Genomic DNA, 144,179 nt, shown 5'->3' on the forward strand with positions numbered 1-144,179 from the left:
CCTAACCTAACCTAACCTAACCTAACCTAACCTAACCTAACCTAACCTAACCTAACCTAACCTAACCTAACCTAACCTAACCTAACCTAACCTAACCTAACCTAACCTAACCTAACCTAACCTAACCTAACCTAACCTAACCTAACCTAACCTAACCTAACCTAACCTAACCTAACCTAACCTAACCTAACCTAACCTAACCTAACCTAACCTAACCTAACCTAACCTAACCTAACCTAACCTAACCTAACCTAACCTAACCTAACCTAACCTAACCTAACCTAACCTAACCTAACCTAACCTAACCTAACCTAACCTAACCTAACCTAACCTAACCTAACCTAACCTAACCTAACCTAACCTAACCTAACCTAACCTAACCTAACCTAACCTAACCTAACCTAACCTAACCTAACCTAACCTAACCTAACCTAACCTAACCTAACCTAACCTAACCTAACCTAACCTAACCTAACCTAACCTAACCTAACCTAACCTAACCTAACCTAACCTAACCTAACCTAACCTAACCTAACCTAACCTAACCTAACCTAACCTAACCTAACCTAACCTAACCTAACCTAACCTAACCTAACCTAACCTAACCTAACCTAACCTAACCTAACCTAACCTAACCTAACCTAACCTAACCTAACCTAACCTAACCTAACCTAACCTAACCTAACCTAACCTAACCTAACCTAACCTAACCTAACCTAACCTAACCTAACCTAACCTAACCTAACCTAACCTAACCTAACCTAACCTAACCTAACCTAACCTAACCTAACCTAACCTAACCTAACCTAACCTAACCTAACCTAACCTAACCTAACCTAACCTAACCTAACCTAACCTAACCTAACCTAACCTAACCTAACCTAACCTAACCTAACCTAACCTAACCTAACCTAACCTAACCTAACCTAACCTAACCTAACCTAACCTAACCTAACCTAACCTAACCTAACCTAACCTAACCTAACCTAACCTAACCTAACCTAACCTAACCTAACCTAACCTAACCTAACCTAACCTAACCTAACCTAACCTAACCTAACCTAACCTAACCTAACCTAACCTAACCTAACCTAACCTAACCTAACCTAACCAGTCGCGCGCCAGCCGTGGTCCGGGACGGTCGAACTGCGCCACGCTCCGCCACTTTGCGCCATAGTAATGCGCCATTCGTGTGCGCCACGGAAATATAAAACTTCAGTGAAGTGTGCGCCACGGTGCTAACAAAATTGCGCCATTGGCGTGCGCCAGTGGAAAATAGTTTCGCGCCGCGGTTCATACAAATTTGCGCCAATCGTGTGCGCCAGGGAAACATACACAAAGTGCAGTGCGCCACGGTACGACCTAAATTGCGCCATTCGTGTGCGCCAGCGGGAAACATTCTAAGTGTTTGCGCCACGCCACTGCGCCGCGCGCCGCTGCGCCACTCACCGCTGCGCCACTGCGCCGTGTGCCGCTGCGCCACTGCGCCATCGGGCCGCGCGCCGCTGCGCCAACAGCTTTGCGCCGTGCGCCGCTGCACCACTGCGCCGGCTGACGTGCGCCATCTTGACTCCAATTCTACGCACGAAGAAACAAACCAGGGAACACTCATCCTGGACAAATCGCGCCATCTGAAGAACGCCACTGCGCCACTTTTCTGCGCTGCGCCTTTGCGCCAAATGGAGTGCGCCATTGCGCCAAATACAGCTGACAGGGTCTGTGACTCCCAACATTACATTTAGATTTAAGAGACTAGAGTCTGCGACTCTAAGTAAATACAAAACCAGACCTTTTTCGACCCTACCGGCGAAAAACTACCTTTACTTGTTTATTGTTATCTTATATTTTATTGTCCGTTTTTTGACTAAAATACACTAAACCCCCCCTTTACAGGGGTTCAAGTGATAAGACACTACCTCCAACTAAATGTTCAGGACTCCCCCAAAGAAAATAGAGTCTACGATGTCGCCCACGAAGCCGGAAAAAATAAACCCACGACCATCAGTGAGGAACAGCATCGGGGAATGGGAGCAGGGCAGGACCTTCCACCTGTCACCAAGCCCACAGTTAGTGGAGCCCGCGAGTACGGACGCGACATCAAAACCAGCTCCCGCGACCCTCCCGGCGCCGAGCATGGGTACAAATAGCGCACAAAAACAGTCACAGGCTGGGCCCCCGAAGATCAAACCATCCATGTTCCCAAAAACCGCGGAGGCTAGACGACTGCTGGAAACAGCAAAGAGTCAAATGGATAAGTCCGGGAACATAAAAAGAGAAATAAAAGCCTCAGTAAATGAGATTATAGAGAAACTATACAGGCTGGTGAAGGAAGTGGAACAGGAGAAGAAACGATTGGAGAAACCGCAACCCTGTTCTACTGAACAGACCTCCAAAAACTCGGCTGGAGCGGACACTGACACCTTCCTGTTAAAGCTCGAAGAACAAACCAAGCTCATAGAAGAGAACGGCAGGAAAATGGAAGAGCTGAGAGCCTCGATGGAGACCCAAAAGGAGACCATAGAAAGGATGGCGACGACCGCGACATACGCGAGCGTAGCGGCGGCGTCCCCAAAGACGACGCAGGGTGCGGCCTCGACCTCAAGAAGAGGCACACTGCACTCAGTGGTCGTAACCTCCACGGACGAACTCGAAACGGGAGACGAGGTCCTAAACAAAATAAGAAAAGCAGTAGACGCAAAGGACGGCTGGATAAAGGTGGAGAGGGTCAGGAAGGCGAAGGACAGGAAAGTTATTATGGGGTTGGAGACTATAGAAGAGAGAGAAAAGATAAAAGAAAGGTTAAGGAAAGAGGGAACGAACCTAGTCGTCGAGGACGCGCAAAACAAGGACCCGCTTCTGATCCTGAAGAGCGTCCTTTCTATAAACTCTGATGAGGATATAGAGAGGGCTCTAAGAAACCAGAATAAGGGCATCTTCCGCGACCTCGACATAAAGGACAGCAAGGTAGAGATCAAATACAGGAGAAGGACGCGGAACCCGCACACCTGTCATGTCGTAATATGCGTCTCACCAAAAATCTGGAAAAGGGCAATGGAGGTGGGAACCGTCCACGTGGACCTTCAAAGAGTAAGGGTCGAAGACCAGACACCGCTAGTGCAGTGTACGCGCTGCCTGGGCTATGGCCACGGCAGGCGGTTCTGCACTGCACCGGCGGACTTATGCAGCCACTGCGGTGGTCCCCACCTGCGCAACGAATGTGAAGACTACATCGCGAAGTTGCCGCCGAAGTGTAGGAATTGTGTGAGGGCCGACATAGACGACACCGAACACAATTCCTTCAGTTCGGCCTGCCCGACGCGGAAGAAGTGGGACGACATAGCGAGGTCGAGCGTGTCATACTGTTAAAGGCACCCCAAAGACCCACTGCCAAGAACTTACGAGCTTGGACCACTCTGTCAAAAATATTAGAACATACCTTCAAAAATTGCAGTTAATTAATAGATATTTTACAACAAACAGACAAAGCACAGTTAATGCAAACTGGGATCAGTTTCTTGGAAAACTGAACCAGGTTTTGTTGAACACACAAGTGATACACAAAAAAGAATACAAATGCAAAGCACAAAACATGACATGGTGGTCTATTGAACTCGATCAAATGGGGAAACTCGTAAACCGCATCTGCGACACAGTGGTGGAGAGAACTGCGACTTATTTAGCCATAGAAAAGAAAACGATTACATGTATACTGATAAATAAAAATGAAAATAGGTATTAAAAGTATGCTTGTTAAATATAATGGGTATATTTTAAAATAAGCATACAACATTAAGTAAAGTAATAACATAAATAACAATAGCCGAATTAAGCACAACTTGTACTGTTAGAAAAATGTAATAGATTGATGTCCCTGTTTCCTGCGCCAATGTAATGCGCCATTAATGTGCCTTAGTCCAGTTAAGTGTAGTGCGCCAATTCGTTGCGCCATTTGTGTGATACCCTAAGTATAAGAGCGTAGGCCTATAGTTTTAAATACCTATAAGAAACCAGCATTGTAAATTTGGAAATAAAAATCAAAAGTTGTTGTTTATTAAAGTTACAACCCCAAAATAACTAGTAGAGTAGTTGTAGCAAGGAACTCCCACCTTGAAAAGATATGAAAGGCGATGAAAGACAGAAAGACAAAGTATGTGGAATGAAAGTACGAGAGGCATGAAAAGCGAGAACTGGTATGTAAGAGTAAAATAGACGAACACAGGCTCCGATCATGTTGGAGGTAGAAGGAAAAAAAAAAAAAAAAAAAAAAAAAAAAAAAAAAAAAAAAAAAAAAAAAAAAAAAAAAAAAAAAAAAAAAAAAAAACCTAACCTAACCTAACCTAACCTAACCTAACCTAACCTAACCTAACCTAACCTAACCTAACCTAACCTAACCTAACCTAACCTAACCTAACCTAACCTAACCTAACCTAACCTAACCTAACCTAACCTAACCTAACCTAACCTAACCTAACCTAACCTAACCTAACCTAACCTAACCTAACCTAACCTAACCTAACCTAACCTAACCTAACCTAACCTAACCTAACCTAACCTAACCTAACCTAACCTAACCTAACCTAACCTAACCTAACCTAACCTAACCTAACCTAACCTAACCTAACCTAACCTAACCTAACCTAACCTAACCTAACCTAACCTAACCTAACCTAACCTAACCTAACCTAACCTAACCTAACCTAACCTAACCTAACCTAACCTAACCTAACCTAACCTAACCTAACCTAACCTAACCTAACCTAACCTAACCTAACCTAACCTAACCTAACCTAACCTAACCTAACCTAACCTAACCTAACCTAACCTAACCTAACCTAACCTAACCTAACCTAACCTAACCTAACCTAACCTAACCTAACCTAACCTAACCTAACCTAACCTAACCTAACCTAACCTAACCTAACCTAACCTAACCTAACCTAACCTAACCTAACCTAACCTAACCTAACCTAACCTAACCTAACCTAACCTAACCTAACCTAACCTAACCTAACCTAACCTAACCTAACCTAACCTAACCTAACCTAACCTAACCTAACCTAACCTAACCTAACCTAACCTAACCTAACCTAACCTAACCTAACCTAACCTAACCTAACCTAACCTAACCTAACCTAACCTAACCTAACCTAACCTAACCTAACCTAACCTAACCTAACCTAACCTAACCTAACCTAACCTAACCTAACCTAACCTAACCTAACCTAACCTAACCTAACCTAACCTAACCTAACCTAACCTAACCTAACCTAACCTAACCCAGTCACGTGCCACTGGGCGTCGTAGCAGCATCGTTTTCGAAAAGCTCCGCTCTAAAAAATTCGTGGACGTGGCAATTTTAGCCCGATCGGCCCCAAACAAAAACCGGCGTGTGTGGAACAGTGCGCGCTATCCGACGGATTGCAGTGTGTGAGTGGCGGACGTCCCAAAAAACCGCAAAGTTCAAAAAACAGTGAAAAGTGAGGTTAAGTTGAACTTTAAAGCTATCTGCAGTGCGATAGGAGATCGCAACACACAAGTGCGATACATCAACGGAAGCGCCGAATTAAGGTCTACACGCCGACATCCTCAGCGCCTCGATACCATCATCGGCTGAAGTACAATCACCAAAAAAACAAAAACCACGTGGTGGCGTGGTCAGCGATCCAGAGGCGTGCGGCAAAATCGGAGAATACACAAAGAAGCGGCTTAGTACCTGGAGTGTTAAGGCATTTAGAACAAAATTTTTGGACCTTTCATCAGTGAGTAATTGACTTTTTAAAATTCAAAATTCAAATTGAAATAACTTGGAAACTTCAGTCAGACTGTATACTTTTTAAAGCAAAATCTGGTGCGCGCTAGCTGGGACAACACATCTGCGAAGTTTAAGAATTTTCTGGACCTTTTTAGTTAGAAAACTTTTAAGTTTTTCAAAATTTGTGAAAAATACCGATTGTGAATATTTTCTGTATTGGACCATTACAGCTTATTATTGTGTGTGATAGATGTGTATTTTATATTAATTTTAAAATTTTTTGCGCAATTTTACGTCAAGCGGTTCCGTAGATATTCATTTTTAACCCTTTTTTGGCCATAAATTCTAAATTAATAATAATTATAGTTTTTTCCCACTTAGTTTAGATATAGAACAGGTATTTCACCCCGGGAAAGCGGAAACGCGGACCCCGTAGCATTGAAATCGACCGGAAACCGAAAAATCGCCATTTTGTTTTTTCGGGTATCAAATTTCAAATTGTAATTTCTCGGTAACCGCTTGTCGTAGAAAGTTCGGATTTTCACCTCAGGTATTAACTTTAGGACAGAAACCAACTTTCCCTGGTTTCAGGTGAAAATCCTGAAAAAATTTTCTAAGTGTTGGGACCACTTTTATTTGACAGAGGGGATAAGGAAAATAGCAGGGAAGAAAACCCGAAATCTCTCCGGCCACTGGTTCCCGAGATATTGGCCCTCAAACATCAAGTTTGACAGTTCGGCGGCCATCTTGCCGTTTTTCGAGCTGCAATATCTCGGCAACCCGGGGGCCTGGAGACTCGCGGTTTCTTTCCTGGAGGATAGAGCAGGCACATCCACCACCTTCAACTCTTTTCAGGAAATTTCGGGCGTTTTTGAGTCCGAAAGTTCCTGAAAATTTTTGAGGCCTGAAAGTGGTCTCACGCGACAGTATAGGTTAAGATTAGCGTACCAGCCCAAAATCCGGGTTTTCTGCGACCCCGGGAACGGGAGATATCAGCGGTCAAAGTTGAACTTTGACAGTTCTCGCCGCCATCTTGGAAAGACTCAAACCAAGATATCTCCCAAACGGTAAGTCGTAGAGGACCGGGGTTTTTTGCAGGGGTACAGGCACGACCTCCTCTGTGTAGGTACTCACACTCCAGAATTCTTCAGAACTTTCAGGAATAAAAAATTTTCAAAAAATTTTTAGTCCTGAAAGTTAGCCCAGGGGATAGAGCTCGTCGAGCACAGTAAAACGAGCCCAAGCACGGCAAAATTGGGCCATCGGTTCCCGAGTTACAGTAAGATACCTGATTTGAAACCGGTTCTGGAGACCGATACCAGAAACTTTAAATCGCTTCTGCTCGGGAACTCCTGGGACTAGGATAGCCGTGTTTGGTATCGCTGGAAAGGGCTCGGGGAGAGCTACCTCTTGAGCATAGAAATTTGGCTCTAGGTAGAGCTCAAAAATTTTTTGTAAAAATTAGTTATATCTTAGATTTAAGTGATTTCTGTGTTTATACATACAGTCGTAGTAGTTTAATTTGATAGTAGAGTCTGCGACTCTACACCTGTAAAACAAAAATTTTGACTCTACATTTTTAATTTTCTTTTTATTTTTACTTATTTTCTCTTTTAATCTACACTGACGGTAAGTAAAATTACCAGAGCGCCGCCCCCCTTTTACAGAGGCGGAAAACAATTAGTTGACAACTATACTTTGAGTGTAGAGTGTAGTAAGATTAAGTATATTGGGTTGGTCCCTATTGACTGACACAAATACCTCGACATGATCCTCGGTAGAAGCCCGGTCAAACAGACGGGGGACTCAGCTCCCCCCAAACAAAAAACCCCGGAGAAGAGCGTGAGACGGAGCATAGGGGAGTGGGAAGCAGCGAGCAGCAGTGAAAATGGCCCCACTCAAGCCCCCAATGCCAGTACAACAATGCAGGCCGGCCAGGCAAAGCAAAACGAAGCTCTGGCACAGGAGAACAAGGTTACAACTATAACCACAGCCACCTTAGGCCCGAAAAGGCAAAATACGATAACTATATCACCAGCGAAAAAGCATACCGTCGCACCTACAAAAACAAAAAAGGTCTACTCGAGCAGGACGGCAGAGGCCCGGGTCCTCCACGACATGGCGACCAAAAGCATAAAAGATGGGAAAAATGTCAAAACGTCAATCAAAAACGACGTCTTGGTGGCCCTGGACCGGCTGTACCAGCTCGTGAAGGAAGCTGAAACCGGGGCAAAAAAGGAGGCCGATGCCGATACAAGTAAAGGGAAACTAGTAGCAAACAGGGAGATGCCCGAGGACAACAAAGAGGCCACAAATAACTTGGCCGTGGCAGACACCGACACCTTCCTGTTAAAACTGGAAGAGCAAACCAGGCTCATCAAAGAAAACAATAGTAAAATGGATGAGCTGAAGGCCTCGGTGAAGACTCAACAGGAGACCCTCGAAAGGATGGTGACAACGGCGACATATGCCGGCGTGACAGCGGGACCGCCCAGTGCGGTCCCTAAAGTCAGACCGGAAGTAAGAGGCACCTTACACACCGTTGTCATCACCTCCAAAAACGAAACTGAAACAGGTGAGGAGGTCCTGGACAGAGTAAGAAAAGCGGCTGACGCCAAGGAGGGATGGATAAAGGTGGAAAGGGTAAGAAAGGCGAAGGACAGAAAGGTACTTATGGGATTCGGGACCAAAGGAGAGAGGGACAAATTCCGAGAAAGGATGGAGAGCCAGGGAGTCGACCTCAACGTCGAGGAAGTGAAAAACAAAAACCCGCTTCTGATAATGAGAGACGTGCTACAGATAAATAGCGACGAAGACATAATAAGGGCCCTCCAAAATCAGAATCGGGATGTTTTCCATGGCCTCGACGAAGAGGAAAGACACCTGGAGATCAAATACCGCAGAAAAGCAAGAAATCCACTAACTTGCCACGTCGTTCTAAGGGTATCCCCCACAATTTGGAACAGAGCACTTGAAGGAAAGCGCCTGAGGATAGATCTCCAGAGTATCCGCGTAGAGGACCAGAGCCCCCTAGTGCAATGCACGCGCTGCCTGGGCTATGGCCACAGTCGGCGATTCTGCAAAGAGCCAGCAGACCTGTGCGGCCACTGCGGTGGACCGCACTTAAGAGAAGCATGCCCGGAAAAACTCACAGGAGAAGCAGCAGCGTGCATAAATTGTACTCGGGCCAAAATGGAAAACTGCGCCCACGATGCATTTAGCAATGAGTGCCCAGTCAGGAGAAAGTGGGACACATTAGCCCGGGCATCCGTGGCGTACTGCTAAGGTGGCCCCGGAGAACAAAGGATACCAATGTATGCAGGCAAACCTCCAGCGCAGCAAACTGGCTACTACCGAACTCTTGCTGGAAGCCAAAAAGCGCAAAACGGCCATCGCGATGATTCAGGAGCCCTATGTGGGGAAGGAAGGAGAGGTGCAGGGATATCCAGGGGTTAGGATCTTTCAAGACAAAAAAGTGGAAGAGGGACCTGTGAAAGCGGCGGTCATGATCTTCGATGATGATCTCGACGTCACACAATACCCTGACCTCACCACAAAGAACATCGTAGTGGTGAAAGCCCGAACAATAGCCTGGACAATAGTGATGGTGTCCCTGTACTTCGAGCCTGATAAACCCATGGTGGAATACCTTGAACACCTCAAAAAAGTGCATAAGGAGATGGGTCAGGTAAAGATCATCGCTGGAGGCGATTTCAATGCCAAAAGTACCTGGTGGGGAAGCCAAATCGAAGACGAGAGAGGGAAAGAGCTGAGTGGACTGCTAGAGGAACTAGAACTCCAGATCCTGAATACAGGTACAACTCCAACATTTGATACAATAAGAGGTGGAAAAAGGTACAGCAGCTATGTGGACGTAACATTTTGCTCTGTTGATACGCTCGAATTAGTCGAAAACTGGCAAGTGAACGAAGGCCTTACAAGTTCAGACCACAACGGTATTACTTTTAAAATAAACCTAAAACCATCGAAAGGAACTAACATACACAGAACAACACGCATTTATAACACGAGAAAAGCAAACTGGGAGCAGTTTCATGGGAAACTGACCCAAGCTTTGCAAGACACTCTACTCACTACACAACACCTGGAAAATGTACACAACACAGAACAAATAGACGAAATATTAAACAATTACACACAAGCCATTACGAACACATGTAAAAGTACTATACCAAACAAAAAGAACGCAAACACACTCACCTTGCCATGGTGGTCCCAGGAACTTGCAGAGAAGAAAAGAAGCGTAGCCACCAAAAAGCGCAGAATTCGCAATGCCGCGCCCATCCGGAGAGCAATGGTGATCGACCTCTACCTGAAAGAAAAAGAAGAATATGATAATGCTGTACGAATTGCACAGACGGAGAGTTGGAAGGAGTTTTGCTGTAAGCAGGATCGGGAGGGAGTGTGGGAGGGGATATATAGGGTGATGGGAAGAATTACTAAGCGAGAGGAAGACCAGCTGTTACAGAACGAGGGAGAAACGTTGGATGAACGAGGATCGGTGGAGTTACTAGCCAGAACCTTTTATCCCGATGACAGCGAAAAAGAGGATACGATGAACCATCGTCGCATCAGAGACTTAGCGCAAAAAGTAAACGTGAGGCATCATGATGAAAAACATGACCCCCCGTTTACGCAGAGCGAGCTTAATGCGACGATGAGGTCATTTAACCCAAAAAAGGCACCAGGATCCGACGGCTTCACCGCCGACATATGCGTCCAAGCCATAAAATGTAGTCCCGACTTCTTCCTGGCACTGTTAAATAAGTGCCTCGAACACTATTACTTTCCAAAGATATGGAAAGAGGCCACAGTGGTAGTACTCAAAAAACCCGGTAAGGAGTCCTATACTTTGCCCAAATCTTACAGGCCGATTGGGCTTTTGCCTGTCTTGGGCAAGATATATGAGAAGATGTTGGTGGCCCGCCTCAAGCACCATATACTACCAAAAATCAGTCCTAAGCAGTACGGTTTTATGCCCCAAAGAAGCACCGAAGACTCCCTCTATGACCTGATGCAGCACATACAAGGTAAATTAAAAGCAAGAAAGCTGCTTACCATGATATCACTGGATATAGAGGGAGCCTTCGACAGCGCATGGTGGCCTGCCATAAAAACGAGACTGTCAGAAGAAGACTGCCCGATGAACTTGAGACGGACCATCGACAGCTATCTAGAAAATAGGAAAGTAACAGTGAGATACGCTGGACAAGAATATAACAAAGGCACAAACAAGGGGTGTGTCCAGGGATCCATAGGGGGACCCATTCTGTGGAATCTCCTCCTGGACCCTCTGCTGAGAAAACTGGAGCAGAACGGAGTCTTCTGCCAGGCGTTCGCGGATGATGTGGTGTTGATTTTCGATGGCGACACGGCCCTAGACATAGAAACGCAGGCAAATGCGACCCTCGAACATGTTCGGACGTGGGGCATCGACCACAAACTGAAATTTGCTCCACACAAAACATGCGCAATGGTAATTACTAGAAAACTAAAATTCGATGCACCACGCCTGAGCATGGGCGGGGTGAACATAGCCATGTCAAACGAAATAAAAATACTGGGCCTCACCATCGACCACAAGCTAACATTCAACCAGCATGTGGCGGGCGTCTGTAGGAAGGCTCTTAATATGTATAAAAAGTTGGCCCGGACGGCCCGTGTAAGCTGGGGGTTGCACCCGGAGGTCATCCGCACTATTTACACGGCGGCAGTGGAGCCGGTCGTTCTATATGCCGCAAGCGCGTGGGCACCCGCCGCCAAAAAACTGGGAGTGATAAAACAGCTTAACACCGTACAAAGAGGTTTTGCCCAAAAGATATGCAAGGCATATAGAACAGTCTCATTAAACTCAGCACTGCTGCTCGCTGGGATGCTCCCATTAGACCTCAGAGTTCAAGAGGCGGCTTCTTTGTACGAGGCAAAGAAAGGAGTGCCCCAGTCGGCACTGCTGGATCGGGAGGTAGAACGGATGTCTTCGGCCATGGAAGCACCCCACCCGGCTGAGCACAGCGACCTGGAAGTCATAAGTCTGGTAGACCAACAACAAGTAGACAGCTACAGTAATTACCAAGTTCGCATCTTTACGGATGGGAGCAAGATTGGGGGCAAGGTTGGGGCCGCGTTATCCATATGGAAAGGCGAAACTGAGATCAAAGCCCACAAACTTGCTCTCTCCGAACAATGCACAGTCTACCAGGCTGAGCTCTTGGCGCTGTGCAAAGCTACGAGAGAGATCACAGCGAGCAGGAAAAAGACATTTGGAATTTACAGTGACTCAATGGCGGCCCTCCAAACAATCCAAAATCGAAAATGTTTCCACCCTCTAGCAGTAGAAGCCAGGGATAACCTTCGAACCTCATCCCGGCAGGGCAAAATGGTAACCTTGCACTGGATAAAGGCTCACGCCGGACTGGAAGGGAACGAGAGGGCGGATGTGTTGGCAAAGGAGGCCGCCGTTGGGTCAAAGCGAAAACCAAATTACGACAGGTGTCCGGTTTCATTCGTAAAGCGAGCCATTCGAACGGCAACGATTGAGGAATGGAACCGGAGATATGTCGATAGCGACACCGCCTCTGGAACAAAATTATTTTTCCCGGACGCAGTAAATGCCTACAAAATGGTACGGAAAATACAGCCAACAGGTATAAGAACCCAACTGATGACGGGCCACGGCGGGTTCTCGGAATACCTACATCGATTTAAATGTAAAGAGAGCCCGTCGTGCATATGTGACCCCGCAGTCAGGGAGACGGTGCCGCATATCTTGCTGGAGTGTCCTGTCCATGACCAAATGCGGTTTGACCTGGAAATGAAATTAAACTTAAACTTAAAACTAGCAAATATGAAAGAGTTAATAACATCAGCTAACAGAGAGGAATTCTTAAACTATTGTGAAAAAATTTGTAAACAAGTAGCAAAACGAAACGAGAGCTCATAAATTATGTTTACATAATATAATGATTATATTAATGTTAAGCATAAAACTTTATATAATGCAATAAAAAATAGTACTAAGAACATGTAATAAATATAGTTTAAGGGAAATAGATGTAAGAAATGTGACAAAACTGTAAAACAATAAAAGATATGTGTTGAAATTGATTCACCCACCCATCCCGAATCTCATGAGAAATGAAAATAAATAAATAAATAGAATATATATAGTATAGATAGAGATAGAGATATAGGTGGGAATCCCACCCACAAAAAAAGTACGAAAGATGATGAATGCAAGAAAGAATTGTATGTAGAATGAAAGTGCGAGAAGCAAATAAGCGAGAACTGGCATGAAAGAGAAACCAGAAAATACAGGCTCCGATCATGTTGGAGGTAGAAGCATAGGAAAAAAAAAAAAAAAAAAAAAAAAAAAAAAAAAAAAAAAAAAAAAAAAAAAAAAAAAAAAAAAAAACCTAACCTAACCTAACCTAACCTAACCTAACCTAACCTAACCTAACCTAACCTAACCTAACCTAACCTAACCTAACCTAACCTAACCTAACCTAACCTAACCTAACCTAACCTAACCTAACCGAACCTAACCAAGCTCTTTTAAAAGTGACCAAATAGTACCCGAATTAATTCATTTTTAGCACAATTTTAGTACTCGATGAGCCCGATTTTTTGATATATTACTCATTTTCATAGTCCTTCTAGTTCCATAAATATTCCAATTTTAATCTCTTTTCAAAATCTTACTTTTTCAAAAATTCATATGTCAGCCATTTTTCAACTTTTCATAATTTTTCCTGTTCATAAAAATCACTTTTTGTAATTCCTAAATAACTGCATTCTAAAAATAGACTCTTCTTATACAACTACACTTAGAAATATTCAACTTTCTATACTTTTTAATTGCACCTGCCAAAAACCTACAGGCAATCTACATTTACATTAATATCTCTGTATCCATCCGATAGATATTTCTAGTTTTTATTTTATCTAGTAGAGTGAATTTTTCCCATCTATTCTTGTCTTATTTACAACTTCGTATCTCTTACAGTTCTTCTAATAACTTCTAAGTTCACTTCCGTCGTCTTCTGACCTAACTTTTACACATTTTTCAATTATTTGTTCAACGAAACTTATCTTAAAATTTTCAAACTCAATATAATTTTAAAGCTAACTAAGCCCTATTTTTTGGTACCACTTTTATTTCCTTAGCCCTTCTGGTTACCGAGATATTAATTTTTTAGTGTTCTTCAAATTTTTCAAATTTTCAAAAATTCAATTCTCAGTCGATTTTCAACTTTTTAATAATTTTCTTTCTTTATAAAATTGCGCTTTGGTATTCCTTTAAAACAGTTTAATAATAAATAGTAGCTTTTATACAACTTTATAGTTTAATTTCTTAATTTCTTCGCTATTTTACGGTGCCTGCAGGAATTATCGCGGCAATCCACTTTAAATATTTTTTTTCTCTATTTCTACCTGGTAGATTTCTCTTTTTATTATTTTATGTGTTAGATCTTTTAGTTTTTCAATTTCGTTTTTTTGAACTTTTCTCGTAAACTCTTTGTTGTCCTATAAAATCAACCTTTCACCTAATATTAAAATTTAATCGTAATTTCTTTATTTCTTTGCCATTAATTGCTCTAAAAATCAAAAATTAGCATCGTATGTAGTAGTTAATCTGTGTATTTTATATTATAAGTTTTATAGCGATTACTTGTGTACTTTAGAAAATATTAATAATTGAAAATGGTTCCCCGTTCACCAGTTAAAAACCGCCTGCGCCCTGCTAAACCAGAGCACCAGAATGATGAGCAGGAACAACAGCAGGATGCTCACCAGGGGCAGCCGCTGGCTTCTCAGAACCAGCAGCAGGCTTCTCAAGAGCAATCGGAGACTGAACACATCGATGAGCAAGAACCCGCTGTAGCGAATACAAGCGAAGTAAGTCTCATTGATATGGACCTGCCAAAGCTGAATACTCACGTTATGGACGCGACCTTCACGCTTGGACATGCAGTAGCGACAGCGACAGAAACAAACAAAAAGCTCACCAGCACTCATAGGCCCGCGGTCGCTTTTAACATCGACAGCTCCGGCGATATGGAGCCACTTCAACTCAGCCAAGAAACACCGGTAATTTTAAATAAAGAAACCACGACACCGAAAGATCGGTCTGACCACAGCCAGAACGATGTGTTTGCTTATCTGCGAGACATACAGACCAAACCGCAGCAGCAGCAGCGGCTGCAATCGCAACTACAATCGCAGCCGCAGCCACAGTCGCAGCTTCAGACGCAATCGCAGCTTCAGACGCAATCGCAAAACCCGGCACAGACCACGAAAGCTAAAGTAAAGACCTCTAAAAAACTTAAGCCCGAAGACGTGGTTGAAATCGGTGCATATGCATCCGATATCACCGACATTGACTCGTTTTTCTCCGTAGTTGGTCACTTAGCCAAATTTACTGAAAAGGCGGTTAACGAGGAGAAAAGCGTCAATAGAGCCAACAAGGACGCTATCACCAGAGCATCCTTTGAAATAATAAAGGCCCTAGATAAAGGTCGACACATCCTGAAATACGATGTGCAACCCTCAAAAATTAGAGAAATCAGGCAGGTGCTTGAGGAGGCCAGAAGTCCTCCACCCGCACGGACTCAGTTTAGGATGTCAGATAGTCACACAACAATACCGGCCATAAGTGCAGAAATCAGTGAAGGGCTGAACAGGACATGCATGACTGAAGTTACAGAGTCCCTGACCGGCATTTCACAAAGACTTTGTGAGCTGCCGAAAAGAACAGAAATGGCCCAACTCATCAAAGACACCGTTCAACAAGAACTTGGAGAGATAAAAACAATTTTACATAATCTCCGCAAACACGAACACACAGACAGAAGTCGTACTTCAAGTCAGAAGCAATGCCCCGTCACATCCAATTTCAATGACGAGATTATGGTAGAGGATGGAGAGGGAGATTTCACTCCGGTCCTCTCAAAGAAAGATAGGAGGAGGCGCGCGCAGGGGCTACGTACGGAAACTGCACCTGGGCCAATTGACTCTACCACCCGGGCGAGATACACCGTAATGATAGAGTCAATTGATCCCAGACATAACGGAGAGGAAATAGTAAAGGAGATAAAAAATAAGGTTGATGTTGTGGAGATGGGCATAGAAGTTAACAATGTTCGTGTCACTAAACAACAGAAAGTTGCCGTAATATGCAACTCAGAAAAGGACCGCGCAAAGTACGCCGAAGCTGTGAAAACGCACACCGAGAGACTCACAGTGACTACTCCACAACTGCGTAAACCCCTGCTACGACTCATAGGTGTTACACCTGATGTAACAAATGAGAAAGTGGCAGAGGCCGTAGTGAAACAAAATGAGAGTCTGATAGGTAATATCCCACAGGCAGAACGGCAGGTCAGAGTTGTTCGACGAAATAGGGGTAGAACCACCGCGACCAATAATTTGGTCATCGAAGTTAGCCCCTCAATGTGGGCCACTCTCAAAGACCGTAAGATCCGAATTGGGTACCAGATTATACCGGTGTATGATCAGTCACCCATTGTACAATGTTTCCGATGCCAGGAGTACGGCCACAGGGCACCAAACTGCCTAAACAAAAACGTCTGCGGCTACTGCACTCTAGACCATGACACACGCAGTTGTCCACAAAGGCCGAACGCATCACCCTGCTGCGCCAACTGTAAAAAACAGGGCGTAGTACACGATCATCCAGCGTATAGCACTGACTGCCCAGAATGGCAGAAGTGGGACCGGATAGCTCGGCTATCGGTCCAGTATTGCTAAGGGCAGCCAGATGCAACATCAAAGATTAAATAATTCACAGAATGACACTGGACGACCCAATATGCTCCGTCGTTATAATACACCTAGACTTGCATGTGATAATAACACCCTTTCTGTTGTGCAAGCAAACTTAGCCCGTAATCAGCATGCTTCTGAGGAAATAGTACGATGCGCATTAGAGGACAAATACGACATAATTTTTATCACTGAACCATACGTTGGTAGAGGCACTAAAATGAAACCAGTAACTGATTATGACCTATTTCAACAATCCGACATGACAAGCACCAATCCAACCAAGGCATGTATTGCAGTAAAACGTAAACTGGGTACATGCCTTGCAATGACGCAGCATATAACCACAAACTTAGTCACCATACAGTTATGCCTGAGGAACAACCAAAAAATATATCTAACATCTGTATATGTAGAGCCTAAAGAAGATCCCTTACATACATTGAAGAATTTGGAAAACATCATTCAACTTTATAAAAACCAAATGCATATTGTCTGTGGTGACTTAAATGGGTGGCACACATCATGGGGCTCAGCAAAGAACAATGACAGAGGCAGGCTTATTTATGACATTGCTCTAAATAACGACTTTGTTACATGCAACTTCGGCGCAGAACCTACTTTTGAAGCAACAACACATAGCAGAATAAGAACATCAGTGATCGATCTAACTATGGTTTCTGCAACTTTCGCAGATAAAATTGAAGAATGGAAAGTTAACCATGCTATCACACCCTCCTCAGATCACCATGCCATCCAATTTAAAATAAATCTTAACAGTAATAAGGTCAAAAAGAAAACATCTACAACCACTTTTAAATATAACACTAGTCAGGCCGATTGGAATGAATTCGAAACCATCTTAAAAGAAAATATAACTACATCTGGCTATGACACTACTGACATTGATAACTTAAACCCTAATCAATTAGATACATATATAAGCAGCATAACCAATGTCATTACTAATACATGTAACAATGTTTTTAGGAGAAATACGCCTTTAACAAGAATACCTTGGTGGACCCCAGAATTGACTATATTAAAGAAAAAGGTAATACATTTGCACCACCGATTACAGGATTTGAAAAGGGGAAATAAGGACTTGACTGGGATTATTGCAGAACTCAATGAGGCCCGTGATGAATACGCCCAAAAAATGCGAGATACATCCACCAAAGCCTTCAGAGAGTTCTGCAATAAGCAAGGGAAAGACGACGTCTGGTCAGTCACTAACAGGCTCCTTAAATGCAAACCCCCGCCGCTACCGCCTGCCACGTTAAGAATTGAAGGAGACCGTTACACAACTTCTGCGATTGACACAGCGGAGAAACTTACCACCAAATTCTTCCCCGATGACGACTCAAGTGAAGACACACCCTGCCACACTCTGGTCCGAAAATACACTCAAGTTAACAATAACCAATACGTAGATAATAATGAAAAGCCATTTACTATCGCTGAAATTAAAGAAGCAATTAAATATATGTCACCTAAAAAAGCTCCAGGCTTAGACCACTTAACCGCAGATATCTGCAAACATTTCACAGAGATATATCCCGAATTAATGACTAAAATATATAAAAGATGCCTTACGACTAATTACTTTCCCACTGCCTGGAAATGCGCCTACATAAAAACAATACCTAAACCTAATAAAGACAATTACAACTGTATATCTTCCTATCGGCCTATTGGACTGATAAACGTTTTCGGTAAAATACTAGAAAAATTAATAGCGAAACGTCTAACACACCACATGCAAAAGACTTCTGCATGCAGTGATCATCAGTACGGTTTTAAGGAGCAACGCTCAACCACTGATGCACTACATAAAGCAATAAATATTATCAGAGAGGCTAAGGCAGAAAAGAAGCTGGTACTGGTCATATCACTGGACATTCAAGGAGCGTTTGATCATGCTTGGTGGCCAGCCCTGTTAAAACGGCTAAAACAAACAAAATGTCCTGCAAACATATATCACATCATACAGAGCTATCTGACTAATCGCACTGTAACCCTTAATTATGCAGACGCATCGATTAGTAAAGCACAGACCAGAGGTTGCGTCCAAGGGTCAGTCCTTGGACCCATCTTTTGGAATACGATAATTGATTCGCTACTGGTTCAGAGTCTGCCACCGGGAAATTACATGCAGGCCTACGCTGACGATGTGTTGCTTATATGTACTGGGGAAGACCTCATGCAGTTAGAGCGTAACGCCAATTCAGTGCTCGAAGGAGTATATAAATGGGGCATTGATAACAAATTAGCTTTTGGACCCCAGAAAACTAAAATGCTTACACCAACCCCCAAGGCCAAGGCTGCAAAGGTCCAAATGAATGGTATAAACATAAAATTTGACACTAAATTTAAACTACTAGGCGTGATAATAGATGAACACCTAACTTTTGTTGACCACAGCGAATATATCATCAAAAAGGCGCACTCCATATACAAGAAGCTCTGTATCTATATTAAGCCAACTTGGGGGATCCACGCTGGAAATGTGAACACCATCTACAGGCAGGTAATTGAACCGATAGTTACCTATGCGGCAGAGATATGGCACCCCGCTGTAAAGTACAAAAAGGTCATTGGTTCATTACTTAGCCTCCAGCGTGGTTTCGCAATAAAGATGGTTCATGGTTTCAGGACATTACCGACTGTAGCATCTATTGCACTGGCCGGGTTGACACCCCTTCACCTAAAAGTCCAAGAGGTTGCCTCGACGGAAAAGGTGAAGCGTACACAGATAACTGAGTACTTGCCAAACGATATAAAGTACGATAAAAGGGTCTCCGTTACCGAATTGCTACATCCCGCGGATAGAATAGATATTACCTTCAAAGAAGTTTTTAATCAGGAACAACTTGACCTATACTATGAAGATAATGAAATGCACAGGGTCTTCACTGACGGAAGTAGGCACGACGGGTTGGTCGGTGCGGCTGTTGTGATTGACTACCCTGATGGTAGGAGTTTAATGAAGAAACTCAAGTTACACAGCAGCTGCACTGTATTCCAGGCCGAGTGCTTAGCAGTAGAAAGTGCTTGTAGAGAGTGCATTCAACAAGAATTACCAAAGGTCACTGTTTTCTCGGACTCCAAAGCTGCACTGATGGAAATCTCTAATCGTAGCAGTACAAACAGCATTGTGAACAGAATTCATAAGTTATTATATAATATCAGGGAGTCTGGGAAAACAGCGATACAATTCTGCTGGATTAAGGCGCATGTTGGCCTGATCGGGAACGAAAGGGCTGACATGGCGGCCAAAGCTGCAGCAGCATTACATAAGTCACCAGATTACGATCTTTTCCCGCTGTCGTATCACAAAATCAACCATAAGAAATACATTTTCGAGATGCACAGCAAATGGTATGAGGACAGCACGACTGGCAGACACATGAAAAAGTACTTACCTAGCATCGAAACAATCAGAAAGCTGCGTGGCTCTATGTCAGTCAGTTTTCAGTTGACTCAAATACTCACGGGGCATGGCTATCATAAAACATACCTACACCGCTTCAAGATAGCAGATGACAACCGATGCCCCTGTGACAATACTACCTGTCAAACTATTGACCATCTATTAACACAGTGCCCGTATTATGACCGAGCTCGTATTGAGCACGAAATAATATGCCAAAATATTAATATAGATCCTTATGACATCAATAGTATAATAACTAAGGAAACATCTATAGAATCGTTCAATAAATTCATAAATAAAATTATAAACAGTTTAAAGAAATTCAATAATACTTAAATTTAACTATAAATTCATAGTACAAATATAACAGTTTAAACAATTTCTAAAGATTAATAAATTATAGATAAAACTTAAAAACCATAGTTCTAATTATAAAAATATATCATTTAAAATAAACTTGAAATAATGTCGCCCGTATCCTTTGCGGGGATATTATATTTAAGATTAAAAGTAATGCGATGCCGGGTCTCAAATTAGTTGAGCCCCGGCGCCCACACATAAGATTAATAGAAATATCAGAATTATAGCCGCAGGGGGAATGGTCGCCCGTATTGATAGCGAGGGCCATTCTCCCATAATAACATAGTATCTTAAAAAAAAAAAAAAAAACCTAACCTAACCTTTTTTTTTATTATAGAGGGGAAATGCGTTACGCATACCACCCAGGCGCGGGGATGGGCCTGGGTGGTTATGTGGGACTCCCGTATAGGCTAATGAGGCCCACGGTATACCCACTAAAACCCCTCTTGGCCGACTCAACGCTATAGGGCGAGGTCACAGGGACACTGCGGCACTCTTCCGCAACCTCGCCAGCGGCCGTCCAGACTCCGGACACAACTCTGGAGGAAATTTAATCTTCCCCCTACCTCCCTAATTGCACGCCATTATTACGACGTGCTCGCCATCCCAGGGACCTTGTGTAGGCGACAGACGTCCCCGAGCCTATCGCCCACAGGAACCCTTAAGGGGGAAGTCGGCGGTCATATGCGAGCCGCCGCCGCCCCACGCGCTTGCGACGCATCGGCTGGGAAGCTGGATCGTCTTCCCTGCCGCGCTCCGCCATCTCTTTCTGCACCATGACCGCCTCGCAGAAGTCAAGCACAGCCTTCCACGACCTGTCGCCGTCCACCATGTTTCGGACCACGGAGGGCAGCGAGAGGTCTTGTCCCACTTCAGCGCTTAGAGTGCGGCGCTCTTCTTCCCAGGCTGGGCACACTTCTAGTGTGTGCTGGGCAGTGTCCTCCGGGCAGTCGCAGTGGTGGCATATTGCAGTTATTTCTCTTCTGGCTCTGTCCTTAAGATACCTCCCGAAACATCCATGTCCCGAGAGGATCTGAGTCAGTCGGAAAGTTAAGGCGCCATGTGTCCGGTCTAGCCACTTTTTAAGAACCGGGCGAACCGCTTCAATAGTCAGACGGCCTGCGCTAGGGTGCGCCAGCCTCTGCTCCCAAACCTCCACCATTTCCAGTCGAATGGCGTCTCGTCGTCCTAGAATTTCTCTCGGTGCTGGCAAGTCTCCATTGTGATGCGCCTCCTCGCGCCAACGGTAAACCGCTGCGAGGGCTCTCGCATCTAAATCCCATGGTAAAGTCCCTGCCAGCACACATACCGCTTCGAAAGAGATCGAGCGGTACCCTCTTATGGCTCTAGTTGTAATTGCCCTCTGAGGCGCCCTTAGTAGTGCTACCTCCTCTCTCTTTAAAATGTCGGCCCAGACTGGGGCTCCGTACAGGGCCATGGATCTGACGACCCCCATGTACAGCCGTCGACATGACGCTTTGGGCCCCCCCGTATTTGGGAGTATACGCCCTAGAGCGCCAGCTGCTCCCAGCAGCTTCGGCATCAGGCGCTGAAAGTGGGCGCGGAAATTCCACCGGCTGTCGAGTGTGAGGCCCAGGTATTTCATTGTGGACTCGACGCCGATCCGGGTTCCACCCACCACTATATGCGCATCCGGCGGTGGCGCGTTGCGGGGCCCGTGGAAGCACAAGGCTTCCGATTTTTGTAGGGCCACCTTTAGTCCCAATCGCCTGATCCGACCGACGACGTGAGCAACTCCTGCCGTTGACAGTATGGCGGCCTCCCTAAAGGTTTTCCCGCGAGCTGTCACCAAAGTGTCATCGGCGTAACAGGTGAGGTTTATGCCTCGCAGGTTTGCGCCTCTCAGGACCCAATCATATCCAATATTCCACAAGAGTGGCCCTAGGACCGACCCCTGTGGAACACCGCAAGACATTGGATATCTTGCCCACTCTTCCCGTCCCGGGTAAGTGACGGACCTGTCCGAGAGGTACGCGTCGACTGTCCGCCTTAGATATTCTGGTACCTGGTGGTACCGCAGCGCCTCTTTAACGCAGCCCCAAGGCAACGAGTTAAAGGCATTGGCAATGTCCAGGGACACTGCCAAGACTACCTCACCTCGGGACAACGCCTCGTCAGCGAGAGCCTTAACACGCTGAATGGCGCCCACTGTTGAACGGCCGCTGCGGAAACCGAACTGGCAATCTGCCACATCAGGTCCGACACGAGCGAGATGCTTGATGAGACGGCTGGCTATTATGCGCTCCAGGAGCTTCGCAATCTCATCAAGCAGCACTATTGGGCGGTAGGCAGATGGAGAATTTGCCGGGCGTCCTTCCTTTTTTATGAGAACCAGCTTGCCTGTCTTCCACTGCCGTGGAAACCTGGCTTGATGAAAGCAAGCTGAGAACATTTGCAGCATTCGTGATTCCAGAGCCTTACTGGCCAAGACCCAGGCGCGACCCGGTATGCCGTCAGGCCCAGGGGCTTTGTTTTTGGCCTTAAGTCTTAGCACAGCTGCTCCAAGTTCATCATCAGACACGTCGGGTATCTCCTCCTCGTCACCTTCAATTTCAGCGGGGGGTGCCATTGCCGGCGGTGCGAAGTTATCGCAGGCCGGAAACAGCGCTTCCACCACATTTCGCAGTAGATCCGGCTCGAGACTTCGCGTTAGGGGGGGAGCCCAAGGGCGAAGTTTGTTTCGGACCATCTTATATGGTCGCCCCCAAGGATCGTTATTTAACATATCGAGCATTTCCCGATATGAGCCCTCCTTTGCCTGTTTTATAGCGATCTTCAGGCTTTTTGCACGCTCTCTATATGTTGCATATAGTTCTGTCTCCCGAGCAGGATCTCGGAGCCTGCGCCTTCGCTGATGACTATAAAGGCGTCTCGCCGCAACACATGACTCTCGGAGTTGCGCGAGCTCCGGAGACCACCAGTAGACCTGACGTTTAGGAGGAAGAGGCCTGGCTCGGGGCATCGCTGCATCGCAAATGTTCGACATTGCTTCGCCGAGCCATTTCGCCTCCTCGTCTACATCTATGGGATCCGCCGGAGTCGGGTTCCATGCCTGGACCTCAGCAGCAAGAACCAATGCCTCTCTGTCTAGGCGTTTTAGTGCCCATCTTGGACCGTCACCTGGCAGTGACTGACTAATTGGACCGCTCAGAGTACCTGGGAGTGTGGAGACCCTGAACTGTATCTAACGATGGTCGGATAAGGACTCTACACTCTCAAGTACCTCCCAACCTTGAATACGACGGGCCAAGGCAGCATTAACAAAGGTTACATCGACAATGGAACCACCCTGTTCTCGAACACATGTGTAGACAGAACCCCGATTGACAGCCACCAGACCAGCCGCAACTGCCCACTCCTCTAGTTCCCGCCCACGTACATCCGTTGCTGGGGATCCCCATACGACGGACTTGGCGTTAAAATCACCCGCAACAATCACGGGACGCGGATTACAGCGACCAATAACCGCTCCTACTTCTACTAGAAAGGCTTCAAATTCAGCCACACTCCTGTTGGGCGAGAAATAAACACTGACTACTGTGATGCCACCAAGAAGTGCGGCCACAAATCCCTTCCCTTTTTCCACCTTTTCGAAGGGCGGTGAGCCGGCAGCTGTTTGAGTTATAATCGCCGCCGTGCCATCGTGGTCCCCAGCCCAATTGTCCCTTTGGGGGATGTGGTATGGCTCGGAGAGGATAGCCACATGTGCCAACCACTGCGCCATGCTCTGAAACAGGAGATCCTGAGCATCGAGGCAGTGGTTGAGATTCACCTGCACAAATTTTAACGCCATTATTATGTGGTTTCCATTGGCGCTGCCTGCTCACCCTCGGCCGCATCAGGCGCGGGTTGGTGGACGGATTGCGAGGGGGCTCGGGAGCCATCGCCATTCTTCTTCCCCTTCTTATTGATTTTGGAAGCAGAGCACATCTTGCTTCCAATTGTGTGTCCTGCCGGCTTATTGGCCATCGCGCAAACAGCGCAGTGCGGTGCGGCAGAGCACGTTGCAGCCTTATGGCCGGACTGGCCGCAGCGGTAGCACAGGGCACTGCGGTCCTCTTGAGCCTGACACTGCGCGCGAACATGGCCTGCTTCAAGGCAACGGAAACAACGCATAGGTTTTTTATCCAGCAGTTGGACCCTTGCCGATACCCATCCAACAATCAGTCGACCGCTGTCTGTCAACTTTTTAACCACCGTAATTGGGCAGCGGACCCAAATGGAGCCTAGGCCTGAGAAGTCCTGGCGGATTTCGCCACACTTTATTTGGTCTAAGTGGCACTCACCCACTTTGACTACGGCTTTTCTCACATCATCAGGCGTGACAGAGTCGTCCAGCCCTGAGATGCGGACTTCAGCGGTTTTTGTAGGCCTGGAGACTTGGACAACCTCATTATTTAATTTCTCCCTCAATTTATCAGCGAGAGCATCTGCTTTCTCGCTGCTTGTTGCCCCGGGGACCTCTATAATGGTAGCTCCTGTGACTGCTCGTTTGAACCGGACTCCCTCGATCTGTAGTTCCTTTAGGTCGATTTTAGATCTAGCCTCCTTAAGGATGTCCCCGTAGGTAGTTTTACCTCCATCAGCTTCCGGCTTTAGCGTAAGGACAATCGCCGCTGAGCGTGGAGGGCGTAGTTTACGTGCCTTCTTGGGGACAGCTTGCTGCGTTGGAGGACTTGTTGCCTTCTTTTTTATGCCCTTTTTAACCACCTTTGTCCAGGTCTCGTCCACGTTAGCAGGAGCAGGCGGTAATGGACGAGGCTCGCGCGGTGGTTCCGCAGGTTGAGCCGTCTTTCCCTTCTTCTTCTTGCCCTTCTTTGCTGCCGTTTTCTTCCCCTCATTCCCAGGAGCAGAAGATGGTTGCAGACCATTGGGTGCCTTCGATTTATTTAGCCCACTAGGTCCAGCGGTAGGTTGTACCGTCGGAGCTGGGCGAGGTGTTGCAGCCTTCCTGTTGTCCTTCTGAGATGCAGGTTGGGCCATCTTTTTTGTTTTGTCTGCGGCCAGCGGTGGCCGCACAGTCTTAGCTGGAAGGAGCCTGTCCTCTAAGGCTTCCAGGCGGGCGTTCACCATTGTGCCCACATTTATCATCATCGTGCGCTCGGCCTCCTCTTGGGACACGTTAGATGGTGCCACAAGCGACTGCTGCAAGGCCGGTGTCAACGGGGACGGGGCTGCTCTAGCGAGTCGCAGCTCATTTCTGAGTTCTTCATGTTCCTTTTGAAGGTCCGCTATTTGTGTTTGCAGACGGGAGACAGTCCGCTGTAGAATTTTGGTCTCATCCGTGGTGGTGCGTTCTAGCATCACTTGGGCGAAATCAGTAATCGCAGTGGCCGCTTCCTTTAGCTTCCGCTGGTAGGTGCCCTTTAAGTTCCCGGACGTGGCTACCACTTTTTTAACCACGGCCACGCTATCAAGAACTTGCTTGTTAAGGTCCGACATTAGCTGGTTCTCTATCTCTGTACCAGACGCCGCACTTTGCTCCACAGTTGGCCGCATATGGATGGTCAAGTTTTCCAGCTCCGCCTCAGCCTTTTCCGCTTCTTGCAGACGGTATTGCTCCTTCGCCGCTTTGTAATCTTCTCGGGTCTTGGCCATACCCGCGTACTTGCCAGTGGTTATGGCGTGACCACGACCCCGCTTTGATGTGGGCTGCGTCTTTTTTTCCTCGGCAGTCCTGTCTGACTCCGACCCAGAACCGCTCAGATTGCGTTTCCGCCAAAGCCGTCGGCCACTGTCACTCAGTGAGTCGCAGCTCATGGCCGAGTCTGACTCAATTCGCTCATCTCTGTGCCAGTCTATCAAAGCTGACTCTTCTACATTTACCTCGTTTTCACCACCACAGGCTTCCGTCTCTTTTTCTTTTACTGACGCAGTCTGCGACTGCGTGCAGCTATTCTTCGGAGCTGGAGAGTCACAGCGGGTTAAAGACACGCGGATGTCTGGGAGTGATCTCCGGCTCCTCAGTCGACTCCGTAACCCTGTACTCGTTGAGAGCTCCAAAAGTTCACCCTGTGCAGGAGTTACCGTAGTTGGCAACTCCGCCGTGGCTGCTCTAGAATCTTTTGGGGTCAATTCGCTGTCAGAACGACACTTTTCTTCTCGCGACGGAGAACCACCACCCCTCAGTCTCAATGCGCCCAAATTACCATTCGAGCACTCTCCCGCGTTCACGCCAAGGTCATTGGTGTTGGAGTACGACAACAGGTCGCAGTCCTTCACCACCCATTCGATCAAGTCCTTATTCCACGTAGCATCAATGTCCATATTCGTTTCGCCAAGGTTGTGTTCACGGAGACCGGCAACCTGCCGGCCTACGAGGCGATTGTTGCCCACCCCTGCATACGGAGGGCAGCCGGTCACCGAAGTGAGCGGACGGGATTCCTCCTTTTGGAGACCCGCCAGGGGACTTTTTTCGCAATCAGCCTTCATTGTACTTTACCAATGCTCCACATCGTCGTCTCTTTTTTCGGGGGTGAGCTCCCCCGCACGCTTGGCACTGGACTCCCTCCAGCCATGCATCCCATCGGCACGGTCCGCTCACCTTGGGATTGGGGATTTATTATAGTGGTTTTCTCCACGCAGCGCTACTCTCAATGAGCAGCGCCCCCGGCCCGCTCAGTGCGGGTTACGGGTTGCCCGACGGGGGGCCGAAACCCATCTAGCAGCCGCATGACTGTGACCGCCAGACCCGCCGCGCCGCAAGCCTTGAAGGCTCGCCATCCCACGCCACCAAGCGGCCGCTGGCCCTGAACCGGGCCCCGACAACAAACGATGCAAACGCACCACCTCCAAGACGGCTGCATCCCCTGACACCTCAGATTAGCTGAGGCATCTCGGGAGCAGCCATCCACAACAACACGGCACTAAAGCCAACGCAGGAGAAGACTCAACTGCCATAACCACTCTGTGACTGGTAGTTCGCAGGGGGAGAATAGCAAGCGCGCAACTGAGCGGCTATCCTCCCCCTCCCAGGGTGCACCACGAGGAGGTCTACCAATCCCGCACCCCAACCTAACCTTTTTTTTTTTTTTTTTTTTTTTTTTTTTTTTTTTTTTTTTTTTTTTTTTTTTTTTTTTTCGTTGGAAAAATGCTTTATGCATGCCCACACACCCGGGGGAGAAATGCGGGTTATGTGGGACTCGGCAAAGGCGCCGCTACCCACTAAAAAACCAACGGTATGCCTGCGCGCCGCCAATTGGGCGTGGCCACGGGTTCTCTTAAGTACGCAACCGTGACCACGCCGGCGCCGCTCGCCACTACCACATGCGGCGGGTCCTTCTCTGGGGGGGCTAGAGAGGAACTTCTACCCCTGCCTCCTCAGAAGGCGCGTGGGCATACCACGCGCGCCTTCTCTGCGAGGCCTATGTAATGGGCAGCGACGCCCCCGCGCCGCTGCCCAGACCTCGCTAGGTGGGGGGAAGGAGATGGGCATACGCTCTCCTCCGGGCCCCTGCGCGCTTGCGGCGGATCGGGTGCGAGGCTGGGTCAGCCTCCCGTTCCCTCTCCGCTGCCTCCTTCTGCGACATTACATCCTCGCAGAAGGAGAGAACCGCTTTCCACGACCTCTCGTCGGCGGTCATAGTCTTAACTATGGCTGGCAAGGAGAGGTCGTCCCCCACCACTGCCACGAGATCACGGCGCTGCCCCGCCCAGGCTGGACATTCCTCCAGGGTATGCTGCGCCGTGTCCTCGGCGCAGCTGCACTGGTGGCACTCGGCCGTCACCTCCCGTCTTGCGAACCGGTGCAGGTAGCTCCCGAAACAGCCATGACCCGTGAGCACCTGCACCAAACGGAAGGTTAACGAGCCCCGCTCTCTCTCCATCCAGTTTTGTAGAACCGGCCGGACCGCCTCGACAGTCCTGTGTCCTTCCTCGCGTCCAGCCAGTTGTTCCTCCCATTGGAGGACGATGGACTGCCGGACGCGGAGCTTCTGCGCCTCTACTTCCCTGGGCGCTGGATGGTACTCCTGCAGCCGGAGGTCTCTGCGCCACTCGTACAAAGACGCTTGGGCCTCCGCCTCCAGATCCCAGGGAGGCGTTCCCGCTAATAAGCAAGCCGCATCGTACGAGATTGTGCGGTACCCGCGTACAACGCTGATGGCCATCGCCCTCTGAGCCTTCCTCAGCAGGGCGACATTTCGGGCCGCCAGATTCACCGCCCAGATCGGCGCCCCGTACAGGGCCATCGATCGCACCACCCCCATATACAGACGGCGGCTCGCAACCTCCGGCCCCCCGATATTGGGCATCAGCCTCTTCAGTGCGGCCGATGCTGCCATTAGTCGGGGGGTTAGGCGGACAAAGTGCTCGCGGAAGCTCCACCGGGAATCAAGGACGAGTCCAAGATATTTCATGTTGGACTCTACCTTGATTCGAGTGCCACCAACGACGATGCTGGATCCTTCAGGTGGCGCCTTCCGGGCAGCGTGGAAGCAGAGCGCCTCGGACTTGTGCAGCGCCACCTCCAGACCCAGCATCGTTATGCGCCTCACCACCTGTGCTACCGTCACGGTGGCGAGGCGTGCTGCTTCCCGGTACGAGGTCCCCCGGGACGTGACTAGCGTGTCATCTGCATAACAAGTCACACTTGACCCCGGGAGAAGCTCCCCCCGCAGGACCCAGTCGTACCCAATGTTCCACAGGAGTGGCCCTAAGACCGAGCCCTGTGGAACACCGCACGATGTCTCCCACCTTGTTAGCCCGCCGGCCCGGACCGGATACTCCACGCACCGCTCCGAAAGGTAGGCCCCGACAATTTGGCACAAATAGGGGGGCACTTTGTGGTGTTTCAGCGCCTCCCTAATGCACGACCACGGCAGGGTGTTAAAGGCATTGGCGATGTCCAAGGACACCGCTAGCAGAACCCCACCGTGGTCAACCGCCTCATCCGAGAGGGCTTTGATGCGCGCGACCGCATCTACGGTCGACCTGCCCTCTCGGAATCCAAACTGATGTTCGGACAAGTCAGGTCCCACTCCCCGGAGGTGCTCGACGAGGCGACAGCAGATGATACGCTCGAAGAGCTTGTCAGCCTCGTCGAGCAACACGATCGGTCGGTAGGCTGATGGAGAGTCCGCGGGACGCCCATCTTTTCTAAGGAGGACGAGCCGGCCGGTTTTCCAGATGGTCGGAAATCGGCCGGACTGCAGACAGGCGTCCAGTAGCCCGCGGAATCTCTCCCCCAGGGCCCGCAGCGCCAGAGCCAGGACGCGTCCTGGGATCCCATCTGGACCAGGTGCCGTGTTTTTAGCTTTAAGCCTCAGCACGGCTGCATCTAGCTCTGCCTCCGTTACCGCAGGCACCCCGACTTCCGCAACCTCATACCCTACGAGCTGATGAGGAGGTGCCATTGCTGGGGGCTGGTGTTCCGGTCTGTTCGGGAACAAGTTGGAAACAACTACCTCCAGCAGTCGAGGCTCGAGACTCTCCGTCAAGGGGGGGGCCCAGGGGCGCAGTTTGCCCCTGACCGCCTTGTACGGCCTCCCCCATGGATCCCGGTTTAGCGTCTCGAGAAGCTCCGCTCTGGCGCTCGCTTTCGCCTCGCAGATGGAGAGCTGCAACGCCTTGACTGCCTCTCTATAGGCGTTGTACAGCCGCGTCTCTTCTTCAACGTCTCGGGTCTGCCTTCGTCGGCGGGACCGTGTGTACTGGCGTCTCGCCCTGTTGGAGCGGGATCGAAGTTCTTCGATTTCTCGAGACCACCAGTACACTTGACGCTTCGGAGGCCGTGGCTTGGCTCGTGACATGCCTGCGTCACAAATTTGTGACATAGCTTCACGAAACCAGGCTGCCTCTTCCTCGACCTCCACAGGCCCAGAAGATGTTGACCAGGCCTGTACGAGGGACGCTATTTCTACCGCTTCGCGATCTAGGCTGGTCAGTGCCCAGCGAGGGGGAAGAGTCGCAGCACGGCCATTCGGACGACGATCTGTGTCTGTCGTGTCTCCGGAGGACGTGGAGACATCAAACCGGATGTACAAATGGTCTGATAGTGTCTCCACCGTCTCTAGCACTCTCCAGTCACGGACACGGGTCGCAAGTGCCGGGGTCGCGAACGTAACGTCCACTATGGACTCCCCCTGCCAGCGCACGCAGGTACTGGCCGACCCTCGGTTCAGAACTGACATGCCGGTCATCGTCGCCCACTCCTCTAACAGATCTCCACGAATATCTGTTACGGGACAGCCCCAAGACCTGGATTTGGCATTTAAATCACCCGCGACAACTACCTGGCGCGGTTGGGTCTGGCCGACGAGAGCCGCTAGCTGGCCGAGGAAGGCTTCAAACTCGGAGACTCTTCGGTTGGGGGAGAAATATACCCCAATCAGGGTGATTTCGCCCCAGAGGACAGCCACATAGCCTTGACCTCTCGACAAGGTGGAAGGGGGCGGTATGCCCGCTGCCCCTGCCTTTGTTATAATGGCCACTAAGCCGTCCAGGTCCGCAGCCCAGTTGTGGCTGGGAGGGACATAGTACGGCTCGGCGACCACGGCGACATCTATCGACCACTGCGCCATGGACTGCAGGAGGAGATCTTGAGCCCCGGCGCAGTGGTTTATGTTCGCCTGGAGGATCCGATTAACTGACGCCTCCATTATTCGGCGCATTGTTAATCGGGCCCTCTTTAGCAGCCGGAGGCGTTGACGCTCCAGGGGTGCCTGGTTTGCCGGCCATCTTCCGGGAAGCACGTTTCGGGGCTTTAGCCCCCGTCGTGCAGGTACTGCTGCCGGCAATGTGGTCGGCAGGTTTCCCCGCTGCAGCGCACAGAGTGCAGTGGGGCGCGGCGGTGCAGTCCTTGGCCCGGTGACCGGATTGACCGCAGCGGTAACATTGGTCGCTGCGATCGATTTCTGAGGTGCACCCCTTCCTAACATGGCCAGGCACCAGGCAGCGGTAGCACCTCAGGGGTCGGGACTCCAGCAGCTGCACGTTTGCCGAAGCCCAGCCGACGAGGAGTCGCCCCTCAGCCACTTTCTTGGCGGCTGCTACGGGGCAGCGAACCCACGCTGTACCCAGGCCTGTTGGTGTTCGGGAGATCCGCCCAACGTTCACTGCCTCTAGGGCACACCCTCCAGCTTTCGCCACGGCAGCGGCGAGCTCTTCTTCTGCGACCGAGTCATCCAGGCCGGAAATGCGCATCTCCGCGCATTTGACCGGCCTAGCGATGCGGACGTCGGCCTCATTAAGCGTCTCCCTCAACTTGGCAGCAAGGGAGTCTGCTTTGTCGCCACTGGTGGTGACTGGGCCCGGGATCTCCAAGATTGCCGCCCCTGTCACTGCCCTACGGAACCTCAGACCGGTGATACCGAGCCCGTCCAGGGAGATTTTGGACTTGGCCTCCGTAATCACCGTTCCGTAGGTGACGCCTCTCTCTTCTGCTCCCATCTGCAGGGTGAGGACTACGGCCGCCGAACGCGGGGCGCGCAGTGTCACCTTGGCCTTCTTGCGACCCTTCCCTTCTTGCGCTTTCCGCGGTGCCGCCGGCTGTTGTGGCTTCGCAGTCGTCGCCGCTCCAGCGGAAGTCTTCTTTTTGTTCTTACCCCGCTTGACCACAGTCGTCCAACCCTCTTCAGAGGCTGGCACTGGTGTCTGCAGCCGAGGCTGCTGGACTTGGGAAGCGGGACCAGGAACACTCGTAGGAGGCTTTTTGGGCCCCTCCTTCTTTTTCTTCTTCTTCGCGGCCCGCTTCGCACCCGATGGGTTGGTAGGAGCTGGGGTGCGACCGGGGGGAGAGTTTCCTGCTTTGGAAGTTGTGAGCCTTTTTTCTTTCTGAGTAGTCTCTCCGCCGGACGGAGGGAGGAGTCTGTCTTTGATTGTGGTCATGTGGGCGTCAAGGTACGACGTCACCTGGGCCATGACCACGCGACAGATCTCCTTCGTCAGAGGCGCCGAGGTTTTGCTCTGTTCGGCCACCGTCTTCGAACTCCTATCCTGTCCGGGTAGGGAGGATGCAGCACTGCCCTGCTGACGCATCGCCTCCATTTGGGCCTTAATTTCGGCCATTTCTTTTCGGAGACTGGCCATCTCCCCCCTCAGCCGGTCGTTGTCGGCCTGAAGCCGCGTCGTTTCCTCGGTGGCTGTGCGTTGGCTGAGTTCAGCAAACGCATCCGTGATTGCCGACGAGGCGTCTTTTAGGCGGCGGATGTACGGGCCCTTCAGATTCTTTGATGTGGCTGCCACCCTTTCGATGACAGCCACACTATCCGCGACCTGTCGTCTCAGGTCCCGTATGCCTGGCTCTTCTTCGGGGTTCGCCCCAGGCCGAGGAATGGTGTCTTTGCGGAACCCTTGCCGCGTTCGGATTTCCATTTGTTCCAGCTCTTTCTCCGCCTCGAGGCGAGCCTCTTCCCGGAGGGCACGGTTATAAGCTTCTCTTGCCTTAGCCATGCCCATGTAATTCCCAGTCGTGGGGGGGCGGCCCCGGCGTTTAGAGGCTTGGGATGAGCCCCCGCTGCCGGTTGAACGGCGCCCCTCATCTCCGCTGGAGCCCGGCATAGAGTCCGAGTCGGATGGTCGAGGTCTTTTTTCTGGGCGGTCCTGCCACATCCTACCGTACTCTTCACCCTCCGTTGTCTCCACGTCCGAAATTGGCACTAGGCCCGCGGGTTTGAGTGGGGTCGGCATCCGTGGGCGCACCTTTCCCTTTCCCTTTCCCCGGTTTTTGGGGTTGCCCGTTGGAGCCTTCCCATCCACGTCGGTTCCTTGACGGTCCGTGGTCGGGCTCCCATGGCGACTAGGGGGGGGGGAAGTCACCGGCGACGGGCTGGACCGCACCGTGTACATGGTGCCGTCCGAGTCACCCCCACTTCCCGCTAGAATCCCTGGAATCCCTGGGTCTATTCGGGTCAGGAGGACTTTGGCGACCCTCTCGAACCTGGCCTCACGGCCTCCCTCGAGCGCCAGTAGTGCGCGTGGCTCCTCCTGTCTTGCCCCTACTTCTGTGGCGGTGCTCGGAGTTGCACCTGGCGCACGCCGTATAAAGCGGCCCTGCCTGTCCCTTGCCGCTGTTAGGACGTCAACCCCTCCAAACGGAGGAATCTGCAGCTCGGGCAAGCTGAGGTCAATGCGTGGGCTTGGATAGTCCACACATTGACTGTGCTGTGACACGTTCTCCCGTGCAGGGACAGGCCCCTGCACGGGCGAACGCGCCAAGGAGCTTCGCGGAAGAAAGACCCTTTCCTCCTCGTCCTCCGAGTTTCCTCCCCTCATCCGCAAAATATCCATATCGCTTGCGTAATCGAGTTCCGTTTGTTCATAGCCAGTGTCGTGTTCACGAGAGCCGGCATCCCGCCGGCCCACGAAGCAACTTTTGCCCCCTCCGTATACGACGGGGCTCTCACCCGCCGAAGCGAGTGAACGGGATTGGGTACCCGCCCGGAGAATTTTAAAGTTGCTGATCTCCATGATTAGCTTTTTTAAGGGGTGAGCTCCCCCGCACGCTCGGGACTGGACTCCCTCCAGCCACGCATCCCATCGGCGCGATTGCTCACCTTGGGATTGGGGTAATTTATTATAGTGGTTTTCTTCCACGCGGTGCTACTCTCAATGAGCAGCACCCCCGGCCGGCTCAGTGCGGGTTACGGGTTGCCCGACGGGGAGCCGAAACTCACCCAGCAGTCGCATGACTGCAGCTGCCAGACCCGTCGCGCCGCGAGCCTTGAAGGCCCGCCATCCCACGCCGCTCGAAGGCGGCCGCTGCCCAATATTAGGGCTCCTTCAAACACAGTGCACGCGCACCACCACCGTGCGTGCCTCCGTCGCGGGTACCTGGCCTCGTGAGATCCACACACATCTCAGGCCAGGCCCGCCCACCCTATGTACTTCCCCTGCGCCCTCTGCTCCGTCAGAGGGACGCGGGGAGAACCGTCATGTGCCGCTCTTTGTCTGGTCTCTCACTCCAGGCCTGTCCGGTATGGGTAGCCCTGTCCGGCGTAGCCCCGAGGATCATTGAGACACGCAAGCCCCCCCACCACGGCAAGGTGGCAGCACTTCGAGGGGGAACCTAACCTAACCTAACCTAACCTAACCTAACCTAACCTAACCTAACCTAACCTAACCTAGGGTAGACGTAACAGTTTGTACTACTCCAATTGCACGCCGAGTAACAGAATGGAAAGTCATGCCTGAACTCACTTCCTCTGACCATAGTGCAATCATCATGACCATAACTGCTGTCATGCCCCCTTTTCCACCGCCAATCACGACCCGTATCTACAATACTGCCAAGGCTGACTGGAGTGAGTTTGATGACACTCTGAAGCACCAACTTGAAACACATGGCCTGGGAAATGCGGAGACACTATCAATAAATACTGCAGAACAGGCAGAAATAGCAGTGAAGTCATACTCGGAAGCTATAGCGGAGGCATGCGATACCACTATACCGCGACGAGGACACTCCAAATTTCGGCTGAAACCACCATGGTGGACGGAGGAAGTTAGAAGGAAACGGGATATTATGATGACCTGCAAAAGGCGCATTCGTTGTGCTGCCCCGCAAAGAAGAGAAAGTGTTGTGACTGAATATTTGAAAGCTAGAGAGGAATTTCTTAATACAGCAAACGCAGCGCAAACGGAAAGCTGGAAGAAGTTTTGTACAACAGCGGAAAGAGACAATCTTTGGGACAGAATCTACAAAACACTCCGGAGAGTAGAACCACGTCGACCTGATATTCTTCTAAAAGACCACACGGGCACAGTACAGACAGCCCTTGGATCTGCCTGTATTCTAGCGGATGCTCTGTTTCCAGATGACAATTCAAATCAAGACACCCTAGAGCATCTTTCTATTAGACAAAAAGCAACCTCACAACAAGCTTTAGCACCAGATGATCCACCTCTTACCAGCCACGAACTCCGTCAGGTGGCACTGAGCTTTTCTCCAAAAAAGTCGCCAGGGGAGGATGGACTCACGGCCGATATATGCGCTCGAGCAGTACTAAGTGATGGCGGAGTTTTCCTGGCGCTGTTAAATATATGTCTGAAACTGGGTGTATTCCCTAAGATCTGGAAAGAAGCCACGGTTATAATCCTCAGAAAGCCGAATAAAGATCCAATGTTACCAAGGTCATATAGGCCAATCGGGCTCCTCCCCGTCTTGGGAAAATTTTTCGAAAAGATGTGGATCACTAGGGTGAAGTGGCATCTCCATAAAACACTGGATCCGCACCAGTATGGTTTTATGCCCCAAAAAAGCACGGAGGACTCCCTCTACGATCTAGTGAATATACTTAGACATCATATTAAAGAGAAAAGAATTGCGATACTTATTTCACTAGACGTAGAGGGAGCTTTCGATAATGCTTGGTGGCCAAAAATCAAAACAGAAATGGCCGAACGTAAATGTCCGGGGAACCTTTTAAATATATTAAATTCATATCTTGACCATAGATTAGTAAAAATTAGATATGCAGGCGAAGTAGTACAAAAAACTCCGACTCGAGGATGTGTACAGGGATCGATAGCCGGCCCAGCCTTGTGGAATATTCTCCTAGATCCACTCATTAAACACTTTACAGAAAATAAAAAAATACACTGCCAAGCCTTTGCAGACGACATAGTGCTCGTGATCGCAGGAGAGAAAATGACAGAATTAACAACACTTTCAGAAGAAGCCCTCAATTGGGCATACAAGTGGGGTAAAGAAAATAAACTTAACTTCTCACCGGCGAAGACAAACGCTATGGTCCTGACGAGAAAACATATAGACAAAAACCCTGTACTAAAAATGAACAACACCATCATTCCAATCGTCAAGGATTTTAGATTGCTTGGCGTCCATCTGGACGATGGGCTTACATTTGAAACACATGTAACTCTACTATGTCAAAAATTAATAACGTTCTATCAAAGATTGGAGAGAGCAGCAAGAGTTACTTGGGGACTAAACCCAAATATACAAAAAACTATCTATCATGCAGTAGTAGAGCCGATAACTCTCTATGCAGCCAGTGTGTGGGCACCAGCAGCACATAAGATTGAAATAATAAAAAAGCTGAGAGGTGTTCAGCGAGGTTTTGCACGTCGCATATGTCGAGCATACCGTACTGTCTCATTACCACCTGCCCTGGCGATATCTGGTTTGCTTCCTCTGGACTTGCGTGTTATAGAAGCCGCACGTCTGTATGAAGTAAAGCATGGTAGGCCACTAACAAATCTACCGGACAGGGAATATGAGGCCCGGGTATCACACCTAAATACTCCACACCCGGCAGAACTAGTCCCGTTTACCTTCGAAAAGGTTGAAGACATGTCGGAGGAAACGGTAGAAAAACATCAAATGAACGGGCTTTGTATTTTTACGGATGGTAGTAAGATAGAGGGTAAAGTTGGGGCAGCAATAACGGCTTGGAGAGACGGACAGGAAGTCAAGCAATCCACGTTTAGGCTAGAGGATTATTGCAGTGTCTATCAAGCTGAACTCTTAGCGATCTCAAAGGCGGGAGAGTTAGCAGAAAAGCTAACAGATCAAAATATAAATATATTAAGTGACAGCATGTCATCACTGCAGGCTATTTCAAACACAACCTGCCTTCATCCATTAGTCTTTGAGATCCGCGAAATATTCAATAGACTGAAACAAATGGGGAAAACTCTCCGTCTCTTCTGGCTAAGATCACATTGCGGAACCGAAGGCAACGAAAGAGCCGACGAATTGGCCAAGTACGCAGCGCTGCGGAAAAAGACCAGAGCAGCTTATGACTTGTTTCCAGGTTCATATGCCAAGCGAAGAATTAGGGAGGAAACTCTGCATGTCTGGTGCAAGATGTACATTAACTTAACAGAAAATAAACAAATTGCGGAATTTCTTCCTGATGCCCTAACAGCATACAGGTATGCAACAGGCCACACACCTGACAATCTACTTACGCAAGTACTTACAGGACATGGCGGAACAGCATACTATTTGAACCGATTTAAATTAAGGGACAGTCCGTCATGCCCTTGTGACCCTGCAAAAATAGAAAACGTAGAACACATACTGACAGAATTCCCACGCTTTGACCAATATAGACTTGACACTGAATTTAAAATGAAAGAAAGAATTGAGAAAAAGAACCTCCACATATTATTAATAGGCAAATCCACAAATGAAACATTCTCAAAATACTGCCGAACGATAATGAGAAAAGTATGTGCACAAAATGGAAGTACTGCTCCGTGGGCAAAAACAGACCAGTAAAATTAATCATAAATCAGACAAAATAATAAGATAAAATAAAACACAGAAATAAATGCATAAAAATAAGAATATAAACATATAAGTTGCCAAAAATAATAAAGATAATAATTACTTAGAAACTTTAAAACCGATAATTTAAAAAACAGTAAATTTAAAATGAACGTAAATAATAAAGCATAAATAATAAAAATTAAAATAAATATAGCAAGCAATCAAACTGCAGAAAAAGTCTCGGATAAATGTCCGGGGATCAAAGAAGTAGATAGTAATCAAACTATCTGCAACAATCATAAAAAAAAAAAAAAAACCTAACCTAACCTAACCTAACCTTTTTTTTTTTTTTTTATAGAGGGGAAATGCGTTACGCATACCACCCAGGCGCGGGGATGGGCCTGGGTGGTTATGTGGGACTCCCGTATAGGCTAATGAGGCCCACGGTATACCCACTAAAACCCCTCTTGGCCGACTCAACGCTATAGGGCGAGGTCACAGGGACACTGCGGCACTCTTCCGCAACCTCGCCAGCGGCCGTCCGGACTCCGGACACAACTCTGGATGAAATTTAATCTTCCCCCTACCTCCCTAATTGCGCGCCATTATTACGACGTGCTCGCCATCCCAGGGACCTTGTGTAGGCGACAGACGTCCCCGAGCCTATCGCCCACAGGAACCCTTAAGGGGGAAGTCGGCGGTCATATGCGAGCCGCCGCCGCCCCACGCGCTTGCGACGCATCGGCTGGGAAGCTGGATCTTCTTCCCTGCCGCGCTCCGCCATCTCTTTCTGCACCATGACCGCCTCGCAGAAGTCAAGCACAGCCTTCCACGACCTGTCGCTGTCCACCATGTTTCGGACCACGGAGGGCAGCGAGAGGTCTTGTCCCACTTCAGCGCTTAGAGTGCGGCGCTCTTCTTCCCAGGCTGGGCACACTTCTAGTGTGTGCTGGGCAGTGTCCTCCGGGCAGTCGCAGTGGTGGCATATTGCAGTTATTTCTCTTCTGGCTCTGTCCTTAAGATACCTCCCGAAACATCCATGTCCCGAGAGGATCTGAGTCAGTCGGAAAGTTAAGGCGCCATGTGTCCGGTCTAGCCACTTTTTAAGAACCGGGCGAACCGCTTCAATAGTCAGACGGCCTGCGCTAGGGTGCGCCAGCCTCTGCTCCCAAACCTCCACCATTTCCAGTCGAATGGCGTCTCGTCGTCCTAGAATTTCTCTCGGTGCTGGCAAGTCTCCATTGTGATGCGCCTCCTCGCGCCAACGGTAAACCGCTGCGAGGGCTCTCGCATCTAAATCCCATGGTAAAGTCCCTGCCAGCACACATACCGCTTCGAAAGAGATCGAGCGGTACCCTCTTATGGCTCTAGTTGTAATTGCCCTCTGAGGCGCCCTTAGTAGTGCTACCTCCTCTCTCTTTAAAATGTCGGCCCAGACTGGGGCTCCGTACAGGGCCATGGATCTGACGACCCCCATGTACAGCCGTCGACATGACGCTTTGGGCCCCCCCGTATTTGGGAGTATACGCCCTAGAGCGCCAGCTGCTCCCAGCAGCTTCGGCATCAGGCGCTGAAAGTGGGCGCGGAAATTCCACCGGCTGTCGAGTGTGAGGCCCAGGTATTTCATTGTGGACTCGACGCCGATCCGGGTTCCACCCACCACTATATGCGCATCCGGCGGTGGCGCGTTGCGGGGCCCGTGGAAGCATAAGGCTTCCGATTTTTGTAGGGCCACCTTTAGTCCCAATCGCCTGATCCGACCGACGACGTGAGCAACTCCTGCCGTTGACAGTATGGCGGCCTCCCTAAAGGTTTTCCCGCGAGCTGTCACCAAAGTGTCATCGGCGTAACAGGTGAGGTTTATGCCTCGCAGGTTTGCGCCTCTCAGGACCCAATCATATCCAATATTCCACAAGAGTGGCCCTAGGACCGACCCCTGTGGAACACCGCAAGACATTGGATATCTTGCCCACTCTTCCCGTCCCGGGTAAGTGACGGACCTGTCCGAGAGGTACGCGTCGACTGTCCGCCTTAGATATTCTGGTACCTGGTGGTACCGCAGCGCCTCTTTAACGCAGCCCCAAGGCAACGAGTTAAAGGCATTGGCAATGTCCAGGGACACTGCCAAGACTACCTCACCTCGGGACAACGCCTCGTCAGCGAGAGCCTTAACACGCTGAATGGCGCCCACTGTTGAACGGCCGCTGCGGAAACCGAACTGGCAATCTGCCACATCAGGTCCGACACGAGCGAGATGCTTGATGAGACGGCTGGCTATTATGCGCTCCAGGAGCTTCGCAATCTCATCAAGCAGCACTATTGGGCGGTAGGCAGATGGAGAATTTGCCGGGCGTCCTTCCTTTTTTATGAGAACCAGCTTGCCTGTCTTCCACTGCCGTGGAAACCTGGCTTGATGAAAGCAAGCTGAGAACATTTGCAGCATTCGTGATTCCAGAGCCTTACTGGCCAAGACCCAGGCGCGACCCGGTATGCCGTCAGGCCCAGGGGCTTTGTTTTTGGCCTTAAGTCTTAGCACAGCTGCTCCAAGTTCATCATCAGACACGTCGGGTATCTCCTCCTCGTCACCTTCAATTTCAGCGGGGGGTGCCATTGCCGGCGGTGCGAAGTTATCGCAGGCCGGAAACAGCGCTTCCACCACATTTCGCAGTAGATCCGGCTCGAGACTTCGCGTTAGGGGGGGAGCCCAAGGGCGAAGTTTGTTTCGGACCATCTTATATGGTCGCCCCCAAGGATCGTTATTTAACATATCGAGCATTTCCCGATATGAGCCCTCCTTTGCCTGTTTTATAGCGATCTTCAGGCTTTTTGCACGCTCTCTATATGTTGCATATAGTTCTGTCTCCCGAGCAGGATCTCGGAGCCTGCGCCTTCGCTGATGACTATAAAGGCGTCTCGCCGCAACACATGACTCTCGGAGTTGCGCGAGCTCCGGAGACCACCAGTAGACCTGACGTTTAGGAGGAAGAGGCCTGGCTCGGGGCATCGCTGCATCGCAAATGTTCGACATTGCTTCGCCGAGCCATTTCGCCTCCTCGTCTACATCTATGGGATCCGCCGGAGTCGGGTTCCATGCCTGGACCTCAGCAGCAAGAACCAATGCCTCTCTGTCTAGGCGTTTTAGTGCCCATCTTGGACCGTCACCTGGCAGTGACTGACTAATTGGACCGCTCAGAGTACCTGGGAGTGCGGAGACCCTGAACTGTATGTAACGATGGTCCGATAAGGACTCCACACTCTCAAGTACCTCCCAACCTTGAATACGACGGGCCAAGGCAGCATTAGCAAAGGTTACATCGACGATGGAACCACCCTGTTCTCGAACACATGTGTCGACAGAACCCCGATTGACAGCCACCAGACCAGCCGCAACTGCCCACTCCACTAGTTCCCGCCCACGTACATCCGTTGCTGGGGATCCCCATACGACGGACTTGGCGTTAAAATCACCCGCAACAATCACGGGACGCGGATTACAGCGACCAATAACCGCTCCTACTTCTACTAGAAAGGCTTCAAATTCAGCCACACTCCTGTTGGGCGAGAAATAAACACTGACGACTGTGATGCCACCAAGAAGTGCAGCCACAAATCCCTTCCCTTTTTCCACCTTTTCGAAGGGCGGTGAGCCGGCAGCTGTTTGAGTTATAATCGCCGCCGTGCCATCGTGGTCCCCAGCCCAATTGTCCCTTTGGGGGATGTGGTATGGCTCGGAGAGGATAGCCACATGTGCCAACCACTGCGCCATGCTCTGAAACAGGAGATCCTGAGCATCGAGGCAGTGGTTGAGATTCACCTGCACAAATTTTAACGCCATTATTATGTGGTTTCCATTGGCGCTGCCTGCTCACCCTCGGCCGCATCAGGCGCGGGTAACCTAACCTAACCTAACCTAACCTAACCTAACCTAACCTAACCTAACCTAACCTCATCAGTACGGTTTTAAGGAGCAACGCTCAACCACTGATGCACTGCATAAAGCAATAAATATTATCAGAGAGGCTAAGGCAGAAAAGAAGCTGGTACTGGTCATATCACTGGACATTCAAGGAGCGTTTGATCATGCTTGGTGGCCAGCCCTGTTAAAACGGCTAAAACAAACAAAATGTCCTGCAAACATATATCACATCATACAGAGCTATCTGACTAATCGCACTGTAACCCTTAATTATGCAGACGCATCGATTAGTAAAGCACAGACCAGAGGTTGCGTCCAAGGGTCAGTCCTTGGACCCATCTTTTGGAATACGATAATTGATTCGCTACTGGTTCAGAGTCTGCCACCGGGAAATTACATGCAGGCCTACGCTGACGATGTGTTGCTTATATGTACTGGGGAAGACCTCATGCAGTTAGAGCGTAACGCCAATTCAGTGCTCGAAGGAGTATATAAATGGGGCATTGATAACAAATTAGCTTTTGGACCCCAGAAAACTAAAATGCTTACACCAACCCCCAAGGCCAAGGCTGCAAAGGTCCAAATGAATGGTATAAACATAAAATTTGACACTAAATTTAAACTACTAGGCGTGATAATAGATGAACACCTAACTTTTGTTGACCACAGCGAATATATCATCAAAAAGGCGCACTCCATATACAAGAAGCTCTGTATCTATATTAAGCCAACTTGGGGGATCCACGCTGGAAATGTGAACACCATCTACAGGCAGGTAATTGAACCGATAGTTACCTATGCGGCAGAGATATGGCACCCCGCTGTAAAGTACAAAAAGGTCATTGGTTCATTACTTAGCCTCCAGCGTGGTTTCGCAATAAAGATGGTTCATGGTTTCAGGACATTACCGACTGTAGCATCTATTGCACTGGCCGGGTTGACACCCCTTCACCTAAAAGTCCAAGAGGTTGCCTCGACGGAAAAGGTGAAGCGTACACAGATAACTGAGTACTTGCCAAACGATATAAAGTACGATAAAAGGGTCTCCGTTACCGAATTGCTACATCCCGCGGATAGAATAGATATTACCTTCAAAGAAGTTTTTAATCAGGAACAACTTGACCTATACTATGAAGATAATGAAATGCACAGGGTCTTCACTGACGGAAGTAGGCACGACGGGTTGGTCGGTGCGGCTGTTGTGATTGACTACCCTGATGGTAGGAGTTTAATGAAGAAACTCAAGTTACACAGCAGCTGCACTGTATTCCAGGCCGAGTGCTTAGCAGTAGAAAGTGCTTGTAGAGAGTGCATTCAACAAGAATTACCAAAGGTCACTGTTTTCTCGGACTCCAAAGCTGCACTGATGGAAATCTCTAATCGTAGCAGTACAAACAGCATTGTGAACAGAATTCATAAGTTATTATATAATATCAGGGAGTCTGGGAAAACAGCGATACAATTCTGCTGGATTAAGGCGCATGTTGGCCTGATCGGGAACGAAAGGGCTGACATGGCGGCCAAAGCTGCAGCAGCATTACATAAGTCACCAGATTACGATCTTTTCCCGCTGTCGTATCACAAAATCAACCATAAGAAATACATTTTCGAGATGCACAGCAAATGGTATGAGGACAGCACGACTGGCAGACACATGAAAAAGTACTTACCTAGCATCGAAACAATCAGAAAGCTGCGTGGCTCTATGTCAGTCAGTTTTCAGTTGACTCAAATACTCACGGGGCATGGCTATCATAAAACATACCTACACCGCTTCAAGATAGCAGATGACAACCGATGCCCCTGTGACAATACTACCTGTCAAACTATTGACCATCTATTAACACAGTGCCCGTATTATGACCGAGCTCGTATTGAGCACGAAATAATATGCCAAAATATTAATATAGATCCTTATGACATCAATAGTATAATAACTAAGGAAACATCTATAGAATCGTTCAATAAATTCATAAATAAAATTATAAACAGTTTAAAGAAATTCAATTATACTTAAATTTAACTATAAATTCATAGTACAAATATAACAGTTTAAACAATTTCTAAAGATTAATAAATTATAGATAAAACGTAAAAACCATAGTTCTAATTATAAAAATATATCATTAAAATAAACTTGAAATAATGTCGCCCGTATCCTTTGCGGGGATATTATATTCAAGATTAAAAGTAATGCGATGCCGGGTCTCAAATTAGTTGAGCCCCGGCGCCCACACATAAGATTAATAGAAATATCAGAATTATAGCCGCAGGGGGAATGGTCGCCCGTATTGATAGCGAGGGCCATTCTCCCATAATAACATAGTATATTAAAAAAAAAAAAAAAAAAAAACCTAACCTAACCTAACCTTTTTTTTTTTTTTTATACAGGGGAAATGCATTACGCATACCACCCGGGCGAACGGGGACACCCGAGTGGTTATGTGGGACTCCCACGAGAATCCGGTCTACCCACTAAAACCACCTGTCTCTCGCCTCGGTGCCTTAAGGGCGGAGTTACGGGCACGCGGCGTCACTCATCCACAACTCCGCCAGCAACTGTCCCTTAGGACCCATCACCAGGTAAAACCTCCATTAAGGGCGTATCCGAACACTTTCCACGCCTCCTACCCGAGGACCTCTTTCCTATGGGTGTCAAACGCCCCCGTATCTGACACCCGGAGGTCTATGTTAAGGTGGCAAGCGTCTGTCGTGCGCAGCACGCCTGCGTCTCATTCTACGTCGGCGCATAGGGTCAGCCTCAGCCTGAATCTCCCGCTCGCGCTCCGCCGACTCTTTTCCAGCCATGACATGTTCGGAGAATTCCAGAATAGACTGCCACGCCTCACCGCCTGACAGCATAGCTTGCACTACGGTCGGCAGCGACAAGTCTTGCCCAATACAGGCAATTACGTCTTCTCTTTCCACGGCCCAGACCGGGCACTCCGCCAGTGTGTGCTGGGCGGAGTCTTCTGGTGCACCGCACTCATGACAACCCGGGGTCGGCTCCCTTTTGGCTTGTTCGTGCAGGTACTTTCCAAAACAGCCATGCCCGGACAGCACCTGCGTGAGCCGGAAAGTTAAGACCCCAAAATCCCTTCCAATCCATTCATGGAGATTAGGTTGGATAGCTTCAATGGTACGAATGCCCGCCCTAGGCCGAACCAGCCGCAGCTGCCATTCATCAACCGCCTCCTGCTGCAGCTCATCACGCCGCTTCTTCAATTCCTGCGGAGCCAGCACCTCACCCCGGTCTCGCGCCTCTCCGCGCCACTGGTATAGGGTCGAGAGGACCCTCGCGTCCAAATCCCAAGGCAGAGAGCAGGCTAGAACGCACGCGGCCTCCGTGCTTATCGTACGGTATCCTCTTATAACCCTTACAGCTATTGCCCTCTGCGGCCGGCGTAACCGAGCGATATTTTGCCTGTTGAGAGCATTTGCCCAAACTGGGGCACCATAGAGTGCCATCGATCGCACCACACCCATGTAGAGGCGACGACATGAAGCCTTTGGCCCTCCCAGGTTTGGCAGTATACGCCCAAGGGCAGATGCGGCGCGCAACAACTTGGGTGCCAGGCGCTCAAAATGCGCACAGAAATTCCACTTGCTGTCGAGCACAACACCAAGGTAGAGCAGTGATGGCATAACGGCAATCGGGACTCCTCCCACCACAATAGCCGCCCCAGCTGGGGGAGCTTTTCGTGGACCATAGAAACATATGGCTTCAGACTTCGCTAGAGCCACCTCAAGACCCAGACTTCTGATCTTGCCCACGCAATGGGCAACTGCCGCTGTAGCTAATATGGCTGCATCACGGTAATTGGGACCCTTGGCCGTCACAAGCGTATCATCGGCGTAACAGATGACGTTGACCCCACGCAAGTTTTCCCCCCTTAGAACCCAATTGTAACCTATATTCCACAAGAGTGGACCCAAGACCGACCCCTGCGGGACTCCACAGGACATTGCCCTCTCCCCCCATGCCTGCTGCCCAGGCCAGGTGACGAACCTCTCACTGAGATAATTTTCAATTATGCGGAACAAGTGAAGAGGTACCTGATGGTATCGCAATGACTCTTTTATTGTGTTCCAGGGCAGGGTGTTGAAAGCATTAGCGATGTCCAATGACACCGCCAAGACGACGTTTCCCTGCGTCACAGCCTCGTGTGCCATTGATTTGACCCGTAGAATAGCATCGACAGTTGACCGGTTCCTGCGGAACCCAAATTGGCAGTCGGCCAAGTCCGGCCCCTCACTATCCATGTGCTTGATGAGGCGTGCAGCGATTATTCGCTCAAAGAGCTTGCCCACCTCGTCCAGCAAAACTATCGGCCGGTAACCAGACGGAGAGTCTATCGGTCGTCCTTCCTTTCTTAGCAGCACTAACTTCCCAGACTTCCACTCCTTCGGGAAGCAACCCTGTTCCAGGCAAGCGGTCAAAAGACGCAGCAGCCTCGGTTCTAACGCTTCCATAGCCAAGACCCATGCACGGCCCGGAATGCCGTCAGGCCCTGGGGCCGTGTTCTTGCCACGCAGCCGGTAAACCGCCACGGCCAGCTCGACGGGAAGAACTGGAGGAACGATATCCTCCTCTCTTAGCCCCACCGTTGGCGGTGCCATGATAGGCGGCTGGTGAGGTTCCCTTTCAGGGAAAAGCCCAGCAACTACGCGCGTTACAAGCTCCGGCTGAAGTGTTTGAGTCAGCGGAGGCGCCCAGGGGCGCAACTTGTTCCGAATGAGTTTGTAGGGTCTTCCCCACGGATCATTATTTAAGGTCTCCAGGAATTCAGCACGACTCGCCTCAATTGCATGTCCGATAGCGACAGAAAACTCCTGCTTGGACGTCTTATAGGCCTCATATAAACGGCGTTCCTCGTTTTCATCTCGCTGCCTGCGCCTTCTTTGACGCAAATACCGACGCCGTGCAGCTACACAGGAGCGACGCATTTGCGCGAGCTCGGATGTCCACCAGTACACACATCGTCTATTTGGTAGAGACTTGGCTCGAGGCATCGCCACATCACAAATTCGCACCATAGCCTCCCGAATTTGGGACGCTTCGGACTCTACCACCACAGCTTCATCTGGAACAGACAACCACGTCTCTACGATCGCTGCCTCTTTCAGAAGTTCCCGGTCAAGTTTGGTGAGCGCCCACCTAGGGCCAGTCCTGACTGGGCCATTCAGCCTTGCGTTGTTTGAGATCAGTGGGTCAACATCGAACCGGATATACCGGTGATCTGACAGCGTCTCCACTCCCACCATGGCCTCCCATCCCTGAATACGGCGCGCCAGGGAGACACTCGAAAATGTTATGTCCACGATAGATCCACCCTGTTGCCGCACGCACGTATTTTCTGATCCCTGGTTAATGACCACCAAGCCAGTGGCAACCGCCCACTCCTCCAGAGTTGCGCCTTTCGGGTTCGTCGCTGGACACCCCCAAGCCCTAGACTTTGCATTGAAATCTCCGGCTACTAAAACAGGCGTAGGGTGCAACTGCCTAACAACAGCACCCACTGATACGAGAAACTGTTCAAAATCTGCCAAATTATCGTTGGGAGAGAAGTAGATACCAACAACTGCAATGTTTCCGCAGGTTGCCGCCACAAAACCATGACCCTTTATGACGCCTTGAAAAGGTGGGGAGCCAGCAGTGCCCCGCGACACAAGGGCCACAGTTTTATCCAGGTCCCCAACCCATCCCGCTTGAGCGGAAACAGAGTATGGCTCCGCTACCACTGCTATATTTATTGACCACTGCGCCAAACTCTGGAACAAGAGGTCCTGAGCCCTAACGCAGTGGTTAAGATTCGTCTGAAGAAATTTGATGGCCATATTAGTTTGTATCCATACCAGAAGCCCCCTGAGTCTCGTCCACAGTCGAAGTGGGCGAGCGGACAGGCTGCGAGGAGGCCCGGGAGCCATCGCCAGCCTTTGTCTTCGGTCTCTTGGGTGGGGCAGTACAGCTCTTGCTTCCTGTCCTATGATTCGCGTCTTTTCCCAACACCGCGCAGACAGTGCAGTGTGGCGTCGCCGAGCAATCTCTCGCCTTGTGACCCGCCTGGCCACATCGGTAGCACAGACCGGACCTGTCAATTTCAGAAGGACACTGCGCCCTAACATGGCCCGACTCCAGGCACCGGTAACATCTTTGGGCGCGCGCTTCCAGCAACTTGACTTGCGCCGACACCCAGCCCACCAGCAGTCTCTCCTTTCCAGCCACTTTTTTGGCCGCAGCGACTGGACAACGAACCCACGCAGAACCTAGGCTCCAGGGGTCCGATTTAATTTCTCCCACTTTTACCTCCTGGACCGCACATCCGCCGGCCTGCGCAATCGCCGCAGCGACGTCCTCCACAGACACAGAGTCATCCAGGCCAGATACTCGCAATTCCACGCATTTTGTAGGCCGTGACACCTTGACCATCTCGGAATCGAATAGCTGGCAGAGTTTTTCAGCGAGTTTGTCCGCCTTTGGCCCACTGGAGGCCCCCGGTATCTCCAGGAGTCTGGCGCCTGTAGCTGCAACTTTAAAACGGATCGACTGTATATCTAGACCCGCCAAATCTACTTTTGCTTTAGCTGTAGCTAACACTTCTTTATAACTTAGTCCCCGCTCTTCAGCCTCCGGCTGCAAGGACAAAACCACAGCAGAGGATCGGGGTGGTCGCAGTTTGCGAGCCTCTTGTCTTTGCAACCGTGGTGGAGCCTGCCCCTGGTGTTGAGCTTGCGCTTCATTCCCCTGCTGAGATTGAATAACAGAGGGAGGGTTTACCGACTTGTTATTTTTCTTCCCTGCGACTGCCTTATTCCATGCTTTATCCATGGCCAAGGGAGCTGAAGGCAAGGACCGAGGCATAGATGACGAGCGCGCGCGAGCCGCTGCGGCTTCAACTGCTGCAAGGGTGGCCTTTTTCTTTTTCTTCTTCTGCCCCTTCCTAGGCTCCTCCGTCAAATTTGGAGGACCTTGTTTTGGAACCGGCTCGGGAGCGGGTTCAAGTTCCTGGGAATGGGAGGTGACCCTCTCATTTTGACGTCTCAAGTCGGCAGCCAGCGGGGGCCGCATCGGTTGGGCTGGCAGCAGCCTGCCCTCTAACTCTAAGGCTCCCAGTCTCGCGTCCAACATCAGCCCAATCTTTGTTGTCATTATACGCATCATGTCTTCAAAGTTGAGAGACCCTGTATCCTCCTTGCTAGAGCTGCTAGTTGTCTGTGTATTCTCCGTTGGTTTTAAGGGAGCCGGGACCGGTCTCTTGAATTGTTCCCGAAAGTCTGCTCTCAGCTGGGCCATTTCAGCCTTGAGATCAGTCAATTGAGCACGCAGGCTATCGTTTTGCACCTGCAGACGCCTCGTCTCCTCTGAAGTAGAGCGCTCTAGTAGGCACTCAAAAGTCTCTTTAATTGACACTGCCGCGTCCTTCAGGGCCTTTACAAAGGTGCCTTTCAAATTGCCGGAGTTTTTGGCAACCAAGGATATTGCATCCAGACTTGTCTGCACTCGCTGAGACAGCGCTGCCGCAGAAAGATTGTCTTGTGCACAGGGCAGGACCGAGATAGAACTTAGGCCGCCCGACTGACTACGAGTAGAAAAGGGCAGCTTTATGCCGGCCACTTCTTCTTCTGCCCTCAAACGCATTTCCTCTCTCATGGCGCGATTATACTCCTCTTTGGCCTTGGTGAGACCAACGTACTGTCCCGTGGTTGGGGGCCGACCGCGACCTCGCTTTGAACCCGACTGAGACCGCTTTTCAGTGGTCTCGTCTGAGTCTGACCCCAAGCCGCCGCAACCGCGCTTCCGCCAGAACCTCCTTTCGGTGTCACTTAGTGAATAACAACTCATGGCCGAGTCAGACTCGGCATCATCACCATGCTTGTTATCGGGAGCTGGCTCCGAGCGGATACTGAGCATGCTCCCTGTATCGGATTCAATGTCCACACCTTTATCGCCCACGTGAGCTTCCGCCTCTTTCCTCTTTGTGCTACTAGACGGAGCTGGTGTTTGGGACTCATGCTTCTCATCGCAGCGAGAGAGATTCACCCTTAAGTCCGGAAGCGATCTCCGACTCCCCGGTCGACTCTGTGATTCTTCTCTAGTTAAGGCTTCCGGTACCTCACTCTTTGAGGGAGACACTGTCCTTGCCGACACCACCGTGGTGTCCTTGGATTCTTTGGAGGTCTTAGGGCCCGATCTGCCCTTGCCGGCGAACCGACCCTTACAGTCCCTCTCTGGCGATCCTCCACCCCTCAGTCTTAGAATGCCCAGCTCTGAGCACTCTTCCGTATTCGAGTCTAGGTCGTTGGTGTTGGAGTGCGACATCAGGTCACAGTCCTTCACCTCCAGATCAACTAAATCCTTATTCCACGTAGCATCAATGTCCATATTCGTTACGCCAAGGTTGTGTTCACGGAGACCGGCAACCTGCCGGCCTACGAGGCGATTGTTGCCCACCCCTGCATACGGAGGGCAGCCGGTCACCGAAGTGAGCGGACGGGATTCCTCCTTTTGGAGACCCGCCAGGGGACTTTTTTCGCAATCAGCCTTCATTGTACTTTACCAATGCTCCACATCGTCGTCTCTTTTTTCGGGGGTGAGCTCCCCCGCACGCTTGGCACTGGACTCCCTCCAGCCATGCATCCCATCGGCACGGTCCGCTCACCTTGGGATTGGGGATTTATTATAGTGGTTTTCTCCACGCAGCGCTACTCTCAATGAGCAGCGCCCCCGGCCCGCTCAGTGCGGGTTACGGGTTGCCCGACGGGGGGCCGAAACCCATCTAGCAGCCACATGACTGTGACCGCCAGACCCGCCGCGCCGCAAGCCTTGCAGGCTCGCCATCCCACGCCACCAAGCGGCCGCTGGCCCTGAACCGGGCCCCGACAACAAACGATGCAAACGCACCACCTCCAAGACATCTGCATCCCCTGACACCTCAGATTAGCTGAGGCATCTCGGGAGCAGCCATCCACAACAACACGGCACTAAAGCCAACGCAGGAGAAGACTCAACTGCCATAACCACTCTGTGACTGGTAGTTCGCAGGGGGAGAATAGCAAGCGCGCAACTGAGCGGCTATCCTCCCCCTCCCAGGGTGCACCACGAGGAGGTCTACCAATCCCGCACCCCAAACCTAACCTAACCTAACCTTTTTTTTTTTTTTTTGAGGGGGAAATGCGTTGCGCATACCACCGGGGCGCGGGGACGGGCCCCAGTGGTTATGTGGGACTCCCGTGTGCGGTTTACCCACTAAAAACCCCTCTGTTTGCCACCTCTACGCTCTGAGGCGAGGTCACAGGGACACCGAAGCAAGCTTCCGCAACCTCGCCAGCGGCAGTCCGAATTTTCGGACCCGACTTGGGAGGAACTGTTCCCCCGTTCCTCATTGTGGCCGCACCGCAGGAGCGGCACGCCTGCCCACACAGGGACCCTTGTGTAGGCGACAGACGTCCCGAGTCTATCACCCACAGGTACCTTTAAGGGGGGAGACGGCGATCATACGCCAACCGCCGCTGCCCTACTCGCTTGCGACGCATAGGTTGAGAAGCAGGGTCAGCTTCCCTTTCGCGCTCCGCCGTTTCTTTTTTTGACATTACCGCTTCGCAAAACTTAAGCACGGCCCTCCAAGACGCGTCACTGTCCACCATCCTGCGGACTACAGTTGGTAGGGAGAGGTCGCTCCCCACTGCAGCCATAAGCGCACGGCGTTCCTCATCCCAGGCAGGGCAATGCTCCAGCGTATGCTGGGCGCTCTCCTCTGGGCAGTTCCTGCAGTGATGACATTCTTTAGTCAGTTCCCTCCCCGCTATTTGGTGTAAATACCATCCGAAACAGCCGTGTCCCGAAAGGATCTGTGTCAACCGGAAAGTCATAGGGCCGTGGTCCCGATCAAGCCACTGTTTTAAGACCGGGCGAATAGCCTCGATGGTTTTATGGCCCGCACTAGCATGGGCCAGCCGATGCTCCCAAATCTGTATCATTTCAAGGCGGATTGTGTCGCGCCATCCTTCGCTCTCTCTTGGTGCTCGTGAATCACCTCCCTCGCCTGCCTCCTCGCGCCAGCGGTAGACCGCTGCGAGGGCTCTTGCATCGAGGTCCCAGGGAATAGACCCAGCCAGCACGCATGCTGCTTCAAAAGAAATCGTTCGATACCCGCGTACGGTTCTTGTGGCCATAGCTCTCTGCGGTGCTCTCAAGAGAGATATTTCCGCCTTCTTCAGTACATCACCCCATACTGGTGCTCCATATAGGGCCATGGATCTCACGACTCCCATATAGAGCCGTCGACATGACGCCTTGGGCCCCCCCGTGTTCGGAAGTATACGCCCTAATGCGCCAGCTGCTCCCAGCAGTTTCGGCATCAGGTGTTTGAAGTGAGCACGGAATGTCCACCTGCTATCGAGCACGAGACCGAGGTACTTCATATTGGACTCTATGCTTATCCTGGATCCACCTACCACTATGTTTGCATCTGGTGGAGGAGCATTTCGGGGCCCATGGAAACACAGAGCTTCCGATTTATGTAGGGCCACTTTCAATCCCAACCGCTGAATTTGGCTAACGACATGCGCGACTCCTGCTGTTGCCAATATAGCCGCTTGCCTAAAATTGGCTCCTCGAGCTGTTACCAAGGTGTCATCGGCATAACAGGTGAGATCTATGCCATTCAGAGTTGCACCTCGTAGGACCCAATCATACCCAATATTCCACAGAAGCGGCCCAAGGACCGACCCCTGTGGAACACCGCGGGACATCGGGCATCTTGCCCACTGTTTTGGACCCGGGTATGTGATATACCTTTCAAAAAGGTACGAGTCGATTATCCGCCACATGTATTCTGGCACCTGGTGATATCGCAGCGCCTCCTTAACACAGCTCCATGGCAAGCTGTTGAACGCATTTGCAATATCTAGCGACACTGCCAAGACGACTTCTCCTCGGGACACCGCTTCATCCGCCAGGGCCTTAACACGAAGAATGGCCCCGACTGTAGAGCGGCCACCACGGAATCCAAACTGATTGTCTGCGAGATCAGGCCCGACACGTGTAAGATGCTTGATGAGGCGGTTTGCTATAATGCGTTCAAAAAGCTTTGCGACTTCATCAAGTAGGATTATTGGGCGGTAGGCAGATGGAGATTCTGCCGGGCGCCCTTCCTTTTTTAACAGGACTAGTTTGCCTGTTTTCCACTGCCGCGGAAATCTGCTTTGTTGAAAGCATGCTGAGAACATTCTCAGTATTCTCGGTTCTAGAGCGTTGCTGGCCAAGACCAAGGCACGGCCCGGTATGCTGTCCGGGCCCGGGGCTGTATTTTTTGCCTTCAGCCTTAGCACAGCTGCTCCGAGCTCACCTTCGGAAACATCAGGTACTTCCTCCTCTTCATTTCTCGCTGCGGATGGTGATGCCATTGCGGGGGGCACAAAGTTATCGCTGGTCGGAAACAGTGCTTCCACCACGTCTTGTAGTAACTCCGGCTCGAGACTTCGCGTTAGGGGAGGAGACCAGGAGCGGAGTTTGCTTCGGACCATTTTATATGGTCGCCCCCACGGGTCATTATTTAGCGTCTCTAACATTTCACGGTGAGCGGCTTCCTTCGCCTGTTTTATTGCAAGCTGAAGGGCTTTTTTACGCTCTTTGTACAGTACATACAGTTCTGTCTCCCGGACTGTATCTCTGAGCCTTCTCCTTCGCTGATGACTGTATAGACGCCTCGCCACGACGCAGGACTTACGAAGCTGTTCGAGCTCCACAGACCACCAATAGACTTGTCGTTTAGGAGGGAAGGGCTTAGACCGTGGCATAGCTGCATCACAGATGTTTATCATAGCCTCGCCAAACCACTGCGCCTCTACGTCCACGTCTATTGGATCTCCTCGGACCGGGTTCCATGCCTGAACTTCAGCGGCAAGAACGAGCGCATCTCTGTCCAGGCGTTTTAACGCCCATCGTGGTCCATCACCTGGTAGCGACTGACTAATCGGCCCACTTGGTGCATCTGGGAGCGCGGAGACCTTGTATTGGACGTACCTGTGGTCCGACAAAGTCTCCACATTTTCGAGCACTTGCCAATCTTGGACACGTCTCACTAGGGCAGCGTTGGCGAACGTCACGTCCACGATGGAGCCACCGTGTTGTCGCACGCATGTGTCAACCGACCCCTGGTTAAGCACAGCTAGCCCTGTTGCGATTGCCCATTCCTCCAGTTCGCGTCCACGAGTGTCCGTTGACGGCGATCCCCACGCCACGGATTTGGCGTTTAGATCGCCGGCAACAAGCACGGGGCGTGGGTGGTTTCGACCAATAACCATCCCCACATCTGCCAAAAAGGATTCAAATTCAGCCAGGCTTCTATTGGGCGAAAAATAGACACCGACTACTGTTATGCCGCCGATGAGCCCAGCCACGAAACCCTTTCCTTTCTCTACCTTTTCAAAAGGTGGTGAGCCAGCAGCTGTTTGCGTGACTATCGCAACCGTACCATCTTGGTCCCCAGCCCAAAAGTCTCTTTGAGGGATAAAGTAGGGCTCGGAGACGATAGCCACATGTGCCAGCCACTGCGCCATGCTCTGGAGCAAAAGGTCCTGAGCTCGTAGGCAGTGGTTGAGATTCGCCTGCAAGAAATTTAGTGCCATTATATTCTTTCCATTGACACTGCCATCTCAACCCCGGCCAAAACAGTGGGGGGTGGGTGGACGGATTGCGAGGGTCCCCGGGAGCCATCGCCATTCCTCATCCCCTTCTTATTATTTTTGGAAGCAACGCACATTTTGCTTCCGATCGTGTGCCCTGCTGGCTTGTCGACCGCTGCACATACAGCGCAGTGCGGCGTGGCAGAGCACGTGGCCGCTTTATGGCCAGACTGGCCGCAGCGAAAGCATAAATCGCTTCGATCCACCTCAGCCTTACACTGCGCGCGCACGTGACCCGCTTCGAGGCAGCGGAAGCAGCGCATAGGCTTTTGGTCCAGCAGCTGTACCCTTGCCGAGACCCATCCTACAAGTAGGCGGCCGCCCTCGGTTAGTTTTTTGGCCGCCGTAATTGGGCAACGAACCCATACTGAGCCAAGGCTAGAAAAATCCTGTCGGATTTCACCACACTTGATTTGGGCTAAGGTGCAGCCACCCACTTTGGCCACGGCATCCTTAACATCCTCAGGCGTGACAGAGTCATCTAGTCCCGAGATTCGCACTTCAGCGCATTTTGTCGGCCTGGACACTTGGACAATGTCATTATTTAGTTTCTCCCTCAATTTGTTGGCAAGAGCATCTGCTTTGTCGCCGCTGGTTGCTCCGGGTACCTCTAAGATGATGGCTCCCGTGACCGCCCTCTTAAACCGCACTCCCTGGATTTCCAGCTCTCCTAGATCAATTTTTGACCTGGCCTCTTTGATAATGTCCGCGTAAGTGGTTTTCCCATCTCCGGCTTCTGGATTTAGCCTAAGGACAACTGCCGCAGAGCTTGGAGGTCGCAGTTTGCGGACCCTCTTGCGAGCTGCCTGCTGCGGCTGTGTGGGAAGACTCGCTGCAATCTTCTTTTTGCCCTTTTTATTGGTGACCGTTTCCCAGCCTTTCTTTGTTTTTGTTGGGGCCGGCTGCAGTGCGCGGGCCTCCAGTGGGGCTTCCACGGATTGCACCGTCCTCTCTTCTTTCTTTCCCTTCTTCTTCGTCAGCTTCTTGTTATTAGTCGGAGCCGTAGCTGGTTGCAGATCACTAGGAGCTGAACCAGCTGAGGGCTTCGTGGGGGGCGGATTTGCTTGCCTTCTATCCGCGGTGCTGGTGGCCTGTGGTGCCACCTGCTTTGCCTTGTCTGAGACCAGTGTTGGCCTTACCGTCTTAGTTGGGAGGAGCCTATCCTCCAATGCTTCTAGCCTGGCGTCTATCATTTTCCCCACGCTAACCATCACTACGCGCTCAGCTTCCTCTTGGGAGATACTTCCCTTCATCACAAGTGGTGCTTGTGGTGCCGGGATCTGAGAGGAAGGGGCTGTTCTTGCGAGCCGCAGCTCGTTTCTTAGCTCCGCCTGATCCTTTAGGAGTTCCGCCATTTGCGACTCCAGCCGAGCGATGACCCGCTGCAGTTTCTTCGTCTCCTCCGTGGTGGTGCGGGCCAGCATCACCTGGGCAAAATCCGTGATGGCAGCGGCAGCGTCTTTCAGCTTCCTCTGGTGGGTACCTTTCAGGTTCTTTGACGTGGCAATGACTTTTTTTACAACTGCCACGCTGTCGAGCACTTGTGTGTTTAGTGCTGACATGAGCTGATCTTCTATGTCAGAGCCATGTGCGTCTCCATACTCCTCCATTGGCCGCATGCGGATGGTCATGTCTTCTAATTCCGCTTCAGCTTTAGCTTTGTCTACCTCTTTGCGGCGGAAATCCTCCAACGTTTGCGAGGCCAGTCCAAAGCCTGTGGAAGAGGGCCGACTGCGTCCTTGCTTAGACTTGGACTGGACTTTCTTCCTGGGGACCCCCTCGGAGTCCGACCCCTGTGACCCCTGTGACAGATTGTGACCTTGCCAGAGTCGTCCGTGGTCACTGTCACTCAATGAGCTGCAGTCCACCTCAGCCCGTTTATCACCATGTTCGTTACCGTGAGCCGGCTCAGAGCTCAACAATGCCACGCTCTCCGCATCGGATATGCAATCCACCTCTCTTTCCCGCTCTTTTGCATTAGGGGTCACCGTCTCTGACCCTATTCTGCCGCTCTTGTGAGAGAGTGCCTGGGCTGCAGATTCGAGATCGCAGCGGGACAGAACCACCCGTAAGTCCGGGAGAGATCTTCTCCACGAGGGGGCCACTGTCTTCGGGGGCCCCGCAGTGACATCCGAGGGTTGCGGGGTGGTCTCGAGAGGTTGCTCCGGCTTCGGATGTTTAGCTTTGGCCCGGGCCGCACCCACGCAGATTCCTCGTCCTCTCTTATTTGGCCCGAAGCCGGGCCTTGCTCCGGAAACGGAAGCATCACCATCAGATGCCCCCGACCCGTCCTCCTCACTCAGCAGCCGCTTCCGCACTTCTCCGGGTCGGCCGGAGGTGGGAGCGTGCAGCGAGCCGTCGGAGTCAGCCGTCTCGCTTTCGGCGTCTGTTTGCAGCGGTGACCAGTAGACTTCCCCACCAGGCAGGTCGCGCATGTCTACTTTTCCGGGGGAAAAGAATTCCTCGTTACCTGACGGGAGCATTTCCAGCCCGCCGCGAGCCCTTTTCTTACAGAACACCCTCGTGGGGATTGGTGTGGGTGACCGCACGTATTCGTTTGGTACCACGGGCACCTCCTCCTCTCCGTCTTCACCATCGGGGACAGCGTGACGTGAAAAACGCCCGCCTTTGTACCGAATTGGGCGGAACTGCATCATCGGGGGTTTTGGGGTGGGTGACGTATCGGACGCCTCTGCACTATCCTTGTCCCCTCCTCCTCGCAACCTTAAAATTGTGTCACCTGCATCCTTGTCCATTAAACGTTTGCCTTGGTCATCGGTTTTCGTCCTTGAGCGGTGTGCCCCCCCAGAATACGGTGGGCAGCATGTCACCACAGCGCGGGCACTTGCCCGTTCTGTGGTGACACGGAGGATTGGTACCTCCTGGGGTAGTTTTTCCCATTTCTGGCCACTCATTTTTTGTTTGCTATTTTTTAAAGAGGTATGCCCCCCTCCTGACGTTCAAGACTGGGCTCCCCCCAGCCATGCATCTCATCGGCACGCCAGTCACACCTTAAGATTGGGGATTTTTTATAGTGGTTAACTCCACGTGACCTTCCTCTCAGTGAGGGAGGTCCTCGGTCCGCTCAGTGCGGGTTACGAGTTGCCCGACGGTGGCCGTAGCTACAACATCGCGCCAGGTGGACCAAGCCACCTGTGGCAGCTCTTGCATGAAGCTCCAACTCCACCAAACCTGGCGTCTCGCACTGTGCCCTCTGCTGGTTTCAGAGGGACACGCGGAGCCGCCCCCCGTGTGCTGTTCTTAGTCTGGCCCCTCTCCTCAGGCCTGTCCGGCTTGGGAGGCCCTATCCGGTATAGCCCTGAGGGTCATTGGAGCACGCAAGCCCCTTCACCACGGCAAGGTGACAGCATTCGAAGGGGAACCTAACCTAACCTTTTTTTTTTTTTTTTTTGTCGCAGGGGAAATGCGTTTATGCATTCACCCCCGGGCTGGGGACGCCCATCGGGGGGTGATATGTGGGACTCCCTCCTCCCGTAACTCCCTCTGCTATTCAGAGGGAGGGGAGAAGAATACCCACTAAAACCCCTGCGGCGTTTCCGTCTATGCCGTAAGGGGGGTGCAACGGGGTCGCAAGCACGTCACCACGACACCCCCCCGGCAGTCCTGGCCCGGTTAACGAACCGGGACTACACACCAGATTTGGGAAGAGTCAGCAAACGCATAACTAACTCTCCCCCCTCCCGTGCAAGGCAGTGTTATGCGGGTCCCCTACCCGCTGCCCTACTGGGGTATGGCACGGTTCCTGATGGCAAACCGCCTGCGCCTCCTCCCCAATCGTCTGCGCCGGATTGGAAGTGCATTTGGGTCTTCCTCCCGCTGCCTCTCCTCGGTCTCCTTTTGCGAGACAACAGTGTCGCAAAAGGAGACCACCGCCTCCCAAGATCTCTCGCTGTTCAACATGGCCGCCACAACGCTGTGCAGCGAGAGATCATCCGTCCCAATGGCTACCGCCAGCGCGCCACGCTCCACAACCCAGCGATTGCACACCTCCAGGGTGTGCTGGGCCGTGTCGTCCGTCTCACCACACTGATGGCAGGCCGGGGTAGGCTCGCGACGTATCATGTGCAGGTAGTGACCGAAGCACCCGTGTCCGGTCAATACCTGCACCAATCTGTACCCCACCCTGCCGTGCGTCCTATCCAGCCATTTATCTAGCGACGGGAAGATCGCCCCTATGGTGCGGGTTCCATAGGGGGAATCCTCCAGGTCTGTCTTCCATCTTTCACGGAGCCTTCTCAACGCCATTCTGCGCTCATTCCTTACTTCTTCAGGAGCAGGGAAATCACCTGTCTCTCTGCTCCTGATTCTGCGCCTATGCGCATCGGCGAGCACCTCAGCATCCAGTTCCCAAGGTGAGGTGCCCGCCAATACGCACGCTGCCGCCCAACCTACTGTCACATAAGCCCTACAAACACGTATGGCAATAACTCGTTGTGGCCTCCGCAGTAGGGCTTTATTCTCCTGGTTAAGTTTGTCGGCCCAAATCGGGGCCCCATAGAGGGCCATTGAACGGGCCACTCCAGCATAAAGCCTCCTGCAAGCGTGGGAGGGTCCTCCCACATTAGGCAGCAGCCTACCCATCTCCGAAGCTGCCGTCACTATTCGGGGAGCAATTTGACGGAAGTGCTCCCCGAAATTCCACCTCGTGTCTAGTGTAAGGCCGAGGTATTTTATATGGGGCTTCACCTTAACCTCCTCGCCTGAAATTCTAAGGGAGGCACCCTCGGGCACCTTCCATCCTCTCTTCCCGAAAACTATCGCATCGGTCTTCGGGAGGGAGACCATTAGTCCTAAGAGGCGGATTCTTAGTATTATTAGGTCTGCCGCCACTTCCGCCCTCCGCAATGCCTCTCTCAGCTCCTTGCCCCGAATGGCCACCATTGTGTCATCAGCGTAACACATGAGGGCCATTCGGGGGAGTAGCTCTGCACGGATGGCCCAGTCAAAGCCAATGTTCCATAACAGGGGTCCAAGCACCGACCCCTGTGGAACACCGCAGGCCATCCGTCTCTCCAACCGTCCATTAGGAGTGTCGCAGACCACCACTCTATCTGACAGGTAGTGGTCAACGACCCGCCTCAAATATAAGGGCACCTCATGGTATTTAAGGGCCTCCCGAATCACCGAGTATGGGAGGGTACCAAATGCATTGGCGATGTCCAAGGACACTGCAATGGCTCCCTCCCCTCTTCTTTGGGCATCCTCACAAAAGGCCCGAAGTGCCCCCAATGCGTCCATAGTGGACCTGCCATAACGGAACCCATATTGGCGGTCCGAAAGATTTGGACCCGTCTGATGTAAATGCTTATTGATCCGGGAAGCTACTATGCGTTCGAGCATCTTCCCGGTTTCATCTAACAGCACTATGGGCCTCCATCCAGAAGGGGAATCCGCCGGCCTAGTCTCCTTCCGGAGGAGACACACTATTCCCTCCTTCCAGCACCTTGGAAATTGCCCATCTTTTAGGCACCGGTCAAAGATGGACTTGAGGCAGTCTCCAAGGTATTCCAACACTATGGGAATTATTTTCCCATGAACCCCGTCTGGGCCAGGGGCTTTTTTGCAGGCCCTTATTCTATGGGCCACATAAGCCATTTCACCCTCCGTGACAAGGGGCACCTCCTCTGGTTCAATCGGCTCCTCCTCTCTGGGGACCACCATTGCAGGTGGGTTGAATTGTGGAGCTGGAGGAAACAATCCCTCTATTACACTTTGTAGAGTCCCCATTTCCATTGCATCCATGGGAGCGGCCTGGCGAAGCTTTTTCCTCACAAGTTTGTAGGGCCGCCCCCATGGGTTTTCATCTAGAGTGGCCAAAAAGGCCGTGTGCGCCGTGTCCTTTGCTTTGGCTATGGCGAGGTTTAAGGCTTTTTTGGCCTCACTTAGCGCCGCATAGTGTGCGTCCAGCTCTTCCTGCGTGTGCCGCCTTCTACGGCAGCGAGTGTATTGCCTTCGTGCCGCATTACTGGTGAGCCGAAGAGCGGCAACTTCCGGACACCACCAATAAGTGGCCTTTTTCTTCGAAGGTGGTCCCGCTCTTCTCATTGAGGCGTCGCAGGTCCTCGTGAGGGATGCCCGAAAGCCAAGGGCCATATTGTCTACATTGTCATCTTCGGGTAGTTGCCGCCCCCACCTCGACTCCACTAAAGCTGACTCTCTGGCTGCTTCACGGTCCAGGGAGGCCAGACTCCATCTCGGTAGTCTACCCGCTCGCCTTGCCGGTCTTGGCAGTTGGTTTGGCCGGACTCTGGAGACCCTCATTCTGATATACAAATGGTCAGAGAGGGTCTCCGTATCCTCTAGGACTCGCCAGTCTGCTATTCGTACTGCCACGACTGGGGAAGCCAGTGTGACATCGACAATTGATCCTCCCTGGGGACGCACACAAGTGTCGGCTGTACCCCGGTTGATCACTTCAAGCCCAAGTCCAGCCAGCCAGTCCAGGAGTACCGCTCCTCTGGGATCAGTCCTAGGGGAGCCCCAAGCAGCGCACTTGGCATTAAGATCTCCCAGGACCATTATGGGGGAGGGAACTGCACCAGCTACCACCCGTCCAAGCCCCTCCAGGTAAACCTCAAACTCCCGCAGTGGTTTGTTAGGGGAGAAGTAGACACCAACTAGTACAATGTCCCCCAGTTTGGCCACTACGTATCCAGAGCCACATGACACTCTGGAGAGGGGCAGACCACCCATAGCCGGTGCCACTATGGCTACATTTCCAACCCTATCGCCTACCCAGTTTGACTGCGCAGGGACATAGTACGGCTCTACTACAACAGTCGCAGCAACCTCCCACTCCGCCATGTGTTGGATCATAAGATCTTGTGCACGAGCGCAGTGGTTTACGTTGCATTGGAGTATTTCTAAGTCTAGTATTTGTGACATTAAATATCCATAAGTTGTTGTTCCGTCCGATTTTCAGGTACATTCAAGGAAGCGGCCGCGGCGGCAGCACCAGGACCAGCAGTGCAGGCTTCCTTCCCTCTAACTGGTGGAGGGGTGCAAGCCTGCCCGCCCATCACATGCCCCGCCTTTAGTCCCGCGTGGTGGCAAACAGCGCACCAGGGAGCCAACGCAGTGCAGTCTTTGCTCATGTGACCTGGTTTGCTGCACCTGTAGCACCAATTGCCTCTATCCACCGGAGACGGGCACAGAGGCCTCGTATGTCCCGTCCCCATACAGCGGTAACAGCGTAAAGGTAGCTGTTCCAGAGCCTCTACACGCGCCGCTGACCACCCGAGCACAATGCGTCCTGCTGTGACGACCACTTTAGCCGTTGTTAGTGGGCAGCGTATAATGACTGAGCCGGACCCATTTGCTGCCATTCTGATTGCCCCAACCGTCACCTGCTCCTCTTTACAATTACCTCTGGCGGCAACCTCCTTTTTTATGATCTCCGGGGTGACGGACTCATTAAATCCGGAAATCTTAATTTCTGCTTTTTTTACTGGCCGGTATACATCTGCCACATCGCCTATTAGATCACGGAGTCGGTCTGCCAGGTTGTCAGCCGCTTGGCTGCTCTGCGCTCCGGGGACCTCAATGATTCGCGCCCCTGTGGCCGACTTGCGCACTTTGAGGTGATCAACTCCAAGTTCCGCCAGTTTTAGCGTGGTGGCCTTTTCCATGACCGTCCTGTAGTCAGTTTGAGCCTCAGGCTTAAGAGCCACCACGACCGCCGCCATATTTGGGGCCACTAGTTTCGGGGCCGTCGTCTTTTTCGGGGCTGTGCCCCTGGTCGGAGTCTGCTGCTGTTGGGACTGGGGCGGGGCAGAACCCTTGCCCTTGCCTTTGTTCTTCTTGACCACCGTAGTCCAACTGTCCTGTGGGGGTGCAGGCGGTGGCACACTCGGCCGAGCCACTCCCCTTGGCGCCCTGGCAGCAGGGACCGCCTCCTGGGATTTTTTGGCCCTTGGTGCAGGTACAGGCCTGGTTTTGACCTGCCCAACTGGAGACGGCGGCAGCTGGGTCAATTCAGCCACTCTGGATGCCCCCCCAGATGTTTGACTAGATGCCATTTGGGAGACCGACTGAGATGCCCCCTTATTTCTCTTTTTCGGCCTTGGGGCGCTAGGCTCAACATTTTGGTGTCCCGTCACTTCCAGGTCTAGAAGCACCCTCCTGTCGGAAGCCAGCGGCGGCCGGAGGATGGGCTCTGGTGGTAGGCGTCCCTCCACCCTCTCGAGGCGGGCATTGACCATCTCTCCCAAAGACACGAAGATTTCGCGCTTGAATTCCCCTAGACGAGTGTCCATGAGAGTGCCCATATCTTGAAGGAGGGCGGACATATCGTCATTCCTCCCCACCGTTGGTTCCTTCGTCAGATTGCGCTCCGAAAAAGCCGTGCGCAGTGCCTTCGTTTCGAGTCGGAGATGTTCCAACTCCTTCCGCATCCTTTGGTTGTCCGCTTTAAGGGAGCGGACAACATCTGACTCCCCAAGTGCGTCTGCAATATCCATTAACTCTTTGCACGCAGAGTTAATACTGCCCCATATCGAACCCTTGAGATTCTTGCTCTTACCGGCATCCTTCATAATATCCTGGGCATAGGCCTTGATGCGATCACCAGGAGTATCGAACACATCTCGTGTTAAATTCATGCATACTGGGCTACGCGACCGCCTGCCCGTGCTCCGTCTTGGTTTGGGACTATGGTTGGTATCCATATCAGCATCTGTCTCATATTCTTCCTGTTGCGCCTGCTGCAGTTTGGCTTTAGCGGCGCCAAGCCCAGTATAATGACCTTTGCCACGGCCACGGTGGGAAGTGCCCAGTTTGCGTTCCGGGGCCTCTTCCTCGCTGTCTGAGCGGGCTCTTACCCTTTTTTCCCCTTTTCCTTTCCGGTTCAAGGTCTTCGCACCACTTCCTGAACCCTCCCTATCAGCCTCCTTGAGATTGTCCCCATCGTCAGGAGACATCTCCGAGAGGTTTACATCCTCATAGACATCCGCCCACAATCTCCCCAATGTAGGGGTTGGGGAGACATCCCCCCCGCCAATGTACCCCCTCCCATAATCGTCCAGATCATTGCTCATTTCTGGCCTCACGTCCCTTTGGGACACCGTATTGGTCCCCATTTCCCCAGAAATCCCTTTATCCCCCCTGTTTCTCAGCTCCCTACGTTCCCCTCCTTTATTCCCACCCGGATCCGGATTTACCCCCTCCATAACTATGGAGGAGGCGGCCACAGATTTTTTTCTTCGAAAAAACGGTCAAGTGTGATCCGTGTCACACTTGACAAAGTTACGAAAATTGGGTTTGAAGATTTTTTTCACCCCCTTCTAGTTGTCCAAAAATTTCCAAACAAGAATAGGAATATGGTGTTTAACCTCCCCTATCCAAATCTAGAAACGCTTGAACTCTAGCTTCCTGCTTTCAGACACTATCGTTTTTCAAAAATTTACAAACTTAAGTCGTGTAGTTGAAAGCGCCTGAAAAAAGGAAATAGCACTCAGTTATTTCTTAATAACTTCTGATCCTGAAGTCAGAAAATTATGTTTGAACCGTCAGCAGATAGCCCTTATCTTTCTCCTAATAACCTAATCACTAAAAAAGAAGAACAAAGAAGAGAACAGAAGATACAATTTTTTTCCGAAAATTAAGACAAGTTTCCAAACTTCAAAACAAAGAATTGTTTTCCCTATAACTCTGGAACCAAGAGGCCCAGCGCTGCGGAGAAAACGGAAAAAGAAAGAGAAATAGAAACTAGATTTTTAAAGACTAAAACAGAGAACACAAAAAATAAGAGAAAGAAGATAGAAATTTTTTAGTGAAAAACCAAAACCGCACAAAAACCGTACCTACTCAAAAAGCACAAGAAATCCAATAAATCGCCAAGTCGTCAAGTAAGAGCTGTTTCGATAACCGGAATGGATAGCCAAAAATTGTCTTTATTTCTATACCAAAAATCGCCGAAATCGCTCTATAAACGCCTCACTGAAAAACCTCGAACCTAACCTAACCTAACCTAACCTAACCTAACCTAACCTAACCTAACCTAACCTAACCAGTCACGTGCCACCGGGCGTTGTAGCAACATCGTTTTCGCAAAGCTCCGCTCTTAAAAATTCGTGGACGTGGCAATTTTAGCCCGATTGGCTCCAAACAAAAACCAGTGTGTGCGGGACAGTGCGCGCCATCCGAAGGATTGCAGTGTGTAAGTGGCGGACGCCCCAAAAAACCGCTAAGTGTTAAAAACAGTGAAAAGTGAGGTTAAGTTGAAGCAAAACGCTATTTGCAGTGCGACAGGAGGTCGCAACACACGAGTGCAATACACCGTTGGAAGCGTCGCATTAAGCTCTACACGCCGACACCCTCAGCGCCGCAATACAACTACCGGCTGAAGTACAATCGCCAGAAAAACAAAAACCACGTGGCGGCGTGGTCATAGATCCGGACGCGAGCGGCAACCTTTGACAACGTGGGACGAAGCGGCACACCATCTGGACCTAAACGGTATTTAAAACAGATTTTTTGGACAATTAGTTTTGGAAATATTTCATTTTAAAAACTCAAACTTTAAGAGTGAATAGTGAGAAAAGTTCAGGCAGACCCTATATTTTTTATTGAAGAATCTGCTGCGCGCTCGACCAAGGAACACACTCACGAAGTCACAGATTTTTGGACAATTTTTTGGACCACTTTAAGGACACTTTAGTGAAAATTTTTATTTTTTGAGTTTCCAAAAAATTTTGTATTAGAATAATTTAACTTAGTTTAGAATAAGATAGTTTTATATTTAAGATATTTTATGACGTTTTTTGCTTGATTTTATCTTGTACGGTTCTCGAGATATTAATTTTTTTGTGAAATATAGCAAAAATTCAAAAATAAATAGAAAATAATACTTTTTGGCATTGTATTTGACTTCATAGCACCCCTTTCGACTTAAATAAGCCCAAGGACCAGGTTCCTAAGTCTTAAAACAAAAATTTTGAAAAAACCGGTATTTTTCAGGTAAAATTCAAAATTAAATATCTCGTGAACCGTGTCTCAGGAACACCGGAGAAACGGAAAAATTGTGTAAATATAAGTACCTGTAGACCCCAATTTTAAAAACGACAAAATTCCAAAAAAATTTGGAAAAAATCTTGAAGGTCGAAATTTGTATTCGGACCACTTGCAGACTAAGGCCAAGGTCAAGCCGAACTGCCCAGAGAAAACCGCAGTCCTCTAGGACGCATAGGACCTGAGATATTAAAATTTAAAACCCGACTTTGACAGTTCGGCCGCCATCTTGGTTTTCTTGAATTTGACGTAGCGGGACAACCGTTTGTCGTAGCGACTTGGGGATTTCGATTTAGGCCTTAGAGGGACAAAATACACCCACCCCCCACCATCCAGACCGAATCCGAGACGTCAAATTCTGGACGTCTGGAAGTGATCCAAATAGGTAGAGAGGGTCATACTTCCCCGAAACAGTGGAAATCCCGTCGTTCTAGGACCACCAGAAGCGGCGCAAATTCAATTTGAAATTGAACTTTGACAGTTGCGCCGCCATATTGGAAAATTTCAAACAGCCGTAACTTCCAAACGGTAGGTCGTAGAGAGACGGGGTTTGGACTGGAAATAAGGGAGGAGCCTGACCTTCACGAAAACCGAGAAAAACTTCGGGACTTTTCGGGTGCTGAAAATTCGGGCCCCTACTTGAGCCAACTGACCATCTCGGAAGATAGCTCTCGCGGAGCTGAGGACAGCAGCCCAAACCGCAGGTTCGTAGGCCCAGTAGTTCCGGAGATACGACAGCTTCCGGTAAACCGATCTTTTACCGATTCGGATATCGGTAAAACTAGAGGCGCCATAGCTCTGGAGCCCCTGGACATAACCAGGCCGAGTTTGGGTTCGTTGGAAAGGGCTCGGGGAGAGCTATCAGCTGGTGCAGAGAAAACGGCTCTACATAGAGCCTTAATTTCGTTCACCTGTATAAGCTCAGGGAAACCGGGTTTTCGGCTCCTGAAAGCGCAGACGGACTCTGCCTATCCTAGATATTAAGATACTTCTGCCTCCCCTGTACAGAGGCACTTTTTACGGCTCTATATAGAGCATAAAAATAGAAATAGTAAACTGACAGAGTCTGCGACTCAATACTTACTTATATTAAACTTACAGTACACCGGCACTATAGTCGTCAGACCAACTCTACATAGAGTCGATATTTTATTTTATTCTTGTGTATCTACATTTACAATATTTGTGTTTTATTTCAAACCCTATTTGACTGCAACCCCCCCTTTACAGGGGTTCAGATAAAGAACAACTTCCATGGCAATGTTTAGGACTCCCATGAAGGGCAAAGTAGACCTGGAAACAGAAATGACGTCACCGCCAGAGACGCAGGAGGAGGGCACCTCACACCAAACACCGACGGCCGCTGGGCTCACGGAAGAGGTACCTGCCCCAAACGTAAGACGCAGTATCGGAGAGTGGGAGCAGGGAAAGAGCCATATTCCCATACCCCCCAAAACCACTCCAACCACAGTAACGAAGCGGGCAGGTCCTGCGGAGCGGGCAAAGCTGGACAGCACCTTCCGGCTTTCACCAAGCCCATCGACGGGAGGGGCCGCAGGTGCTGATGCGACATCAAAGCCAGCCGCCGTGGCCCTCCCAGCGCCGACCATGGCTACAAATAGCGCACAAAAACAGTCACAGGCTGGCCCCCCGAAGACCAAACCAGCCATGTTCCCAAAAACCGCGGAGGCCAGACGACTGCTGGAAACAGCAAAGAGTCAAATGGACAAGTCTGGAAACATAAAAAGGGAAATAAAAGCCTCAGTAAATGAAATTATAGAGAAATTATACAGGCTTGTGAAGGAAGTGGAACAGGAGAAGAAACGCTTGGAGAAACCACAACCCTGTTCTACTGAACAGACCTCCAAACAAAATACACCTCCGATCCCAAGCCCAAAACCTGACCAAGAACTAGACCAACAGATTTGTGTGCAGAAAATAAAGGAAAATTCAAATCTGCTGATTGCAAACAACAAGATGATGGAAGACCTAAAGGAAGAGATGAAGAAGCAAAGAGAAACAATGGAAAAGATGTCAGCGATGGGAACAACCTACGCTAGTGCAGCAGAAGCTGTAAAGCAAAAAGACCATTTAATGAAAATGGACGAACTAAAAGAAGCACTAGAACACCACAGCTCTCTGTGCATAAAGAGCAACACTTATGCGGGGGCAGTGGCGAGCCGCCCCGAGCAAGTGGCCCCCGGGCGACCGACACTGCACTCGGTAGTAGTTTCCTCAAAAGATGACCTCGAAACAGGAGAAGAGGTGCTCGAGAAAGTGCGGAAGGCTATTGACGCAAAAGAAGGATGGATACAGGTGGAAAGAGTGAGGAAGGCAAAAGATAGAAAGATAGTAATGGGATGCAGAACCCAAGAAGAGAGAAAAAAGATAAAGGAGAAACTGGAAGCAGCAGGAGCGCACCTGGTCGTCGAGGAGGTGGAAAATAAAAACCCGTTAATGGTTTTGAGGGATGTGTTGTTGATACACAGCGACGACGACGTCTTAAAAGCCCTCAAAAACCAGAACAGGGAAATTTTCCACGGCCTAGATGACGAGGAAAGTAAGATGGTGGTAAAGTTCAGGCGCAGAGCGCGAAACCCTCATATGGGGCACATCGTGCTTAGCGTCTCACCCAAGGTATGGAAAAGGGCAACTGATGGCAACAGAGTGCGGGTGGACTTACAGAGCATCAGGGTCGAAGATCAGACGCCCCTTGTGCAATGCACCAGATGCTTAGGCTACGGACATGGAAGACGCCTCTGCAAGGAGCAAAGCGAGCTATGTAGCCACTGTGGAGACCCGCACATGAAAACAGAATGCCCAATCTGGACGTTAAACGAGCCGCCGTCTTGCCGAAACTGCGTAAGAGCAAAGATGGACCGCTGTGACCACAACGCCTTTAGCAGTGACTGTTAAAGGTTAAACCTGGGCCTTGGGGTCCAAATAAGTAAATTAAAAGAATTAAAATAGAAAATGTACGTAGGAAACGAAAGATATATTTTCCAAGAAGACAGTTGACAATATTGACATAAACTTTTTAATGTTGGGATAAAAACTCCATTCTGCAACATATTCCGCCAACATAAAATAACATAACTAGGTACAAATTAATACCTTATTAAATATTAAACTACATTTCACATTAGCTCCCTTGTATACTTCAATATCTAGAGCGGACTGTAATCTTTTAAGGTTTGTGAAATTGAAATTAATATAACTCTTACTAATAACTTAATAAGTTTACAAGATTGCTATGAAAGTAGTTATGAAACAGTATGTAACAAACATAAGATAAGACACATTTCATATAACTAAATAAACATCTTATACATTAGATGCACCCAGCATCAACACATAGTACATGACTACCTACTTACAGTTATAAATTAAGTATCAGTACAATTCAGTAGGATATTAGCCATAATACTTAACTAAAATATTAAAATATCATATAATAACATTTTGAAACACTACCTATTCATCTAAAGGTAGTATACACACTTTAGTAATAGAAGTTGTATGAACTTTACCATTAGCCTTTTTTACTTCTAAGGCTCTTATCTTTCCATCCTGACCTGGAAAAACCTTGGTAACTCTAGCCATAGGCCAAGTCATAGGCGGAGTATCTATTTCACGCAAGATAACTAGAGCACCTACTTTAATATTAGGCAAGGCGGCCTTCCATTTAGGACGGTTCTGTAAGACATTAAGGTATTGTTTAGACCAATATCGCCAAAAATGCTGCTGCAGAGCAGTACATTTCCTCCAAAACTTCAATCTATTATCAGGTAAGTTTGTGATATCCTGCTCAGGATAGCAAGTTAAGGGCGCACCAGTTAAGAAGTGCCCTGGCGTTAAATAGGAGAGGTCCTCAATGTCTGATGACATTGGCGTTATAGGCCTCGAGTTCAAAATGCTTTCAATTTGAACAAGTGCCGTGTACAACAATTCATATGTTAAAACATGTGAGCCCAACATTCTTTTCAAATGATATTTAACACTTTTTACTGCGGCCTCCCATAGACCACCAAACACCGGAGAGTAACTCGGTATGAAATGGAATGTTGTTCCCAATTTTGCAGTCACATTTTGAACTTGAATTTGATGACATTTATTATTATTCAATTTATATAACTCAGACAACTGAGTACTAGCCGACTTAAAAGTAGCGGCATTATCACAATAGACCTCTGTTGGAACATTAATTACGTCTAGCAATAAATCGTTTGAAGCTAGCCAAGAATGTATCAGTGGTGAGATCTGACACTAACTCTAAATGTATGGCTTTGGTGACAAAGCACACATACACAGCAATATAACCTTTAGTAGTGACAACACTTCTCACTCTTGACTGCTTTATCAGGATTGGTCCCGCAAAGTCTATACCAACCTTAGCAAACACTCGATCTATGCTGACTCTACCAGCGGGCAATGAACCCATCAGCTGTTTTGCTGTTTCACCTTTCAGTCTAAAACATGTGAGATATTTATTCACAAACTTTTTTACCAATCTCAAACCGTTAACTATATAATAGCGTTGACTTAAATTGCTAAGTAATTCTTTCTGACTGGCGTGTAAAAGCTTTAAATGTTCATTTTCAATAATAAGGTAAGTGACCTTAGATTCTTTTGGTAAGATTATCTGATGCTTATGGCTATAAGGTAAGGAGGAGTGTTGCAAACGTCCACCTACTCTGAGAATACCGTTAGCATCAATGAAGGGGTTGACAGATAGTAAATACGACGAAACTTGCCTACCTGCCCGCAAAGAGGCCAGCTCTTTATCAAAGAACCTTTCCTGCTCATTCTTTATAAACATATGCAATGCCTGGGTTGCCTCGCTAAAAGTAATAAAATTAAGCTTTATTTTTTGTGAACCCGGCCTTACATTTTTACAGAATCTTTGTATGTAGGCAAGCACGTTAACTGCCTTATTAATGTTAGAAAACTTATCTAACAAATCATTTGCAAGAGAAACCGATTGATATGATGCCATACACACCGGCTTGGAACCATCAGCATGCTTGATCTCCGGTAAGTTGTCAGGTACAGTATTACTATCATCGGTAAATTTATACTCTGGATCAGACATGCTAGTCGGTCCGCACCACCACAGTTGGTTACTTTGTAGTTCACTAGGTTTTACACCTCGACTCAAACAATCAGAAGGATTGAGGTCTGTTTTTATATACAACCATTGAAAACCCTTTGTATATTCGTTGATTAATTTGACTCTATTAGCAACATAAGCATTTAGTTTTGTTGGATCCGTTTTTTGCCATGCCAAAACAACCTGAGAATCACTGAAAAGATGCACACTTTCAATAGATATCTTTTTACTTAAAGTATTGTATGCTCTAAAGCATAATTTTGCCATCAAAAGAGATGCATTTAATTCTAATCGTGGCACAGTCAACTTCTTGTCTTTAGATGCAATGCGACTCTTAGAACAAAGAAGCGACATCGATACTTTGCCATGCTTGTCAGTGACTCTTAAATAAATGGCTGCTCCATATGCAGAAATTGAGGCATCACCAAATGCTACTAGCTGAGCTGACTGAATGTTATCAACAGTAACATTTCGTTTTATTTTAATTTCTTTCATTGTCTGCAAATCATTGTAAAATTCAAGCCATTCTTTTAGTAAAATAGGCGAGGGCACTGAGTCCCAGTCGGTACAAGCCTGAGCCAATTTTTGCATAATGATTTTAGCTTGGACAAAAACGGGTCCCGCTAGACCTAAAGGGTCATAGAATTGGCTTATGTAACTTAAAATTTGTCTTTTTGTTTTAGGGACATTTTTTGACACTGGACATGAAAGTTTAAAAGAATCAGAGTCAATATCTAACTTTAAACCTAAAGTTTTGATGTCCTTATTCAGTTCCAGTTCTCCAACAACCTGCTGCTCTGCTGGAATATTTGTCAAAATTGAAGAGTCATTAGCTGCCCATTTATGTAGTTTAAAACTACCTTTAGCAAGTAATTCTATTAATTGAGTTTGAGTGTCAACAATCTTTGCCAAACTATCCTCTGTATGAATGATGTCATCTACATAGGTAGAGTTTAGTATTGCAGAACTAGCTAGAGGATATTGCCTCTCGAATTTCGTAGCCAGCTCGTTCAAGCATCTTGTTGAAAGATAACTTGATGACTTCATTCCATAGCAAACTGTGTTTAGCTGAATACATTTTAGTGACTCATTAGGAGTGTCTCGCCAGAGAATATTTTGCAAAGATCGCTGATCTTTCTGTACTAAAATATTTCGGAACATACGCCTGATATCACAAGCAATGAAATATTTGTGCACTCTAAATGACAAAAGTATGTCGAACAGTTCCTGTTGAACAGTTGGTCCATTCATTAAAATATTATTCAATGAAATCTTATTACTCGTTAACATAGATCCATCAAAGACTACCCGGAGCTTGGTACTTACTGCATCCGGCCTTAAAACAGCTGAATGTCCCATAAAGTACACAGGATCTTTAGTAAGATCATATGAGGAAATGTCAACATATGATCCATGACCTAAATCGAGATATTCATGTATGAAATCCTTATAACCTTCATACAAATTCTGATCCTTCTGAAATCTCTTCTCGAGATTATAAAATCTCTTGAGCGCTAACCCAAATGAATCCCCCAATGTATTGTTCACATCATAGATAGGTATTTTTAATGGCAATGAAACTGTAAATTGATTGTCTTCAAGTTTGACAGTTTCAGTGAACAATTTTTCGCACTGTTGTTGTTCAGATGTATGTTCCGCATATATTTCAGGTACTTTTTCTGTTTGCCAAAAATTAGACATAGTATCGCGTACATCAGTTTGACATTCTTGACAGAAAAGAGAAACAGCAGGTTGTTTAAGAATAGAAGATGGAACATCACCTCCTACTATGTAACCAAACTGTGTGTGAACCAAGCTGGGTGCGGCATCAGGATCGCGCAGCTCCTCAGGCTGCGACAACAGGCACTGAAAAAAGATATTTGCAGCCAATAAAATATCTATCTCACTTGGGATATGGAAGGTGTCATCGGCTAATGTTATATTTTCAGGGATTTCAATCTTTGAAATATCTATTTCTGTTTGTGGCAACATTTCGTTACTAAATTTATCTACCACTAACAGATTTACTTGTGTTTTATATGGATAAACACATGAGCAAATATCCAGGCGCAAACTATGTTTGACCGATTTATCTTCTAGAGTTACACCAGTTATTGTAGTAGAACATGGCAAGAGTGGGTAACCTAGTTGCTTTGCAAGCTTCGCTGTAATAAAGGAGTTCTGAGATGCACAGTCAAGCATTGCTTTAACTATGATCTCCTTGCCACATTTAGAAACTACCTTAACTTTAACCGTTGGCAACAACACCAGTGTCTGATTATTAATGTTAGTCAATGACACCGATGAGGATTTCTCTTCATTTACATGAAGTAGCGAGTTGTGGGATTCTTTGCACTCCTTACATTTAAAATGAAACTTGCACTTTCCTGGGTGAATGTTAAGACAAATCTTGCAAAGCTTTGTTTCCTTAACAAAATCTAGTCGTTCCAATATGGAAGCTAGAGCAAATTTAGGGCATGCATATAATTTGTGTTCCTTACCACAGTACAGACAGCCTTGGGATGCTTTGGTAGTGACAAATGATGATGATGCCATCTTCACTGGAGCTACCTTGCCAGCAGCACAGCTTGCTGTATCACCCCGTCCCTCACTGTTCTCTAGGGCAAGGGCCCGACCTTCTACAAATTTTAAAAAATCATTAAAGGTTGGCTGTTTTGAGGAATCCCTATGCAAATGATACTCTCGGTTAGTAACTGGGTCTAGTTTTTTATTTAATAGGCAAATGAGAACGCTGTCCCATTTTTCAATGGCCTCATCAAGGTTTTTTAATGCAGCTAAATGCTGTTTTGTTATTGAAATCAATGAGCGTAAAGCACTAGGACTTGACTTCGTTAGCGTTGGCAACTCAAACAAAGCATTTATGTGCTCATTGATGATTTTATATTTATTATCGTACCTATCAGCTAAAATTTTGAGAGCTTCGGAATAACTTTGACCGATGACAGGTAAGTTTTTGACTAAATCAAATGCCTCAGCTTTTAGGAAGCTTCTCAGGTAAAAAAACTTTTGTATATTGTCGAACCCTTCATTGTTATGCACAAGGGCAGTAAACATTTCTATGAAAGGTCTGTATTCTGTATACTTGCCATTGAATGATGGTATTTGTATGTTCGGTAACTTTATTTTCGACGACACTTTAGGCGTCACTGCCGGCAAAACGGCAGGGGTGGGTACAGGTGCCGATAAATCCGCAATTCGCTGCCGCATTGCTGCGACGCATTCATAAAAAGTCGTTTCGACAGCAATGGGATCCTCCTCATCACCTATTTTCTCGCACAGATCTTCATAATCGTGGAATGCCGTCTGGGCCCTCTCTACCATCAGTTTTAGCATTTCTATATCGTTTATATACGATTCTTCCATTTTGTTTTTCAATCTTGTTAGAGTACCTTTTTTCGTGCCTCTGCGCGCAACTAATTGACGTCGTTCTTCTTCTGTCTTTTCCATGTTAAATTGTGCACAATGCTTTGCATGTGGAAAACACAAAAACGACTTCGTAGACGCACATAAAAACCGGCAAAAACCAATTAACTTTACAAGCTTTTAAACTTATATTACAAGATAGAAACACTTTTCCACCACAAACACTAAAATATCTGGAAAAGAACAAACGTCAAACAGATTTCCACGCGCGCGAGATCGCTGCGCAGTGAGTGGTGCTGGTGCGTTTATAGAACGCTTGCTCGCGGCTCGTTGAACGCTGCGATGGCTCCGCACAATGGCGGCACCTTCAAATCGGCAACTCCAGACGAGTCGAATGAAAATTTTTTCGTGCTTCTTAGAATCCGCTTCTACGCATTTAATTTTATTTACTTACGGTTCCCGACTCAATAGGACCATGTTAAAGGTTAAACCTGGGCCTTGGGGTCCAAATAAGTAAATTAATAGAATTAAAATACAAAATGTACGTAGGAAACGAAAGATATATTTTCCAAGAAGACAGTTGACAATATTGACATAAACTTTTTAATGTTGGGATAAAAACTCCATTCTGCAACAGTGACTGCCCAGTAAGAAAAAAGTGGGACGTCTTAGCAAGGGCCTCAGTAGCGTATTGCTAAAGTTGACCAGGAGGTAAATCGCTATGAAATCGCAGTCCACAGATACTACCTGGTGCAAGCAAACCTTCAACGCAGTAAACTGGCGACAAACGAACTCCTACTTGAAGCCAAACCACGAAAAATAGCAGTCGCATTGCTCCAGGAACCTTATGTAGGAAGGGAGAAGGGTATGAGGGCATATCAGGGTGTGCGGATATTCCAGGACACAACAAACGCGGACGAAACCGTCAAAGCAGCTATTGCAGTATTTGACGCTGATCTCGATGTAGTCCAATGTCCGGAATTCACCACAAGAAATATCGCCGTGGTAAAGATTCGCACAAGTGCCTGGATAATTACACTGGTGTCATATTACTTTGAACCAAACGAACCAATGGACCAGTACCTTGAACAAATAAAAAGAGTGGTTAATGCATGCGGCCCAAATAACATCATAGCTGGCGGTGATGCAAACGCAAAGAGCATATGGTGGGGAAGCCCAAATGAGGACTCCCGAGGCAAGCAGATGAGCGGGACCATCGAGGAACTAAACTTGCAAATACTCAACACAGGAACCACCCCAACCTTTGACACTGTCCGAGGGAATAGAAGATTCACTAGCCATGTTGACATCACTACCTGCACGGCGGACCTGCTAGGGCGTATTGAAGACTGGCAAGTCAGCGACGACCTCACCAGCTCGGACCACAATGCCATTACATTCGGTATAAACATTCAAAAATCACGCGGAGTTAAAATACACAGAACAACACGAATTTACAATACCCGAAAAGCAAGATGGGATCAATTTCATGAGAAACTGACCCAGGCTATGCAGAACACAAACTTCACACTAGAACACATGGAAAACATACATTCGATAGAACAAATAGACACAGCAGTAAATTCACTCAATAACATAATTACGGACACATGCAACTACACTATGCCAAAACTAAAAAACACAAAGTCATTTACCATGTCATGGTGGACCGATGAGCTCGCTGAAATGAAGAAGATGGTCGCCACTTGCAAACGCCGAATAAGAAACGCAGCCCCGGTCCGTAGAGAGGTGGTGGTGGCACAATATCTGCAACAAAAAGAGACATATGAGACCGCAGTAAAAAATGCACAGACGGACAGCTGGAGAGACTTTTGCTCCAAACAGGACAGAGAAGGGGTCTGGGAGGGAATATACCGAGTCCTGGGTAAAGCAACAAAAAGGGAAGAGGACCAAATGCTGAGAAAGGGTGATGAGCTTTTGGACGCAAAGGGATCAGTGGAACTCTTGGCAGAAACATTCTACCCTGAAGACAAAGAGGAAGGAGAGTCGGATGGACAGGGACACATAAGACGAAAAGCCGAAAAGGTCAACGAGTGGAGTCAAGCTGAAACTTGCGACCCACCGTTCACCCCCTACGAGCTGAAGACGGCCCTGGAGTCCTTCAACCCGAAAAAGGCACCGGGAGATGATGGCCTTACCTCAGATATCTGCACCAAAGCGATATCCTGCGCCCCGGAAGCTTTCCTAGCACTAATAAACAAATGCCTAGAGCTCGGTCATTTCCCTACAAAATGGAAAAAAGCAACGGTGGTCGTCCTGAGGAAGCCTGGGAAAGAATCCTACACCCTCCCAAAGTCCTACCGGCCTATCGGGCTGTTGCCGGTACTAGGCAAGATTCTTGAGAAAATGTTGGTGGCCCGTCTCAGATATCACCTCTTGCCAAGAACCAGCAAGCACCAGTACGGCTTCGTCCCACAAAAGAGCACCGAAGACTCCCTCTATACCCTGATAAAGCACATAAGAAATAAATTGGACAAAAAGAAAATAGTGACACTGGTGTCCCTGGATATAGAGGGGGCGTTCGACAGTGCCTGGTGGCCAGCGATCCGTGTCAGGCTTGCTGAAGAACAAGTACCGGTGAATCTGAGAAGAGTCATCGATAGTTACCTCAAAGATAGATCGGTGGGAGTAAGGTATGCGGGGGAAGAATGCAATAGGAAAACCAGCAAAGGATGCGTGCAGGGATCTATAGGAGGACCCATTCTATGGAACCTTCTTTTGGATCCTCTGCTGAAACAGCTCGACGAGAAGCATGTATACTGCCAGGCATTTGCAGACGACGTGGTCATGGTGTTCGATGGTGAGACAGCACTGGAGATCGAAACGAGGGCAAATGCCGCACTCAGCCATGCACTGGAGTGGGGAGTCGTAAACAAGCTTAAGTTTGCGCCCCTAAAAACATGCGCTATGGTGATAACCAGAAGGCTTGTTTATGACGAACCACGACTCTGTATGGGGGGGGTGGACATTGCGATGTCCAGAGATATTAAAATCCTTGGCCTCACCATCGACGATAAACTGACCTTCAATAAACACGTCGCAGGCATCTGCAGTAAGGCACTCAATAGATATAAGATGCTGGCCAGAACTGCCCGCGTGGGATGGGGACTACACCCGGAAATTATTAGGTTGATATATATAGCAGCAATCGAGCCAACCATCCTGTACGCAGCGAGTGCGTGGGCTCCTGCCGTGAAAAAGAAAGGAATTATAAAGCAACTAAATGCGGTACAAAGGGGCTTCGCGCAAAAGTTGTGTAAAGCATACCGCACGGTCTCTCTGAATTCAGCGCTGCTGTTATCCGGACTGCTCCCCCTAGACCTCCGAATCCGTGAGGCGGCTTCATTATATGAAACCAAGAAGGGAGTCCGGGCTCCAGCGACGCTAGAGGACAGAGAAATTGAAACAATGACACCAGCTGTAAAAGCACCACATCCAGCAGAACGGGAAGAAATAACAATTGAGCGCATATGTAGTGAGGAGCAGTACCAGGACTGCGAAAGTTTACAAACGCGCATATATACGGACGGTAGCAGGATTGATGGTAAGATAGGTGCAGCACTATCCATATGGGAGGGCGGCAACGAAACGAAAACCATCAAGCTTGCACTATCAAGTTACTGCACAGTTTATCAGGCCGAACTTCTAGCCTTAAATCGCGCGACAAAAGAAGCAGAAAGGGGTAATGTTGCTACTCAAATCGGAATCTTCAGTGACTCAATGGCGGCTTTACAGGCCACTATAAACCCGAGCTCTCGACACCCCCTGGCAGTCGAAAGTAGGGAGACGATAAAGCGCTGCAAAGTCCAAAATAAAAATGTTTCCCTCTTCTGGATCAAGGCGCACGCAGGACTGCCAGGAAACGAGAGAGCGGACGAGTTGGCTAAAGCAGCAGCCCTGAAACTGAAGAAAAGCCCGGACTACAGCCTATGCCCCGTCTCCTTTGTAAAACGAAACCTGCGGATAGATACCATGAAGGAATGGAACCAGCGGTACGTAACGGGAGAAACGGCGTCGGTGACAAAGGTGTTCTTTCCTGATGCTTTGGCGGCGTATAGGGTAGTAAAGAAAATTAAGACAGAGGCTGAAACCACCCAGCTTATGACAGGACACGGTGGGTTCTCCTCATACTTGCACCAATACAAGTGTAAGGACAATCCATCGTGTATCTGCGACCCAGGAGTCGAGGAAACGGTGTTGCACCTGATAACCGGGTGCCCAGTATTTGCCATGGAACGATTTAATATAGAGCAGGAAATGCAAATTGAAATAAAACCGGAAAACTTAGCTACCATAATGTTAGGCACAGAAAGAAATAAGTTTATAACATACTGTAAAAAGCTAATAAATATTGTACGCAAAAGAAATAAATAGCATAAGTAAATATGATAGTCATATATTTTGTCAAATATAGGGGAACTGTCATAAAACAATATGTATGAAGTATATAACAATATGTAATGTAAAACAAATAAATAGAGATAAGTACAATATACATGTAAGACGTCAAGATAAATAAAAGACAATAAATAAGGAATAAAAATGCTAACCTAACCCAAAATAATCCCTTAAAAATCCCTTCTTGTTCACCTTTGTTTTATTGGAATACCTAGAAATAAGAAATTAAAACATATAGTTAGCTGAGAATCCCACTCAGGACAGTACAAAAGATGACGAATGAATGAAAGAATTGTATGAAGTATGCAAGTACGAGAGGCATACAAGCGAGAACTGGCATGAATGGAAAAACAGCTAGAAAAAGTCTCCGATCACGTTGGAGGAGCACTGAAAAAAAAAAAAAAAAAAAAAAAAAAAAAAAAAAAAAAAAAAAAAAAAAAAAAAAAAAAAAAAAAAAACCTAACCTAACCTAACCTAACCTAACCTAACTCAGAACCTAACCTAACTCAGAACCTAACCTAACTCAGAACCTAACCTAACTCAGAACCTAACCTAACTCAGAACCTAACCTAACACAGTTGAGGGTAGAAACTCCAATACATACGTATCTTAGCCTTTGTCTGAATGAAATTGCGGGTATATCGGCCGAGCAGTAAACAACGTCTAAGTGAAATTTACTTTTATAAATTAGCAGAGTGAAAAAAACTGTGTAAAAAATCATTCCTAGTGACTAAACATGCATAAAAACGCCGTAAAAATGTTTTCTAGGTATAAATCCCGGTAATAGTGCTTGAAATCGGTGGTATTGTGTATTGACAATAACAGTGAATCTAGCAATTAAAAACGTAAACAGTGCCACAAAACTCAAGTGCAATTTGACTAACACTAAATTGATATGACAATAATGATTAATGAACATCTAAACTCACACTACATAATGATAAATTTTGCGAAAAGTGACTTTGTGTATTACCAAGTGATGTAGTAGAGTTATTTATATTTTCGTTAACAAAATTGAGGGTGAACGAACAAACACGTATAAGTAACTCCGTCTGAATAGTGACATAAACTATACACATATTTCGTCAGACTACGTAACTACTAGTTCGGCTCTGCCTGCAAAGTGCGGACTATACTCAACACAACGCTAAGTGCCGGCGGTTCGAACCCCACGAGAAGTCAAAGAACTTTTTCCTTTCTTTATTTTTGCTTTTGCTTTTATTTTTATTTTTTAATATTCTGAATAATTATCTAAACACGGTCTTGCTACAATGGAGACTGGAAAAGATCAAAATAAGAAAACTATCCTCCGACCACGAAAACCTGTCGTAGAAAAAAGTCGGGTACAAAGTGATGGCGATGGTTTTCATGATCACAACAATTGTCTCAAAAAAATAAGCGAATACGACAAAACGATAAGCAAATTGAAAGCCGAAAATACTAATTTAAGGCAGCAAATTAAATCCTCCGAAATTGAATTAGGCACAAATTCTGAAGCAATTAATGAAAACATATTACTTAAAAGATTACTAAGGGAAAAAGAAGAAGAATGCCTTGATCTACAGTCGAAACTGAAGTCTAACTGTAATACGGAACAGTGTAATTACTCCCTATACACTATTGGTCAAATGGACTCGAGCAACGTAGAAATACTAACACCTCTTAAACAAAAAATCGCCAAAAGAGAAAAAGAAAATTTGACTCTTGCTATCAGAATAGAAGAATTAGAAGCTGAAAATAAAGAATTATGTGACATGGTCAGAGCAAGTGACGATCCGACTTCCAACATTAAACAAAAGATTATAGACTTAGAACAGCAATCTGCAGAGTATGACAAAAAAGTAAAATTATTAACCCTACGTTTAAAAAAAATTTCGCGTAACTATGCTAACCTCTACAAAAAATACGTCAATTTGAAAAATAAGGACACATCACTCAATAGTATTCATAAGTCAATCAAGACGTTACAAAAAAATGCCGAAGACTTTACCAAGATAATCAATCGTAACTCACGGGAGCCCATTCCAACGTCTCCAACACATCAAGCATCAATCGATTACGAGCCAATACAGAACCGTGTCCACGGAAGACCTGATACCCTAATACCAGAAAAAGAGGAACTAAGGACACTCTCGAGATCAGACACCAAACCAAACCTGTTACTCGTATCGGATCTACACGGGCCCGAAATCATCTCTATGCTTGCTCGCCTTAGGCATCGGGACTACAATTTCGCCGCTGATATAATTAATTTTGGAACAACCGATCGTGTTCTACAGGAGATATCGAATAAGACGGCGGAATTTACAAAACGGGACTGTGTTGTTATAATGTGTGGAGGCAGTGACTGTAACGTATACTCTCCATCTGAAACGGTACAAATGATTACAGAAGCTGCCAAAAACTTATCACATTGTAATGTAATTGTTTGCACCGTGCCGTTAAGTGTAAATTATAATTCTAAGTTCTTCAACCTTTTTGTCAGCAAAGTAAATGCAGGTTTAATTCATGCCTTATCAACGTTAAAACATGTAACGATTCAAAATATTGATGAAAACCTTAACGTAGAGGATTATAGCAATAATGGATATCATCTAAAATATAAAGGCAAATACAAACTAGCCACAGCTATAAACATCTCTTTAAAACAAATCAATGAGCAATTCTATAATAGTCAACTTTTTTTATGAAGAAGAAAATACCTCATAAATTAGAAAAATTGGGAATCTTACATCTAAATATAAATAGGTTGAGAAATAAACTATTAAATCTAGAAGCATTTATTGAATGTGACGTCGAGTATAAGCCTAGTGTAATCCTATTAACTGAAACCTGGCTCGAAGAAAATGAATATGAGTCCATAAATTTGCCAGGATATCTGATTGCTGCGCAAACTGCCAGAATCTCAGCTAAAGGAGGTGGCACGATGATATTGATAAGCAATGAATATGTTGATAAGTTTAGGGTAAACGATGTGTCAGTGCATTATATTGAAAAGTTGTTTGAAATTTGTGTAATTGAATTAAGGTTAGGTGATAACAATAACATGTCCATAGCAGTTGTATACAGATGTCCGAATGCAAGTTTCGACATATTTATAAGTCAGCTAAATAGTTTTCTAGATAATATAAATTCTATAAACATAGTAATTGCTGGAGATTTTAATGTTAATCTTAGTGAACATAATGATAATAAAACAAAGCTGTTCTTGCAAACCTTACTAGAACACAATATTGTACCAACAATCCTTGAATCCACACGCATAACATCTAAAACTTCTACATTGATAGACAATATTTTTACAAATTGTAATGATTATTTAGATTCTCATGTTATACCTTGTTATTTCTCTGATCACGATGCACAGCTCATTGAGTTCCCGAATCCAATAAGACAGCCAAACAATTTAACACGACAACGAGTGGTAATGAAACGAGTCTATACTAATACTAGAGCCAATAATAATTTCCGGGAATGTTTTAAAAGTATTGATTGGGACAAAACATTTAGTAACTGTAATTCCTCTCAGAAGCTTACCATTTTTTACGATATAATTAATAAACTGATTCAAACGTACTTCCCAGTTAAAAAAAGACTTCTAAGAAACGTGCAAAATAAGTGGATTACTAAAGAAATATTAAGAAATATTATTTCTTTTTTTACGACAGGAAATTCGTATTCCTTTAGTAATCCACTTATTATGATAATTCAGTCTCGACATGGTAGGAACGATGCTAATTTCACACACTATCTTAACACCTATAAAAATACTTTAAAAGCTACCTTGGTTGCAGCTAAAAAGCTACATATTCACCGAGTCATAAGTTCTTCTCGAAATAAAACAAAAACTATATGGAACCTAGTTAAACAAGCTAAAGGAAAAAATAATAACTTTGATAAAAAAAAAACTTTAAAAATAGACAGTAGATTGATTACGGACCCCAACGACATAGCAAATGCTTTCAACAATTACTTCATAAATATAAGTAAAATAACAAATAGCAAAGGCAAAAATAGCGAACATATGAAAGTTTTAAAGACGACAAAAAAAAGCATTCAAAACTCTATTTTCCTGGAACCGATAATTGAGCCTGAAATAATTGCTATAGTTAAAAATCTTAAAAACAGTCATTCATGCGGTCCTGATAGTCTTAGCACCGAATTCATAAAGAAAAATATAGATATTCTCTGTATTCCTCTATGCATAATTTGTAATAACTGTATCGAAGAAGGTTCCTTTCCGAAAGCCCTAAAACAAGCTAAAGTTGTCCCTATATACAAAAAAGGCAGCAAACTCGACCTTGGCAATTATAGACCCATTTCTTTGCTATCCATAATTACAAAGATTTTTGAGAAATGTCTTGCAACCAGAATAGAAAAGCATTTTGCTTTCAGCGTAGTATTAGTGGTGGTGACTTTCAATGCGATCTGCCTATACACAAGTCCAACTGTGTGCGATTTTTAGGCGTTGAACTTGATCCTTACCTACGGTGGAATAATCAAATAGACAAAGTCCACAAGCGACTGGCTAGTGCTTGCTATACAATGAAAACACTCATGAAAACAAGTGACAAAAAAACATTATTGATTATTTATTACTCATATTTCGAAAGCATAATACGCTACTGTGTTGAAGTTTGGGGTAACGCAAGTAAAATTAATTCCATCCTGCTTATGCAAAAAAAAGCTATTAGAATAATAGAAGGCTGTAAACATGTACCAGTGACCCATAGACAGATGTTTGTAGATAATAAGATACTTACTATTGTTTCATTGTACTTATATCGCATTTGCCTGTATGTTCATAAAAATATCAGTGAATTTCCAAAAGCCAGACAATACCTTATCCACAACTTAAGGAAAACAAAAAATTTAGCTCTAGTTAAGTCCCACTTCAGTCACTTTAATAAGAGCATAAATAATAACGCCATTATGGTATACAACAAATTAAACGATGAGATAAAAGATTGTAGCGATATAAACACCTTTGACAGAAAACTTAAGCAATATTTTTTAAGCAGACCTTATTATACAATCGATGAATATTTTGCTAATGCACTAGATTAGACATACTAGAATTATTTACTGAATTATTATAATTTATTAAATTGACATTCAGTATTTGACATATTTTATTTATTTTTTACTGTTAAAACAATATACATTAAACTTGTGCTGATGAAGATAATAATTTTGTGAACTTAGTTTAAATGTAAATACTTTTTTAATGTATATTTGCATGTATACTTGTATACTTATAGCAAATAAATTATATGACTATGACTATGACTATGACTAAGAACCTAACCTAACTCAGAACCTAACCTAACTCAGAACCTAACCTAACTCAGAACCTAACCTAACTCAGAACCTAACCTAACCTAACCTAACTCAGAACCTAACCTAACTCAGAACCTAACCTAACTCAGAACCTAACCTAACTCAGAACCTAACCTAACTCAGAACCTAACCTAACTCAGAACCTAACCTAACTCAGAACCTAACCTAACTCAGAACCTAACCTAACTCAGAACCTTTTTTTTTTTTTTTTGTCGCAGGGGAAACCTAACTCAGAACCTAACCTAACTCAGAACCTAACCTAACTCAGAACCTAACCTAACTCAGAACCTAACCTAACTCAGAACCTAACCTAACTCAGAACCTAACCTAACTCAGAACCTTTTTTTTTTTTTTTTTACGTGGAGTAATGCATTTAGGCATTCCGCCTAGCCGGGGAACTAGGACGGATATGTCGGACTCGTGGCCAAGGGGCCAAATACCGACTAAATCCTCCACGGTATGCCCGTCTCGCAGCAATAGTGACGGTGAACACGGAATCGCAGAGCATTCTACCGCGAACACCGCCTGCTGCCGACAGCCGAGGCTGTCCCCTCCTTGGACACGAAGGCCCTGGAGCCGAAGCTCCCCCTCTCGAAGGTAGTATGCAGGGCGACACCACACACTGATCCCTCATGACAACCTCCACGCCGGGAGGAGATGGAAAAACCCCGGGTTCCACCTCCTCAGGTTGTCTTAGCGATTTTTTATAGAGGTGGTCATCCTCGTGGCCACCATGCCGGCGCCGGCCAGCAGTGGCAACCCCCCCGGCCGTCATCATAGGCCCTCTGCCTAGACGGTTACGGGGACCGCAGTTTTATACAGGTCAGCGGCATTCCTGTGCCCTCACGCGCCCAAAGGCGCCCGGCCCGAAGGCCCCATCCGCGACCGTAGCCGCCCGGCCCGAAGGCCCCCTCCAGCACACACTCGGGTGAACTCTCCCTAATTGAGAGGACACCCTGTGCGGAACCCCCTCAACCCCCCCACGACAGGACATTGGCAGCACCGGTAAGGAATCACTTGAAAATCAAGAGATTATTTACCGTTGCCCCCGGGGTGCACCGTCCAAGAACCCTTCCCTTACCCCCGGATCAATTAGATCAAGAGGAATGAGAAGGGACCTGGCGCTCTGGGAGGTAACCTAACTCAGAACCTAACCTAACTCAGAACCTAACCTAACTCAGAACCTAACCTAACTCAGAACCTAACCTAACTCAGAACCTAACCTAACTCAGAACCTAACCTAACTCAGAACCTAACCTAACTCAGAACCTAACCTAACTCAGAACCTAACCTAACTCAGAACCTAACCTAACTCAGAACCTAACCTAACTCAGAACCTAACCTAACTCAGAACCTAACCTAACTCAGAACCTAACCTAACTCAGAACCTAACCTAACTCAGAACCTAACCTAACTCAGAACCTAACCTAACTCAGAACCTAACCTAACTCAGAACCTAACCTAACTCAGAACCTAACCTAACTCAGAACCTAACCTAACTCAGAACCTAACCTAACCAATATATTGTCCAAATGACCAGGGACTTTGTGGAAAAATCTTAACAACGTGATCTAGTTCCGTTGCTTTAACAAGTGAGCGCCATCTACGAGCTAACTACGCAACGACATGCAGCGGCCTTGTGATTAAGTGTTGCCTTTTTTGGTGCATCCAGGCTGTGTATGTGTGCGTAAAAACGTATATGTGTGGTCTTTTAGAGTTGTGAAAAGTGGATTTTAATCATGTTGTATATCGATAAACGCTACACAGCGGAACGAAATAGCTATTAATTGAAGCTTCGTTTATCTTCGTTAAACATAAACATTATTGAAATGCTAATGGATAATGAATATATTAGAATATAATCATCATCTCAGCCATAAGACGTCCACTGCTGAACATAGGCCTCCCCCTTTTTGGGGGGGTGAATGCCATAATCGCCACGCTTGGCAGGCGGGTTGGCGATCGCAGTCGAGTACACCGAATTTGAGGGACGCTGCTGCCCGTCCACCGGTGGTCTTGGACGTGGTTTAAGGACATACCCGGGTAGAATATAATAAAATAATTCAATTATTGCGGAACACATATTTTAGTAGGTATTTATGTATTTTCATTAAATATCTGAACTTTTCCTTCGTTCCCTGCTGGGGCGTGATGATAAAATTGGGATCTGATTACTGCAATAAAGAATAAAAGCGTTTTTGTTTATTTTAGGTATCGTTAAACCTTTGAAGTTATAATTGCAGGAAATGTCGATAGTTTATCGATAATTATGACTTTATCGACATGGCTACAGCAAGGTTTAACAATGTCAATTGAAAGTATGTCAAGGAGCACGTCAAGGAGCACGTGCCGCCATCTAGTGACAACTGGCGCGATTATAAAGTCCAGCAAAGTTCATTTGCAATCCGTAGCTAGGAACTTTGCATCGTAATAATAATCATACTGCCTCTGTTTCAGGCTCTTGAACCTACCATCACCGTGTCGGTTTAATAGCGAAGAGTCTCGACCAACATCTTGAGAGACTCTCGCTAGGTGGTTGGATCAAGGGACAGATGCAGAAGGCGGTGATCTTGGACACGGCGCGGATTACGCGGATAGTCCGCCGGTTCCTCTCTCTGCAGCCCTGACCACCGGTAGCTTGGGCCTTGCCCCGCTGCTGGCGGCACCCTAGGTTAGGTTTTTTATAATGTGTTTATATGTATTTTTTATTGTTTTGTAAGTGTCTTTATATTTTACTTTTATATATATTCATATTATAAAAACCTACCCTAAGAAAAATGATGAATAAAGGAAAATCATAGTAATATGTTTAACCCTTTTCCAGGCATAACTCAGTACGATTTATCGACTACATACGCGGCACTAGAATTTCAAATAGAAACACTACACTACAATTACACTAGAATTTTTTTATTCCGATTTAAGATTCAAATTAGATTGCACTTTCGGGAAATTTGAGTTGTCTTCAAATGAAGCATCAAAGCTGGATAATTGGAATATATTTGGATTTTTCGGGAAAACCTTGTAGATTAATGGGGCCTGGAAAAGAAGGAAAAGAAAAGGGTTAATTTTCTAAGTTTTGCTAGCTTGTATCGGTCGGTTCCAAGAGTTTATTGTTTCTAGTTCTCGCTAGATGGCACTACCATCCATTATAGGTTCCCTCATTAATTAGATTAGAACAACTATAAGAAATGCTTATGTTACTTAAATTTTAACTGGAGGTGTGCTCGCGCTACTTGGTTCTGAGTTTATTCAGGTTTAAACTGAATTATAGAACGTAAATTTTTAACTACTAGAGTTACAGCATAAATATTCAGAGCACGAATATGGCTTTGTGCAGATATTTTTTAAAAACTGCTGATCGTTTAATTACTTCCCAAAAGAAAAGAGTTATGCAACAGCGATGAAGAGACAGGTAGGTAACGAAATTTAGATTTTCGATGTTCGCTGTTGGTAAATAATATATATATACTTTGGCCACCTTTGGCAAACCAGTACAACCAAAGAGAGTCCTCTAGTGACGAGTAGAAACATAGAAGTATCCACCAGAGATCCTAGATGGCGCTAGTGACTAGATGTTTTTTTAACATAAGCTTTAAAATTTGAAGCATTTAAATAAATAAGCAAAATGAAATTATAATATATTTCGTAAATATTATATGCCAGTACAGAGAACGCAATATATCTGCCACCCAACATATCTTAAAATTATACGATTATAAACTTGTAAGTCTCAGAAAGACTGTGCAATATAATAGAGAGAAAAAAAAGCCGAAACTAAATATAAGTAAAATTGTGCGATCTGAAATATCTATTATACTTTCTTTGACTAGAAAAAGTTCTAAATAATCCAAAGGATCAGAGGTCAGAATGAAATTATGATATTGCAATTTGTCTGATTGGGTCTAACCATAGCTGTTCATTAAGAAGTTGGTCGTCCATTACTATAGCTGTACATTAGCAGCTCCAATCAGTCAGTCGAGACAGTCAAACCAAACATCGTCGTAATGTCGGGAAAATACTTGTTTCTATTGTTTATTTATCTGCATTCCTGAACAAAACACTCCATGATGACGAAAACTATCTTTCAGTTTTAGCTGGTTATCGATTACATTCGGCAGTCGCGCCCGAGAATAATAGTGAAACTAGACGTATCTCCTTCCAAAGTATTTGTTAAAATGTGATTGTTGCTCGCTTTTGGCTTAGTGCCACGGGATTAATGGGTGTTTTAACAGAAATAGGTGCAATGAGGTGCGTGATGGTAGTGCTGGCGGTGTGGTGGGGCTGTACGGCGGGCTGCCCGTCGCTGTGCTCGTGCCGCGGGGCGGCGCGGGCGGACGGCGAGGCGCCGCCGACGCCCGGAGAGCCGCTGCGGCTGCGCTGCGGCGGCCCGCCGGCGCTCATCTCCGAGCTCAAGGAGGTCGACTTCACGGACGTCACAGGCTCCGTCGTCAGCTTGTAAGTCACCATTTATCCAAGAAAACTTCCAACCAAATCATACTTTTAAATGAGAGCTCTATACGTTGGGTATGAAAAGGCAAAACAAAATTGTCAGATCTTATCAGTGATGTAGGTGAGGAGTTGACGACTCAATTCAAGTGTATCTATGCTGCCATTCTTCCAGGTTTTCTTATTTGTACTTGTAACTACATAGCTATTTGGTAACTTAGACAATGGCAGCCCTGAATTTGTCTAGAACGCCACATTTAACTATGTTGCGCTAAAGTGCTTCTTTTCGATTTGGTATTTTATGTTGTAGACTCGCTCAATAATTAACGATGTAATGTGTGTTCCAGGAACATGTCGGGCAACGCCATCAGCACTCTGTCGCGAGACCTGCACCTACCTAATCTGCAGAAACTGTAAGTATATCGCGTTTCTGTCTAGTAACATGACTGCAGAGCTGGAAGGCGGTGGTGTATTATTTTGGGTCTATTACACGGCCAACACAAGCCAACACAAGTCAAAGGGCACCTTGAGTTGTTACACACTCAGAGTCATGGAAAACAAAACTACAAGAATGTTGTTGTTGTTGTCCTAAGGCACCCCAGAGGTGCAAAGGGCCTTCACAAGCTCGCGCCACGCCTTCCTATCTTCAGCGACCGCTCTGGCCTCGCTCCAGCTCAACCCGACCGCTCGTAGTTCATTTGTGACGGACCGCTGCCAAGAGTGTACAGGGCGCCCGAGGCCACGGCTTCCGTCCGGCGGTTTCCAACCGAAAGCGATGGTTGCGTTATTTGTTTCCCCTCTTCGAATAGTATGTCCTACCCATCTCCATTTCCGTGTCGCGATTTCTTGGCCGATGGGTGTTTGCCGGCATATACGCCATAGGTCTTCGTTGCGCATAGTTGTCTAGACATTGCACAAGAATGTCTAGATGTTAAATTTTTTATATCTTTCTCTTTTTTATGTGTCAATAAAATATCAATTGTAACCATTTTATTCTATTTTTGTGTGACCCTCAATACCGCCTAATGATGTAGCAACCACGTGATTTGATTAGAATATGGTGTGTCTGTGCAGAGACCTGAGCCATAACCAGATCAGCCTGATCGAGTCGGACGCGTTCTACAACATCACGGGCGTGACGCGGCTGGACCTGTCGCACAACCAGATCAGCTCCATCAGTCGAGAGATGTTCAAGGGGCTCGTGAACCTGGAGCGGCTCTACCTCAACCACAACCTGCTGACCAACCTCGCGCCCGGCACCTTCCACCATCTCATCGCCTTGAAGCAGCTGTAACTATTTGTTTTTATTATTGTTTATGTTTAGTTTATTGAAGACTAAAGTTGTTCCATACAACAAAAATTCCAAAAAGTGAATAAACAAAAAATCTATACAACCTATGAACCAGCTCACAAAATTGAGAAATATGGCCTGAAGAGGAGAACCACTGGACGAAATGAAGAATAATAATTGATTACACGTGTTTCTAATATACTTATTTGTATTTTGGAATTTATGAATATTTATTTATTTTCGTTCTTTATGACTTTGCTTATGTTGGATTGTCGCACAGAGACATAACGGAGAACCAGCTGGTGTGCGACTGCGCGCTGGTGTGGGTGGGCGAGTGGGTGCGCAACACCAGCGTGCGGCTGCAGGGCGGCCCCAAGTGCGCCTCCCCGGAGGCGGTGGCCGGCCGCCAGCTCCGCAAGCTGCGCATCTTCCTGGACCTGGCGGCCTGCGGGGCGCCGCCGCCCGCCGCGCTGCTCGCGAGACCGGACAGGGACCAGCTGGTGTTCGAGGGCGACGCGCTCACGTTAACTTGTAGCGCACCCTTCGCCTCGGCGCTGCATAAATACGAGCTGCGGTGGCACCACCCGTCGCTGGAGACCTGCGACGTCAACGTCACCAGCACGGACGTCTTAGAGGAGGGCGCCGCGGAGACGACCGCCTTCTTCCCGAACGTGACGACCCACCACGCCGGCGACTGGACGTGCGTGTACGTGGACGACGGGCGGGGACACCACAACAGGACCATCAGAGTGACGGTGCTGTCTAACGCGACTCGCTATTGTGCCACTAACGTGAGCGTGGACAATAAGGGGCTGTACTCGTGGCCGCAAGTTTTACTGAACCACACGGCGGAGGTCCCGTGCCGCGCCGGCGCGGGCGTCGCGACGCGGGCCTGCGACGCGGAGGGTGTGTGGCTGGACGCGGACACGTCCCAGTGCGCGTACATCAGCAACGTGACCAAGCTGCTCCAGCAGTTCGCGTTGCTGGACCTGGGCCTGGTGCAGTACTCGGCGGTGAACGCGACGGAGCGGCTGGCGGCGCTGATCCGCGAGAACACGTACCCGCTGGCGCTGGTGGACGACCCGGACGACGTCATGTTCGTGGCGCGCGCCGTCAACAACTACATGCACTACAGCGACGACGAGCCTGACCTGGGTAAGTTCATTATGGCATTCCACGGAAGAAAGAATGAGCGCGCCGCGCTTGGCATCCTGTACATGACTAGTACTCGCAGCTGTGCTGTCACACCCAAGTGAAGCCAAACTGACAAGACTGACTGATTTAAGCAAACTTCTGGGAATTCATAAGATTTTTTTATTATTAATTGCCCCTGGTACTGAACATTTCGTACCTACTGAAGGCTTCCTTATATCCCGAACTAAGAATCACGCAACGACAGCCATCGCCATGCAACTTAACTCGCTTCGATCTAGTTTCGTTGGCCTCACTTTAAATAAAGTTACAAAAGATAAACGCCATTAAGTATTAGTGCCGTCCTCAAAGTATCCTTCCGTGGCAATAACCTTTTCTCTGGTTTTATTTACTATGAAGAGTGTGTTCAGGTTCTGCGCTACTGGACGTGATCAGCGCCGTGATGAACGTGACACCTTCCGTGATGGCCGCCGCCGAGGACAAATATGGCGCTTGCACGGAGCTCGTGCGAGCGGCGGAGCAGCTCGCGCCCAGACACAACAACAAGCAGAAGGTACCTACGTGTGACGAGATGGCCAAGCGAAGCTCTGGCCAAGCAAGCTCTGCTCTCTTGCAGCTTCGGCGGCCATGCACAGAAACGCGCCACGATCGGAAGATTTCGGCCTTATGCGGAGCTCGGCCTTCGGCCTCTTTCATAGATTTGACCATTGATTTATTTCAAAGCTTTTGACTCAGCCTTCTGCAGCTCGGCCTTCGGCCTTGCACAAAAGCGCACCGCAATCAGGCTCGAGTCGGCCTTCAGCCTGGCTTTTTATACTTTGTTAATGGCCAATGGTACGTGACATTTCTCATGAAGCTACGCCTTTGGCATGACATGTGTCACGTAAATCAATGTCGCGTCCCCGATACAACCTATCCACTGTTTATATCGTTTCCAAGCAAAAAGTCCCACTTTGTCCCTCGCCATCAGGACGCTTTGCCAGGTTATTCATATACAGATACAAGCAAATCTCGTCCTTACGGTAAGAGACAAAGGGGGACCTTCGACTAGACATTTTATTTTTATTTCAGGGACATCTATTAGGGGTCCGACTGTACCGATTTAAAAGTCACAAACCTGATTACTTTTCTGACAGATTTAAATAGTTATTTACGATACAAGTGCGTAAAAGAGAAAATTCGAAACGAGTGGCGATAAATTAAAACACGACCGAAGGGAGTGTTTTAAATCGACACGAGTTGCGAATTATCTATTCGCACGTGTATCGTACAACGTTTTACAGTACATATGGCCCTTTAAACTTTTGACATCGCACGAAAAGTGCTATTTTACGCACTAGTGCGGAAAAATAGGACCATATGTACTGTAAAATCTTTTTTAAGGTCGCCAGAGTGACTCGGCTCGGGTAATGTTTGATTGTATATGTTGTACAGAGCAACCTGGCGGTGGAGAGCTTCCCGGTGCGCGCGGGCTTCGGCGGCGCCACGTGCGCCTGGTACAGCGCCCCCCCTCCCTCCCCCTCCACCTCCCCCCACCCCGCCCACCCCCGCCTGCACTGCACCACCACCAACCGCACCGTCGCCAGGATGCTCACCTTCCACGACGCGCTCATCCACGCCAGCGTTCAGGTGCGTTCCTATTCAATATACGATCTATATATAGTGCGGGCTTTAATGTATTCCAAGGGTTCGAGTGAAACGTAGAGTTACCGTTTGTGTTCAGATCCCCGCGTCGCTGCAGTTCGCGCTGGCGCGCGGGTCGGCGCCGTCGCTGGTGGTGTCGGTGTTCCTGGACGCGGCGCTGTTCCCGCTGCTGCCCGACGACGAGCCCAGCGACGAGCACCGCGCCAAGGACTACTACGGGCGCAGCACCAAGCGCCAGGACATGAACATGGAGATCACCTCGCCCGTCGTCTCCGTGCAGTTGCGTGAGTACCCGTACAAATGTTTCCCCGTGGGTAATGAATACGTGCGGTGCAGTGTAGCGGGTAAAGGAATGGTCCATTTGCAGGGAACGGAAGCCTGTCGAGCGCGCTGATCGAGCCGGTGATCTTCACGCTGCGCGCGGCGGGCTGCGGCGCGGCCGCGCGCTGCGCCGTGTGGGACCCCGCCACCAAGCGGTGGCAGCACAACTCCACCGGTGAGTCCGCCCGCTAATATACGTGTGATCGTATATAGTAATGAATGAGCATATCGTAGTAACGGTACCGTGTGTGGGTGCGCAGAGTGCTCGGTGCTGCACGTGTCGGGCTGCACTCGGGTGGTGGCGCTGGCGGCGCCGGGCGTGGTGGCGCTGCTGGCGCGGGCCGAGCGCGGCTACTGGGGCGGCCGCACGGCGGGCGCGCGCTGGAAGGTGTCGCACCCCGCCGTGTACGTGGGCTCGCTCGTGCTCACCGGCTGCCTGGCCGCCGCCGCCACCACCTACCTGGCCGCCTTCCCCGCGCTGGCCATGCCGCGCCGCGCCAAGCACGCGCTGCTCAACACGTGGCTCGCGCAGGCCGCGCTCTGCTTCCTCTACACGCTCGGCATCTACCAGACCGAGGACGTGCGGCTGTGCCGCGCGCTCGGCCTGCTCATACACTACCTGTCCCTCTGCTGCTTGCTCTGGATGTGCGTGTCGGCGCACGTCATGTACAAGTGGGTGACGCGCCGCGACCGCCCGCCGCCGGACGACCCGCCGGACGCGCCGGTCCGCAAGCCGGTGCTCGGCCTCTACCTGTCCGGCTGGGGCATCGCGCTGATCGTCTGCGGGATATCCGGCGCGGTCAACCTGAAGGACTACGCGGGGTACGCGCAGTGTTTCCTGAGCACGGCGGCCGCCCTGACCGCTCTGCTCGTCCCGGGAGGCATCCTCCTCCTGTTCCTCGGCGCCCTGTTCCTGCTGATTAGGTGTACCATTCGCGACGTGAACGTCCAACTGTCCGAGGGCACGCAGGCGACGGAGCACGTGGACCTAGAGCTGTGGGAGCCGCAGCCGGAGGCGGAGCGACGGAGTATCAAATCTGGGGCGGAGTCCGAGACGGAGGACACGGAGCACACTCCTATAGTACAACTACGTGCCCAGGCTATAGTCCTCGGCCTTCACCTGGCGGCCTGGGGCAGCGGAGCGGTTGCCGTATACAGGCCCTTACCCGCCTACCTTCCGTACCAAGAAGACATTTGCAGCATAGTCTACGCCATCTGTGCGACGGTGTTGGGCACCTTTACGTTGTTTTTCTACGGCATAGCGCGGAGCGACGTGCGCGCGCAGTGGTCCATGATGCACTGCTACTTGCAGAAGAGCAAACAGTGCTGTAGGAACCGAAGCGTCTTTGATTCAAATCGGCAAAACTTGCCGCCGAGCGCGCCGCCCGTCCCTCTGACGATCCCTAATGACAACCGGTCAAGATCCGGCAGCAGAAGTTCCAACAGGACCAATTCCAAGACCAATAACAGCGCCATTTATAAAGCCGGCGCCGAGCTCAACGGCCAGACTCTGCAGAAAGACGTGTTAAAGAACACGAACGGAAAGTCTCCGAACATAAACTTGGTCGTGCTGCACCGGCAGCAGTACCGCTCCAACAACTCCATGCTGACGTGCCCCGACACGGCCAGCGTCGGCCCCGAGGCCTTCTACAACCCCAACCAGATGAACGTAGCCAAGAAGTTCTTCAAGAAGCAGCGGCAGAACATGAAGCGCAACTGCCTCGAGTTGCCGATGAGACGAGACTTCGACAACGACTCCCACGTCTCCCTTCCGCTGCCCACGAGAGAGGCGTACGGCGTCGCCAACATCATCAACTCGGGCTCCAAGGTGAACAACACCAACCTCCACGTGGAGCGACCGAACGGGATGAAGGAGCCGCGCCACGCCAACAACCCGAACCTGCTCGCCGAGGACGTCGACTACAAGAGCTACTCCACCGACCGCAAGTCGTGGGCCGACACCGACAAGGTCATGAACATCTACACCAACGTGCCCGAGACGCGCGTGCCCACCCACCACGTGGTCAGCAGGGAGGCGCCGGACACGCGCACGGTCTCGCAACAGTGCAGCCTCGAGTACAGCTCCGCGAGCGAGCTGGCGCCGCACTCCGCCTCCGACCACACGCTCGACACCACGCCCACCGAGCTCACCGAGCCGCCCGAGCCCAGCGCCGCCGCCGAGACCACCGACACCGACTCCTTCGGCCTCTACGTCGACTACCGCCGCGCCGAGGAGCCCCTCGACAAGTCCCTCCAGGACATCTCCGAGGAGTGCACCATGCACAGCGACGACGCCGACCGGTCCGGCACCCCGCCCCACCCGGACGAACGGGACTCCGGCGAGGCGGACAACCTCCTCCCGAACCCCGAGGCCCCGAAGGAGTTCAAGACGTACGACTTCGAGACGTGCAGCACGAACGCGAGCTCGCACGGCGAGAACGAGAGCGACATCTACTGCCCCAACTACCAGGTGTCGGAGGTGAGCATCCGCAGCCACGGGCTGTACGCGCCCTCGCCCTCCTCCATGTGCCCCGGCGCCGGCGACATCAGCTTCAGCGCCGAGGACGTGTCGCACGCCGAGAGCCAGTACGTCAACTTCCACCCCGGCTGGCGGACCGAGTCGCCCGCCAACGAGGCGGACCGAGCGTCGAGCCGCCCGGAGGCGGGCCGGGAGAGCCCCGCGTCGTTCGCGAGCGACCTGGACGAGCTGTACACGCAGATCACGGCCCGGCGCGGCGCGGAGGGCGCGGCGCCGGACGCGCTGGACGTGACGGCGCACAGCGACGTGACGCTGCGCCCGGACAGCGACTCGGTGAGCGACGCCGACTCCGCCGCGCGCACCGGCACGCTCAAGGGCACGCTGGTGTGATGGCCCCCGCCGGCTCTCAGGGTTCGAGTGACCGCAGACCCATTTTGTATTTGACGCCCGCGGGCTTCTAAACTCTGAAGTCCTCATTCGTGTTATACTCGTATATCGTCGATGACCGACTGATTCCCGTATTTGACTATGGAAAGTAACCAAACGAATAAGAGATTTTCTTAATTATGACCGACGCAATGTTTTAATTGTTCTAATACGTAATTTTTATAACGTCATATTTTATTTGTGACGTCCCACGGTAAAGGTACCTTATGGCGGTTGGCGCTTAGGTACGCTATTATAAACGTCGCTCCAGTATTATTGCGGCGCTATGCGACGTAAGCGCCAGCCGCCATAAGGTACCTTTTTCCGTGGAACGTCACATTTTACTTATCTATAAGACTATAGGTACTGCACGTAGAACGTAATTCAAGTCCAGAAAAAGTAAGACAATGTTGCCACTCTTTACTAGCGCGTCTTATATTTATGTAAAAATAGTACTTTTTTAAATCGTAGGAGTGAAATTACTAATAAATAAATTATCTTAGCGTGATTATTTTATTTATTTATTTAAACTTTATTGCACAAAATACAAATAAAATGTACGAATGGCGGACTTAATGCCTAAAGGCATTCTCTACCAGTCAACCATAGGGCTACGTAGGTTGCCCTGAAAGTTTCGGGAATTGGAAAAAATACGCGTTTAAATGAAATAAAAGTACTTTTATTGTTTTTCAAAGTATTCTCCTTTGTGTTTAATGCACTTTTTCATTCTCTGAAACCAGTTTTCAAAACAGTTATTGAACTCTGAACTGGGGGTTGACGAAATGGCCATTTTATAAGCGTGGACTGCTTCTTCCGCGGTCTGAAAACGCTGACCACGCAACCGATTCTTTATTTTCGGGAAAGTAAAAAAATCGTTGGGACTTAGGTCGGGGCTGTACGGAGGATGGTCCAGTAATTCGACTTTTTCGCCCTTCAGATAGTCGTTTGTTTTCTGAGCAGTATGAGGGCTGGCATTATCATGGTGTAGTATAATACGGCGGTTAGGGTTATTTTTTCGCAGTTCAGCAAAAACAATCGGTAAACAAACGCCTATATACCAATCGGCATTGACAGTTCTTCGATCTTCAAGAGCAATAGTCGCCACGTGACCCGATTTGGAGACAAACGTGGCTACCATTTTTTTGATCGTGCTGCGAGAACGAACAACTTTTGTTGGCTTCGGCTCGTCTTCGTAAACCCATACTCGAGATTGGTTTTTGGATTCAGGCTCATATGCGTAAATCCATGACTCGTCACCTGACACAATGCTAAAAACGGCAGTTGAGCTTCCTCCATTAAATCTTTTTAGGGTTTTGTGGCACCAATTGACACGGACCGTTTTCTGGTCGTCAGATAACAAGTGAGGAATCCACCGGGAAAACAACTTCCGCACGCCCAACTCTTGCTGTAAAATAACTTGTACCTGACTCATTCCAATGCCTAAAGTCTCCTGAATTTCCCGATATGTAACATGCCTATCTTCTTTTATCAGTTGGCGAACAACATCGATGTTTTGATCGGTAACGGCAGTTTTCGGTCGACCCTCACGTACGTCATCCGCAAGAGACACACGGCCACGTTGAAATTCCGAATACCACCTGTATATTGTCGTCTTCGAAGGTGCTTCACTACTAAAAGCAATAGTCAATCGGTCTCCACATTGTTGTTGTGTTAATCCACTTTTAAAGTCATAATAAATCATTGCTCTAAAACTTTCGCGGGACAGCTCCATTTTCACCAGCGACTCAACGACTTTAAAAAACAATTGAAAATAGAACATTGTTTTTTTTTTCTAAGTGGCCAGTGTTTTCGAATAATGAGACTATGCTTGTAACAAAGAGGTATAACACATGTCAAATATACGTTCCTAAGTATGCAATTCCCGAAACTTTCAGGGCAACCTACGTATTAAACAGAGATGTAATAAAAATGGTGCGAGAAGAAAAGTAAGAGAATTTACTATAGAAAAGGAATTTACTATTTTACAAACAAATTATTGCAGTGGCAACATTGTCTTACTTTTTTTGGTCTTGAATTACGTTTTGCAGTTTAGGACACGTCGTATTTCGTATAGGTGTGAATATGACAAACGCGGACTGAAAATAAATTATATTTAAACAATGGTTACTGACATGACACCACGTACAGAACTATCGTGTCTACGATCTACACAATAGATATTAGAATATCTTGATCAGACGCTGACATTATGACGGTTAGCTCAGGAGTGACGAATTAACTTATGTACTACTTAATGCAAAAAGAGCTAACTTAAATAGTGCCATTAATATAAGTTTGTATAATGTTAGGCTAAGTTGTACATTTGTAATTGTAAATTAATTTATTGCTAAGATTACTAGCGAGTGTCGCGACATGTCCGCGAGTGGAACCCTGCGCTTGTTTGAATACACAATAAATGAAGTACCAACAACATTCAAATATAGATGTTGCTACACTACCTATAAACAAGCAACTCCTTCCACTCGCGGGCACGTTGCGTGACGCGTCGCCCCAGAGCCCACACTATGACGTTGACGATTTTTTATAATAATAAGCGTATTGTATGTGCCAAACGACGTATTGGAATGTTAACCTTGTAACATATCCTAAAGGACGAAACTTCCATATGTAAGGATGTACGTTAGGGTCGTTAGGCGGCGAGGCGAGAACAGCGGCACTTCTCGCCGCGGACTGCCCCATGTTACCGACGCTCGGCCACAAGTAAAGTGGGTTTACTTACATACTACATTTTGTACGCGTTATACTTGTGATGAACAGTTCGGACACTTTTCTACCTAAACTACGAGTAGCTCTGGTTTGTTTCAGAGATATTAAAATATTATTTTGTGTAAGTTTCCAATCAGTATTAATCACTATTATAGTATGTATTTTTCAAACAGCTTGGGTACGGTGCCTGATGTCTTCTTCATACAATTTATAAACTTAAAACGAATAATTGTATTGATATGACATCTGCTGTCACCGTATCCCAGCTGTTTGAAAAACGCTATAGTCAGATGGAAACATCTTAAAAAAATAACAATATTCTAAGAACTATAAGGCCTTTAATTGGTTAGCGGCTGCTTTTGCTTTCGTGATTGTTGTGTGCGAGTATAACAGATAGGTACAATCAACCGCTTGCTTCTGTCCGAGCCGGCTAACTTTCCACTACAACTATCCTATAAATTGGTCTGAACATATAAATTGGACTGAATGTGTATCCCGCCTTACTTCTCTCTCTAGTCTACCTATTGGCATTTGTATACAAATATGTAGCGTTATACATACCTACCTACACGAAATTGTAATAGCTACATTAGGTTGGATATTGTTTCATGATAAATCCTTACCTATACTACACTTTTCGTAAATGTAAGAAAGTTAGTAGAAGTATTGTGCAGCTGAAGTGTGCCTCAAATCGATGTTGTACTTAGGGCCTATAATTATGTTGGCGTTTAACTGCAGCCAGCGAGGTATACCTATGTCGCTTCAACGACTCTTTACGTGGTAAATAAAACCGCTTTTGACGCCTCTTATTAGTAAAGCTTTTTACAAGGAATTTGTCAGATACACGAGTAGTATAATTTTTGTAATTGAAAAGTAGAACGGCTGCATTTGTCCCTTCCCTTGTAGTTTCTATTGCGTCGATTGTTTTTACTGGAATGTACCGCGCGGTGACGCTCCGCGTTCATACTGAACGGTTTAAGTACATAAGTGTATTACAAGATCTCGTCTTTGTAAGTAGGTACATATGTTATAATATAAGGTCGTGAATGCCGTGGTAGATATATGTCGCTGGCTGCGTCTTGTAGAGGTTTAACAGGTCGAGCTCTGTCGGCGCGCGAGGCCGACGGTTGTGCATGAAATTGTCAATGTTGCCGATAGCATAAGCACATTTACTTGCCATAATAAATAATGCCTACAATTTGCCTACTCAGAACTGACTTCGTAGTTTTCTATTATGGAGAAACACTAATTTTTAACTAGTTAAATAATACATGTATGTATGTACACTTTATACACTCAGCCCAAGAATTTGCTAAGCGGGCGAGGTGTTCAAAATAATCTGAGCACAACTTTATTATTAGGTAGGTGAGCAGTATGAATGTAGATGAACCGCACTGACCAGACAGCGGACGGGTTTACCATCTCTCCCGCTTAGTTGCTGCCATCTGTGTTGCTTCGGTTTGATAATGTTATACTACATAGTTTACTATATGGTCTGGGGCGCGGACAGAGTTTACATCATTTCCAAAACTTGACATTTTGTGAATATATTTTATCTATTGATAGTGAAAATTTATTAAATTTATAAATGGTTAGCTTTTGTGGGCATATTGCGAAATAAAAATGCATTTGCACGAGTTTTTGTGTTTTATTTTCATTCTATATAAAACTAAAAAATAAATTATTTGATTTTAAAATTAATTATTGTAATGGAAGATCTTTGGCAATATAGAAATATGACAATTTGTTAATATACCTAGGTACGAGCATGACAATAAACAATGTACAGCCGGGTCGTTCTCCTCCGGGGATATATATTTATAATTACAAATATCAAGCTGCCTTTCTTATTTTCTATATTTCTTGCAACATACACAAATACATAATTTCGACATTTATTAAAACATTCATTTCATCAAATACATTTTATACAAAAAATAAGTTACACTTATTGTTGCATGTAATATAATTATCCTAATAGATATTCCAATATTAGGAACGAGAAAATGAACGATTTCGCGTTGGACCGTTGGAGAATCCAATTTTAAATAAAACGGTGGCGATCGAAAGAGAAAGTATACCTAAATCAAAATCGTGACACTATTAGTAAATAGGATACGTTTTGATGGACATACAAGTCGATTAAGCTTGAGCTACGTTATCCGGTCTGGGTCTGGTGGCGATCACTCGAGGGAAAGGGCACGGTGTAGGTATTTCGGTGCGAGCTCCCCCATAACTAGCACCGGGAATGCTCGCCGGGCGGTCAGTGCCCTCCTCCCAGGAGTGTACGTGCGGTGCGTGTGGCGTGCAGGTGAGCCATCATCAGTGGTGTCGGTAGTTACGCTTGCGCCGGCAGCGCCAGGCGGGCGGTGAGCTCGCGGCCGCGGCTGAGCATGCGGCCCACCAGCCCGCCGCGGACCGGCTCCCGCTCCGGGGAGCTCTCCACCGCTGCAACACGTACATTCGGTTACTATATCTACGAGCACCCTCTATAATAGTAGAAACCGCTTACGGCTGTTTTATTTTTGAGGGACGGAAAGGAGGGATCGTCTGACGAAGCGGTAGCTCGCAGAAGCGTCTCGAGAGCCAAACTCGAGCGACCGATTTCTGTCGGGAGGGCGGTCACTCGGTCGGGTCACCGGCGCGCCAACTACTCACGTTGGAGGAAGTCTGCGAGCACTCGGGGCAGCTGCGGGTCGTCGGGCTGCGGGGTGCCGACGAGCCGCAGCGTGGGGCGCGCGGCGTGCTGCGCCGAGCACACCAGCTCCGGCGCGCCGCCCTCGCCGCCCACCAGCAGCGCCGGCGCCGCCACCAGCGCGCCAACTACTCACGTTGGAGGAAGTCTGCGAGCACTCGGGGCAGCTGCGGGTCGTCGGGCTGCGGGGTGCCGACGAGCCGCAGCGTGGGGCGCGCGGCGTGCTGCGCCGAGCACACCAGCTCCGGCGCGCCGCCCTCGCCGCCCACCAGCAGCGCCGGCGCCGCCACCAGCGCGCCAACTACTCACGTTGGAGGAAGTCTGCGAGCACTCGGGGCAGCTGCGGGTCGTCGGGCTGCGGGGTGCCGACGAGCCGCAGCGTGGGGCGCGCGGCGTGCTGCGCCGAGCACACCAGCTCCGGCGCGCCGCCCTCGCCGCCCACCAGCAGCGCCGGCGCCGCCACCAGCGCGCCAACTACTCACGTTGGAGGAAGTCTGCGAGCACTCGGGGCAGCTGCGGGTCGTCGGGCTGCGGGGTGCCGACGAGCCGCAGCGTGGGGCGCGCGGCGTGCTGCGCCGAGCACACCAGCTCCGGCGCGCCGCCCTCGCCGCCCACCAGCAGCGCCGGCGCCGCCACCAGCGCGCCAACTACTCACGTTGGAGGAAGTCTGCGAGCACTCGGGGCAGCTGCGGGTCGTCGGGCTGCGGGGTGCCGACGAGCCGCAGCGTGGGGCGCGCGGCGTGCTGCGCCGAGCACACCAGCTCCGGCGCGCCGCCCTCGCCGCCCACCAGCAGCGCCGGCGCCGCCACCAGCGCGCCAACTACTCACGTTGGAGGAAGTCTGCGAGCACTCGGGGCAGCTGCGGGTCGTCGGGCTGCGGGGTGCCGACGAGCCGCAGCGTGGGGCGCGCGGCGTGCTGCGCCGAGCACACCAGCTCCGGCGCGCCGCCCTCGCCGCCCACCAGCAGCGCCGGCGCCGCCACCAGCGCGCCAACTACTCACGTTGGAGGAAGTCTGCGAGCACTCGGGGCAGCTGCGGGTCGTCGGGCTGCGGGGTGCCGACGAGCCGCAGCGTGGGGCGCGCGGCGTGCTGCGCCGAGCACACCAGCTCCGGCGCGCCGCCCTCGCCGCCCACCAGCAGCGCCGGCGCCGCCACCAGCGCGCCAACTACTCACGTTGGAGGAAGTCTGCGAGCACTCGGGGCAGCTGCGGGTCGTCGGGCTGCGGGGTGCCGACGAGCCGCAGCGTGGGGCGCGCGGCGTGCTGCGCCGAGCACACCAGCTCCGGCGCGCCGCCCTCGCCGCCCACCAGCAGCGCCGGCGCCGCCACCAGCGCGCCAACTACTCACGTTGGAGGAAGTCTGCGAGCACTCGGGGCAGCTGCGGGTCGTCGGGCTGCGGGGTGCCGACGAGCCGCAGCGTGGGGCGCGCGGCGTGCTGCGCCGAGCACACCAGCTCCGGCGCGCCGCCCTCGCCGCCCACCAGCAGCGCCGGCGCCGCCACCAGCGCGCCAACTACTCACGTTGGAGGAAGTCTGCGAGCACTCGGGGCAGCTGCGGGTCGTCGGGCTGCGGGGTGCCGACGAGCCGCAGCGTGGGGCGCGCGGCGTGCTGCGCCGAGCACACCAGCTCCGGCGCGCCGCCCTCGCCGCCCACCAGCAGCGCCGGCGCCGCCACCAGCGCGCCAACTACTCACGTTGGAGGAAGTCTGCGAGCACTCGGGGCAGCTGCGGGTCGTCGGGCTGCGGGGTGCCGACGAGCCGCAGCGTGGGGCGCGCGGCGTGCTGCGCCGAGCACACCAGCTCCGGCGCGCCGCCCTCGCCGCCCACCAGCAGCGCCGGCGCCGCCACCAGCGCGCCAACTACTCACGTTGGAGGAAGTCTGCGAGCACTCGGGGCAGCTGCGGGTCGTCGGGCTGCGGGGTGCCGACGAGCCGCAGCGTGGGGCGCGCGGCGTGCTGCGCCGAGCACACCAGCTCCGGCGCGCCGCCCTCGCCGCCCACCAGCAGCGCCGGCGCCGCCACCAGCGCGCCCGGCCGCACGCGCCACCACGCCGCGCCTGCATATGTACATACACTTATTACAAAACGGTTCAGATCATTGTTGTTATCAAATATCACGTCGGGACTCTGATTTCGGGGAAACTCGTAAAAAAATATTTAATAATTTAGCACTGTACAGTTTTGTGTACATTTCACTGCACTCGAGCACAGAACAATAATCGAGATAGAAGGAAAGAGTTCGTCGATTTATATCTAAACCAAGCGTGCCGACTTTTTACCACCTACTGTGACGTCACAGCCGCAATTTAGTGATGGGAAGTCCTAACCGATCTAAGACACCGATGCCCCTCTGCCCGGCTACGATTCAACTGCCTTGTTCATACTCATGGATTTTATATCTGCGGTCCCGCTCGCTAAAAATCACAAATCGATTAACGCAAATGTCATCGATTTTCTGACGGACGAATGATCAAGACAGACGAATGATACAGACAGACGAATGATAAAAACAGACGAATGATATTTAACGGAATCACTAGATTCCTAAAGAATATTTGAATTGAATTTTTAGAATAAATATTATTACTTATTCTAAAAAAAGATTGTATCTAATACTTTTTTATATGTACATGTATAGGTATAAAATTTAGACAATTTTCAATTTTTTGGATATAACTCAGTAAGTATATACCTATGTTGTTGTAGGCTATAGAAACATCAAAATCGCGAAATAAAACCAGGGAAGAAATTTTAGAAGCCAAAAGAAGAGCTAGCCGAATACGTCATGAAAAAATAAAAAAAGATTCGAAACTAACAAGGAAGAGTACCTAACTACCCGACTCCGAATTGATTTATTTTGATATATGTTATAGAGTAGTCTGAAATAACGGACACGTATTTTTTTTTAGCTGCCCAAACTCAACCTCAACTCAAATGTATTTATTTATTTTATATATTTTTTTTTATATAAAAAATGAGTTTGTGGTTAAATGACAAAACACGTCCCCATTCTTTATTCATGTTCTCCAACATATAACGAAACCAGTAACTAATTATCAATATTTTTGAACAAATCTCTTCTCAGAAATTAGAAGGTTTGGTCAATGTTCAGTACTTTGAAGGCCATTTTTTCTCCTAACAGGTTGAGTTTGGGTAGCTACAAGACGTGCGCGCCGGGTGAAAAAAATCGGGCGGCGGCGCGCCACGAAAAAATCCACGGCGGCGGCGTAACGCCGGCGGCGTGGAATCTTCAACTTTTCAATATACGTATAATGAGAAACCAAGATTAACTCTTAAGTCAACACTGGAAAAATCTCAAAAAAACCTTGTTACATCGTTTTTTTGGTTTATTGCAGAAATATCATGAGAAAAACATATCTCAGTATGTTGGACGTTGCTAGGATCGGTGTAAATAATAAGTTTTAGGCAAAAATTACATTTTTGGTACAAGCTTTTATCGCCGACTGTACTTTTTTTTCCACAGGCAACTAATACTCATGGAGACAATTCTAAAAACCCCAAACACAATTAGGTTTCGTTGTTTTATCACTGAGTTCCTATGGCCACCTCCGGTCTCCATCATCAGATCAGGTCGATGACACCATATATTGCATTGTCACCCCACTTACGTATGTATGCAAAATTTCAGCTCAATCGGAAACCGGGAAGTGGATAAAATTTAACTTGCAAGATTTGATTACACACAGACAGACAGACAACGGTCAGGTGAAAGTAAATAAAAGCTTGTAAAAAGATACGCCGCGTAATGAAAAGACGTCCAGTATTTTGGACATTGCCGAGTATAGACTACCTACTTCATGTGCATAATGCATAAGGTTTTTTTTAGTCCAATTCATGTTTTTTGAAATAAATATAGAATAATTGCATTTTTTAATTAGAAATACACATACCGATAATGTCAACTTATGTAAGGAATTGAATTAAAACCTATTACATAATTTTATATTTTTGGAATAACTTTATAGCTCGTAGGTGGTAAAGTTTTATCAGTCATTGACGTCATTTATTTATCATTAAATCAAACAGCGGGTTATCCTAGGAAGCAGTAACATCTAAGCAATGGTTTTTACAATAATGCATGCACTTTTATCAAAATTTTCCTAACAAGTTTCTCAAATGAAATCGGGTCTGTCTCTTGATGAAAACAAATCCACACACAAACAGGAAACAAACACACACACACACGCACACGCGCGCGCGCACACACACACACGCACACACACACACACACACACACACACACACACCACATCCACAGGGAAAAATCCATAAAAACATTTTTTTTATCTATTTGGTTCATTACATAATACGGCAAGTAATGACTTTTTAAAATGTTTTGTTAAACACCTAACATCCCTCTATTTAATTTATTTACCACAAAAACTACCAGAAAATTTAATAATTTTACTCTTCGCATACTTGGCAACGTCTAACATATTGGACTTAGCAAAAGTGCAGTGTTGTCGATTACAACGGGCAAAATACTGGACATTACACTTTTTACACTTGTTTTACCCATAAACAAAAAACATTTTTATGTAAATCATATTGCCACGTAACAAACAGACCAGTTAGTAACCTATTACACGTTTTATTTTAACTCTGCTTAATACTGCCATATACAAAAAATAATGAAATATGGGTAAAATGTCAGTCTGTCGGATGCTTCCTTGCAAGTTCTGCGTTCTGTAGGACTTTCACAAAAAGATTATGTTCACACTGGTTCCCAATATTTTCTTATACACTCATACTTAAAAATAACATATCATTCAAGTAGTATTAGTAGAGTAGTTTCCTGGTTACACTACCAGGAAACTACGCTACCAGAGGAAAGTAACGCTATGCTTTAATATTTGGTGCAGAATTTTTTCTTGGGATATCCATTATAGTGGACGTTATCGATTTAAGGGTTAAAATAAATCAAGCAATAAATTTGAAAAAACGGAGCAGTCGGAACCCTAAAGCTAGGCACGTCGCACGCGGTTTATGTCCATTGATTTTAAATTTGTACTCTTGCGGGCTTTGTCTCGGCGCGAATTTTAAAGTACCGGCGGCGGCGGCGGCGCGCTGACTCCTTATGGCGGCGGCGCGCCGCGGCGGCGCGCACGTCTAGTAGCTACAAAAAAATACGTGTCCGTTATTTTAGACTACTCTATAACATATATCAAAATAAATCACATCGGAGTCGGACAGTTGGGTACCCTTCCTTGTAAGTGCACTTAGAAAAGAACAACAAATAGAAAACTATGTAAAAAGAAAGAGAGAGAAGCGTGTCGTATTTATAAAAGATAATAGTACAGATTTCATTTTGACTACTACTTTATCACACGGCTACATAAATAGTAGGTTGAAAAAATAATTATAATTTTTCTTCTCTTCTCTTCAAAATCGATTTTAATCGATTAAGAATTCGGCATTGAAAATCGTAGGGTACAACACTATATCTTACTTTTGACAGACGAATGAGAAATCAACCTTGAACGCGTCTCGACAAGTTTGGATTGTTTTATTTTCGTTGCTGGATTTCAATGCTTGCCAAGTCTGGCGCGTCAAATTAAAGCCGCAATGGAAAAGTAGCATTAGACACAGAGTCGCCTGCTACTGTTGATATGAAATTAATAGTGAGCATCAAAATAAATAGTTTTTTAAATAATAACAGATATTTTAGGGCAAATAGTACTTACCAATGAAAGGAAATGTCTTGATTAATATGTAGCTCCTACATTTTTGGTGGTGTTTGAACAGTTTATTATCGAGCAAGGGGCCATTTTGTTATCACATCCGAACGTCACACACGGAAAGCGGTCGAGAGCGGACTGAGCATCGCGGCGAGCAACGACGATTTATAATCGTCGTTTCGGCACGCGAGGCACATACACTTTTTCCGTCTACTCGATATAGGTCTGTGCACTCGAGCTTATTTTTTTCGCTGAAAGCTATACATAGTTATTTGGTGAGATGCACATAATGTGTGTGCATAAAATGACGGCAATTATTCAGTAAAATATTTTTTTGTCGTTGAAACATATTTAGTTTAGTTATGATATGATGTTTTGATTAGAGTACCTCTAACATAGTGTAGCGCGCCGAGCCAGTCCCTCGCGCGCGTGCAGCGGCCGCCGTCGCCGCTCTCCGCCAGCCAGCGCTCCGGGAAGTGGGGCCACTGGAATACACGATCGATAACTTTCCATGCGAACAGATACACGACACCAGTAAGACTTCATCTCGTTTGCAAAAGTTCTCGCGCTCGAAATACGTATAAAAGGTGAAAAACGACTCGTGGAAATGGTGACGTCGTTCTGTCGGTACTCGTTTCTTAGTGAAGGGCCACCACAACACTAACCTGTATAAAGTGCAACGCGCCCCTGCAGAAGGGCGCGGGCGGGAACTGCCAGTAGAGGCTGGGGTGCGGCGCGCCCACCGCCACCATGCGGCGCACCAGCGCGCCGTGGCAGTGCGCCAGGTACCTGCCCGCCACACCGAACATCAACACCTCGGTTCGACAATTTTTTGAAGAGAGACCACCGCAGTAGAATGGGTCTTTTTAGGGTTTTTTATAAAAACGGTAAAAATCTCCTCATATACACGAAGTAGGCGCCTATTGAATTTGAACGAACATAGGTCTCACTTCACTCCGAGCGGAAACTCACATTCGAACCAGACTCGATGTGCAAGTTGAGGTTAAAAATTAAGTTGTAATATGTACACAAATTGTTTCGACAGCTAAAATAGAGCCGTTAACCAGGTAACCGATAAGTAGTACGACGAAATTTATCGACATAATCACCCCACATAGAGTCTGTTCTGAAAGAGAAGAGTCGTAGAATGTATTGGGCCCCATACATTCCACGACTCTTCTCTTTCCGCAGACTCTACCTATTTTTCTCAACTATTTTTAAACTGCACCCCTTTAAAGTTCACTTGATAAATTAACCATTATCTGTCCTAATATCGCCCGTACCTTTAGGTAAGTACACTAAGTACCTATAACGTAACCCTAATAGCATTTTCTTGTAGGGATTTTGTTGGGCCTTTGTTTACGTATTAGTTGGGCAACCGTTATATTTGGCCGTACGATTTGCTGGAGGGCCCTCGACAAAGGCCCTCCCGAAGATTCCCAACAGAGGGCCATAAGAGTAATTTTTTCGTTGGGCCTATTTAAATAAATCATACAATTATTCAACGGTGGTGGTTTTGGTTGGGCTGTGGTTGGGCCTATACACATTTGTTTGATGGTTGGTTAATTGTTACATTTGGCCGTACGATTTGCTGGAGGGCCCTCGACAAAGGCCCTCCCGAAGATTCCCAACAGAGGGCCATTAGAGTAATTTTTTCGTTGGGCCTATTTAAATAAATCATACAATTATTCAACGGTGGTGGTTTTGGTTGGGCCGTGGTTGGGCCTATACACATTTGTTTGATGGTTGGTTAATTGTTACATTTGGCCGTATGGCTTGCTCTAGGGCCAACTGCAAAAAAATAAAAAAGGGCAATTTTTTCGTTGTGCTTCTGTTTGCAAAATCAACAATTACCCAACGGCAAGTCAGGTAGGTCGGTAGGTAGTCGTGCACCAGGTTGAAGGCCCAACACAGCTTGTCTCACAAAGGGCCAACATTGTAACTTTAACGTTGGGCCTTGTGTAGGATTCTTACAATACTACTGTAGGTAAATAGTTGTGTAATTTATAGTGTGCCTACAGTCTAATTATGTAATGGGCTTTTGTTTACGAGTCCTACAGTTACCCTACGTTAAGTAAGTGGTTGTGTAATACGACGTTGGGCCTTTGCTGATAAATATTACAATTACACTACGGTAGGCATTAGTTATATCCACATGAAGGCCCTAGGCAGCAGTTGTCGTTAATCTTCTCTGTATCGTTCCAATTTTAGTATATGTACTGCCGAAGCAAGTACACTTACTATACACTCTAATTTGTATATATACTAACCGCATTTCGAAACTTCGTAAGCGAGATTTATGTTTTTTGAGATTTAAATTGAGAAAATGTTGGTAAAATACAATTTTTTAAATTTATGTATAAATTTTATAGTTATAGCTATTAGATTTATAAGTTACTTTAAAAAAATATTATGATTATATCCGGAATAATCGAGAACATAACTATAACTTCGATGTTTGGAGACAGTAACGCCATCTAGTGACGCCACAAGCAAACTCAACTGGTATTGTTGGGCATCAGTACCACAGCCAATGTTGGTAAATGCGATATTTGTGCTCACTGGGCCAACGAATGTTATCGTTGTTTAGCCACCGGTACCAAAATACACAAAGGCCCATTGTTAGGCGTCAGTGCCACAGCCAATGTTGGTAAATACGATATTTGTCATCATTGGGCCATCGGATGATATCTCTGACTAGCCAACGTTACCAAAATACACAAAGGCCCATTGTTGGGCATCCGTGCCACAGCCAATGTTGGTAATTGCGGTATTCGTCACCATTGGGCTAACGAATGTTATCGTTGATTAGCCAACGTTACCAAAATAAACAAAGGCCCATTGTTGGGCATCAGTGCCACAGCCAATGTTGATAAATGCGATATTTGTCATCATTGGGCCATCGGATGATATCGTTGATTAGCCAACGTTACCAAAACACACAAAGGCCCATTGTTGGGCATCAATGCTACAGCCAATGTTGGTAAATGCAATATTTGTCGTCATTGGGCCATCGGATGATATCGTTGATTAGCCAACGTTACCAAAATAAACAAAGGCCCATTGTTGGGCATCAGTGCCACAGCCAATGTTGGTAAATGCGATATTTGTCATCACTGGGCCATCGGATGATATCGTTGATTAGCCAAGGTTACCAAAATACATAAAGGCCCATTGTTGGGCATTAATGCTACAGTCAATGTTGGTAAATGCGTTTTTTGTCGTCATTGGGCCATCGGATGATATCGTTGATTAGCCAACGTTACCAAAATAAACAAAGGCCCGTTGTTGGGCATCAATGCTACAGCCAATGTTGGTAAATACGATACTTGTCGCCATTGGGCCATCGGATGATATCGTTGATTAGCCAACGTTACCAAAATAAACAAAGGCTCATTGTTGGGCAGCAGTGCCACAGCCAATGTTGGTAAATGCGATTTTTGACATCATTGGGCCATCGGATGATATCGTTGATTAGCCAACGTTACCAAAATACATAAAGGCCCATTGTTGGGCATCAATGCTACAGTCAATGTTGGAAAATGCGTTATTTGTCGTCATTGGGCCATCGGATGATATCGTTGATTAGCCAACGTTACCAAAATAAACAAAGGCCCGTTGTTGGGCATCAATGCTACAGCCAATGTTGGTAAATACGATACTTGTCGTCATTGGGCCATCGGATGATATCCTTGATTAGCCAACGTTACCAAAATAAACAAAGGCCCATTGTTGGGCAGCAGTGCCACAGCCAATGTTGGTAAATGCGATTTTTGACATCATTGGGCCATCGGATGATATCGTTGATTAGCCAACGTTACCAAAATACATAAAGGCCCATTGTTGGGCATCAATGCTACAGTCAATGTTGGTAAATGCGTTATTTGTCGTCATTGGGCCATCGGATGATATCGTTGATTAGCCAACGTTACCAAAATAAACAAAGGCCCGTTGTTGGGCATCAATGCTACAGCCAATGTTGGTAAATGCGATATTTGTCATCATTGGGCCATCGGATGATATCGTTGACTAGCCAACGTTACCAAAATACACAAAGGCCCATTGTTGGGCATCCGTGCCACAGCCAATGTTGGTAAATGCGGTATTCGTCACCATTGGGCCAACGAATGTTATCGTTGTTTAGCGAACGGTAGCAAAATACACAAAGGCCCATTGTTGGGCATCACTGCCACTGCCAATGTTGGTAAATGCGATATATGTCATCATTGGGCCAACGAATATTATCGTTGTTTAGCCAACGGTACCAAAATACACAAAGGCCCATTGTTGGGCATCTGTGCCACAGCGAATGTTGGTAAATGCGATGGTGGGCCAATACAAAATTAATGTTGGCTACGGAACGAACCTCATCCCAACGTTTTCCCTACCGTTGGCACCGTGGGCCCCAACGAAAATGCTACTAGGGAACGTACCTCCAGAGAACTACCGACCTAAAGGTTGCCGCAACTGTCTGAAGTTACGATCATTATTGACTCGCATAGTTACTTACACGATATGTATAGGTACCTAATACGTAGGTAAGTGGTTGTGGGAACATATTTTTATATATTTAAATAATTGATAAAAATGCCAAAACAATAGCAACCGATAAGTTTGTTTGTGGCTCCCATATTAAGATAATTACGAGTACATACCTAGATTTACTTAAGTGAATAGTTTTTAGTATGTTATCGCGTATCGTCCGAGTTATATTAGCGAGGACTTCGGATGTAGATAACAGGAGGATACGTCTGCCAAGGCGAGCGGCCAGCGCCATGCCATGAGTCGGCTCGGCTGCTCTGATTACGTGACCTTTGTAACGTAATAAAATAATTGAAAAATCGTGTGTTAATGTTGTGTAATATGTAGTAAGGGGGAGGCCTATGTTCAGCAGTGGACGTCTTATGGCTGAGATGATGATGATGAATATGTAGTTACCGATCTTTTATGAGACTAAAGTGGACAATCGAATAAATATATCAAATTATGTAAAAATATTTTCCATAACATCAATTATCCAGAGAGGAAAAGAGACTACCTACGTTCGTACGGAGAAGCGGCTGTCCACTATCCTCTTAATAATGGTTGTAAGTATCCAAAGAGTGCTGTGGGGGATATAGGTACCTAACTAGCGCACACGAAACGAACGAGCGTAGCATACGAAAAGTGACACCTTTCGTGGGCCGAATAGGTAGGTACAAACTGATGGTACACTGTGTGCGTGTTGCTTTGTATGTCACAGATCAAGTTTAACATCCCAGTGACCTTCAGTCTGTAAGATTTTGTCGTAGGTAGGTAATCGGACTACGAGTAGCAAGTTAATTACACGCAATGTGACTTTTACATGAGCTAGGTACTTGACCTATAATTATGTACCTACGTAATCTTATTATGTCGCATATTTTTTTTACGATGTTTACTGTTTACGTAATTAAAGTTTGATTGATTTCTTGATCTCCGAAGGGTATCAGCGAAAGTAGATAGCTGCAGTAAACGTTAACATTTTGAGCCTTAACTGACATACATAAGGTGGCTAATCGCTTAACACGTATACATACATAATCATTTTGTTCATTTAGTCCCATGCGACCATCATCTTAATGGAAAAAGTTGGCATCTGTTGTCTTATCTGGACGCAGCGTTGTGCAGCGCTTATCAGAATCGCAACTGATTGACGCATTCGCGTTAACTTTAACCTCTTCATACTACATATAACACCTAGCACTCCTAATAGATACTAACAGCAACTCTCGATTAATTTCCGACCGAAACCGGATTTTTTGCCGAAACCGAACCTTTGGTCGAGACATGATCTTTATACCGAAACCGAATCTTCGGGCAGAGGTACCTATCGAATAGACAGTTTCGGCGTGGCCGTAAGGTTCGGCAATTTTATGGCCGCATGGTTAGGCAGCTTTATGGCCGAAACCGAAACTTCGTTCGGACGGCTGGAAGCTAGTACAGTCACCTGCAATACTATGTTACACAACGAAGGCCGCAAAAATATCTGACGCAATCTTATTTGTAGAGCCATAAGAGCGAGTCACATATTTTTGCGGCCTTCGAAGAGTAAAATATTACTGCAGGTGACTGTACACTCTCAAGTCTCAACTGACCATCGATGGATCATACCTATATGTAATATGTAGGTAAGACGTATATCTTTACAATAAGGTTTTTTACGTTAACCGTGCGGACGATGGTAATGTGACCACAGGCAATAAAAACATTATAAAATGTATGAATCTGTTACATTAAAGTTCTGCCGGAATTAAGCTCGTCAGCTGTTATCAAGTTGCAGTGTTAAATTGATTTGCGTGATTTGTAAATTGTAATTGTGACACTCCTGTGATGAATGTTATGATTCATGGAGTAGCAGAATTATAAAATATGACGGGGCAGAAAGGCTTAATGCGCGAGTGAGTCAGGCATTGACGGTGCAGTAGCCATTCAGCCAGGACAAATGTCATTATTAATGTAGGCTCGGTATAGCAATATGCATGCATGTGAGATAAGGAAAATGTAGTCACTCAGGATCGATGCTCGTTATAAAGGTATGAAAGGAATTCTTTAAAGTTTTATTTAACTGACGCCTATCTCTACCTACCTACTTAAATCTTCATGTGAATATAGGTGCTAGGAAAAGTAGGAGTGTCCTTCCAGTGTTTTTAGGGTTCCGTACCCAAAGGGTAAAAACGGGACCCTATTACTAAGACTCCGCTATCCGTCCGTCTTTCTGTCACCACAGGCTGTAACTCAAGTACCATGATAGCGACACAGTTGAAATTTTCACAGATGTTTCTGTTGCTGCTAGAACAACAAATACTAAAAACAAAAAGAATAGTACATTTCGATGCTAGTGCGGAAGGTATGTCATTACTTCACGAGTACCGAGATATCTTGCCACGAGCCGCAGGCGAGTGGCAAGACTCGGGACGAGTGAAGAATGACATTTCCGCACGTGTATCGAACGACGTTTTTTAATACAGTTGCGAAAAAATAAGAAAAACATTGTTAATCGTACCCTAAACAAAAGTGGTAACAGTGACAGCTCGGTTAGACGTCGTCTTTAAGTATATTATATCTATGGGCGTTTGGCAGCTATTCCGTTCCATTCAGTCAACTTATTAAGAACGGAATTTTCAATATTGAATATTAAAAAATAAACGTGTTATAATGATGAAGAGGTAAGTAATTAAATATGAAATATGTAATATTTTTCGTATTCTTACATTAACGGTAGGTTTTTATGCTGATTACGACGTTTAAAGGAAACTAATATTAACACTCATCAATAAGTAGTCGTGAATTGGAACAAGTATAAATTTAAAAAAATTGGAAAAGTAAAAAGCACTAGTTCGAGATAACCAACTTTCCGCACGCTAAACAGCTACGTAAAGTAGCACTTTTTGAGCAACTGTATTAAAAATAAATATTTAAGTGCTCCCTTCCAACAAACGTGATTTTTTGCCGTTTTTGCTTATTGGCACGGACCCCTTCGCTTCGCGCGCGAGTCGTACTCGCACTTGGCCAGTTTTTTTACAAACACTTTGCTTGTGATTTTTCTGAGATTTCTAGGATGCCAAGTTTTTATTGGAGCCAAAATTTTCAAAAGCAAGTCTATACAAAGAAATAATTATTTATCTCAAGCAGTGATGTTGATTTGTAACAACACAGTCAACACAGATACAGATAGTGAAATTAGAAACTTTGGATGCTCACCATGTAAGCATTCCTCCAATCCCAAACCCAATAACAGTAGCGGGATTGTGCTCCGACACCCCCAGAGCTGACATCAGCATGGCCAGCTCCTCCACTGCCCTCGGTGGAGACAGGTCGCTCCGGCTGCCTCCCTCGCTGGCCCCCGTGCCCCGCAGGTCTAGTGTGATGACGTGGTGGTCGGTGTCCGCCAGCTGTTTCACTATGTAGCACCAGTTCGGGCCCCACAGGTTCGCAGTTTCTGGTGCGTCCGGGAGAACTAAGACTTTGTGACCTGTTTTTGGGCCCGTTTCTATATAATGGTACTTCACACCCTGGAATGAAGATTACATGAATAAATAAGGGAACCATGCAAAAAATTACCTATATAAATTTTGTTTGCCCCGCTAACGGTGAAGTATGTTGTAGGGAGGGGATAAAAAATGGTACCCAAATATATTATATAAGATCTACTTATTTGTGTACAAGCTAGGTATCAAGTAGTCTTAGAAATTTTGTCATTAGATATGTACTTATCTATAGAATATATTAAGGAAATTTAATTAAATAAAAATAAAAACCTATAAATTCTTAGTAAATATTTTGAAAAACCTAAATTAAAGATGACATTCATAACTGAGTATTGTAAATGTTAAGTGATCTTATCTCTAAATATAAATAGCTATTTATTTTAAGCTCATAATATTACACATCATTAATACAATTATTGTAAAAAAAACCTAAAAATAATTCAAATAAAACTTAACCTACACAAAGCTTAAAATAACCCACCCTGCATCGTACCTGGCTCAAAGGTCCCCATAATGCCTGCAGCGTTCCCCCGCTGAACTGCTATGGAGACCTGTTGAACCAAGTACGACCCAGAGCGAGGATCACCACCTCTCTCCCGCAAACGCCGGCCTATTTCCCCAAAAAGTCGGCGAGCTTCGACTCCCCACGGCCCCGCTGTCTCCAGTGCTACCGGCACAAAATCGTAAGCGGATGCCAGTGCGGAGTATTTAACGTGCTTTTGCTTGGCAGCAGTCTCCGCCGCCGAACCAGCACAACGCATGGTCTGCCCTAAATGGGATGCAGCAAACGTGCTCACGCAAGTTGCATCCCACAAGAGGCAGCGTCCTCTCCGCCACGGAACCAACGTAAGGCCGTCCGGCCTCTTCCCATCCGTGCGACTGAGACCCGGCGGCTCCAACACACAGGGAACGTTTGCCGAAACCATGGCCCTCCGCACAATCTCATTTATAGAGTGGTGTCTCGGAAAACGGCCAGCGCATCGTCGGCAACTCAAGCCATGATGCCCGTTCTCCGCCACCCATGCTCCGCAGCCACAGCGGTGAGGCTCACACACCTTTGCCCCCAATCTGAGTGCCACAGCTATTCTCAGCGAGTCATTGTCTAGCATGGTACCCAGTTGAGGTGAGGGCAATGCATGGAGCCACGCCCCTGATTCTGGCTCCGCGATGGCCTTGAGACGCGCCAGATCTGCTCCCGAGGCACCAGACACCAATGAGCTGTATACATGTTTGCTCCGCACGTCGTCCCATTCCCGCTGTACGGCAGGGTTGTGAGGCCGCAAATCGCCCGGGACTGTGACCGACCATCTTGCCAGCGCTTCAGCAACGAATGGGACCGGGGAAATGCCACCATTCAAAGAAAAAATGCGAGTGACAAGACCCTCAGCTCTCTAAATTCCAACTTATATTTAATTATTTATAGGTACTTACTTCTTAAAATAAATCAGATGTAGGTATAAATAAAATTATGAATATTTTTTTCTCTGTCATGTAGGTAGCACCTGCATAATATGGGTAAGAACATTCTACATCCTATTTGTTTAATCAAATTTTGTTTCATATCCCGTATTATTGTTGATTCAAAATCAAAACATAAAAATAGAAAAGAAATACAATTTACAGTGAGATACAAATTTAAAATATAAATGCTATAACGCGATTAGGTACAAGTACTGATAAAGGACCGGTATATTGAACAAAGAGTAAAATAAATGTAACCACACACCATAATCTTAATGTAGCAGTGTCTTCCGATCGAGGAGTCAACGGTGACCTCTACGTGAGAGTTTTTGAGCGCCTTTCTGCGGTGCCCCTTCCAGAGCCGCTTGACCGCCATCTGCGCCAGCTGCCACACGCCCAGCAACAGACACTTCAACACCAGCTCCACGGCCTGCCAGCCCGACACCACTTGCAACACACTTGCTTCCCTCCGAATACCCATCACCACACGCTTAGATACTAAACTGACAAGATTTCAGTGCCGCGAGTAATCAGAAACGGTCCGCGGCGTCACGTATCGTACGATAAACTCAAAGGTCCTCGCTCGAGTGATCTTGCGGCGTTGGGCGCATTCTTATCAACTTTTATCAAACATTCTCGTTCGAAGCAAACGGATGTGAGGTGAGGTGCGTGCAACTGTCAATGTCATGCGTGCAACATTTCGTTTCGTTCAGAAATCAGACATGAATCAGACCATAGACTTATAATATATATAGAGACGGTGTCTCAGCGAGCTGTCACTGTCACTGTTGCCACTTTTGTTTAGTGTACACCACCTTGCTGTAGCCATGTCGATAAAGTCATATCGATAAACTATCGACATTTCATACAATTTTAATTTTACTTCAAAGGTTTGACGATATCTAAAATGAACAAAAACGCTTTTATTCTTTATTGTGGTTATCAGATCACAATTTTATCGTCACGCCCCAGCAGGGAACCAAGGGAAAGTTCAGATATTTAATTAAAATACATAAATACCTACTAAGATATGTGTTCCGCAATAATTGAAATATTTTATTATATTCTAATATATTTATTATTCATTAGCATTTCAATTATGTATATGTTTAACGAAGATATTGAAGCTTCAATTAATAGCTATTTCGTTCCGCTGTGTAGCGTTTATCGATATATAACATGATTAAAATCGACTTTTCACATCCCTAAAAGAGCACACATACACGTTTTTACACACACATACACAGCCTGGATGCATCAAAAAAGGCAACACATGATTTGAAGTTCACCTTGTCAACAGTATGGTTGTCCTTTTTTGACAAATGGCATTTTTAAAATAGCGAGGAGAGAGAAATTATACTAGTTGCTGCGCCGTCAAAGAGAACAGAAAGCGTAGGGGCCTTGAAAATCAGACATGAATCAGACACATTAAGTTTTTTTTTAATATTCAAGACCAACATCGGCAAGGTTATATACTCGGTCCGTAAAAAGTCTGCAGCGATTTTGATAGCCCACGCAATACAAGTGTTATTTTAAACGTCAAACTTCTATGAAATTATGACGTATACATAACACTTACACTGCGTGGGCTATCAAATCCGCTGCAGACTTTGTTTGGTGCAACTTTATAACTAATTTTTTTTTAATTCGTTTATCACTATGATGGTCAAGCAAATCTTGTAAGTAGAAAAAGGCGCGCAATTTAAATTTTCTATGATACGATATCCCTTCGCGCATACATTTTTCAAATTTGCCGCCTTTTTCTACTGACAAGATCTGCTTGACCAATATGTGCCATACCGCTTCTAACGTCATGAATGGTCATTTTGGTAATATAGTTGGTCAAGCAGATCTTGTCAGTAGAAAAAGGCGGCAAATTTGAAAAATATATGCGCGAAGGGATATCGTCTCATAGAAAATTTGAATTTCGCGCCTTTGTCTACTGACAAGATTTGCTTGACCATATGTATGTATGTATTAAATAAAGGTTATTTTACATAACAGGTGTTCGATTGAGCAGAAACTTTGCAAGCAAGCTAGTGTGATATTTCATAAGATCCGAATATTTGTTAATTAATCTGTCGGTAGTCGCGAAAATGACCCTTCTCTCCTACCCGCCAATTCTAATGATGAAAAAGGATAAATATAATAACTTACGATGGGGTGGAAGGATCATTCTCGCTATGGCGCTTGTACATTGAGTACGAAGGCTACGGCTTGTTAACTTAAGATTATAGAGTGTCGAAAGGGTTGAAGTAAGAACTTAGAGTAAAATAAAGGTAAAAGATACAATAATTCAGTCACATATACCGCAACTTAAATATTTTTTTTAGTGACGTTAGGTAGATGGGTTACTATGTGTAGTTGGTAGCCTAGCGATAACGGCGCCACTTAGGCGAATGTGCAACGAATAGTCGCAATGTAATGCAATTCGCATGTAATTTTCGGTGGGTGATGTCTGTGGAGGACTGCGTGCGTATTTTATCCTGGAGCTCGCGAGTTTGAACTTTTGCTAAACCCAATAAGGACCGTAGGTTCCTCTCTAAGGTAACCTATTGGTTGAAAGGTCAGTCGATTTAGTAAAACTGATGCCTACGCTAATTCTTTGGATAAGATTGCCGAGCGAACCCACGCTTCTTTAAGCGAGTCGGGGCAAAAAGCTAAAGAAAAACGTTAGGGAGATGATGAGATACCTAATCTTAAGACAGTCGCAAGGAATGTTGTTGTGGGAGTTACTGGACGACAATCAGACTATCAATGCCAAAGCCTACGTGAATCAACTACAGAAGTTGGCGAACGCTGTTAAAGAAAAAAGGCCAAACCGTCTCGAAGTATCATTACACTTCATGATAATGCAAGACCACACACGGCGAAAATGACCTGTAAATTTCTAGAGGAGCTCGATTGGACAATAAATAGCCCTGATCTAGCACCTTCCGACTATCATCTTTGCCGGGCTTTGAAACGGCATCTTCGAAAAAAGAAATTCGAAAATTCCGGCGATCTAAAAAATGACCTTGCCAACTTCTTTGTCTCTCAGCCACTTTCATTCTGGGCTAAGGGTATTGAACATTGCTACATGTTCTTGATGTTCTAGATAATGATGGTGATTTATATTGACTATTAATTTGTTTCAATAATTAATTATTACAAAAAAAAATTAGTTTTATTCCAAAGTGGGAAAACAATTATGCAACTACCTAATATACAAAACAAACAAATATTAGTCTGTCAGAGCTATTATCTATCACCTGACTTAATCCGGATGATTAAACGATTGAAATGTCCATGTTTATAAAACACAACGCCCATGACGTGTGCTCGTAAAAGGGTTTGTTTAAAAACAAATTAAGCGGTGATTCGAGGCACTCCGGAGACTCGGCTCGAGCTCGACGAGACGAGAGGTTAATGGCGGAGAAACGCCAGTCACGGCCGCTAACGACGTAACGACGGCTCGCGGGCGCCTCCACCGCCGCGCCGCCCGCAGCCCGGCGCCATCAGTACCGAGGCTTCTCTACCAACAAACAGAAATAGCTATTGTAAGCAGCAGGAATTACCTGACAAGTTTTTAGAGGAATAGGTAAGGATATTATTTAAATTTTTTCATTGTTAAAGTTTTCCCTAAAATAAGTATCTACTTTTGTGTACAATTAGTATCGCGACGTGGGTAGGTACTTAAGTAGGGGCACCGACCGTACTAACTGTCAGAGAAAAGAATTTTGAAGAAACGGCAAGTTAATTGCTGTAGCTGCTTACCTACGTGTAGTCACCACCAGTCATTGGAGAAGAGATCAGAGTTGTTGCAAATTTGCTACAGCCTTCCGTCATATCACTAGGAAATCGAAATTTCTGCAGCTCCCGCCAGTGCATTGCCTCGTGCCTCGTGGCATCGTCGCCGTCGTCGGAGGACTCTCGATACATTCCGGACCGACATTACTCGAGCGAGAGCTATCTTAGCAACCGCGAGATTCTGCCTGTCACTTACATTAAACCCACGCCTGACTACATCTTCCTGAGAACCTATCTTAGGCGAAACGTCTTCTACGAATCGATTATCTCTGTAGGCAGTGAATCATTCCTCGTGAAGTACCATTTTTAGTTGAGTGGACGTAGACTTCAACTTTAAATAAGGACTTAAGGAGACAAAGTTTTAAAAAGCCATATACGAGTAGGTATCGCCGATCTTGAATCTCGTTTACCCGCCAGTACCAGTAGACACATCTACCGAAGCATATCTCACACGAAATAAGGATCGCTGTGGCTGTTTAGGTACGGACGCAACGCAATAGACGCATCCTCAGCTTCTGAACCGAATCATGGAGACCGCGCATAGCTTTTGGATGCCCACTTAAGTACGCTACGTCAAGACACTGTGGCATCGGTTCTTAATTAGGTAGGTAACTTCTATTCTAAGGTTAATTTAGAATTAAAAATTGATTCGTCGTCTAATTTCCTTAACAGTGATACTTCTTCCGGCTTTTCAGGTAGACGCTAATAATTTAGTGCGGACTCCGCTGGTGACATGAAGCATTAATTGGAGCGTCGTTAGCGGCGGCGCCGATTGGCTTCGTTAGCAGAGAGCGCTGTCACCGTCGGATCCTTTATTTGCACGAACAAGCTGTGTTTTCATATTGGGAGTGTTCTCGAAGCAGCCAGCATAACGTGATCTCGAGATCCGAAACAATTACAGCTACGAATATGAATCATTTTGATAAAATTAATGTAAGTACTTTTACGTCCGAGAATAATGTTCGTTATCACCTACGTATGCTGTACAAACGGTTTTCACTTGATGAAAGGTAATTAAAAACGGTAGGTATTAGGTACATATCATTCCTCATTGGTGTGTTGTGAACTCTTAACTTCTTACAAACCTGTCTCTTAAACTTCAAGATATATATAAAATCTCTATTATCTACTGGTACTTGGTGCCAGTAAGTGAATGTCTCTTATAAGTTATAAAAGTTCTGAATAATGCGTTCATATCAAATGAAATCGACTTAGCAATAACGAAAGTAATAAAAGCAAAGTAATCGTCGAGTGGATTCGACTCCATCGTCCGACGAAATACTATCACAGGCTCACAGTTCACCTACTCCCTTCCCCCACGATATGGCGGCATAGAGTCGACAGCGACTTTCATTTGCAGATTGTAATAAAAATCCCGATCATTACTGGTAATGGCATATAGAGGAGTACATGGGGTGTGTTGTAACATTTTAAATAAATCTTTGTGCGGCTTGGGGGCGCGGGGGGCGCGGAGGGCGCGGAGGGCGCGGGGGGCGGTGGGACAATGGCGACGCACCCTCGCCGGGAAATGAAAACGACACAAGCACAAGAGCTAAGCGGACATCAGGAAATTCACATTGGATTTATTTATTTATATTTATATTTATTTATTTAATAAAGTGCAAGCTTACAGTACTACACCAATTCACTTACACACTAGAAAGATATATACATGTCAGAAAAATTACAAAATAACATGCAAACTGAGAAAATGTCAAGAGGGATAAAATTTACAAATTCATTCAATTCATTAGGTACAATATTGGTTTTACTTAAACGAGTATAGCTACGAGTAGGTATGTGATTACTAGAGATCCGGATAAGAATTGTTGATGGAGTCGCCATTGCCGAATACGGCAAGGAAGATTGTACTGATTATTCATAGGTACAAACAATTAGTTTTGTCACCAAAATGAAAGTTTACTTATTCTTCAACTGAATTTCCAAATTCTGGACTCACAATAAAATTGTATCCGCTATGAAAATTTCAAATAACCACCGAAGAATTAGAAAAAAATATGATATTAGAGTTGTCTGCGTGTACTGCGTTATGACACGACGAGCTACAATTCATGAGCGACTGGTTCATTGTAGCTCGTATCGCGCAGTAGACGCAGACACGCAGTCATCGCCCTTGTCTTGTATGGATTTATAGTATTTGTATTGTAAGACACTCGTATACACGTCCGCTCCGCTCGCAAGCTGTGCAGTACAAACGAAGTTACACAGTCAAGTGGGTAACGAGTGGCCTCGCTGCACGTAACGTAACGCAGTTAGACGCAGTAACGCACTTACCGCGCCGCATACTGATGCCGAGTCGAGGCGAGCACAGCAGAAATTAAAAAAATCGGCCAAGAGCGAGTCGGTCTCTTTCGTTGTAGCTCTGTATTTACCATGTTTTAATTTTTAGTTTAAGACTTACTCCCGCTTCAAATACTAACCACTATATTATTATTTCTCTATATGCAGTAGACATAGGCCTATGTCGGAAGACAAACTGAAGTTGTCGATGGGACGTAGAATAGTGAATAGTAATATATAATATAGAAAATAAGGTATATTTTTAAGTAGATAGAACTTCAGTAATAAAGGCTATTTTTATTTTATTTTATTTTATTTATATGCAGTAGAAATCGTTTTAAAAATAAAGAAAAGATGTCGACAATATAAAATATATAATATCTATTTTATGTTTCAGGTACATTAAAAAAAACGAATAACTAATACTAAATAAAATTAATTAAATAAATAAATCACACACAGTTAATTACCACTAATATCCTGCCTATACTTCGCTACGTTTTATGACGACAATTAGCTGATGGACACAGCGTAGGGTCCAGTGTGTCACCCTCGGTATACTGGAGTACCCTGAAACCGTCGGCCGTCACGTCAGTAAACGTTATTCCGGTTTTTGCATGCGGACTATTGCGGACGTGTGCAGATTTTCCTGAAAATTGCTTTTCGGTGGGTTTCCCGTTCTCCGCCGTTCGGCTCGGCCAATTAGCAGGCGCTTTAACTTTGCTATCTCAGCTTTGCATTCAAACCTCTACAACTTGATGAGGAACATTTTATAACAGCAACTCGTTCGCATGATAATGGCAATTAAACTTATTTCAACAGATATACAAGGTCGTGTCGTATCAGGCTGTCAAAGAGAAGGCAGAGGACCGTCAAACATGGAATTTGCTCCACCGACAAGAGTCATACTCTTAAATATATGATGATGATGACTGTAGGTGCCTGTTTACAATACTTACTGTCAAAGATACACTATCTACATGAATCGTTAAGTAAGCCCCCGAGCCCACAATTCACTCAAATTACTTCGACCCGCTTTTACAATTCAAAATAATTCTAACGACAATCGGAATGTCGCTTACCATTACCAACGTCTAATAAAGAATACAAACTAGTCACGTATCACCAGCAGCAATAATATGTAAACAACTTTGAGACTTACTCACTGGACATAAGTTACAGAACCGATAGGGGCGATAGGGTTTCGGGAAATCGTCAAGTAATGTGAAACACGAGAATCCATAATCGGATTTGGCCGCGAAGTAACACCCCTATTAACTATGTATCTGATGCGCGAAATCTATTCGACAATACGTCTGCTGGCTGTAATATAATATTACAAACATTACAGCCGTGCCATCGACCCATTGCGATTGAATGAATACCTAAAGCTGCAATCGTCATTATAAAAGGAACAAAATATGATCAGGTAGGTACCTAAGTATTAGGGTCATACACATTTTATTGTATTTATAGAAGGTATGTAGAGTCAGACCAAGAATATTCTACAGCGGATTTGATAGCCCACGCAGTGAAAGTGTTATTTTAAACGTCAAACTTCTATGAAATTATGACGTATAAATAACACTGCCACACACTGCGTGAGCTATCAAATCTGCTGCAAACTTTTTTTGGTCCGACTCTACTACCTATGGTTAACTCGTAAGCGATCGAAACGCAGCTGTCACTATCGCCCTAATATGGAAGAGTGATAGAGACACAAAGCGTTTCGTTGCCAAAGCGATAGCGATTGACACCGGCTGTAGACCGTCGCCGTCGCAAAGTTAAGGGAATCTAAAGCTAATTAATAAAATAATGTTTAAGCTAATAATATCTAGACACGCGGCAGCGTGTCAAGCCAAGTTCAAGCAAAGGAACTGGCTAGCCAGCGCCGAGTGTAATATTACACGAACCACTTGGTGCCACTTTTGACCCTTCTATAACTCAAAACATCTTTGACGTAAACACATAAAACTACGTGTGTTTAATTATATCCATAAGGATATCTAGAAGCCCAAATTTCATGAAGCTAGCTCAAACGGTTATAAAGGTATGAAGGTCAAAAAGTCGTAAATTTTAAGACTGACTTATGACTTATAGTACCTAAACCTAACCTACTTCCAGATGACCTAGAAGGATGAAATTTGGAATCCAGCTAGGTTATTGTGTGTAACCGTAGGAAAAAATCTAAAAATAAAATAAAGTTAAAAAATAGGGGGGGTCCCCATACAAAAAAACCATTTTTTATTGGGCCTGACATATAAGTACCTAAACCTAACCTACTTCCAGATGACCTAGAAGGATGAAATTTGGAATCCAGCTCGGTTATTGTGTGTAACCGTAGGAAAAAATCTAAAAATAAAATAAAGTTTAAAAATAGGGGGGGTCCCCATACAAAAAAAAACATTTTTTATTGGGACTGACATATAAGTACCTAAACCTAACCTACTTCCAGATGACCTAGAAGGATGAAATTTGGAATCCAGCTCGGTTATTGTGTGTAAGCGTAGGAAAAAATCTAAAAATAAAAATAAGTTAAAAAATAGGGGGGGTCCCCATACAAAAAAATATTTTTTTATTGTAGCGTTGGAACCGTTACAAGCAGATATTTGAAACTACCCCAATATATGTATTATTATATTTGCTATATTAAAATAAAGTTTAGTCAAAAAATAAGTGGTGTCCCCATACAAAAAACTTGTAATACGCTCTAAACAGCCGGCCAACGGTGTGTCGTCGGCGGCGCGCGGCACCACATAATTATACAAAGAACAGAAGTAAAAACCATACAGCGGAAACACAAGAAAAAACATTAAATCTCAATACCTGCCTAGTTTTCTTTACAAAAAGTATTGATATCCCACCAAAAACATAAATGTAAAAAAGGAGAGCCAAGTTCAATACAAAAATTATGCTTGGCTGTGGGGCTCGCCGCAAAAAGAATGGAGATCTAAATGAGTGCCACTGCCAAGTTCTATGCAAAATCCAAATATGTATTTATAGGAACAAAATAACATTATAAACAAGTATTAAACTCTATTTCTTCGCTTTATTGGATACCTATAACAATTGCTGTTATTTAAAAAAATGTGAGATCTTAAAGTAGGTTAGATTTGGCTTGGCCAGATTTTATCAGAATTACAATATATATAAAATGATTGATGTAATGAAAACTGGCCAAGTCAAATCTAACCTACTTTAAGATCTCACATTTTTTTAAATAACAGCAATTGTTATAGGTAGCCAATAAAGCGAAGAAATAGAGTTTAATACTTGTTTATAATGTTATTTTGTTCCTATAAATACATATTTGGATTTTGCATAGAACTTGGCAGTGGCACTCATTTAGATCTCCATTCTTTTTGCGGCGAGCCCCACAGCCAAGCATAATTTTTGTATTGAACTTGGCTCTCCTTTTTTACATTTATGTTTTTGGTGGGATAATATTTACGTTACACCCTTACTTACTACAGGCGGGATATATATCTTCAGTACTTCACACTCAAATAACAAACACGGGATACATAATAATCATAATCATTTATTCGATGCAATCCATGGTATGGTATCCATCCATATACCTACTCGTATATGTACTTACTAGAGTCGTTAACTTTTCTAATATTGTGCAAAGAAGTCACCTTTTTCTAAAATGTGTTTGAACCATTATAAAAAAGAAACTAATTTAGGGTAGGTACCATATAAAACTCGTACCTATATTGCACATGCAGCTAAGATGCTCATTCGCTCATGGGTAACTTATAAAAGATATTTAAGCAAAAAATAAAGCAAACAAAGTCCAAGTCTACTCGTATAATAAAATCAAATTGTTACCAGATTGTGTTTTAATCAGCCAGTTGACGGTAGATGTAAGTTGGCGGCGTCGCGTTACGCACAGACAACTGCAACCCGAGCCGTGGCTGCACGGTGTGGTGATGTGATGATGTCTCACACGGCGGCGGGTGGTTTCGTTGGCGACCACGTTATTCAATCTACAGTGTGGACAAAAACTGGGGGCTATTGTCGTTTGGTTGCAGACTGCAGTGTTGTGGCTGCGACGTGGTAGCGTGGCGCGTCCCGCAAATAGGCTTTGTGGAAATTGTTTGAATTGTGTTAGATTTCATTGCTCTTTTATTTCAGTCCTTCAGGTAAGCTATAATTAATTATATTATACAGGGTGGAAAAATAAGTCGGGCCCTGGAGGGAAACTACCTTAAATCCTTAAGCTAGCTCATTTTACTTAAAGGAGACATTCATTTATTTTTAAAAAGAAACAAAACTGCATTTAAAGATTTTCTAAAACTCGCTTGCGTCGCCGGGGACTCGAACCGACTAAAAATTCCAAAAAATAAAAACTCGCAATTTTATTCTACTTGTCGATACAGTTAATGTTAATGATAACATTTCTCCAGGAAACATTAGGTCTTACACTCGTCTGTCGTACAAAATATCTATAAAAACTAATATTTAATACTTAAGATTTTTTTAGACAAGCCAAATTGAAGAAAAAAAGAAAACACTTTGAATGCGGTTTTGTTCTTCTTAAAAATAAAGGAATGTCTCCTTTAAGTAAAATGAGCCATCTTAAGTATTTAAGGTAGTTTCCCTCCAGGGCCCGACTTATCTTTCCACCCTGTATAGCTATAAACTGTAGATTCTCGAGGTCGGGGAAAATAATTGTTTATCATGCACTAGCTGTTGCCCGCGACTTCGTCCGCGTGGAATCTTATCTTTCATCATTTTACATCTTTAGTATTACCTATAATTTTCATATCCAAGCAATGTTGAAATTAAATACTTTTCTTTTTTTAGCAAGTTGTATGGAGTTTTAAGTCAAGTGGATTTTGATGTTGATTGCTGAAATTAAGTACTTTTTTTGTATTCTCATAATAGGTACCTATATGCCCTTATACAAAGATTCAAGTTCCGCACTCACAAAATATCTGATCTCCATACAAACTTTCAACCCCTTTCTCACCACTTTAGGGGATGATTTTCAAAAATGCTTGAATTAATTTTCATGTTTTTTAATTTAATGCCTTTTTTTGCAAAAATTTCAAGTTCCTAGCTTAAAATTAAATTTACACCCCAAGACGAACTTTCATCTCATTTTTGGGTTGAATTGCCAAGAACGTTGCAATTACTCTTTTTTTGTAATCGGCTATTATGCCTTTCTAAGAATTTTCAAAGCATTAGTAATGGATTCAAACTTTGAAACCCATTTTAACCCTGTTAGGGGATGAATTTTACAAAACGCTGAAATTACTTTTATTGTCTTTTAATAGTAATCCCCAAATACAAAGATCCAAGTCTCACGCTCAAAAAAATGTTTGATATCCATACAAACTTTCAACCCCTTTTTAACCACCTTAGGGGATGAATTTTCAAAAACGCTGAAATTAGTTTTCTTGTATTTTAATTTAAAACGTTTTTACAAAGTTTCAAGTTCCTTGCTTTAAATAAAATTTGCACCCGCAGACGTAATTTCATTCCCTTTTTAACCCCCTTAGGGGTTGAAATTGCAAAAACGATGCCATTACTTTTCTTTGTAATCGGCTATTATGCCTTTCTAAGAAGTTTCAAAACCTTTTCTAATGGATTCTAACTCTCAAACCCTTATTAACCCTGTTAGGGGATGAATTTTACAAAACACTGAAATTACTTTTCCTGCCTTCTAATAATATCCCTAAGTCAAGTCCCACACTCGAAAAAATGATTGATATCCATACAAACTTTCAACCTCTTTTTCACCACCTTAGGGGATGAATTTTCAAAAACGCTGAAATTAGTTTTCTTGTATTTTAATAATATATCTTTTAACGAACTTTCAAATTCCTAGCACAAAAGAAAACTTTAACCCCATACAAACTTTCATCCAATTTTTAACCCTGTTAGGGGATGAATTTTACAAAACGCTGAAATTACTTTTATTGTCTTCTAATAATATCTCCAAATACAAAGATTCAAGTCCCGCGCTCGAAAACATTTTTGATATACATACAAACTTTCAACCCCTTTTTCACCACCTTAGGGGATGAATTTTCTAAAACGCTGAAATTTAGTTTTCTTGTATTTGAATTTGATACTGTTTTACAAAGTTTCAAGTTCCTAGCTTAAAATAAAATTTGCACCCGAAGACGAACTTTCATCCCCTTTTTAACCCCCTTAAGGGTTGAATTTTCAAAAACGTTGCAATCACTTTTTTTTGTGATCGGTTATCATGCCTTTCTAAGAAGTTTCAAAGCATTTGTAATGGATTAAAATTTTCAACCCCTTTTCAACCCTGTTAGGGGATGAATTTTACAAAACGCTGAAATTACTTTTCCTCTCTTCTAAAAATATCCCTAAATACAAAGATTTAACTCCACCACACGAACTTTTTTTTTGATCTCCATACAAACTTTAAACCCCTTTTTCACCACCTTAGGGGATGAATTTTCAAAAACGCTGAAATTACTTTTCTTGTATTTTAATAATATATCTTTTTACGAAGTTTCAAGTTCCTAGCTTAAAAGAAAACTTTAACCCCATACAAACTTTCATCCCCTTTTTAACCCCCTTAGGGATTGAATTTCTCAAAATCGCTTCTTATCTCTTGTTCACTTTATAAATGCAATCTGGTGTGCAAATTTCAACTTTCTGGCTTTTGTAGTTTCGGCTCTGCGTTGATGAATCAGTCAGTCAGGACACTTGCATTTATATAATAATAATATATAGATAGATAATAAGGACGCTGAGAATAATCCATACAAGCTTGTTATAGTTATTTGTTTCACAAGAGGGCAAAGTTGTTGTTTAACCGCTCGTGCTAATATTGATACCCAAGCAACCGAAAGATTCCAAAATAGAAAAATGGAATCTTGAGCGTTGCGAGGGTTTCAAAGCACGAGGGTTAAAACAAAATTTGCCCCCAAGTGAAACACAACATTTTTTACCACACCAGCCCAAAGCACATATAAATGTAAAATATCAAACAAAATCAAATCCAAATGAACGTTATTAAATATTTATCATCCAAAATCATCATTTAAAAGTCAATACTACCAGCAAAAATAAGAAAATAACTCAAAATTTGCATTTGATTACTTTGCCTGACATGTGAATAAAATACAACTTTGCTATCAGTTTTTGAAGTGCAAAGTGCAAAGAATCCAACGGTACCTATCACACGTATTTTTAAGTAGGAGTAGTATCTCTATTTTTCACCATTTTTAATTTGTCGCGTGGACAGTATTAGGCTATTTCGCCTAATAGTGGATCTACTCAGACAGAAAGAAATTTAAAATGAGGAAGAGACTTGTTTCAAGACCAAAACTTAATTTTGAAGGGAAAATGCGAAAGAATGTGATCAGTCGTTAGGCAAACCCTCCGTTATGTATTCGCACAATGGCGGTGGGTACTCGTAGGTAGATATGTAAAGTGGTGGATTGTGAGTGCGCTCGTATCAGATGGGACGTGACAAAATCAGCATGCGGCCCCCGGCGGTTATTAATCATCTGCCGGGCGCGTTCCCACCGCTCGCCGAGTCGCCGACCACCGCGCCGGGCTTCGCCAGTGCGAGGCGGCGAACGAAATTACTGAACATTACACATTGCAGCGTTACGCTTTGGTAGAAACCTTTTTTTTATGAGTCAATTCCCGACGGCTGGTTTGACAAGTGACAAAAAGAAAAATAAAAGAACGGGACGTCAACGTAAGAGGATATTTTATGCTATGATTTTATGCATAATTTCAAAAGCTTTTCATGAAATATAATTAATTTGGCTTATATCGATGGCAAAAGTTTTAAACGGCCACTAAGTATCGCTTTAGTAATTGGGAAAACCGCTTTTTGTCGCGGGTAAGTCCGTTCGCATCTTTTATTTTATTATCTTATTTGTTTTCATATCTTTACTTTAGCGTGGCTCTTCTCTTCGTTCGCAGTTTTCTTATTCGGGGAATATTTTTACAATTGCGTTTGTGGACACGGACCAAGGCACATGCTATGTTACCGCGCATAGTTCATTCTACTATTTCAACCCGAGCCAACAATTCCAGCCTGTGTGTGGACTGTGCACCATAGGTCTTAGCCTATTATTCTCGACATCAGTCTGAGCGTGAGCAGTACACCAGAGGCCTGAGCCTGTTCCTGCTAAACCATTCGACGACTCACTTTGTATATTTCTCTAGATTAAATTATTGCCCGTAGCCTCTGTTCCTGTCTGGTACCAGTAGGGAACACATAGCCTGTTAGGAAGTTTTTTTATTAGTTTATAAGGTAGATTTCGGTGACAGTGCTTATATTGTTACTTAGTTGATTTCGGTGGCACGGTGCTTATTAAAAATTACCTATATTATTACTTAGCTGATTTCGGTGGCACGGTGCTTTTAAAAAATTACCTATATTGTTACTTAGTTGATTTCGGTGGCACGGTGCTTATTAAAAATTACCTATATTGTTACTTAGCTGATTTCGGTGGCAGTTACCTTTTTTTTAAACTATCATGGCAAGGTGTTTATCCTTTTAAATTGTAAATAAAACGTTTTATCACGTGGCAATTTTGGTATATTTTATTATAGTACTAACTTTGCTACAACATGTATAATAGGCATTCGTGATTTTTTTCTATCAAGTCAAGCTTTAACATGTTATAATGTTTCGGTTGGAGTCTGCCCTTGCAAATATAGTCTATATAGTTTCCTTGTGTTTTTCATGGCATTTGCCCTTGATTAAAACGTAAAAAATTCTATATATTAACTACAATTTTTGCGTTTAACCATTTTTTAATTCATAGAAACACAGGAACAGATATTGGTGCTCATCTTAGGTAGGTAGGTAGGTACTAATAGGATTTGAATCCTGGACCAGATTCGCAGGTAAGTTCACTATATACCAACTACGAGTAGGTATGTATTTACCAGACAGGACTGGACATAATACTCAGCAGTCGTCGGAGTCACTAAAAAACTAAAAAATCCCTAAAGGAGAAAAAGCTTTATTACCTACCTACTTATATACATAGAATACTCAGCGGCAAATTGTCAGACGAAAAGAGGTGCACAATTGCATGGCAACTTTATAAGTCCATGCAGTTTTTTAGCTCGCTGTACTTATCTGTGCCGACCGCTCTTCGAGGGTTGTTCTTGGTAGGCAGGTAGGACACCGGTTGTGGGAGAGGTGGATCTCGAGTCGAGGTCTCCTTACACTGGCGATGAGACCTCAACTCGCCTGCACTCACTATATCAACGAGAACACGCGGCCAGATCCCTCCCCGGGATTTACATGACAATCCGTACAATGTAAGTATCTACCTACCATTGACTACCGTTAGCGACCTGCACAGACGGAGTGCACAGCCGCTGCGTATCCGTTGCGTAGTCGTTACGTCGCTATTGCGCAGTGCCATTGCGAGCGGGGTTTACAAAATTAAACATATTGATTAACCTAGGGTAGACAACAGGCGGACTTATCGCTGCCAGAGAACCTCCAGTTTCAGTTATGTAATACTTATTAGTAAACCCAAACTTCACATTAATAATACTACCTCTATAACGTCTTATGTAGAATGATGTGGCAACCAAGCAAATGTACTGTGGAGTGTAGTGTACCGCCGACAGTGGTGCGCGGCGCGGCGCGGCGCGGCGCGACGCGGCGGGGGCTCGTGCTGCGAGCCCATTTACTCGATGGCAATTCCTATCATTACTTACGGCCTTTGTTCTCTAATTATGGTCCTTCACCGTTACATAATAACCGAACAAATGTATGTAACACTGTCCCCTGCTGGTCTTAGACATACAGAGAAGGGTACCCACGTTCATATCAGTCGCTAACCGAACCTAATCCTCTTAATCTTACTTGGTTTGTGATACTCATACAGGTAGGTACACATTAGAGAGAGAGTAGGTCCCTGATGATGAAGACTAATTTACCCACTGGAGAGAGTTATAAGTTATAATATGTAGGTAGTTGAAATCGCGACCGCTTTGAATGCCACTGCCATTTACGTAAGTAAAGTAACTTATTCTAGAAACATGGCAGCCGCGAATAACGACATTCCTGCATTTACCCGACACTGCATCATTTCCGGCCATAGTCCGCGCCGGCCGCTTCCGCCCGCCATCTTGCCACAAACGTCATATTTTATACCTCTAGCTATCTATTTAAAATTACTTCCGGTACAGACGACGGGGAAGAAATGTCCATTTTAAAGTGACTGGAAATAGACAAGGTGTAAAGTTGCCGATTTTTGTCGTTTAATAGTCACGCCTGTCCGTATTGATGTGATACCTAATTATTTACTAAATATAATGACTGTATACTATGCAAAATGTGTCATGATCGACACATGTGGTACCGGTACCTACCGGTATAGTTAGGAATGAGGTTGAGACCTACCGTTACCCATATATTAGGTATCTAATATTCTATTTCCTGACCACACTAATTTTCCACAAATGGCAGTAAGAATGCATATACATATCCCTATTTGGCGTAGCACTTGGCATGACGTAAAACTTATCGTGGTCAGCTTCTACCAATTCTTTAGAGCCGAATCAAATCAGTGATTTGATTATCAAAAGAAGCTCTCAAACGGAACCAGGATAGGTAGGTCAGCATGCATCGTTATTTCACCGTCATCTCCGTGTGTTTAGTATGGGCAGCTGAGTAAACCGGACAATGGTCATGGACACCAAAACGCGCCGCGTTCTCCGTCCTCCGCGCCATGGCCACTCGGCGCGTCAAGTGCCGGCATTGTCTGTGGTCACGTTCGCTATTGTATCACCCAATTCTATTCACTAAATGTCCCGAACACATTCTAGAGCTAGTCTCTATAATAAGACCCTTAGATTCGTCACAACTATGTGTATGTGTGGCTCTGAGTAATACTGGCTAGTTTATACTTAGTGGTAAATAGTTTATCTTTTATCTTTGTGAGTTTTGGATGCTGTGTTGATGCAACTGGACCACGCGTGACTCGACTGCTCGCATTCATCGTAATTAGGGTTCTTAATGTTTTCGTTGGGGGATTTTATTTTGATTATGATTTGATGATGACATAATAGATTTGGTGAATGTTGTTAAATGTGGACGGGAACTCGTTTGTTCAACCAAATTCTTGTTAGACCAGGTTATTGACCACGTATTTATTTGGTTAATTTGGTACAAATGAACCCTTACATTCACTAAGTTAATTTGTCTTCTAAATTTTAAAGGTGAACATGTACATAATTAATTGGTAGGTAGGTATTATTTTAAGCCGTATCATGTGTAGACCACCCGTCAATTGGTAACTAAATCGGTTATGAATATGGGATGAAATACTATTAGATAAGTACTTATTCTGTAGCATGGGTTAAAGAGGTGGTAGTGTATATAACAGGCGAGCATGTTTTCGTGTCGCGCTAACGTAACGCGGCGCGGGGTCGTGGGTAACGACCGATGTTATCGCTCCCTCCTAGTGGAGGATTCAACTGGGTCGGCTGCCTTACACGCAGCTTGTCAAGCTTGTAACGTTGATACAGACCTATACAGTAAACCCATAAATCAGTGGTTCCCAAAGTTGACAGGACTTCGACCCACCTAACAAAATCTGTCATATTCAGGATCCACCTCTTGACTGCCTTAAAAAGGGGGCACAAAATATTATTAACGCTTAGATTTCCTAGTTGGTAGGTAGTTTCAGGGCCCACTGAATATTCGCTCGCGACCCACCAATGGGTTTTATTAGTAATACGAGTAGGACTTATTACGTTCGTTAAGATTCCTGCCCGCCTCCTTAACGTAACCTGCCTGGGTTACGTTAGGTAGGTACAAATAGTTTTCCTTGTGCATTTTTCCTACTTGATTAATCAATTGTTTGCAAGGCAAGAAGTAACACAATAATATTCAGAAGCAGGAAATTGATACACCATAAGTATTTATTGAGTCGTGAGGAATAAAACTTTAATTGAAATAAAGAAATGTATTAGGTAGGTATAGATAGTAGAGCCAATATCAGTTGTATTTTGCGGCATATAGGCAGGTAGAATAAAAAAATTACATACTTGATTATTAGTTCGACTAGTTATAAATAAGTACAGTGCGTACTACATGTAGGCCGCTCGTTTCGACGACAGTGCTGCGTGAGTCGGCGCTGGGAGCTGTATGTACCAGATGTACCACGTAGTTGGCGTAGTTAGGTACTATCAGCCAAAGCCAGAGTCGACCAGTTTCAAAACAGTGTCGCTTGCAAACGTTGATTTTGGAGTTGACCCGCCCCTAATTTGTTGACCAATGAGAAACAAAGATCCTTTTTTTGTTACGTAACTGTCATTGTTCACAATCAGAAAAAAGGCCAGTCGTCAAAAGATTTAATTTTAGAACCGAAACTGCGAGGTTAGGAATTTGAGTTGGGTCATTAGAATGCATTCAATTTTAAGTGAGTGTAGCCAGATGTCTCTTGGTGGTTTACTATAGTATAAAAAAGCTACTCCTTTCGATTTCCTATCCATTGTAAATTGTACCGTATTGTTAGGCACGTTACGTTTATATTATAAATTTAGAGTTACTGGTCAAATATCTTGGACTGCATTTGAAAACGATGTAGCATGCTCAACCGTCGCTGCACCCGATGCACAACAAATGTTTTATTGACTTGTCGGCTATTTAGCTTTGAGAATGTTAAATATAAATGAACGGGATCCTATCTCATCGCATAATAATTGATTGTCATAATGCAATGCCACGCATAAATCTCTTTTCGCATATTTTTTCTCCAGCTGAAACAGGAAGTATTTTCCAAAATATTTTGCATAGGTTGTATAGAATAGGGTAGGTTAGGTTAGGTTTGTGTTATAATTTTTCAGAAATGTTAATATTTCCAGCACAATAACAATTATGCGAAATGAGTTTTATGCGTAACATTACATTAGGACAATCAATTATTATGCTACCCAATATGGACCCTAAATGAACTCGACTTTATAGTTAAATCAGTAAGAGCGTTCAACTATTGTCGCCTAAACTGATGCTCGATTGTATTGGAATATGGTCGGTAATATTTAAAGTAGTTTACAAGTGTCCTTTTGCGCATCTTTGGAGTGGCGTTATAAGTTATACTTATTTCCTAGTCTACAAAGCTATCAACACCATACGGGGACTAACATATTTTGAGCTTCCTGTTCCAACAGTTGGTACTAGTCCAGGGCTCCTAAATATTAGAGACGTTCACTATAGCGTGGGGGTTTTTCGTTGGACAGTCAAGCATCGAATAACTGCGTTTACCTGCTGGGGTCCTAAAGGACATGACCAGACGTTGCATTTCAAACAGATGACCGATACCCATACACATTTTTTTTACAAAAAACTTCAAGAGAAATTCTAGTGGTCCGCCCCCAAATTTCATTGGTGGACGAAAGCTGAAGAGCCTCGGGCAGATGTTCCCGCTTCAAACAAAATGCGCCTTTAAGGTGGTCGACTCTAGCTTTGGCCGATAGTACATGCCGAGCTGTGGGTGTACACAGTACTGTACCTAGTCACAAAACAGATAGGTACAGAAATCAATCTACATACAAAGTGCGCTCGAGCAACGCACACATAGACACGGCTCACGGATACGATATCTCGGACCGGTTGGGACCACTGCGAGCGCGAGTGCCATTCGCTTGAGACACGCGTCTGTGAACTTTTTTGTGCAATAATGGAGAAACAAAAAAAAAAGTTATTATAACTGTACAGTGGACGGTTGTTTAAATTCAACATTAAACGGTGAATTGTCGTTTTTTAAGCTACCAGTGGTTTCAGAGAGAATGCGAATGCGAATTTATTACATTGTACGTGAGAATGCGAATTTATTACACTTTAAAATATAATAATCGTGCATTTCGCCAATCTCGAAATCATCGCAAGATATCTTCTGTGGCAAATTTGTAATAATTGTAATATAACAATGACATTAAAATTAAAATACCTATTTGGGTTATTAATGTTATTATTAATTTATATTTCCATTCTTCCCGTTTCATTCTCAATAATAAATCAAACAACTAGATACGAGATACGATACGATAGATACGAGTGCCACTACCACGATAGTTTTTTGTGCATAAGCCATAGTTCGCAACCCTAGAGCGACCGCCGAGCGTAGGTATGAAAAGTAAAGTACATACATGTGATTGACTTCTGTACCTATCTGTTTTGTGACCTAGTCGTTGCGTGGCGCCCGGGGCGGGGCGGGGCAACACCAGCCAATCATGTAACCGATACCCTACTTCTTCAATGACTCTATGCAACCTCAAACACACCCTATAGTCAACAGTACAGGGTTTATATTGCCAGAGGCGCGGCGAGCGATTGTGTAAGCGATATCCTAGTGTTCTTCTTAAGAGCGCGAATCAAATTCAACCGTGTGAGGTGAGATTAAGGTTGAGTTTGGCTTGGGGTTGTTTGTAATGGATAGGTTTAGTTTCCGAGTCGTAAATTTTATGATGTCTTCGTATATTGGGCTGTATGTGTGGGTTAGGTGGAGATAGCAAGAGGAATATTTAAATATTACCTACTGGGTGTGTAGCTAATGAGCTTAAATATGTGACATTTTGGGGTAGATAGTACCTACATCTATTACTTCTTTTTTTTCAAGCCTTATCTGCAAGCAATGCAAACAAAATTGCATGTTGTTATGCTGATACTGACATTTAGTTAGCATTTAGTAGGTAACACTAAAAGTACCTACAATATACATACCTACAATGAACATATTATCATATCTTTCTATTAAACTGTAAATGTATACAACCGTTTGTTTCTTAATAAACAATAAATAAACACAGGTCACTCCAGGTATGATAATTAAGTAATAAGGAACGTACAGTAGGTACCTACAGTACAGAGTCCGTCTAAGCTAACGGTGCACCGACTTGAACAGAACAAAGTGAAGAAGAGTCTTTATTATAAACGGCATATTATTTTCATAGAAATTTAACTAGATCCGATTCTAGGTACACTACTTACCTAACCTATCTATCTTAAAAGGGCATACTCAAGACGACATAAAGTACCTACCTAGTTGCAACATTGCATACCTCCCCACACAGAGCTATTGTAACCATAGTCCATCCACAATTATAATGTGCACGTATCAGATGGTCTCCATCACGGAGCTGCATGTAAACGTACTAGTTTAATACATAATTCCACACAGCGTGTAGCTGTCATATTATTGACTCTACCTCTAGAGCAACGCAAAGAAATTCCATCAACAAAGGAGTCCGTTAGCAAACAAATGTAGAAATAAGCACCTGACGCAGGAAGTCATTAGTAAATAGATGGCGATAGCGCCCCACTCCCCGAAATTACCAGAAACCATATCACTTTTGCTGTTACAAACAAAACTTGACACAAAATCGACTTTACACGAACCTATACAATGTTCACATTAGAGTTTGTACAGCTACGCAACCGTAAACTTAAATTTGTCGTTCAGTAATAACAAAGGTTCTACTTCAGCTTAATTTTAGATCTAACTTAAACTGCAACCTTATCTCAACAATGTAAGGTGCTGTTTCAAAGCGCGCTGTCTCCACAAGTGTAACGGTAGAGTAGTATTTTTTTTTTTACAAAATATGTCTGTGGCACCACCCTATTGACCGTAACGGTTATCTGCGCATCTAAGGCCTGGGCCCGAGGACGCGCCCTGCGGCACCCCGCAGGGCCATAGAGAGTATTGAGCCGGGTTGCAAAGGCTTTCATAGTTATTCTATACCATAAGTAATACCTTCTTATTCATGAGTTCGTGGCTTAATTAAATTGGAACCTTCTCCTTATTCCGCGCTTCAATAAAAGAGCCGATTTTTATTGTTTTGTAATTATTTTAAGATTTGAATGAAAGGCTGGTTTGTATTTAACTTTTTATTTAACTTTCTTATTACGTTTAATATCTTCAACTTTATGTTTTGTTTTATGGCGGTATTAGGCCTCATAATTTGTTATCTTTTAGTTACTGCTATGTCTATTTTTCCTGTCTATGTGTTGCCTATTTTTAATTTTATTATTATCTGTATACCCTATTAGATTTAAATTAATTATAAGGCAGGCCCCCACTGAAAATCAGCGCTGCGGCTTGTCGTAGCATTACGCTGAGTGCCCCCACTCCTTTTAACGTCCATCTGACCTATTTCATAACATAACCAATAAAAAAAATATTGACAAGAAACCATTTCCGCGAAAAATTATTTCTGGCGCTTAATTTATAGGTACTTAACCTAATTTATAGTTGCATTAATTATAATTATTATACCGACGTCTATATTTCTATTGCGTAAGAGCCACATATTACGTAATTTATTCTTTCGCACTTTTCCTTATCCACCCATTTCATCGTAAATATGTAACTATGTAAAGTATAGGCAAAGAGAATAGAGTGCAAATTTCAAATTCTCTTTGGTATAGGTATGAGACAATAAAAGTAGTTACAGTATATTGCCGGTAGATGTCGCTGGGAGTCTCGCTAAGATGTAATATTGGGCCAATAATATTGCCAAACAGCCAAACAATTTGCGAATTGTATGGCTTTGGTTCAAGCTAGTACCTTCGGTATGAACTATGACTGGTAGCAACCACTTATAATAATTATAACCAGTTAAATGGCGGGTTCGAAGTTCGGAACCGAATATAGGTACTTACTTTTAATTTTGAATTTCGTTAGTACTCGCAGATAGTTCTGCTTAGTGGGTACGTACACGATTATATTAATATAAGCAGGTTTTGCCATCGTACTTCGTCCAGATCAAAGATAACAAACGTACCTTTAACCTTCAACACAAATCTCACATTCAGTCAATTCAGTGCTCTAGTGACGCTAATAAGGTACCCTTCCGAGTTCCGAGTGGTGCTCCTATCGCCACCTAAATCTGAAAGTAAGAAAGAAAATATGTTTATTTACGTTAAAACAGTTACATATGAAAATAGGTATTAATAAATATTTTTTTTATCAAAAACATGACGTTTGTTGCCGGTCCCATATTGGGATACCCTCCTCCAATTGAGGGGGGATTTAAATCTTCTCGGGGCAGAGGTGTACGGTTGGAGCCGGTAAAGGTTTATTTGACGTTCATAAGCGCATTGTAATATGCCTACTTGAATAAACTATTTTTTATCTTTTTATATTTTTTATAATGCCACTCTCTCACTTAGCCGTCTTGCAACCTTTTAATTTTTTGACAAAACTTTAATCTTTAGTTAATATAATATATGTCTTCTTTTTCTTACTCTAGATGGCTTCAGATCTCCCAAAAGGATCTGACTTTGACATACAAGGAGATAAGTTTACCGTCCGAATGTGATCCGTCAGAGCGAGGCGTCGCTGACAGTGACAGGGTGCACCACAACAAGCGTGTCGGAGTGACCTCCACCCCGGCTCGGCTCGGCTCGGCTCGGCGGATGCAGGCGCCGGCGCCGCGCCGAACCACAGCCGGCGGCGATCAAACTATTATTCTCAAATTGATGAATACTCGAATGAGAGTTGACTAGTATAAGTTGAGCTCTTTCAAGCTATATCATGGTGGGGTCAGTTTTAGTGTTTTTTCTCCACTGCCACCTTAACCTTGGTCCTGAACGTGTCTGAGGCATCTTGTTTACCTAGTGTGTGCTCCAGGACCTTCTCCAGGCCGAGTGGGGTACGTCTTCTTGTGAAATAATTTAACTGCAGATTTGTAAGAATTATGACTGACTTTACTTATACTGGATAACTACATAATCCAGTATGAGAATAGCAGCGGAGTATGGTGCACGTCACGAGCGGACAGCGATTAAATACAGTTAAGCAGAGTTTATACGTATAGTTTAAAAAAAACCGGAAAGGCGGTGTATACATATGTAAATTACCGACGGTGTATGTAAAAAAGGATGGGGGGGGGTTCACTTTTCTCTGTAGCTGACTGTACATACACCAAGATTTAATGGGGAGATGTTTTATGGTTTTGTCAAACTCGTTTCCATTACTGTTCAGTGAAGATTAGCTTAGGGTTGCAACGTCCTGTCACTTTAATTTTCTCAATGTTTACACACAGGCACATGGCACATCGCACAGCGGGAGCGATTTCATCCCGCTGCTGCTCATGACTCGGCCACAGTAACCCGAGCTAGGGAGTTCGTCAGTAATGAACTGCTAAATACAGTGTCAACACGTCACGGCTATATTTAAGTTGACATCTCACCAGCTCACCACACCCTGTCTCGGAATACGACTCCTGTTTCAATAAATTTGACTTAAATTTGTTAGGACTGATTCATTATTTTTTATGATGTAGGGGTTGTTGGTAGTTAGTAAGTCCCCATAAGTTGCTCCGGCTGGTGCTCCTTGGTCTGGCTTGCTGACGAAACAGAGCTTTTGTGTTTATATAAACAGGGCTTCATCAACCCTTCTTTATTATTGATCTCGTCCAAATGGTCCATGGTCTATGAGAACTAGACTAGATCGCTCGTTTCCTGGTTTACTAGTAGTAGGGCTGGTACACGCACAGCCGGTCTCGTCGACAATAGCGTTCAAACTGAGCTAAACCCTTTTGTATTATTGGCTTTAGGTAAATGGTCCATGGGACATGGACTATAAAGTTAGCTATTATGGAGCTAGATAAACGAAACGAAACGCTATCTGTCTCTATCGCCCTATTCATTATGGAAGTGTGATGGAGAGCTAATAGCGATTCGTTTCGTTTTTCGCAAACGAATGCCATCTTGGCTAGGCTGCCAGACCAGTCGTTCCTAGCTCCGTGCTGATAGGTAATCTGTCTCCTCACGTAAATGACCTCATGTAAATGGTCCATGAAACATGCCCAGTTTCCTCGGTGCGGTGCGGTGCGGTGGTGAGGTGTGCCGCGCGGTAAACAGAGCCTCGGTGTTCAAACAGCGCTGATCAACCCTTCTGTTTGCGCTGCATAATTCATGCGGCTAATTGTGATCCAATTTGCGGTTAGCGAGGGCTTGCATGGCGCTGCCACCGAATACTGACCTTACCATGAACATTGATAAACTAGTGTGTTTTGGAACTCCTGCATAACTGCTCCGTGAAAAGATAATTAATAATAACTAAACATTTTGGAGTTGACACTCTAAGTCCATGGGGAACGTCTGGTTGATGTACGTAACTGGTGACTGAAGAGCTGGCTGCTTCCTCGCACATCGTATCAGCATTGCGATACAGTGAGTAAATGCCGCCAGCATCCTTAGTATAATCAAATGCCTCAAGGGCCTATTTTAGATTTAAGCTAGTTATTAATTTACATAGTTTAACATTCGATTGGTTTAATTTAAATTAAGTGTCTCCATTTAAAAAAAAAATATATTAAAGGAAAAAATAGAAAAATTACGCTTCCGGCAGGACTTGAACCCGCAACCTCCGCAATCCATGCGTTAGCTTTGCCAATTGAGCTACAGAAGCCTACTAAACCCAAACCCCAAAGGCCCCAAAGGCGTACCCCAAATACACCATGCCTATGTACACCCCAAAGGCGTGTATACATAAGGGAAGGAATGGAAAGATTCGCTGGTAGGGTTCCGTAGCTCAATTGGCAGAGCTGACGCACGGATTGCGGAGGTTGCGGGTTCAAGTCCTGCCGGAAGCGTAATTTTTCCATTCGCTCGCAGACGTATCTGCATGTATAAAAAATTGGTCTCCATTTTTATTATTTAATTGCAATGACCTAGCTGACATATTATTTATGTGTATTGTATTGTATAATTATTATTTAAGTTGAGTTTGACATGTATTTTATTGCTATTTAATTCTAGTTATTTTATTGTACATTATAATGTTAATATTCGAACAAAATCTTGTATTGTTATATGAATTAATAAATAATATTGTTGTAATTATTTTATTTTAATGTATGTTTATTTATTTGTTTATCTTTTGCTGATATTGTTTATTTTTTTGTGTTTCAATATATTACTGTCTTAAATATAGGTAGCATAGGGACATATAATAGTCGTAATAGTCTCATGTAAGACACCCCATACAACCATTTCCAGTCGCCGTTACGACGCGGTGTAGACACATCTTGTGTCGACACCGTCTGTTTCGGTCACAATTCCAGTCGCAGAGTCGTCGCCGTGTCGACACAGTTACCAGAAATGGGGAAGGGTCGACACATGACACAAAGTGACATAAAGTGTGGTCGCCGTGTGCACACATTGTTTCGGGTTTGCGACTACTTTATGCCAAAATCATTCGTTCATTCGTTCATTTTGTTCCTGTCAAATGGAAACTGTCAGATGGAAAAATACTTAAATAAAAATAAGTGACATTAATACGCCATCTCTAAAACGGATTACAAGACGTAATTATATATTGTTTGCATTTATATTACAATAGGACTTAAATTATTATGGGGAATTAAACTGCTCGAGTGATTTGATAAACTAAGTGTAATATAATCAACGCGCCACCACATTGTTTTAGTTTAGCCGGAAATGAAATTGTTTACTTTTCAGTGCTTGTGTTCATAAATATATTATTTGATGCATTTTTAGTACTTCGATGCGTATACTATACTTAAATAACAGAAATAACGCTTTACATACTACGAAACTTGTTAATTATGATGTATAAATATGGTTTAAGGCTGAGAAATATTGCAGTCACAAAGTAGTCGCAAATGTTTCGACTTTGTGTCGACTCTGTGTAGACACATGACACGCGCTGTCAAAAGTAATAACAAAGTTATTGGATTTGCAAAATGGCTCCTTGTGTTCATTTGTTTTCAGATATTCTCAAAGTGTAAAAATGACGTGGTCAGAGATGGGACTTAATAGATTAACTGTTTATTCGACTAATTAATGGAATAAAAAAAGTTAATCCTCAAATTTTAATCACGATTAGTTTAGTCGACCTAACATAGATTGAAATTGAATTAATCTGAACATTAATCGAATAAATTATCGATTAAATCTCGGTTGGAAGTTGACAGGGGGCCATTTTTGTACGTAAAAATAATAGAAATGTCTTGCATGCAGATGGTAGCCAAACACTTTGTCATAAAAGTCGAGATGGGTGTCGATTTATAGGTTTTAGGGAGTGCCGATTTCGAAAATGATGACCATTTTGGAATCCAAAATGGCGGCCATGCACTGTGTCATAAAAGTCGTCATGGATGTCGTTTTATACGTTTTAGGGGGCCCCAATTTTGAAAATGATGACCATTTTGGAATCCAAAATGGCGGCCATGCACTATGCTATAAAAGTCGTCAGGGGTGTCGTTTTATAGGTTTTAGGAGGCGCAGATTTCAAAAATGATGACTATTTTGGATTCCAAGATGGCGGCCATGCACTATGTCATAAAAGTCGTCATGGGTGTCGTTTTATAGGTTTTAGGGGGCCCCGATTTAGAAAATGATGACCATTTTGAAATCCAAAATGGCGGCCATGCACTATGTAATAAAAGTCGTCATGGGTGTCGTTTTATAGCTTTTGGGGGGCCCCGATTTAGAAAATGATGACCATTTTGAAATCCAAAATGGCGGCCATGCACTATGTCATAAAAGTCGTCATGGATGTCGTTTTATAGGTTTTGGGGGGCGCAGATTTAGAAAATGATGACCATTTTGCATTCCAAAATGGTGGCCATGCACTATGTCATAAAAGTCGTCATGGGTGTCGTTTTATAGGTTTTAGGGGGCGCAGATTTCGAAAACGTTGACCATTTTGGATTCCAAAATGGCGGCCATGCACTATGTTATAAAAGTCGTCATGGATGTCGTTTTATAGGTTTTAGGGGGCCCCGCTTTAGAAAATGATGACCATTTTGAAATCCAGAATGGCGGCCATGCACTATGTCATGAAAGTCGTCATGGGTGTCGTTTTATAGGTTTTGGGGGGCGCAGATTTCGAAAACGATAACCATTTTCGATTCCAAAATGGCGGCCATGCACTATGTCATAAAAGTCGTCATGGATGTCGTTTTATAGGTTTTAGGGGGCCCCGATTTAGAAAATGATGACCATTTTGAAATCCAAAATGGCGGCCATGCACTGTCATAAAAGTTGTCATGGGTGTCGTTTTATAGGTTTTGGGGGGCGCAGATTTAGAAAATGATGACCTCTTTGGATTCCAAAATGGTGGCCATGCACTGTCATAAAAGTCATCATTGGTGTCGTTTTATAGGTTTTAGGGGGCGCAGATTTCGAAAACGATGACCATTTTGGAATCCAAAATGGCGGCCACGCACTATGTCATAAAAGTTGTCATGGGTGTCGTTTTATAGGTTTTAGGGGGCCCTGATTTCGAAAATGATGACCATCTTGGAATCCAAAATGGCGGCCATGCAGTATGTCATTAAAGTCGTCATGGCTGTC

General features: G+C 46.1%; 4 protein-coding genes across 4 annotated transcripts; 1 reads left to right on the forward strand and 3 right to left on the reverse strand.

Moving 5' to 3' along the window:
• Positions 1 to 61,056: 61,056 nt before the first annotated feature.
• On the reverse strand, positions 61,057 to 63,249 carry LOC134668298 (uncharacterized). Its single transcript, XM_063525781.1, has one exon. It carries the CDS (start codon positions 63,247 to 63,249, stop codon positions 61,057 to 61,059), a length of 2,193 nt encoding a protein of 730 aa, XP_063381851.1.
• A 5,404-nt stretch (positions 63,250 to 68,653) lies between these two features.
• On the reverse strand, positions 68,654 to 72,948 carry LOC134668300 (uncharacterized). The gene is made up of 3 exons (XM_063525782.1): positions 72,791 to 72,948; positions 69,570 to 72,155; positions 68,654 to 68,875 (listed from the first exon to the last, which is right to left on the reverse strand). The coding sequence occupies exons 2-3, from the start codon at positions 71,988 to 71,990 to the stop codon at positions 68,654 to 68,656; spliced, it is 2,643 nt and encodes an 880-aa protein (XP_063381852.1). The 5' UTR covers positions 71,991 to 72,155; positions 72,791 to 72,948.
• A 14,463-nt stretch (positions 72,949 to 87,411) lies between these two features.
• On the forward strand, positions 87,412 to 99,558 carry LOC134668058 (adhesion G protein-coupled receptor A3). Its single transcript, XM_063525508.1, has 9 exons — positions 87,412 to 87,890; positions 88,229 to 88,294; positions 88,956 to 89,171; positions 89,453 to 90,327; positions 90,735 to 90,877; positions 91,759 to 91,953; positions 92,048 to 92,252; positions 92,336 to 92,464; positions 92,550 to 99,558. Exons 1-9 carry the CDS (start codon positions 87,652 to 87,654, stop codon positions 95,156 to 95,158), a joined length of 4,677 nt encoding a protein of 1,558 aa, XP_063381578.1. The 5' UTR covers positions 87,412 to 87,651; the 3' UTR covers positions 95,159 to 99,558.
• Positions 99,559 to 100,221: 663 nt separating this feature from the next.
• On the reverse strand, positions 100,222 to 116,446 carry LOC134668179 (epoxide hydrolase 4-like). The gene is made up of 6 exons (XM_063525685.1): positions 116,049 to 116,446; positions 114,036 to 114,346; positions 106,979 to 107,102; positions 106,702 to 106,798; positions 102,476 to 102,671; positions 100,222 to 100,359 (listed from the first exon to the last, which is right to left on the reverse strand). The coding sequence occupies exons 1-6, from the start codon at positions 116,262 to 116,264 to the stop codon at positions 100,260 to 100,262; spliced, it is 1,044 nt and encodes a 347-aa protein (XP_063381755.1). The 5' UTR covers positions 116,265 to 116,446; the 3' UTR covers positions 100,222 to 100,259.
• Positions 116,447 to 144,179: the final 27,733 nt, after the last annotated feature.

Source organism: Cydia fagiglandana, chromosome 10 (assembly GCF_963556715.1).
Source record: "Cydia fagiglandana chromosome 10, ilCydFagi1.1, whole genome shotgun sequence".
NCBI classification, from domain to species: domain Eukaryota; kingdom Metazoa; phylum Arthropoda; class Insecta; order Lepidoptera; family Tortricidae; genus Cydia; species Cydia fagiglandana.

Coding starts and splice junctions, on each gene's coding strand:
- LOC134668298 (XM_063525781.1), bottom strand. CDS start 63,249: ATGGGGACCAATACGGTGTCCCAAAGGGACGTGAGGCCAGAAATGAGC.
- LOC134668300 (XM_063525782.1), bottom strand. CDS start 71,990: ATGTCTAATTTTTGGCAAACAGAAAAAGTACCTGAAATATATGCGGAA. Junction 68,876..69,569: donor TAGATCGAGTGTTTGCTAAG/GTTGGTATAGAC, acceptor AATGTCTTACAG/AACCGTCCTAAATGGAAGGC.
- LOC134668058 (XM_063525508.1), top strand. CDS start 87,652: ATGGGTGTTTTAACAGAAATAGGTGCAATGAGGTGCGTGATGGTAGTG. Junction 87,891..88,228: donor ACAGGCTCCGTCGTCAGCTT/GTAAGTCACCAT, acceptor TGTGTGTTCCAG/GAACATGTCGGGCAACGCCA. Junction 91,954..92,047: donor TCATCCACGCCAGCGTTCAG/GTGCGTTCCTAT, acceptor GTTTGTGTTCAG/ATCCCCGCGTCGCTGCAGTT.
- LOC134668179 (XM_063525685.1), bottom strand. CDS start 116,264: ATGGGTATTCGGAGGGAAGCAAGTGTGTTGCAAGTGGTGTCGGGCTGG. Junction 114,347..116,048: donor ACTGCTACATTAAGATTATG/GTGTGTGGTTAC, acceptor TCTTCATTCCAG/GGTGTGAAGTACCATTATAT. Junction 102,672..106,701: donor CGCGCTACACTATGTTAGAG/GTACTCTAATCA, acceptor GTACATATGCAG/GCGCGGCGTGGTGGCGCGTG.